At 44.5% G+C, this 144,179-nt stretch overlaps 2 long non-coding RNA genes across 7 annotated transcripts in view; one reads left to right on the plus strand and one right to left on the minus strand.

Annotated features, from left to right (window-relative positions):
- Nucleotides 1-1,608, minus strand: part of LOC120096278 (uncharacterized) — a 4,796-nt gene extending 3,188 nt beyond the window's left edge. Inside the window, exon 1 of one of the 2 annotated variants that reach the window (XR_005492545.2) lies at nucleotides 1,092-1,608. This is a non-coding gene — a long non-coding RNA (uncharacterized LOC120096278). The remainder of the gene's footprint in view (nucleotides 1-1,091) is intronic. The other variant, XR_005492544.2, reaches the window with a different exon arrangement.
- A 41,992-nt stretch (nucleotides 1,609-43,600) lies between these two features.
- LOC108352553 (uncharacterized) lies at nucleotides 43,601-118,782 on the plus strand. Of its 5 annotated transcripts, XR_010057074.1 has the most exons (5): nucleotides 43,601-44,730; nucleotides 65,703-65,796; nucleotides 66,302-66,441; nucleotides 66,916-67,106; nucleotides 67,259-78,870. It is a non-coding gene; the product is annotated as an uncharacterized LOC108352553 (long non-coding RNA). The 5 variants fall into 5 exon arrangements; XR_005492546.2 differs by having other exon boundaries at nucleotides 66,302-67,106; XR_010057073.1 differs by lacking the exons at nucleotides 66,302-66,441; nucleotides 66,916-67,106; nucleotides 67,259-78,870 and adding exons at nucleotides 107,395-107,590; nucleotides 111,813-116,662 and having other exon boundaries at nucleotides 43,606-44,730.
- The last annotated feature ends 25,397 nt before the right edge of the window (nucleotides 118,783-144,179 follow it).

Consider the following 144,179-nt stretch of genomic DNA (forward strand, 5'->3'; position numbering starts at 1 on the left):
TACCTGTATATAATAATTTCTGTGATTAATACATATGTATTAATCACAGACATTATCTTAGGTACTGAAAATTCCAAAATGAATGGCACATTGTATCCATGAAAACTTCGAGCCTAGGGGAAGAGAGATGATTGAAAACAGAGTCTCTGGAGAAGGAGAAGAAGGAAAGGATGATAGAATAGAGGCATTGAGTGGATGGGGACATAAGAGGAATAACTGACTTTCCTTGGGAATAGCAAGACCCAGGCTTTGAGTGGCATTCCTTGTGAGAAAGTAAAGCTTCATCTGGGGCATACGGTCCAGCTACATATATAAAATGTAGAGGTGTAGGACACTATTGGCTGCTCTCCAATGCCAGTCCCCTCAGATTGTTCTTCCTAACCTTTGTCTAGTCGAGTATGGGCCTGCAGAAATTGGCCCCGCCGCCTCCTTAAGATAGATGCTAATTAGTCAAGGTCAGTCAGAGCAATGATATTCCTGCTGTCTTAGTTTGGGTTATTATTGCTATGATGAAGCACCATGGCCAAAAGCAAGTTGTGGGGAAAAGGGTTTATCTGACTTATCCTTCCACACCCATAGTCTATCCCTGAAGGAAGTCAGGACAGGAACACCAACAGGGCAAGAACCTGGAGGCAGGAACTGATCAGCAGCAGCCAGCCATGGAGAGGTGCTGCTTACCGGCTTTCTCGCCATGGTTTGCTCAGCCTGCTTTCTTAGTGAACCCAGGATCATCAGACTAGGGATGACCCTACCCAAAATAGGCTAGACCCTCTCCCACCAAAAAGTACTTAAGAAAATGCTCCACGAGCTTGCCTACAGCTCAATCTTATGAGGGCGTTTTTTCACTTGGGGTTCCCTCCTTTCTGACTGTTCTAGCCCATGTCAGTTTGACATAAAATTAGCCAGCACACCTGTGAATATTGGCTTTAGAGACAGCTACATACATGATCAAACTCAGGCCTTCGATATGCGACATCTACGGTGGAGCGATTAGGGAAGTTTCCTTCCCAGGATGGTAGCAGCACACGAAGGGAGGGTCCCCCTTCGGTCTCTCAAATGGAAGGCTCGCAGGAGGGGAAAGTAGGAAGTACCTGCTGAAGGGCTTCTGTCAAGGTGCCCTTGGCTTAGGGTGTAGACAACCACACGGGCAGGTAAGTCTCTCCGCTCTCAGAAGGGAGTGGCTCCTTTACATGGTGAATGACGTGTCGGCGGGTACTCTGCTGCTGCACACGGCCTTCCCAACTGTAGCCGTGTGCTTAAACCACGTCCCCACTCACTGCTGAGAGAGGACTCCTTCTGGGTGCCAAGAATAGCACAATCCTCTGTATAAATAAACCCCCTGGGGTCTGTTTCCTTATCCCTGCTGAATGGGAAGCTGCTTTGCATCTTTCTGTTTTGTACCATTTCTGGCACCTCTTCATCTAAGCTTTTCCTTACTCTGCTGTGTTGTTAGGGTTCACGTATCCAGTGTGTCTCCGGCTACAGAGCCTGCAGTTGGCCCGGCTGCTCCAGGTTCTCAAATTTAGCTTGCGGACGCCACAAATACAGTCCTCCCAGCTGTGCGTCTGTGAGCCTCTCTGCTTTCAGCAGGGCAGGGAAGCCAGGCCGGGCAAACCTCCAGGCCTTGGGATTGACCTTCTGCTCAGATAAGCCTTTGAGGATGTCTCTACTTGGGAACAGTGACAGCTCAAATCGGTGGCTGGGTTTAAACTTGTGCCTTTGTGACAGGCCAACAGATTTAGACGTTATCGTCGGACTGATGTGCCCACACGTGACTTGAATTAAACAGACTTCCTCTGATCAGAGCCACAAGGCCAATTAATCGCAGGATTTTAAGCGGAAGTTCTCAGAGAGACACCAAGCCATCTAATCTGTGTGAGATAAGTCAATTAAAGGTCTTTGGCCTGTTATTTAGATTTCATTTTGGCAGATTGAACAGTTTCTGTAGTGTATAGCCTGGGAGAGTGGTAAAATGAGACAGATTACTTATTATTTACTTATTTGTCCATGTATGTATGTATGTATGTATGTATGTATGTATGTATGTATGTATGTTGGGGACATAGTTGAAACCTGAATCACATGAAGCAAAATTCTACCGCTGACCTATAATCCCAGTGGCTTTGGATTCATTTGGCCCTAAATTCAGAATCTGCTCCCTTCCTTGTTAGTGGAGGCTGTTATGTTTTTTCTCTAATCCTTAGATTCTTGACTGAATAATACCTTTCTCATAAGACTACTGTGAAAGATCAGATTAGATATAGGTTCGATGACCTGAACATAACGTATGCATAATAAGCAGTATTATTTCTGAGTCCCCAAGGGGAGGAGCTTGCTGCTCTGAAAATTTATTTCACAAAGCTAGAGAGGAAATCGTGCTAAGAAAAATTAGGAAAGTTAAGCATTAACCAAAAGTTTCATGGGACTCAGAGAGATGCCTCAGTTGGTAAAGTGATTTGATTCTCAGAATCCAAGTAAAATAGCTCGTGGACATGAACCTATAGTCCAGCATTGGGAAGGGAGGTGCAGGAGGATTATTGGGGCTTGCCCACCAGTCAGTCAGTGTAGCCAAACCAGCAAGCTCCGTTCAGTGAGAGACATTGTCTTCAATACATAATGTAAAGAACGATTGAAGAGGCCAACCGACATAGACCTATGGCTCTCACATGCACGTTCACACATAAGAGCATGTGTTTGCATGCCATAGGCACTCTCACATATGAATGCACACACACACACACGCTCACACATGCACACACACATGCACACACTCTCACACACGCTCACACATACACACTCACACATACTCACACACACATTCACACATACACACATGCTCACATACACACACACACTCACACACACACTCACACACACACTCACACACACACACACACACACACACACACACACACACACACACAGAGTCCTGTATACATCAGAGTCCTCCTCTATAAGCATCCATATGTAACGACTCGTTGAATTCTCACAATGCTCTTTATCTCTGTCCCCCAGATGGAGCCCCAGGCACGGAAGAGATTGGCTCATCCCTCTAAAATGGGGATTCAGCATATGCCTGTGCTACTCGAGTCCTTTTCAAGGGCCCATTAGCTTGAGGAAAAAAAAATTCGTTCAGCCATTCTCATTATTCTTGTTTTTTTTTTTTTTCCTAAATTGGTCACATTGGTTATCCAGGCTTAAGAATTCCCCCTTGTTCCCTAGAAGTGATATATGAGGGGGACGACATTTTCAGGTTTATTCAAGTTAAATCCCAGCATCTCCCGGATCAATAGAGGAGCATGTGCGTAGTTCTGGAGAAAGCAAGTTCTGATTTATCTCTGTGATCATTTCAGACTCATATGTGTGTGTATTATATTTGCAAACCAAAACAAAAAAAACCAAGCAAACAAACAAAAACAAAACGACCAAACAATTATGAACTAGTTAAAAAAAATTTCTCTGATCTCATGCAGCCTGAGCCTTTGGGAAACAGGGTATAGAAGCAGACGTGGTGGTGGATTTGTTCAGGGTTTGCTTCCCTTTTTTTTTCTTTTTTAAAGATTTATTTATTATTATATATAAGTACACCATAGCTGTCTACAGGCACACCAGAAGAGGGCATCAGATCTCATTACAGATGGTTGTGAGCCATTGTACGGTTGCTGGGATTTGAACTCAGAACTTCTGGAAAAGTAGCTAGTGCTCTTAATCCCTGAGCCATCTCTCCAGCCCCTCAGCGTCACTTAAACATATGAATTTACCTCTGAGGGTTTGTGCACCGAGTGATCTTTGAGCATCTCTGCTTTGACGGTGAACGTCCACAATAGACCAGCGTTCATGCTTCAAGTCATACAGTAACATTACTTTTTTTTTTTTGCAACACACACGTGCTCCATTTCGCTCTGTTCCCTGGTTCTCTGAGCATGGTTTCCCCCCTTCCCCTTTGTCCTCGCCACTAACAGCCCACGCTATCTGAAGCCTGCGTCTTGTGTCAGGCTCTGATCACACAAGTCCTACTGTGATACGAACCAGACTAAATTTCTAATGACTTCTCTCTTAGTATTTTTTTTTTTCTTTACCAGTTTAGGCCAAGAATGGAAATACATGGCAAATGTCCTCTGTGCCTCCAGTCTTTCTGTGGATCGCACCTAAGATACACTTTGCTTAATGAATGCCCTCGCCAGTTTTGAGCTACTGTAATCAAATGAGCCCGTGGGCTGCTACAGGGGCGCCGTGGCGCAATTACTGCCGAGTTGTTCGAGCCGCTACCTGGCCACCGGTGCCTTTGTTTATGGCTCAGACTGAGCAGATTTTAATGATCCAGAGAAAATGAGCACAAGCTGCTACTGCCAGTTAATATGAATTCTGAACAAATAAATGCAAATGGAGTTGTGGGTGACAACGGCTCCCTTTTGATTTTGGCTTCCTTCATCTGTTTCTGCATTAGTGGGCACTCCTGCTAACTGAAAGAAGTGTTCTGCTGGAGTCAGAGGCAGCCTTTCACCTCCGAGCATTTGGACACAGCAAGGTGCGAGGGAGCCCCCTGTCAGGGCTCCAGGAATCCTCCCCCCCCCCCCCCCCCCCGCCAGCTGAAAGTACAGCCAATGGTGGCCAGGAGATACCCGAAGAGATCCACATTCTCGAAAACGTGCCATTTGCTTCTATGACAACGCCAGAACCGTGCAAACATTATACATTTTAGCAAAATCCCACACATTAGAGAGCAAATTTCTGATCATCTGAGATGTTTGGTTGGTTTTTTTTTTTTTTTCAGTTTTATTTGACATCTTTCTTTCAAGTCTAGCATTTCAAACAAAAAGGAAATAGGTTGCCTTGGGCCAAGTGTTCACGTCTCCAGCCTCCTAAGGGAAAGATGCTGCAAAATTCTGCAAAAATTTGCTACTGGAGATTTTCTCAAAAACTTTTAGTAGCCCCCCTTTTACTTATACAAAAAAGCCCAAAGCCATGAGCCCTGGGCAGTCTAATAGCCCATGAGCTCCCCCCAACCTCCACAGGTCTATTTTTTCTCTTTCCCTAAAGCTTATGTTTGAATTAAAGAGCACCTAACTACCTCTGCAGGGCCCTCTCTTAAGATCTATTCCCTTGCCAACACCCTGCAAAATCCTACCTCTGCCATCTAGAATTTTGTCCGCCGTGTAAAGCCATAATCTCAGCTAATGGTGCAGAGCAAGAAAGGGTGATGGTGAAGGTGTGGGTGGGGGCTAGAAATGTGGGAGGGATGGATTGGGATTGAGCAGAGTAAGACTTTGGCATTCGGTGGAAGGAAGGGCAGAGTCTACTGAGTGTAGAGCTAAACAATGCCACGTGGCTGGCAGGTCTACACGTGAGAGGGTGTGCTCATGTCTGGAAGGGAGAAGGCCAACTGATTGAGTTGGTAAGGGGTAGATTGAACAAGAACAAGGGTAGCAAATACATTTGCTCTGGATGGAGGCTAACAATGAGGAGTTTTAGGCAAAAACCAAAGGGGAATTTCAGGAAAACAGAAACATTACTAGGGTACATCAGAGGTTCTCAGAGAAGGCCACGGCGGCAGACCATGTGGTGAAGGTAGATCACAAAATTGGCTGAAGATGACAGGGGACAAAGGAGAGGCAGGCAAAGAGGTATGCGCTGCACTGTAAGGGGGAGGGGAGGTCCACCCCATCGGGATTTGGGAAGGAGCAGACAGCTCAGAAGGAGGCTAGGCACTGCAGAAGGGCCCACCATAGAGGGAACATGGAGCCAAAAAGGTGCCATCTATCCATACCTTGGAGACCTTGTTAGCAAGGAAGGCTGACCGTCTTTCTTGAGGAGATAGAAAGAAAAAGTTTGGTGTCTGAACATAGTATCTTTGACCAGATAATTGTACAGTAAGTTCATATATTGATGAAAAAGGAACTCATTTAATATCTGTAAACTGCTGGGGCTATAATTCGGAAATGGATAAGCACAAGTTTTGCATTCAGATGCCACCAATACACGGGCAGATCGGGTCATGAGGAAGAAGGGTAGATATCAGGAAGACACGAGTCCCTGAGGAGGCTTTCTGAACGAGTTGACTGCAACGGTGGCCAAGAGATTGTGAAACAAGGGAGGATCTGGAGGTGGGAGGGGAGGCAGAAGCCTGGACAGAAGTGGGTGAGGCTGGGGCACAGGGCTTGGATGTGGGAACTGAAGACTGAAGCATTGTGTGATTTGCGATCTGCGTGGCAGCTCAACGCTTTGATAAATTGCACTCCAACCCCACCTATCACCTATAAGATAAGTACAAAGGAATATTAACCACTACCTAGGATTAAGCAGAATTAAAAGGACCAGCATTAAAATTTGTCAAAAATGGTGAATGAATAGAGATTTTCACTATTTATCTCTTCTGGGATTGATCTCGAGCTCTTTTTTACATTTCTATTTTATTTAAATGTATCTTTATTTAATGTCATTGGTGTTTTGCCTGCATGTATGTCTGTGTGAAGGTTTCAGATCCCCTGGAAATGGAGTGACAGACAGTTGTGATCTGCCATGTGGGGGTTGGGAATTGAACCCAGGTCCTCTGGAAGAAAAGCCAGTGCTCTTAATCATTGAGCCATCTCTCCAGCCTAATCTTGAACTCTTTAATGAGTCAAGACAGCTTAGGCAAAATATCTTTCAGAGAGAATACAAATGTGAGTTCAGGGTTAGTCTGAAAGAGGAGACGGGGCAGGAAGAGTGTTGATGGAAGTGAAATCACACGATGGCCTGCAGCCCTTATGGATATGAGATATTGACTGCACTCACTTCTAAATAAGTTATCCTAATGCTGTCTAAAGATCTCCCCAACCAAGGACTTGGAATGTAGCTTAGGGGAAAATTCTTTGTCCATGAGGCCCTGGGTTCAATGCCCACCGGTACATAACAGTAAATGAGGATTTAGAGGGCTGGAATTTTCAGTCGAGATCAACAGTGGTCTTATTGGTGACTGAAATCATACTGAGTTTCTACCAAGTGACAGGCACTATGGCAAAGCCACAATGACTGAGAGAAAATGCAACAGAGTAAGTGGATAGCAAACTGATTAGAGGGCTAGGTACGGAGCTTAGGCAGAGAGTGCTTGCCTTGTGAGAACAAAGTCCTGGGTTCAATCCTAAGCCAATGGTGATGGGCACTTGGGAGACAAAAGCAGGAGGGGTCAGAGTTCAAGGTCGTCTTCTACCACATAGTAAGTTCAAGGGTAGCTCAAGGTCCAGGAAACCTTGTTTCAAAAACAAACAACACTGACAACAAGGACAGAACAAGACGAAAGCCCTCTTCAGCAATTTCCCTCGCCCAACGCATCATTGGGGCCAGATGCTCTCGGGTTCACCATGCATTCAAAGATTGACTGGCATCAAACCACACTGCTCATAGGTATGAATCAACAGTAGTTCCACAGGAGAGAACTTGAGGGGTGTGGTACGGGTTAGGATGTGGTATTCTAAGGGGGTGGGGTGGTTTCCTTTTCCTCAGTGAGTCTTCTAGTGCTTTGTACATTTTGAGTTAACTAGCCACTGGAAGCATGTGGTGCATTGTGATACAATCTGTCATGAAGGAAAGTCTTTCGAGGATCCCAGAGATCCCGGTTTCCTACATTGCACATGGTGCCTGGGCATCATCATTACACAGCCAGCTCCCTGGATGGTTGCAATGGCTACCAGGGTTGCAAATGACTACTTTAGAGCAATATCACTACCAGGAGGTGGACCCTCAGACTGGCCTTCATCCGATAGATGAAATCAGCCTGTTTATTAGCAGGCATTCTGCCATGTGCTACCTGATGTGCCTTTGAACCAGGCTGATTCGCTCACATGCCAGGCAGTGGGGAATGGGACTCATATTTTCTAGGGCTCTGCGCCTCAATCATTAACTTATCCTGGTCCACTTCACTCTCACTCTGTCCTCTGCTTCTCCAAAGAGTGGAACATGGAATGACCAAGGGCTGAAGTCACCCTAAGGCCATCAGATGCAAGGCACCTTATTGGGCTTCTTGGAGATTGGCCCACTGCAACTGCCAGGGAGCCTCTGGCTAAGGATGGTACATGACTGGCAAGGCTGGGCTTTGCTTTGGGTGTGCCTCCTTTCTATTTTAAATGGATTCCATGTTCCCGGGTGCTTTGTCATTGGTGCCTTACAGACAGACTACTGGCTGAGTAGATAACTGATCAGTCCCATTTCTTCTGATCCAAGAAAGCTCACTGGTCATGACAGCACAGACAGCAGGGACAATGTGGAACATTTCTAAGGGATAGAGGCAGCTGCTGATTTAAGACCAGGGGACCAAATATAAATTTAGGGCTAAGAATATAGCTCAGTGGTAACATATTGTCTAGCACATGCAAGCTGTGAACCTTCTTTCTAATTGGACGAAGGCTTTTGCCAGCCATGCCTTTGCATTGATAAAGTATCTGAGTGTAGACTCTCTTATTGTGCATCCCATGAGGAAGGCAGAGGTTAGCAACTGGTAATGAGCTGTAGTGAAGGAAGAAGGCCATCCTCAGCTTCTGGACTACCAGAGAGTCTGTGTGGGTAGACACATAGACTGCCTGGGTGCCCAGGCCACTGTCTTCACTTTGAAGATGCAGGAACAGAGCTCCTTGGAGCCAAATGACTAAAGTCACATAGCTACCTGGAGCGAGCATTCTTTCCTCTTCTCACACAGCCACTATTTACATTCTAGTCCTGCCACCATCTTGACAGCCCTTCCTCTGGAGGTGGACGATCACCCTGTCCCTCTCTGCTGTGCCTCCTGGAATTAGACACATGATTCCCAGGCCTTAGAGTTATCTGAGTATACAGAGAAGATTGCTCTAATATCCCGCCGCTCTAGGTATGTGTCCTAGGACTGGCTTGTTTGTTCCAGGGGTTTATTTCTGACCATGACCTTCTGGTCTATTTTTGACAACTTGAACACATTCTCCCATTTCACATGGCTCTGTCTGGTCTTCTACCCTGTGATGCTAAAACCGCTGGCATTCTGAAACCTATTCTTTTTTTTCCTTCTAAGACTTTCAGCTTTCCTGATGTTTCTGTTATGGAGGGAGGCTTCTGGGTTCCAACTCTGAACAGATAGACCGAAGCCCAGTTTTCACTTGAAGTTAAGCTTAATTGAATCACCTATGAAGACAGTTAGAATCCATCTTGGGAAGCAGATTTGTGATGACTCCATTCTTACTGCCTGGCCCCACCCCTCACAGTGAACTCAGGACAGTGTCCTATATTCAGCCATCTCCGTGCCTGTAGCTCCGTAGTAGGCACAGCACAAAGCAAACTACAGATGTGTTTTGCTCAGCCTTTGCAGAGCGTCAATTTAGCCCCATCAGAATCTGCTCGTCTTCTAGGTGGCACCAAATGAATTCCAACAATAGGTGTCTATGCCCCTTTAAGAGAGGGATCCATCCCCACCAACGAGCATCCTGCCTGTTATTTACGGTCACTGCTTGTATTCTCCTCTCTGCACGCCTCTCTTACTTTTGCATGTTGTCTATCTGCTTCCTCTGAACTGAACCGATCCTGCCTGAAAGGAGGAGGGAGGCCACCTAGGAGTCCGGAAGCTCAGAAAGATAGAAACTGGCAGGATCCCCAAGGTCGAAAAGCAGTAAACAACTTTGGAGGAGCAAGGACTCTTTGGTCGAGCTGCCTGCAGATCCTGCAGGGGACATTAGGAATACAGCTCTCACGAGTTGTCACCCAGGCCGAGGTGGGCTTTCTGGCCATGCTGCTGCATCGGTGCTCTCATAAATAACATCAACAAACTCGCTGGTTTACCAAGCAAGACTTGGGTGGGACGATGTCTTTGTTGGTCCCACTCAGGGGTGAATAGGAATTTGCTCAGATCTCCCGAGGAAAGGTCACGCAGTAGTGTGCAATGATAGATGGCTTCTGGAATTTCCCTCAGGCAGAGAGCCCCGCCTGCCAGACAACTTCTCAATCTATGTCTTGAGGCAGAGAGCCACTCTGGTCATTTTGGCTTCTGTTTTATCTTGAAGACACAGGTTGGTGGTTATCTTTAAGTCATGACCTAATAGCTGACTGTCATGCAACCAGCCTCTTCAATGCCCGGCGCTGATTCCTGCCCTCATTTTTCTCATATTAAAGTGTTACAGCATCATATGAAAAGCAACAGTAATCCCTCTGTGGAGCAAAGCTTAAGTAGCCGCCGGCCGACCCCAGGGATTAGATAATTTTGATACTTGCCCTAGAGATAGGATATATTCCATCAGTTGATGTTGACCAGAATGTCTGTGACACCTCCATTGTCTCCTTAAAATAAGACAGAGGAGTGCTTCTGACAGCTGAGGAGTGCTCCTGACAGCCGAGGGGTGCTCCTGACAGCCAAGGAGTGCTCCTGACAGCCGAGGAGTGCTCCTGACAGCCGAGGGGTGCTCCTGACAGCCGAGGAGTGCTCCTGACAGCCGAGGGGTGCTCCTGGTGGCCATTGCAGTTCCTCTAGACTAACAATGTCTGAAGCCACACTGCTTAGGTCAGTGTTTACATGCTGAGCTCTTTTGGGACATTGCCTGATCAAGGTTCTGGGAACACAAAATATTTATATAATCCCTGGGGTGAGGCTACTGAAGAGCCAGCCAAGGTGAAATCCCAGCAAGGGGCTTGTGATTCCTTGGCTTTCTGTTTGCTTTCCTGCCAGCAGGGGGAATCAATGACATCAGAGGAGCAGGGATAGGGATGCTGTGGTGGCCAAAAGGATGACCAGTGCACATCACCACCATGTATTCAGATGGGGGATGATATATCTCTGAAGTAACTCTGGAATGGCCAACACTCAAAGAAAAACTGTCGGTCCCATTCCTCATGTTTGTCTCCTTTAACACAACTCCTGGAATATTGGTATTCCATGCCTGAGTTTAGGATGAAGCAGTCACAGTCACATACACTTCCATGTTTCGTAGCTTAGCAAGTTGTAGAATTGGGGCTCTAAGCTAGAGCAGGCCAGGAGCGCACAGGCCTTCCTGCTTTCCTCTCATGATGGTGCCGCTCTCCTGCTTGGCAAGGGTGCCTTGGAAGGATCACATCCAAACTATCACCAAGGCAGCAGGATGGAAAAGCAGTGCTGTCAAGAGTTCACATGGGGAAAACTTGAAGTGCAATAGGACACTTTATCTAGCAGAGGCCAATACTGTGGTACCATGTGAATTAGGGTTCTCACTAAAACCTCTCTAGGAAGCACGTGTGTGCATGCTTACACACACACACACACACACACACACACACACACACACACACACACACACACGAGTGTGGATGTGCCAGGAATCAGTTGTCCAAATCAAAGGCACAGACAGCCCTCTGTTCCTTCTGCTTTCTGGATTCCTAACAGTTTGCAATGTGTCCACAGTGCAACTCAACAATTAGAAACTGTAAAACTAATGTTAACAGTCGGATCCAGAGAAAGTGCTTCAAATGAGAAAAATCTTAGTCTTTTTTCCTAGAAAGCACACACATACACACAAACACACGGGAGATGGGGGGCTAGGATCTTTCTTCCCAAGGTATTCACTTGAATTAAGTTTGAGGCACTGAACCATGAAGAACAAGATGTCAGCTATGAGGAAGGGCTTGTGCCTTTAAAAGGTTCCATTCGCCTTCTTAGAGTAGTTTGCATCCTTGACCTTACTGGAGCCTTAGAGTCTTTGAAATTGTCCTGAGGATTTTATTACACAGGTTTGTTAGTAATATCCATCTTTCCCCATTTATTATTTTAGTTTAGATTTTCTTGTGTTTATGTGCATGTGTGCAAGGGGTAAGAAAAATCAAGCCGGTTCACTTTTAAGTGGCAAGGTTAGGAGTCAAACTCACATAAGCAGTGTGTGTGCACATGTGCGTGTGTGAGTGTGAGTGTATAAGTGCATTATACATGTATGTGCATGTATGTGGAGGCCTAAAGCTGATATCATGTTCTTCGCTTTCCACTGGATCACGTATCTGAGGCAGGTGGAATCCAGAGCTTACTAATAGGAAAAGTATGGCAGGCCAGCTTGCTCTGGGGATCCCCCTGTTCTTACCTTCTGGTAGTTCTGGAATTACAGTGGGTCACCAGGAATACCTAGTATTTATATGGGTTCTGGAGATCCAAAGTCTGTTTTCTACACTTATGCAGTAAATACTCCCTATGTCTCCCATTTTAGGCTATCTGCTATCCAAGAAATGGTGAATTTGTTCTCCTAATGTATAACATATTTTTCATGAACATAGTAGGACCTCAACGGTTATCTGCTGAGTCAATCCATGGACTTAACATTTTGTTGTGTCCCATCTAAGTCATAAGGGGTATGCTGCCTCTCATTGTACCTACGATCTGTATTTCAGCTGTTATGAGCAGATGTGGTCAAAGTCGGTCTTTCAATGCAGGGATCACGCAATCCCAGGTCTAGAAGGGCTTTGATGAGTTTGACTCCTAACCTTGTCACTTGAAAGTGAAGTGCCTTGACTTTCTTACCCCTCAGCTTGCGAATCATAAAATGAGAATGGAATCTCAAAACAATATAGGATTGGATGTCTTTGGAAGGTGGGGAGAGTGTTATTCTCAACACAACAACTGTATGACTCTTTAAGATTGTATGTGAGATCTCACCACATGCCTTTCACTCTCTCTTCATGGCTTGCCACTTCACCTGGATGCCGTGCCTCACAGGCCCTAAAGGACTCATCCCCTAGTTACACACCCTGGCTCTCTTCTGCCTCTCCCTCCAAGGACTCTGAGCACCGTCACACCACAGGGCCATGGCTCAGGCTGCTCTTCCTCAAGACCCTCTTCTGGTCACAACAACTGCAGGTTGCTCCTGATATCACCCCTCAGAGGCCAACACTCATTTTGAATCTGCAATTTAGGTCCTCCTCCCCCATAACTCAAACCCACTGGACTCTGATCTATTCTCTCCAAAACTCTTTCCCGTCTTAACCAAGTCTGCTAAGTCCTCCTTTTATGTGCAGCAGCTGAGAGTCTCTGGCGTCATTCACATTCCCCACAAAGCTTCAGAGGATGACATTCAACACTGTGAAATACTGTTGGGCACAATGTAATCATTCAGTTAGCCTTTATTAAATAAACAAAGCCAGAATGAGGGTATCCAGCCCATAAAGAGCCTTAGTAATGACCTCTATCATCCCCACCACCGTCCTCTTCCTTCTCTGTTTCTCTAGGACCCTGACAAGGCTAAGGTACACAATATATGCAGCCCAGGCTGCCAATGTTAGGTACTGAGGAAGCATTCTTCCTACTATGTTTTTGTGGTAGCTGTCAAGTTCAATTTCTATTGCTATGATAATCATCGTGGAAAGCAACTTGAGGATACTTTCAGATTGTATCAAGTTGACCCAAACTAACTGCCACTGTAGAGAGAGTACCTTGTGTATTGAATGGATACATCACTTGTCAATTAAAAAAAAACCCTATGGCCTACAGGAAAGGGTAGAATAGAGGATCAGACACCAGGGAGACAGAGAGAATTCTGGGATAGAGTGAGGCAGGGAAGAGTTGCCTGGGAAGATGTGAGGAGAAAGACACACGGTACCTGAGTACAGGTAACCAGACACATGGCAGAATGTAGGTTAAAATAAATGGGTTATCTTAAGTCATGATTCTAGTCAGAGAAGAGCCTAGCTATATGGCCAAAGTATTTGTAAATGTATTTTGAGTCTGAGTCTTATTTCCGGAAGCATGGGGAGGAAAGAACCAGGGCCCATTAAGAAACGTTTTAAATCAGCAAATCATACACAGCTGCAAAGCAAACCTACCTACCTGTCTACATGTAAATGCCATGTAGGGACACTGCAGAACATGCAAGGAGCACTGATTCATTATTTACATGTTGGCAAATCACCAAAAAGGAGATCCTGTGACGCTGTGTACTTTTCGTCACAATTCTCTTTTAATCTTTATTTTCTACTACCTTTTCTAAAAGTTGGGGGGGAGGGGGAAAAAGGAAGAGAAAACTTCCTTTTGCTTTCATGATACTTGAGCTAGCATTCATTGTCTAGTGATACACCCATAAAGAAAAAAAAACTATTCCCAATTAAAAAGAAAGATTTCTTTAGGAAAAAAAAATGGAGAATGTTGTAAGCAAGCAGAATGTCTTCTACTGAAGAGGAGGCATTTTCGTGCTGGTGGCCAGAAACATTTGGAAAAGATGTTTCTTTTGTCGTTCCATCTTCCTTTTCTATTTTCTCTGTCCGTTTAAAGGGAGCTATTTTGAAGTTAAGCATGCAATCGTTCACAACCCCTTCCTGTTGATCATTATTACCAGACGGACCAGCAGTGACAGCTCATCTCCCGTGCCTCCTGGAGATGCCAAGGAAGTGACCAAGGTCTGGGAAGGAAGCATGAGTTTTCTGTAGAGGGCAAATCCAATGTCCCTGACACGGAGAAGAGACCCCCCTGTCCCCTCTCTTTCCTGAAATCTCAAGAATCAACCTATGGCTCCCTCAGCCTTACACTTCCACGAAGCTTGTTTCTTATAGTTTGTTTTTCCAGACTCAGTGATCTTTGAATGCTCCAGCAATGGTGGATGGCGTTGTCTCCCTTGCCAGCCCTCTGTAGGTCCGATTTTCTGCACAATACTTTTGCAGCAAGCGTGCTTATCAGCTGGCATTAGAAAGTCAAGCAGCTCTCTTGTAAACTCCATACTTCTCCAGTCGGAAAGCCCAGATGCCGAGTCGCTCACTGTGCCAAAAATCACATATTCTGCACAAAACATGAATTATTTAACTTCCTACCCACCAACCTCTCACTCAGCTTAGGGATTCTGAGGGTTGGCATAACCATGGTGACTGCCAGGAATCTGTCATGAGCAGTGGTTTCCTTCGGGCGAAGCTAGGGTAGGGTTTTACCTGGCTTTAATTAGGTTCAGTGGAAGTACTAAAGGTAAGCAGGTATCAACATTGGTCCCTAAGGTCTCAGGGAGAGCTGAAGTTAGGATCCCAGAGCTAGAAGCTGCACTTTGCAGCTCAACGATGACCTTGAGGGTTGTGACCCAGAGAGTGGTAATTCTCTCTTGGAAGCCAGGCAGCTCAGGTGAACAAATGTGTGGTTTCAGTTGTCTTCAAGGGCCACACACAGGGTGGGGAAGGCACTTCTCCAGGGGTCACTTTTATATCCAATAACAGATTTATTTTTAAATAAAAGAAATGCAATGAGTGCCACACACAAAAAAAATGGACTGAAAATGGGTAAAGACTTAAACTCAGGACCCAAGCTTGAAAACTTCTAGAAAATAAGTAGGGAAAACCTTTATTCCACTGGACTTGGAAATGGATATAAGAGCCAAAGCACAGACATTTAAAGCAAAGGGAGACACGTGGGCTATCGCCCAACTAGAAAGAATTTGAATAGCAAGAGAGAATCACTGTAGGGAAGAGGCTGCCTAGCAACCGAGAAAAGCTACCTGGAAGTCTTATGTCGGATAAGGAATTAATACGGAAAAGCAAGAACGTCATAGGGGACTTGGGGCTGGAGAGACGGCTCTTTCAGAGAAGCTGGGCTTGGGTTCCAGCATCCACACGGCTCAAAATAGATCCTAATCTCAAGGATTGGACCCCCATGCTGGCCTCTGTGGGCACGTGGCATGCACATAGGACACAAAAACGTGCAGGCAAAACGCTCACATACATAAAAGACTCGTGCAACTCAGCGCATATGTGCCAACTGGAGGTAATGGAGGGGAGTAGACGCTTCTCTGAAGATGTACAAGTGGCAGATGTATGTATGGAAAGAGGCTGGGCATTGTTAGCCATCAAGAAACAGTGAATCAAAACCACAATCCAGAATCCCTCCATCCTGGTCAGAATGGCGAGTGGACGGAAACAGGCGGCGGTCGGTATGGGCAAGGCCATGGAGAAACGGGGCTGCTTGCACACTGCTACCAGCAGCATCCAGGTTCCTGGCAGAATTGTTTGGTTTTTATTGTTTTTTTTTTGTTGTTGTTGTTTTGTTTTTTGAGACTGTGTTTTCCTGTGTAGCTTTGGCTGTCCTGGAACTTGCTCTGTAGACAAAGCTGGCCTCAAATTCAGAGATCCACCAGACTCAGCCTCCCAAGTGCTGGGATTAAAGGCTTGGTGTCACCACCGCACGGCTACCGTACTAGTTCTTGATACCATATATTTTTGATTTTGACAAACGAGTAATGGCCTCTTTCATCAATGTCTTATCCCAGGAAGTATTTTAACCATTACATTTAACTATTTAACTATGAAAATTCAGTGTTTTACCTCGGTGTTTCCGTTTGCCCCTGCCGGCTTCTTTCTATGTAGTTGGAAAACTGATAGACTATCATCTGGTTGTGCTGTGCTCTTTCATGACTGACTTCTTTCACTTAGTAACATGCATTTAGGTTTAATCCATGTCTTCTGAGTCTCACCAGCTTACTTGTTTAGTGCTGTTACCTTCCATTGTCAGATTTTCCACACCCACTCACTTACCAACAGACATTTTAAAACTTGCTTCCAAGTTTTGTGATTTCTTAATAAAACTGTGATGAACATCTAGGTTCAGATTTTTAGGTAGACATAAGATTTTAACGTATTGGACCGAATACCAAAGGAACAAGATTATTAGACCATACTGTGAGAACATGCTTGCTTTGTGTTAAAAAAAATTGTCAAAGTACCTGTGGCATTTTCCATTGACCCCAGCAACGCAGGGAAACGGTGGTGCTCAAGACAGCTGTGGATGCAGCTCCATTGTGAATCCGTAAGCTTACGGAAAGAACTGAGAATTTTTGTTTGCAACTTTGTGACTCAGTTGTGAGGCTCTCGAGCATGAACTTTATAGCTGCAGTGTCCGAAAGCCAGACGCACCTGCCTGCCAGCATTTGCTGAGGGCAGTGTTTTGGACCTGCACATTCTGATAGGTCTCATTGTTTGAACTTTACCTAATTACGTAAGATGTTGAACATTGTTTCAATGCTCGTTTTGTCATCCGAACATTCTCTTTTATGAGAGATCTGTCCGGATCTTCCCATTCTTAAGTCGAGGATTATATGTTTTTAAAGTCTCTTTATATATTTCATAAGTGTCTTCTGCTAGACATGTCTTTTGCTAATATCTTTCCCATGTCTATCTTCTTATTCTTTTTTAGATTTATTTATTTTTTATTTCATGTGTATGTTTGCTTGCGTGTATGTGTCCTTCCTGAAGTCAGTACCTGCAGAGTCCAGCAGAGGGCATCAGACTCTCTAAGACTGCAGTTATCGGCAGTAGTGAGCCATTGTGTAGGTGCTAGGGGCCAGACTGGGGTCATCTGAAAGAGCAGCGAGTGCTTTTAGCTGCTAAGCCATCTTGCCAGAGCCCATCTTCATGTGAATATTTTTTTCATATAAGTAGTAGCAGTTTATGCATATTTTCCAGATTCTAACCTTTTTGCTTAATATTGTGTTGGAGATCTTTGCATATGGTTGTATAAACTCTTTTACTTGAATGCTACCCCTGTTGATTTATTTAGCTAGTCGCTTTTGGAAAACATTGTATTGTATGTGACCTTTGCTAAGTCAGGCTGCTTCAGTGCACAGCACATACATGCAGCCCTCGGTCCAGGTGTTGTGATTCCTCTAGGAGACATCTGTCCTTTTGTTACGATGTTGCTTGTTGGAAGGAGCTCTCCTTGGTGCCATGCACAAGATTGCATGGATTGCAAGTGTTTCACAGTCAAGCCTTATTCTCTGTTGTCTGAGAAGTCTGTCCCTCTCAGTGAATGTCTGAGGATGCCAAGAGGAGCACTTGAGGCTTTGTACTGAGGACACACTGGCTTTTCAATATGTTCTCATTTGGGAGATTTCTCACCAGACCTTTAACTGAGTCCAGCTCTCATCAGCCTCACCAATGAGTCTCAGGGAAGCCTGCCCTGTCTTCACCCAGTACCATTGCTTCTCTCTGCTGCTCATTTGTGGAGCTCTCCAGGCCGTGACTTGTGGAACTCATGACAAGCCTACCTCCTGGCTCCTCATTGATCATCTGGAAGTGTTATCTGTGCTATCCTTACTCCTATGGACCCCTGGCATCCTGTCCTGTGATTTGGTGATAATAAGCAATGAGGATTTGCAGCACAGATGAGTGAAACTTAGGTTCATTAGGCAACTGTCTCTTTGTCTTTCAGATTAGTTGCATCTTTTAGAAAACATTTTAAAATTTAAAAGTATTTCTTGTACTTTCAAGAGGATAAACAGGATGAGGACGAGACACAGTGGTTACAGGACATCCCTTGCAAAAGTTAGGAACTGGGTTTGGGTCCCTAGCACCCACACAAATGCTAGTGGGTATGGTAGCCTGTCCATTATCCCAGTACACAGGGGATAGAGATAGGGATCCCTGGAGCATGCCCTGAGACCAGCAAATAACCCTGCCTCAAGATATAAGGTAGAGAGCAATTAAGAAACACTGACTATCAGCCCCTCACCATCTTGTATACACAGGCACCCACACACATGTGAACCCACACACATGTGCACTTATACACATGTAAACACATACACGTGCACCCACACAGTGCACTTACATAAATGTGGACCCACACACATGTGCACACACAAACATGTGCACCCCTACACATGTGCATCTACACACATGTGCACTTATACACATGTAAACACATACACGTGCACCCACACAGTGCACTTACATAAATGTGGACCCACACACATGTGCACACACATACATGTGCACCCACACACATGTGCATACACATACACATGCAGTTGCACACATGTGTACCCATACACATATGCACTTACATACATGTGTACCCACATCAGCATGCATATACACATGCGTGCACATCACACACTCACTTATCCAAAACCAAACAATATATTTTTTAAAAGGTCATATGAAAATTTAAGAGGAATAAACTGGGCTGGAGATAGACCTCAGTGGTTAAGAACGTATGTTGCTCTTCCAAGAGACCCAGATTTGACTCCTAATACCCACGTGGAGGTTCACAACAGCTTCGAACTCCAGTCCTAGGGGATTTGGTGCCCTCGTCTAACCTCTGTGAGCACCGGGCACACACATGGTGCACAGACATACATGTGGGGGTGGGGAACTAAGCTTTGGCACAGGGAGTTGGGTGAGTATCCTCGTCTGTGTCTCCATAAATGCTTACATGAGCCAGCAGCTGGCCAGTGTTGGATTCCAAACACGTTTCACATGCTATCCCCTCCCCATGCCACAGCTCAATTCTAAATGTTAAGACAATGCCGTGCATTTGAGGGCTATGACTGCTAGATTCTGGCAACTTCTGAAAGGGCAAAGAGGAGGATACACATTATGGCATCTGTTGACTGGTGTCAGGAACAACCAGGAGGAAAGATAAAAGGCTTTTTTGTCCTCATATAACCATGTTATTCCTCAGAGAGGAAGGACAGCCATATTCTCAATTCTTAAAACAATCCTAACCATTTCATTTTTATTTATTTTATTTATTCTTCTCTCATAAATACACATCTTTGGCCTCACAGAATGGCTCATAGTGGCTCACATAGACTGAAGGGGCAAACCAGAGCTTGCATGGGTGTGTACTTGGTCCTCTGCAATCCTAACCTTTCGATAAACAGACAAAACCGTGACTGTTCATGACAAGCCATCCCTGGAGAGCCATGTGCAATGCACAAAGGGATTCCAAGAACAAAAGGGCAGCGTTCATTGTCTAATTCGTACATGTTTCTGAATATTGAGAAAAACAGATCCTCGTCCACGTTGCCAGGTCTCCTGTGTGTATTTTCTGCATAAACAGACTTTCACAGAATTCGGGCCAATAACATTTTCTTTCCCCAGATTCTACTTTCATATAAATAAAGCTGACACTTGAGCTACTCCAGAAGAGGTCAGTGATTTGGCTTAATTGCTTCTCCAGAGGCACGAAGAGAGGCTCTGATAAGTGGAATTAGTTTTTTATACTCAAGCAAGCATGCATACGTTGACACACTGACTCTTCTTCTCACAGAGGCCCGAAATAAGAAACAAAATGAGAGGAACGTTGTGCTCGGCCTCTGAAGCAGCATTTGTGTTTCAAAGATAAAAGCAACTTATTAATTGGGAGCCACAGGATCAGGAAACTTCAAATAAGGGGTTCGATTTTGATAAAACAGGATGTCTCCTTCTAGGAGGCCACTCAGAACGCATGCGGCTTTCCTACATATTCAACCCTCTTCCATCACAGATCTGTAGAACACAGTTCCAAAGGATTTTAATGGGACTTTTATTATGACTTGGTACACAGTGTTAACAGATCGATAGCTACTGAGCGTACTCTAGGTGCTAGACACAGGCCAAAGCAGTGTATGGAGGTGATGGGGCAGCTTCCAGAGGCAGGCAGATGTGCGCACTCTCCTAACTGTGAGGCTATGGGACATTCACGAACTTAGATGATCGTTGATGCTTTTATTTATGTGTTGAATGCTTTGCATAGATTAAATGAAACCAGAAAGAGAAAGTGTTTACTGCCGGATGTGGCTGTATACATAGTTAACACACTGGATAGCACGGGCAGCTATTACCATTGATATCACAGAGAAGATACAGTACCTGCTCTCAGCCATTCAGCATCCACTGACTAAATAAGACCCTGGTAAGTACTAGGATAACTTCAACGTCAAGACCATGAATGATCCCTTTGGAGATTATTTCGATGAGGCCATAGCATAAGTTCTTATGGAACAGCATACTCACGTAATTGTACTAATATAGTTCTGGTTTGGGAATCGATTCAAATGACCCCCGTGGAATGTTCTGGGGGAGGGATGTACTTAGGCTCCTTCCTTATCTCCTTTACATACTAATGATATCTGTTTTATTAATTCCAACTTATTATCATGAAAGTTGTCTAGGGTTTCATTGCTGTGAAGAGACGCCATGACCAAGGCAACTCTTATAAAGGAAAACATTTAGTTGGTGCTGGCTTACAGTTTCAGAGGTTTCATCATGGTGGGAAGCAGGGTCAGAGGTTTCATCATGGTGGGAAGGAGGCAAGGAACACGATCCACTTGTTTAATTACATCTTCATCAGCTTCCTGTTTTCCATGGTTTCCTTCACTGCTTAAGCTTGGCTGGAACTTGCTCTGTAGATCAGGCTGGCCTTGAACTCAGAGAACTGCATGCCTCTGACTCCCCTAACTCTTCCATAAGAGTCCCCAAGCTCCACCCAATGTTTGGCTGTGGGTGTCTGGATCTGTCTGAGTTCATTGCTGGGTGGAGCCTCTCAGAGGACAGCCATGTCAGGCTCCTGTCTACAGACACAACAGAGTATCATTAATACTGTCAGGGACGGTTGCTTGCCCATGGGGTAGGTCTCTGGTTAGGCCAGTTACTGCTTGGTCAGTCTCTGTATCTCTGTTCCATCCCTTGTTCCTGCAGTTTGTGTAGGCAGGATACATTTTGGGTCAAAAGTTTTGGGTTGGTGACCCTATTATTCCACTAGGAGTCCTGCCTGGCTACAGAAAGTGGCCTCTTCAGGTTCTATATCCCCACTGCTGTAAGTCTCAGCTAAGGTTAATCCCATTGATTCTTGGGTGCATCTCCTATCATGGTTCTCTATCACATACTTGAGATGCTCCCCCACCCTCCCACTCCCCCCCCCCAGCTGCAGATTTTCATTCATTCTCATGACTCCAGGCTTCGCCAAGTTGACATCAATGTTAACTAGGACACTGTGTGAAGTAAAAGCTGACCCCCCACAGAAGTCACACAGGATCTTCACAGTGAAACAAGCTCTGTGGTATTAAAAGGGTGATTATTGGAACTAGAGATTCAATTGAAGGGTCGAAAATTAAAAGTTGAGAAACTTGTCGGAATATAGGATAAGTAGATTAGCGATAGATAATATAAAATATATAAAAATTTAAAATGAGATGTTAAAAAAAAACAACCCAAGAAAGCTATTATCTTATTAATGGGAGTGTTGGAAAAGGAGATAAAAGATAAGTAGAGAAACTGAATTATAAAAAGAATAGAACTTTCTAGAACTGAAAACTAGGTAGAAAGTTCAGGGTAACAAATGAAAAAAAAACCTTATGCTTGGATACATGCTCATAAAAATACGATGCTAAATAAGAAAGGTCCAAGTGCTTTCAGCGAGATAAAACAGTTCACATACAAATGCATGAGAGTCACACTGTCGTCAGATTTCCGAGGAATAGCAGGGGATGCTAAAAAATCAAAAGATGAAATGCTTTTAAAAGCCTCTGGAGAAAATTATTTCCAGCCTAGAATTATTGGCCAATTGTGGGAGAAGATTAAAGCCTAAATGTACATAGGGAATGTGCTTTGCAAGTTAACTTAGTTACTGGAGAATGAATTCCCACATCATTGGAGAAGGGGCACAAAAAAGACCCAGGAGCCTTGAATTCCTGATCTCTCCAACACTTTTAACATGAAGGGGTGTTGTATTTTGTCAAATGCTTTTTCTACATCTAAGGAGATGATCATGTGATTTTTTTCTTTGAGTTTATTTATATGGTGGATTATGTTAATGGATTTTGTATGTTGAACTATCTCAGCATCCCTGGGATGAAGCCTTCTAGATCATGGTGAATGATGGTTTTGATGTGTTCTTGGATTCGGTGTACGAGAATTTTATTGAGTATTTTTACATTGATATTCATAAGCCAGATTGGTCTGAAGTTCTCTTTTTTTTGGTAGGATCCTTGTGTGGTGTAGGTGTCAGAGTAATTATGGCTTCATAGAATGAATTAGGTAGTGTTCCTTCTGTTTCTGTTTTATGGAATAGTTGGAGGAATACTGGTATCAGGTCTTCTTTGAAGGTCTGGTAGAATTCTGAACTAAATCCATCTGGCCCTGGGCTTGTTTTGGTTGGGAGGTTTTTAATGACTTCTATTTCCTTATGGGATATGGGCCTATTTAGAACGTTTACCTGCTCTTGATTTAACTTTGGCATGGGGTATCTGTCTAGAAAAACATCCATTTCATCTAGATTTCCAAGTTTTGCTGAATATAGGCTTTTGTACTAGGATCTGATGATTTTTTGAATTTCCTCCATTTCTGATGTTGTGTCTCCCTTTTCCTTTTTGTTATTTGGACACTGCCTCTGGGCCCTTTAAGTTAGTTTGGCTGGGGGTTTATCTATCTTGCTCTCAACGAACCAGCTTTTGGTTTTGCTGATTCTTTGTATTGTTCTCTTTGTTTTTATGTGGTTGATTTCAGCCCTGAGTTTGACTATTTCCTGCCTTCTACGCCTCCTGGGTGAGTTTGCTTCTCTTTGTTCTAGAGCTCTCAGGTGTGCTATTAAGTTCTTTGTGTAAGATCTCTCCAGTTTCTTTACCAGAGCACTTAGTGCTATGAATTTTAGTCTTAGCACTGCTTTCATTGTGTCCCACATGTTTGGGTATGATCTGTCAACATTTTCATTAAACTACAGGAAGTCTTTAATTTCTTCATTTTTTTCAACCTTGACCAAATTATCATTGAGTAGAGAGTTGCTCAGTTCCCACATGTACGTGGGTTTTCTGTTGCTTTTGCTGTTATTGAAGACCAGCTTTAGGCCATGGTGGTCTGATAGGATGCATGGGATTATTTCAATCTTCTTGTATTGGTTGAGGATTGTTTTGTGACCAATTATATGGTCGATTTTGGAGAAGGTACCATGAAGTGCTGAAAAGGAGGTGTATTCTTTTCTTTTAGGGTGAAATGTTCTGTAGATGTCTGTTTAAATCCATTTGGTTCATAACCTCTATTAGTTTCCCTGAGTCTCTGTTTAGTTAAACACAATAAAGCAATTTACCAAAAACCAACAGCCATTATCAAATTAAAGGTAGAGATACTTGAAGCAATCCCATTAAAATCTGGGACAAGACAAGGATGCCCACTCTCTCCATATCTATTCAATATAGTACTCGAAGTGCTAGCTAGAACAATAAGACAACCAAATCAGGGTTGGGGATTTAGCTCAGTGGTAGAGCGCTTGCCTAGGAAGCGCAAGGCCCTGGGTTCGGTCCCCAGCTCCGAAAAAAAGAACCAAAAAAAAAAAAAAAAAAGACAACCAAATCAGATCAAGGGGATACACATTGGCAAAGAAGAATGAAAGATATCACTATTTGCAGATGATATGATAGTATACATAAGTGACCCCAAAAAATTCTACCAGAGAATTCTCCAGCTGATAAATGACTTTAGCAAAGTGGCTGGATATAAAATTAACTCAAATAAATCAGTAGTCTTCCTTTATACAAATGTTAAACAGGCTGAGAAAAAAAATTAGGGGGGAAATTCCCTTCACAATAGCCACAAATAATATAAAATACCTTGGGGTAACTCTAACCAAACAAGTAAAAGAACTTTATGATAAGAACTTCAATTCTCTCAAGAAAGAAATTGAAGAAGACCTCAGAAAATGGAGAGCTCTCCCATGCTCATGGATTGGCAGAATTAACATAGTAAAATTGGTCATCCTACCAAAGGCAATCTACAGATTCAATATAATCCCCATCAAAATCCCAACACAATTCCTCAAAGACACAGAAATTCTCAAATTCATCTGGAAAGGCAAAAAAAAAAAAAAACTCAGAATAATGAAAACAATTCTTAACAATGAAAGAACGGCTGGGGGAGTCACCATCCCTGACCTCAAGCTCTACTACAGAGCAATAGTGATAAAAACTGCATGGTATTGGCACAGAGATAGATAGGTTGATCGATGGAATAGAATTGAAGACCCAGAAAAAAAACCCCACACACTTACACACACTTGATCTTTGACAAAGAAGCCAAAAATATACAATGGAAAAAGGAAGTTTCTTCAATAAATGGTGCTGGTCTAACTGGATGACTGGATGTCTGTATGTAGAGAAATGAAAATAGACCCATATTTGTCACCATGCACAAAGCTCAAGTCCAAGTGGATCAAGGACCTCAACATAAAACCAGATGCACTGAATTTAATAGAAGTGGGAAAGAACCTTGAATGAACTTGTTGGCACAGGCAGAAATTTCCTAAACAGGACTCCAATAGCTTATGCTCTAAGATAAAGAATTGATAAATGGAACTTCATGAAACTAGAAAGCTTCTGTAAGGCAAAGGACCTAATCAATAAGACAAATTGGCATCTAACAGATTGGGAAAAAATCTCCACTAACCCCACATCTGATAAGGGCTAATATCCAAAATATATAAGGAACTCAAGAAGTTTACCACCAAAAAACCAAACAACCCAATCAAAAAATGGGGTATAGAACTAAACCGAGAATTCACAATAAAGGAATCTCGAATGGCTGAGAAGCTCCTAAAGAAATGTTCAAAGTCCTTAGTGATCAGAGAAATGCAAATCAAAACGACCCTGAGATTCCACCTCACACCAATCAGAATGACTAAGAACAAAACCTCAGATAACAACACATGTTGGCGAGGATGTGGAGAAAGAGGAACACTCTTCCATTGCTAGTGGGATTGCAAACTGGTACAACCACTCTGGAAATCAATTTGGAGGTTCCTCAGAAAATTGGAAATGGGCCTACCTAAAGATCCAGAAATAGCACTCTTGGGAATATACCCAAAGGATGCCCCACCATGCCACAGGGGCCTATGTTCTATGTGTTCTATGTTCATAGCAGCCTTATTTCTAATAGCCAGAAGATGGAAACAACCCAGATGTCCCACGACAGAGAAATGGATACAGAAAATGCGGTTCATTTATGCAATGGAATACTACTCAGCTATTAAGAACAAGGACATCCTGAGTTTTGCAGGCAAATGAATGAAACTAGAAAATGTCATCCTGAGTGAGGTAACTTAGACCCTAAAGGACATGCATAGTATGTTCTCACTAGTAAGTGGATATTAGCCAAAAAAAAAAAAAAAGTACAACATACCCAAGATACAGTCCACAGAACTCAAAAAGATCAACAAGCTGAAGGGCCCAAGTGAGGATGCCTCAGTTCCACTTGGGAGGGAGAAGAAAGCAACCATGGGAGGGGGAGGGTAGGGGAGGGGAAGGGGATGGGTGTGGGGGAAGAGGGGAACATGATCTGGTATTGGGTGGGGGAAAAGGACTGAGGACTAGCACAAAGAATGGAAACAGGTGACCTCAGGAGGAAGGAGGCTAGGAAGACCCTCTAGAATGTACCAGAGACCTGGGAAGGGAGAGACTCTCAGGACTCAAGGGGGGGACCCTAGATGAAATGCCCTACAGTGGGGAGAGGGAACTTATTGAATCCACCTCCAGCAGAAAGACAGGGCATCAAGTGAGAGATGGGGTTACTATCCCACAACCAAAGCTCTGAACCATAATTCTTCCTGTCTGAAAGAAATGCAGGGATGGAAATGGAGAAAAGGAAGGTCCAGCGACAGGCCCAAAGTGGGATCCAGCTCAAGGGGAGGCCCCAAGACCTGATACTGTTACTTAAGCTATCAGGAGTTCACAAAAAGGGACCTACCATGACTGCTTCCAAAAGACCCAACAAGCAGCTAAAAGAGTCAGATGCAGATGTGTGCACCCAACCAACGAACAAAAGCTGCTGACCCCTGTGGTTGAATTAGGGAAAAGCTGGAGGGAGCTAAGGAGGAGGGCATTTCTGTAGGAGGACCAGCAATCTCAACTAACCGGGACCCCTGAGATCTATTAAACACTGAATCACCAACCAGGCAGCATACAGCAGCTGAGATGAGGCCTCCAACACATGTACAGCAGAGGACTGCTGGGTCTGGGTTCAGTCAGAGAAGATGCACCTAACTCAAGAGACTGGAGGCCCTAGGAAGTTTAGGGGTCTAGTGAGGTGGGTGGGGTGAGGACATCTTTGTGGAGATGAAGGAGGGGGAGCAGGGAGGAGGTATAAGATGTGGAACCCTGGGTGGGGGTGTTGACCAGGAGGGGAATAAAATCTGGAGTGTAAAAAATAAATAAGTAAGTAAGTAAGTAAGTAAGTAAATAAATAAATAAATAAATAAATAAATAAATAAATAACTCAAGAGCCATCACAAAGTAGAGTCAACCAGATAAGATAGTGATGGGGCCTTCTAGGAAGACACCTGATGAAGGTCTTTGAGTTTTGATTCAGAACAGCTCAAATCACCAGGAGGGGGACCAAGAATAGACATGTGGGTTATATAATAACCTTCCTCAGAAACAACCTTCTCTCAAAGAAGAGGGTACAGGGCACCGGGATAACTAGGAAAAACCAAAATGGATAAGGAAAGCATGGTGCAGGGTGAAGAGCCCAGAATGTGGTGTTGGTTTAGGCAAATAACACGGGGGGCAGGGGCTGAGGAGAAGCAAGACTTACTTGGTTTTGATGCTAAGAATCATCTCTGAAGTGGATGGAGAACCTTCACCTCATTATAGAGAATGAAAAGTCACTTTAATGTATCCCCATGCAGTAGTTGAAAGTTGTTTACTATTTTAATGACAGTAAAGCATGAGTACTGTGATATGTCTGAACAAAATAAACGCATGAACAAGTATTTGGCCATGGATAATAATATGAACTAATAGGAGAGGGAACAGGAGACAGAGAGGAATGTACAGGAAGTGTCCAAGGTAGAAAAACAGTGGGAGGTTGGTGGTAACAATGTTTACAGATTACGGGAAACCGTTATATGTATAAGAGTCAGATCTTCTGGTACCAGACCTAAAGAGACTTGTGAGTTGTCATGTGGGTACAGGAGATCAAACCTGGGCAGCCAGTGCTCTTAGCCATTGAGGCATCTCTCCAGGCCACAGGGAAACAACTGTAACGACTGAACGCTATGATAGTAGCCAACGAAAAAGTAAGAAATGACAGGTATATTAAACATTCGGAGAAACTGGGAAAGAAGTTAATGTAAGAAAAATTTTCATTTCTCAGGAGCTAAAGGAGAGTAACCAAATGAAATACCAGGCCCCTGGAGTTGTTTTAGCTACACCTGTGGGTTTAATTAGCCAAAAAAACAAATAATGGAAACCATGAAAAGAAATGGCTATTACCAAGAGCTGGCTGGGAAAATGCCAACTTGGTGGATTCTCCTGCATTGTGGAAATTTTACAAGGACTGTTTTAATAAGAATAAAAATTAAAACCCTTAACTATGATATTGTTTACGAGAACAGGGGCTGCTTGTTCTCAGTAAGATTATCACAGAAGAGTGGGCACTAAACTTGTCTGTGTTCCGTTCCATTAATGAATAAAAATGTGTGAATTCTCTCTTCAACCCCATTTCTTTATTTTGGCGCCTCTCTCTCTCTCTCTCTCTCTCTCTCTCTCTCTCTCTGTCTCTCTCTCTGTCTTTCTCTCTCTCTCTGTCTCTCTCTCTCTCTTCTTTCTCCCTCCCCCTTTCACATCAGCAATGCCAAAATGAATAAAGGAATTTTTCACACTTCTTTAAGAGACACAAATATAATGTTCACCATTTTAATTGCCTGTCATAATTAAATTATTATTTCATGCCTGAAATAAAATTGCAAAGACATTAGCATATTGTGAGCGTTAAACTTGTGGTGATACAACAATTAGAAGCATATTCTACCCAGGATTTGTATGCTGTCCAAGTCTCCAGTGTGGTTTTTCCTTGGACCCTCTTTTCAAGATTTTCCAAAGGGTCTACAAGAAACATGTATGCTTTAAAACAAACCTCCCTAACTAAATTATGTTGCTAAAATTACCATTTAAAGCGTGCAAGGACAGATATTCTGCCATTCAGAAAAAGCCTTCTTCTCTGGGGTCTTCCTAAGGGGCACAGGTTGGATCTAAGGAAACCCAAGGCCTGAGCACTCCTTTGAAACCTGTGCGATCTGTTTAGCACAGAGACGCGCTTTTCACAAGGATTCACTGTCACCTGTCTGAAGATAGGAAGAAAAAGTTTTGCCACACTATGCTGCAAACTTTAATTCTTCAGAGGACATCATAATTTCCTTTTATTCTGATGTGCAGGAATGAGTAATGTGTCTTGCATCTGTCTGTCTCTTCTCTCTCTGAGCTCTCTCTCTATTCTTCCCATCCCTCTCCCCCTCCCCCTTCTCCCCCTTGTCTCTCTTCTCTCTTTCTTTTTTTTTTTTTCTTTTTTTTGGAGCTGGGGACCGAACCCAGGGCCTTGCGTTTGCTAGGCAAGCGCTCTACCACTGAGCTAAATCCCCAACCCCTCTTCTCTCTTTCTATGTGCTTCCCACTCTTGTGTGTGTGTGTGTGTGTGTGTGTGTGTGTGTCTGCCTGCCTGTCTGTCTGTCTGTCTCTGTCTCTGTCTCTCTGTGTGTGTGTGTCTGCCTGCCTGTCTGTCTGTCTGTCTCTGTCTCTCTCTGTCTCTCTCTCTCTCTCTCTGTCTCTCTCTCTCTCTGTGTATGTGCGTGCCTGCCTGTCTGTCTGTCTGTCTCTGTCTCTGTCTCTGTCTCTCTCTGTGTGTGTGTGTGTGTGTGTGTGTGTGTGTGTGTGTGGACTACCTGAGCTGCTGTTCCTCACAAGCCATTCACCCTGGTTTTTGAGGCAGATTTTCTCACTGTTTTGGAAGTGGTTGGTTTTGCTAGGCTGGTCGACCAGCAAACCTCAGGGTTCTGCTTGCCCATGGCTCCTCGGTGCTGGCATTGTAAGAGCAAACCATCAACATCTGGTGTGTTTCTTTGATATGGGCACTGGGAATAAAATTCTGATCCCCATGCCTTTTCTGACAAGCTCTTTACTTATCTCCCAGCTCTCTTAAAATGCCAGTCTTAAAAAGAAACTGTTTTTGTAAGATGTTTGTAAGGTAGTATACTTGAGATCTCCCGCATACTCAGCAATTGCTCCAGGACTGAGCTGCATTCTCAGCCCCAAATAAAGACGCTATTTTAAAAATAATTAGACACAGCATGCTGCTTTCATAACACTGCTACATTCATGTGTGATGTATGAGTACTTTCAAATGGAATTTTATTCACAAATTTAATCCATCCTCATCTTAATGTGTGATTAATGTCCAATGAACAGTTGCAGAAAACAGGCATTTTAAGGAGAGCTTAAAGATTCAGGGGCTGTGGAAAGTGTGTAGCTGGATGAATTCTTTTGAGTGCACTGTACTAGTCAGTTCTTAGAAGAAACAACAGGCAGAGCAACTATGTTATTTGGGTGCCTCCCTTCTAAGCTTTGAAGTTCATGGGATCCTTTCACAGAGAGCCACAAAGTCCAGATGGACAGCAACAAAATTACACAACCCAAAGACATCAAGACAAGATTAGTGAAGGTCAGTGTCTTAGGGTTTTACTGCTGTGAACAGACACCATGACCAATGCAAGTCTTATAAAGGACAACATTTAATTGGGGCTGGCTTACAGGTTCAGAGGTTCAGTCCGGTATCATCAAGGTGGGAGCATAGCAGCATCCAGGCAGGTGTGGTGCAGGAGGAGCTGAGAGTTCTACATCTTCATCTGAAGGATGCTAGCAAATACTGACTTTCAGGGAGCTGGGGTGAGGGTCTTAAGCCCACACCTTCTAACAGTGCCACTCCCTGGGCCAAGCATATACAAACTACCACAGATAGGTTTATTTTAAGTATTATGACTGGTTTTGTAAATAAATTTAATTTAGAAATAATTTACATACGAGAAGGCATACAAGTATTAATGGAATGAGTTTTATCAATTGCCTGCACAAGGTAACCACCTTCCAATGATGCCCAGAATATATGATTCTTAATCTCCTAATAATAAATCTGTCTCTTCCATCAACCTCACCCCAGGGATTCACCCAAGTGTTTGCTAACTCCGCTCATCTGATTAGACTTTTTACCAACCACTGAGTGGGCCAAACCATGTGAGTTTTATATTTACCCTGCTTAGAACTACTATGTCCTTGGATCAATAAATAAAGGAGAACCATCAAACCTGGAGAAATTTGGGTTGTAAATTTTATAACTACTTTCTCTACATTTTCCTTCTCACCTGGAGATTTCAATTAAATACATTTTTAATTTTTGATAATTTTCTCTCAATCTGTCTTCAAGTTTATTGATAATCTACTTGTCAGTTACCTTTGCCACTCCGCTGTGAAACCTTTTCCGTGAGTGATCTCATTAATCGTCTCACATTTTAGTGACAACTTATATCTGGTTCTTCGCTCCTCTACCTCTGCCTCCTTCTCCTTTCTCTCCTTCCCCTCCTCTTCCTCCTTCTCTCCTTCTTTTTACTTCTTTGGTAATATTTCCTATGTGCTTTATCAATAAGCCCATGTTTTAGGGTCTAAGAGATGGCTCGGTGGTTCAGAGCATGTTCTGGGAACTTTTTATCATCAACTTAGAGTCACCTGGGAAGGGGAAACCTCTAGTGAAAAGTAGCCTGGATTGGCCTGTGGCCATATCCATCAGATGGTCTTGGCGGATGATTGACATGGGAGGGCCCAGCACGCCATAGGCAACCCCATCTCCAGGCAGGGGGCCCTGGGCTGGGTAAGAAAGCTAGCTGACCATGAACCTGTCCACAAGCTAGTGAGCAGCAGCATTTCCCCATGGTGTCTGCCCCAGGTCCTGCCCCAACTCTTCCCAGTCATGGACTGAGACCTGGAAATGTAAGCCAAATAAATCCTTTCTTTCCTGGGTTGCTTTTGATCATGGCTTTTATAACCATAACAGAGAGTAACAGGGATAAAACCCATGCTGCTTTAGCAGAAGACCCAAGTTCTGTTCCCAGTACCAAAAGTGGATAGCTCACTACAGCCTTTATCACATGTACTCTTCTGACCTCCACAGACACTTGCACGCATGTGCATGCACACATGCGTGCTCACTCAGGGCCACACACACACAAACACACACACACAATTAAAAATAAAATTAATACTTCAAAGAAAAAGAACTCATTGCACTTTGTTTTAGTTAGTGTGTGAATAATGGGAATCATATATATATATATATATATATATATATATATATATATATATATATACACACACATCATTGTATTTGCTCCCTCATTTATTTGAACCCTAGTCTCCTTCCTGAACACAAATACCCCCCGTTACCTCCATGTCTCCTGCATTATAAATATATATGATATATATATATGGATTTATATTTAAAACTAGATTATCATGTCAAAGAGAAACACAAAATATTGTCTTTCTCTCCCCTAATACCCTCTCTTGTTCTCCCCTTCCACTTTTGACTAGCCCATTTCTACACTCTTTTTTTTTTATTTTTCCTTTTTTTCAGAGCTGGGGACCAAACCCAGGGCCTTCTGCTTGCTAGGCAAGCGCTCTACCACTGAGCTAAATCCCCAACCCCAACCATTTCTACACTCTTAATCCCCTCAGTCTCCCTCTACTTTCATGATATCCAGACTCTACCTATGGGTGGGAATATTAGTAAGTGGCATTTTTCTATGAACCTGACTTCTTCTCCTGAAAACGATGCTCTCTAGTTCCATCCATTTTCTCGTGAGTGGTATAACTTCATTCTTCATCCTGGTTGAATAAAACTTTATTGCGCACGCATATCTAACTCTACCCACTCGTCGGTTGCTGGTTTGATGTTCTTAGCTATTGTGAATCATGTAAGGATACACACAGATGTGCCCATATCTCTGTTGCATGCTGCCTCGGATTCCACAATCTATACTGGCAGGGTTGTATGGTTGAGTGTGGTTGAGTTTTTAAAGCGTTTCTGGAGGAACCTCTATGTTAATCTCTGGTGATTGTACACCCTCACCAGCAGAGGATAAGGGCTCTCCTTTTCTACACAATAACCAGCACTTGTTAGTCACGTTAATCACAGCTGTTTTGACTCAGAAAACATCGATGTTGTTCTGCGGTCTGTTTCCCTGATGGTGAAGGATGTTGAACAGATTCATATCTAGAGTGACTGTTTGCATTTCTTACTTTGAGAACTGTCTTTTCCTTTCTTATTTGTTGATTGCCTGGTTCGGTGTTTGGTGTTTAAGGTTTTGAGCTCCTTACAGATTCCAGGGCTGTGTGTCTTCTGCTCTCACAGGCTGTTTCTTCACTCCTCCGATTGTTTCCTCTGCTCGGCAAATGCTTTAGTTTTATGCCGCCCCGATTGTCAGTTCTTGCCGTCATCTCCTGAGCTACCGGAATCCTTGCCTACATCTCTGTCTTGAAGTGTAGTCTTGCTTTTCTAAAGCAGGGTCAGGACTTAGTTTAAGATCTTTAATCCATGTTAAATAGATTCGTAGGCAACGTGGGAGATAGAGATGACGTTTCATTGATCCATAGGTGGATATTCACTTTCCCTGAACCATTTTCTCCAGTGTGTTGGACACACTGGTCAGGAATGGGTGGCCGCGTCCATGTGGGTTTTGTATGCAGGTCCACTGTTCTCTTTCACTGGTATAGTTTATGGTTTTGTGCGAGTACCATTCTATTTTTATCACTATGGCTTTGTAGTCTAACTTGAGACCAGGTATTATCGCAATATTTCCATCACTGTTTCTTCTGCTTAGGATAACTTTGGCCATGTGCTTCAATATGAATTTTAAGATTTTTTTTTAGTTCCGTGAAAGATTGAATTGGAATTTTGATGGGGTTTTAGACCACTATTAGCAAGATAGTTATTTTTACAATATACTACCTGTCAGTGAGGATGGGAGATCTTTTCATTTTCTAGTATCTCCTTCAAGCTTTTTCTTTAAGTTTTTCATTGTTTAAGATTTTTCACTTCCCGGGCATCATAGTTAGAGTTACTATTGTTGTGATGAAACACCATGACCAAAAATCAAATTGGGGAGGAAAGGGTTTATTTGGCTTCCATTTTCAGATCACTGTTCCCCATTGGAGAAAGTCAGGACAGGGACTAAAGCAGAGCTGGAACCTGGAGGCAGGAGCTGGTGCAGAGGCCATGGAGGGGTGCTGCTTATTGGCTTGCTCCCCGAGGTTTGCTCAGCCTGATTTCTTATAGAGCCTGTGACCACCAGTGCAAGGATGGCACCACCCGCCATGGGTAGGGCCCACCCTATTGATCAGGAATTGAGGAAATGCCTTAGAGCTGGGTCTAATGGAGGCATTTCATCATCTGGGGCTCCTTCCTATCTGATGACTCTAGCCCATATCAAGTTGACAGGCAAAACTAGCCAATACCTTGGTTAGATTTATCACTAAGTATATTGTTTTGTTTTGTTTTGAAAAGTATTATATTTTCTTGATTTCTTTGTTAACAAGTTAATTGTTGGTATATAACTATGGGATTTAATATGTCATTGTGTTTCTTGCTATTTTGTTGAATATGTTTGACTTCAGAGTTCTCTAGTAGAGTCTGCAGTCTTTTAAACAGGATTGTGTCATCTACAAATAGGGATAATTAGATTCTCCCCTTTCCTATTTTTATCTTTCCTTTTAATAAATGTCCAATGTTTTTCTGTACTTGTTTTCATAATTATTACTTGTGAGTTTGTGGGTATATGTGTGCAGGACATGTGCATGCAAGAGAAGTTGCCTTCTGAGTCTAAAAGCAGGTATTGAATCCCATGGAATTGGAGCTTCTGGTGGTTATAAGTGCTTGTGAGTTCTGGGAACTGAAGTTAGGCATTTTGTAAGAGCAGTATGCACTCAACTCCTGAGATCTCTCTACAACCCCGGTTTGTATCCTTTTTTGTTTCTTTCTCTAGTCTTACAACTTTAGACAAGGGCTGGAGTTACCATTTTTTTCTTTCCTAATTTTAGAAGAAACATTTTTTCTTTTCCTTTTGTTTTGTTTCATATTTTATTACATCAATGGCTTGAAATTTTGTATTTAACTTCTGCAAATATTGGAAATAGAAAAGTGAATTCTGCAGAACTTTAGAAACAAATTTCCCAATCTCCACTAACAAACGATATAATTCAATGGCTAAGCAGTATAATGCTATGGAAACTCACTACAGTGCTGAACTAGAAACAAGCAAAGAGAGACATGGAAATATTACAATAGCATTATTACGACATGTCTTCTCTAGAATTTTAACGTGGATTTCATCACTTCAAAAGATATATAGCATTTCCGTTATGTTTGCAAACTTAACCTTATACATCTTTAAAATCTTGAAAAAAATGTTTAGCAATCTAAAAAGCACTTAGCAAAGTTTTAAGTCTACATAATGGGATGCCATCCATTCCAGAATAAATGTTCATGTTAGAGAAGGTGACTGCAAACACTCATTACTTTACAGCATGCACAGACTCCGCTGACCTTCCTGCTGGACTGTAACGCTCCGCTTCACTACGGTGAGGAGAAGCTGCTCTTCCTGTAATATAATGTTGGCTGTATTCTTGTCAGGTTCACACCTGTGCGGATTATCAGCGGAAGAAGCAGAAATGATAACACTTTGGCTCCATTCTTTAAGTGAGCACTGACCTTCTTTATGGTAGTCAAGATGTCAGTGGACTCCAAACATTCAGTACAAGAGTCTTCCCATTTGGTCGTGGCAAGAAGAGCTCACCTGCAAGATGGAGACGTGCCACTGAACTCGGAAGTACAAAATCATGTTGGAGCATGTAGAACATGTAGAGCATGTAGAGCATGTAGAGCATGTAGGTGATGTCATTGAAAAAATACTTTGATGAGAGCAAATATGCTCTGTCATGGTTAAAGGCAGTCATGGTGATCAGGTGCCCAATATGGCCAAATCTATTTTCTCTGAACTTTCCACCAAGTTTGAAGGATGCTGCTGCCACTGAGTGAGAAGAAGCAGTTGTCTGTTAAATGAGAGGAGATGGGTTGAGGTTTCTGGTGGCAATTTGTTTATCTCTTGGCTCTTATTTTGCCTAAATAATTCCCAGTTAACAAGCTACTAAGTAACCTTCAGGTAACTTAAGATCCAACATTTGCATTCGTTCATGTGATACTAAAATAAATTGATTATGTACTCTTCAATTCCTAGTTTCTTTAAAGAACTAGCAAGTAAGGGATTATTAATGAACAGCCTTACTCATGCAAGGGGGTGTGGCAGAAAAGTAGCAAGAAAATGGGATGAAGCTGAGAGACTGAGAATGTACACGCTTGACAGTCTGACTAGAAAAGATAAAATAACACGGACAAGGAGCTACTCTATGATCACAAAAGGAAGGGGAGAGAGAAGGCAAAGACCCATCCTTCCTTTGGAATCAGGCTGGATTTGTTGTCTGTGGGACAGAAGTGGGAAAGGGCTTGCAGCCTCACTTTTATAATCCCAAGAATTTTAAGAGGGGTAGAATGATCAGGAAAAGGAAGAAGGGAAAGTACACATATGTATTTTAATACACACATATAAGCACACACATATATATACACATGAACACACAATGCACTTATACACACATATATATGTATTCATAAACATACATATAAATGCATTTATGCACATATATCACATATATGCATATATAACACACGTATATACATACATACACATACTATATACATAAGCATATACACACATAAAACCACACATATATACACAAATATGTATGAATGCATATAAATACACACATCTATACATATACATATATATACACATATACACAAACATGCATACACACATACATATATACATACACATACCTACATACACATATATACATGCATATATGTACACATGTATACATACATATATACTTACATACTTATGTGCATTATGCACATATACATATGTGCACATATACATACATATACACACATATACATATATACATATACACATACACACACATATATGCATACATATACATATATTCCTCATGACAGGGGGATATTTTTGCTACCTTACACCAACCTTTGAAAGACTTTTCCTTTCTTATTCACAAAGCTGACTTTCCTCAGTCTGCCTCTTTCTCTGTCAGAGGATGGTGAAACAGCTTCAAAATTCCCTTCAATGCTTTCTGTTCAGAGAACAGCAGTTCACCTCTGAGACTCTAGGCCAGTGAACTGTGACTTAGTCCTGCTTCACTAGAATCTGCTTCTGCTGGGAATAAACTAGGGTTTGCTTTTTCTATTTTTCATTACAATTGTTCATAAAGTCAATTCCATAACCTTTGCAAACCGGTCTTTGCAGAAAACTTAGTGTTCAGCACTGGAGGAAAAACTAAAGCAATTTGAGACAAAACAAAAGGGTCATGTGGTCCCACCTTCATGCTTAGACAAAAGATATTTGAACTTCTCTGTTTTCTACTGTGTTCCTTTCCTGGGAAAAGGAAACAGCTGACTCCACAGCTGGTGACAGAGCCCTTTTCAAGGGCAGTTGCCAGAGGACCCAGACAGGGAAGCAGCTGTTCCTCCTCTCCTGGGAAATTCACCTAGCACAGACAGCAGGTGGCTGGAGAGCAAGCCAAGCCTGTGCATCTCAGCAAGTAGAGACCTTAGATCAGAATCAGAGCTGATTCCCCTTCTACACAGTTTTCCTTTTTCATAGGGCTTCTCATGGGCTGGTCAGATAGCACTGTCTCTACAGACCAGGGTTGTACACTCCACAGAAGCACTGGGTCTGAACTGTAAACAAAGCACTCTAGAGCAAGCTACACTGTTTACAGAGCTATTCTTTCCCAGGGCTACTCAAGTGACATTGGTTGTCAGCATTGGAAATGCCTTTGCTCACCATTTCCTTGAATCGAAGAGTGAACTGGTCCTCTGAGCACACTTATTGCTTGAGGTGGTTTTGGTTAGGTATGAGACTCTCAGGTGAAAAAGGCACACTCAGGACTTTTCCTTTGTTATACCCCCTCACAAATAGAGGTCTCAGTTTAACGTATTTATCCACAATGCCTCTGTTTTATACATAAAACAGTATGTAGAGCCCCAAGATGATTTGGAATCTATCCAAAGCCACATTAGGGGCCTCATCACACAGGACCTTCTATGTGTGCTCTCTGCTCAGTGAATGTGCTTGAGGGGAGCATCTCAAAGAAGGTAGAGAAGCTGGTCAGCCTCCCTTAGCCAGGCCAATCCAACCATGAGGTAGTTTCATGAACAAGAGAGCCCACGAATGTTCAATACAATTCTGTAATATTCAGTTCCAAGGTGTACCTCAGAATTTGAGTTGAACTTTTAATTCCTAAAGTCATGTGCTAGTGACATCAGGAGGTGGAACATTTAAAAGGTTGTTGAAGGGTCATAAAGTCTTTGTGCTCATGAATGAATTGATCATGGGTTAATGGGTGCAGTAGGAATTGTCGTGCAGTAAAGATGAGCTCTCTCTAGCAAGCGTATTCAATTTTGACATGTGATAACCTCTCCATGTTATGATGCATGGCACAGCCCTAGGCAGATGTTGAGCCAATGTGAGCATCCCTGTGTTCAGAGCTGTGAGCCTAAAAAACAACTGGCCATTTCCTCCCCTTCCCTTCCCTCTCCTTCCCTTTCCTCCCCTTTGCCTCGTTTCCACCCCCTCCTTTTCCTTTTCATTCTCCTTCTTTATGATGGAGATTTATATGTATGTTGAGTAAACACTCTACCACTGAGCCATAGTGCCCCCACCCCACTAAACTCATTGATTTTTTTTCTGTTGTTATCTTTTGATTTCAGCCCTGTGTTTGATTATTTCCTGACCTCTCTTCTTCTCAGGTGTTTTTGCATCTTTATGTTCTATGTCTTTCAGGGTATATTAAGTCGCTAGTATGAGATCTCTCTAAGTTCTTTATGAAGACACTTAGTGCTGTGAACTTTCCTCTTAGCGCTACTTTCATTGTTTCCCATAAGTTCGTGTACGTTGTGCATTCATTTTCATTTAATTCCAGGAAATCTTTAATTTCTTTATTTCTGCCTTGTCTCAGCAGTCATTCAGTAGAGAGGTATTCAGTTTCCGTGAATTCGTAAGCTTTCTATTGTTTCTGTTGCTGTTGAGATCCAGCTTTATTCTGTGGTGGTCTAACAGTGCACTGGCTGGTTTTGTGTGTCAAGTTGACACAAGCTGGAGTCATCACAGAGAAAGGAGCCTCCCTTGAGGAAATGCCTTCACAAGACCCAGCTGGAAGGCATTTTCTCAACTAGTGGTCAAGGTGGGAGGACCCAACCCATTGTGGGTGGTGCCATCCCTGGGCTGGTAGTCTTGGGTTCTATAAGAAAGCAAGCTGAGCAAACCATGAGGGCAAGCCAGTAAGCAACATCCCTCCATGGCCTCTGCATCAGCTCCTGCTTCCTGACCTACTTGAGTTTCACTCGTGACTTCCTTTGGTGATGAAACAGCAGTGTGGAAGTGTAAGCTGAGTAAACCCTTTCCTCCCCAACTTGCTAATTGGACATGATGTTTGTGCAGGAATAGAAACCCTGACTCAGACAAACAGGATGCAGAGAGTTATTTCAATTTTCTTCTACCTGTTGAGATTTGCTTCGTGACTGAGTATGTGGTCAATTTTGGAGAAGGTTTCTTGAGGTGCTGAGAGAAATGTATATATATACATATATATATATATATATATATATATATATATATATATATATATATATATATATATCTTTGGGTGAAATGTTCTATAGAGGTCTGTTAGGTCCTTTTGGTTCCTAAAGTTTATTAGCTTCAGTATTTTGCTATTTAGCTTTTGTATGTGTGACCTGTTCGTTGGTGAGAATGGGACATCGAAGAGTCCCACTATCAATGTGTGAGGGTCAATGTGTGATTTAAGCTTTAGTAGTGTTCACAAATGTGGTCGCCTTAGTATTTGATACATAGATATTAAAAATTGAAAGACCATGTTGGTAGATTTCTTTTTCTTTGATGAGTAAGGAATGTTGTTCCCTATCTCTTTTGATTAGTTTGGATTTGAAGTCTAATTTGTTAGATATTTCCATGTCTATACTAGCTTGTTTCTTAGGACCATTTGTTTGGAATCTAACCCTTTACTCTGAGGTAATGTCTATCTTTGATGTTGAGGTATGTTTCTTGTATGAAGCAGAATGGATCCTGTTTCCTCACCCACTCTTTTAGTCTCTGTCTTTTTATTGGAGAATTGAGTCCATTGATGTTGAGAGATATCAATGACTGATGGTTGTTAATGCCTTCTATTCTGTAATAGCAGGTGGGGGTGGTTATGTGTACGTCCTCATACTTTTGTTTTGCTGCTGTGATATTCTTTATTTCCTATGATTTCTTGGGTGTAGTTAACCTTGGGTTGGAGTTTTCCTTCTAGTACTTTCTACGGATTTGGGGGTGTATACTGTTTAAATTGTACTTTATTGTGTAATATCTTGTTTTCTCTGTCTATGGTGATTGAAATTTTGCTGGGTAAAGTCATGTGAGCTGGCATCTGTGGTCTCTTAGAGTCTACAAGACATCTGTTCAAGCCCTTCTGGCTTGTAGCGTCTCCACTGAGCAGTTGGGTGTAATTCTAATAGGTCTCCTTTCTATGTTACTTGGCCTTTCCCCCTTGTAGTTTTTAATATCCTTTCTTTGTTTCATGGGGTATTGTTTATTGTTTTGAGTACTTTGTGACAGGGAGTCTTTCTTTTCTGGTCCAATCTATTTGATGCTCTGTAAACTTCTTGTACCTTTATAGACATGTGCATCTTTATGTTAGGAAATTTTTTTCTACAATGTTGTTAAAAATATTTTCTGGGACTTTGAGCTGGGCTTCTCCTATTATCCTTTAGGCTTGGTCTTTACATAGTGTCCCAAATTTCCTGGATGTTTTGTGTCAGAAATTTCTTAGATTTAACATTCTTTTGACTGATGCATCAATTTCTCTTATCATCTATTACTGAGAATCTCTTTTCCATCTCTTGTGTTCTGTTTGTGATGCTTGAGTCTGTAGTTCCCATTCACTTACTTGGTTTTCCATTTCCAGAAACCCCTCAGTTTGTGTTTTCTTTATTGTTTCTATTCCTGTAAAACGGTTCCAGGTTTTGAACAGTTTTATTCTTTTTCTTCAAATGTTTGCAGCCTCACCTGCTTTCTTGTCTTTCTTTTAGGGATTTATTAATTTTATCCAATTTTTTTTGTTTGTCTTTCCTTGGATTTCCTTAAGGGATCTCTTCATTTCCTCTTTAAGGACTTCTATCATCTTCATAAAGTTGGTTTTTAAGGTCATTTTCTTGTGCATCAGCTGTGTTGGAATATTCACGGTTTGCTGTACTAGGAAAGCTGGGTGCTGGGGATGACATATTGCCTTGGCTCTTGTTGACTGTGCCCTTACATTGGCTTCTAGGCATCTCGATTCGGAGCGTTTATAGGTTTAGGTGACAACTGCCGAGTTTTCCTTTTGTTGGATGGAGTTTTTTTCTTGGTTTCTATTTCTACTCCAGCTTTCTGGTCAGAGTGATTTATTGTTGAGTAGAGGGTCTCTACCTGAGTTGGGGGTTGGTGGCTGGAGGGAGGGGGGTGAGGCTTACTTGACCAGAAGATTTCAGCTCAAGTTAAGGGATAGAGTTCTAGCGACTGGTTTGGCCTCTGGTTCATCCATAGATCTCGTGGAGTTCTTGTGGACAGCGTATGCTCTGGTCTAACAGGGTGCCTCCATTGGGTGATGGTGGGGCCTCTGGTGAGGCAGGAAGCTTCTGTCAGAGTCGTGGTTCTGTCTATCTATCTATCTATCTATCTATCTATCTATCTATCTATCTCTGTATAGAAAATAGAATATAAAATTAAAGAAATAAGGGATAGAAGAAAGAAAGACAGGAAGGAGGGTGTGATGGTTTGTATTTGTTTGGCCCAGGGAGTGGCATTATTTGGAGGTGTGGCCTTGTTGGAGCAGGTATGTCAGTGTGGGCATGGGCTTTAAGACCCTACTTCTAGCTGTCTGGAATTGAGTCTTCAACTAGCTGCCTTCAGATGAAGCTCCACCTGCACCATGCCTGCCTGGATGCTGCCATGCTTCCCACCATGATGATAATGGACTGAACCTCTGAACCTGTAAGCCAGCCCCAATTAAATGTTGTCATTATAAGAGTTGCCTTGGTCATAGTGTCTGTTCACAGCAGGGAAACCCTATAACAGAGGGAAAGAGAATAGAGGGGAAAGCTTGGTTCTCCAACATTCTGTGCTGATTATTCTAGAATCATAAGTATAAATTTCTCTAGAGGTATATGTGATATGGGAACTAGGAAAGGATGTCTTTTTCCCAACAGTTCAGTTAGTTAACTAAGAAGTAACTTCTCTTTATACCATCCTGTCCCTATGTTTCTCTGCAAAATATTTGGAATTTTTTTCCTGTTTACTGAAATTCACTTTCCTTTACAACTGTTACTGTTACTCTCTGGGAAACTTACCACAGGGAAAGAAATTCCTTTCTCTGAGCCTATACTTAATTGAGCTGGAGTTTTAAATTCAGTTGGTTCGTAATTCTATGTATCTAGCATGGGAGTCACTGGCACATACACTTTCACTTCCTCATGTTTCCTGCATTTTGGGCTTACACATCTGTATTGCAATTGCTAGAAAATGTGTATTTTCCCTCAGGAAGGTATAGAAGCATTCATTGCATAACCCACATACACTTCCAGACTTGCATATTGTCTTGGATGTGATGAACAATGCTTAATCTATTTGTAAAGTCCAGGAGACATGATGGATCCTTCATGGATACATTCTCTGTGTCTAAGGTTGACATCAGTGGGAAGGAGTAAACCTTTCCCAGACCGTGGAAGCTGAGGAATGAGCCATGTTATTTTCACTCATTAAAAATGATGAAATAAAATTTACCCCATATTCTTCTTGAATGCATGTCATGTCTTTTAATTTTTAATACTTGAATATAGTATGTACAGTTAAATATAGTATGTATACTTAATAAATAAGACTTGTTTTAAGTATTGAAGCTTAATTTTTCCCCATAAGTTCTACTTGAATTAATTCGACTGGATAATTTAAAATACAAACAACCTACCAGGCAATAAGTACTACCCCGGGCTGGAGAGATGGCTCAGTGGCTAAGAGCACCGACTGCTCTTAGTCCTGAGTTCAAATCCCAGCAACCACATGGTGGCTCAAAACCATCTGTAATGAGATCTAGTGCCCTCTTCTTGTGTGTCTGAAGACAGCTACAGTGTACTCATATACATTCACTAAAAAGATTTATTAAAAAAAAAAGTACCACCCATCCTTTAGTAAGAATTATTTACCTAAATTTTTCTAGTTTATCTAATGCTGTAGGTACACTGTCCTCTACCTGCTTTGTGACTATGACGGTGACTCTTATTGGCCACATTCCTCTTGGCTTCTTCATCTTGTCCCTTGGATATGTTTGGCCAATGGAAAATCTAGAAGGATACTTAAGAGCAGAATGAGAGTGACTTTATTCCCCTGGCTTCATCTCCTCCAGACCATGGTTTGGTACTGGGTGTAGACTTTGCCCCAAGGCTGCATATTTTAAGCAGTTTTGAGAACTATTTCTCCATTCCTTACTCCTTGCTGCTGTTATTACCTCTAAGGTACTTTTTAAAATTACTTTGCCTACCTCCTTCACCTTGCCTTTACCATCTCTGCAATCCTCTCTTGATTACATCTTTTCCAATCATTCCATTGGAACACACCACTCGTTTTCTGGCGAAACCCAGATAAAAGGCTTGCAGTTGCCTCAGCCACTAAGAGACTGCATGGCTCTTACAGGTGACCCCAATTTAAATCCAAGCTTGTCAGTTAGCTCAAACCCCCCTGTAACTCTAGCTCCTGGAGCCTGGCGCCCTCTTCTGGCCTCTATAGACACCTACACTCATGTTCATTTACCTACGCAGGTCCACATAATTACAAATAAAGCAGAATCTTTTTAAAGGCCCAGGCGAATAAAATAAAGCCATTAAAAATGAACACGCAAACAACAGGCCTAAAAACTGCAGTGTAAGGCGATATTCTAGGATAAGTAGAATCATAATCTTCCAGAACATGTTCGTCTCCTAATCCTGGAGCCCAGATGCAATGTTATCTGGAAAGGGAGACTATGTTTGTAAGTGGAATTGTGAGCAATGTTAGCTGACTTAATGATAGATTATCCTGGTTCTTCAGGTAGGCCCCATAGAGTCAAAGGTGTCCTTAACCATGAAGAGGGGTTTAGAAACAGTAGCATCAGTGATGTTCTATGAGAAGGACTGAGAGCGATTCCTAACTTTGAAGGCAGGAAGGAACTGTGAGTCAGCATCTGAAGTTAGTGTCTGGAATTAGAAAAATCAAGGAAATTTACTACCCCTAGGGTCTCCAAGAAGAATGGAACCTTAGTTTTTGCCCAGTGACAATTTTTCTTTGTCATATAGGATAAGAAATGGGAGTCGCCTTAAGCCAGCAAGTATGTAGCAATTGATCACAGCATCAACAGGAAATTGATACAATCTTTAATGGCTAATATAGTTAATGAATACATTGAGTCTCTTTGATATAGGAAAATAGCATGGAGATAATCTATGATAACCTATGATGTGGTACTCAACTTATTAACAGAAACAGAGATAGGGATGCATGCAAGTGGAAGGCAAGATGAAGATCAACTAGCTAAGGTCCTTGGTTGCCATGGTGATAATGGTAAGTATCAATAGTGTGATGTAACCTGACCGCTTTCATCAATAATTAAGGTTATGCATGGATAAATAGATAAATTGAAAGCATTGGAAGGCTGACCAGGGCACAAATAGGAAACTCAGAAAGTCTGTGTGAAGCCTCTCGAAAGTCGCTGCCTCCCCTGAAAATGTTCCGTAGAGGTGAGGCTCGACCTAGGGTCTGAGCATTATGACATCAGTGTCTGTCTTGCTATGGATCCCTAGGGATTGCTGGCCAGCCAGTATAGCTGAAATGGAGAATGGTGGGTTCAGTCGGAGATCCTGTCTCAAAAACTAAGGTGAAGAGGGTAGAGGAAGAGCAGATCCTTAAGACATGAAGTGGAAACATTTGGGCAAACACAGCGAGGCTAAGGCCTTTGAACATCAACAGCATCTCAATCAGTAATGACAATGCAGGTAAGAACCCCAATCCAGCAGAAGGACTGTAGAGCGGGGCTTTGGTGTGGGTGAGGGAAACCATGCTTAACAATTTACCGTGCATGATCAGCTTCAGATACAGGACTGTGTAGCTACAATTCAACAATTTTTCTATCTTGTTTCTTTGTCACCTTATATAAAAGGTTGGGTGAGTTATAGCTCAGTGGTACAGTATATGTTTAGAACATAAAAGACTGTGGATTTGAACCCTGGCACCGTCACCGAAAGTACAATGTTTTAAAGTCATCTGGTAGCGTCTAATGTTTAAGTTCAGGTGGCAGGCGGGGGAGGGGTTGGCTGAGTCATGCCATCGGTGGTGGAATGGGAGATGGTAGGACTTCATAGGCTCTCACGTGTTGGAGACACTTTTGTCATTCCGACAGAAAGATGCTGAGATGAAGTGTCTCCCGGTTGAATGTGTATCATTCTTCAGTCTTTCTGTGGTCTGCACCAACCAGACCTCCTTCTCTGTGACATATGTTAGCCATGTCCAGTGCAGCTTAGTTGTGGACAATTGACTGGGGCAATAAGGAACGAAGAAAGGAGAGGTAAAGAGACACTCATCCAGCAAGCTGTAACCGGTGGGCCATGCCGGTTCTGATAGAGCGGCACAGACTTGAAACAACCCGGGACCTCAACATGTTTACTACGTACAGCACAGGGAGGAGGAGCTTATGTGGTATTAAGAATGCTAATTGTGTCCCCCAAAACTGTTTGGATGAGAGGGTCTGCACTGTAGCTTCTTGGAACCTGCCCCCAATTAATTCTGATTGGTAAATGAAGACGCCAGCAGCCAATAGCAGGGGAGAAGAGAAAGAGGTGGGGTTTTAGGTTTCCCGGGACCACGAGGAGAAGGAGGAAGAAGAGGGACAGACGCAAGTCTGAGGAGTGTGCAGGACAGACAGACAGAGCCGCCCGCCATGTAAAGGGGCCGGCACAGTGCAGCCCAGAGGGCTTCTTTAGTGGGTCAGGAGCAGCCAAGCTGGAAGATAGAAATTAGTAAGTAGTAACTCGGAATTATTGGTAGATTCTGACAGCATGAAGGTTAGGCAATTGCCCAGCTTTTGTGCTGCTTAGGGCATATTTAAATCTAGAGGTTGTGTGTGTTTTTCATTCAGGAACATAAATCATTGAGGCGGGAAGAAACCCTGCATGGGGATTTATTTATTAAAATATTAACACTACAGGGGTTAGCTAGTTCTGTAAGAAACCTCTGTAGATGAACAGATCTCAGGCTACAGAGGAGGAAGGTACAGCCAATACTATCTGTACCCTCAGTCAGTATTTGCATGGGACCCGAGGAAGGCCTGAGGAAATGGTTCCTGTCAGTCACACATGCTCACTCAGGGTTTCTGTAGCTCCCCACAGTGGCTGAGGCCACACCAGCAGATGACACTGTAGGAATGTTGAGAGTAAACTGGAAGGCAAGAATCAAACATAGTTTTACCTACTTCTTTCTTGACAGGGTAGACTGGCTGTGTCCACCAGAGCCTCTGCTTCGTGTGTGTGTGTGTGTGTGTGTGTGTGTGTGTGTGTGTTTATGTGTACATGCTCATGTGTATTCATGTGTACGTGCACATAGGTATGTGCTTATGTGTGTGGAGACCAGAGGTAGATGCTGATGCCTCCCTCAATTGTTCTCTACCTCATTTTAATTGTAAAGGTTTATTTATTTATTTATTTATTTATTTATTGTAATCCTGTATGTGTGATAGGGGATAGGCATGTATATGGTACAAGTGTGTGAATCCCCCTAGAGGCCAGAAGAGTCTGATGCTAGGAACTAAACTCAAGTCCTCTGGAAGATCAGTAAATGAATATCCTTAACCACTGAGCTTTCTCCCCCAACCTCCACCCTCTGCCTCCCTCTGATTTTTTGATCCAGGGTCTCTTACTGAACCCACAGCTCTCTGACCCAGCTAAACCGACTGACCAGCAAGTCATGGAGATCATTTTGTCTCTGCCTCCCCGGAGCTGAGATTCCAGGCACATGTTGCCTCACCCAACTTTTTCTACATGGGTGCTAAGACTCAGCCTCAGGTCCTCGTCCTTGTGCAGCAGGCTCTTTACCAACTGAGTCATCTTCCCAGCTACCAAAGACAGTCCATCTCTTGTTGTTCAGCTCTCAAGTGCAGTGTTTGGTTTTCCAGCCTTCATTCATCCTGGGATAAAACAGAAGCCACCCTCACGTTTCTAAGTAGCCCCTTCGTTCGTTTCTCCTTTAACAACACCCTCCCTTTTCTTACTAATTGATTGATGCCATCATCACGATCATCATCATCATTGTCTTCATCATCTTCATCATCACCATCATCATCATCACCCCCATCATCTTCTTCATCATCATCACCACCATCATCTTCATCATCATCATCACCATAGAAACTAACACTTATGCCATTTATGGAGCACTTCATTAAATGGCAGTCTCTTGTATGAATGAGCTTATTTGATCTTCGATGATTCTTACATCATTTGGCAAACCAGAAAAGAATTTAAATGGGAACTTGTCCCGGAGCCTACCCATCCAGGTAGTAAGAGCCCGAAGCAGAATGTAAGTCCCATCTGTGAGTTAGAGTCTCGAAGTCAGAGAACTCGGGGACGAACTTCCAAAGGTTCCATGCGCTGAGAGGCTTGGCCCTGCTGACCTTGGGATTTTTCTGTGAGAACTACATCCTTGCCGTCAGCGTTCTTCCCAAGCAGTGGAAAGAATATCTTCAGTTAGGGGTTGGGGATTTAGCTCAGTGGCAGAGCGCTTGCCTAGGAAGCGCAAGGCCCTGGGTTCGGTCCCCAGCTCCAAAAAAAAAAAAAAAAAAAAAAAAAAAAAAAAAAAGAACCAGAAAAAAAAAAAAGAATATCGTCAGTTAAATTACAGAAACACAGAGATGTCTAAAGGCAGCAATGACTGGTGCGCACACGCTTCCAGACTTCCATGTTTTCAGTGCCAACAGTTTTCCATCTAAGGCTGATCGCTCAAGACTAAAGTTACCAGAGAGAGTGCGTCCTGGCCTCGCTAGTGTCAGTAGGGCTAGACTGAGTCCATGTGAACTGACGGAGAGTTGAGGCCCCTAGAAATCCAATAAGATTGTCCCTAGAAAGGGGGAAGTTATAAAGACAACACATCAAACACTCACACATACATACACATACACCCAGCTATGCACATGCACATCACACACATGCCTGCACATGTGCACGCACACAGAGCACATGCACACACACACACACACACACACACACAAACACACACACACACAAGCAGGCTTGTATGCATACGCATGCATTCACACACTTGTGTGCGCATGCGCACACACATACACTGCACACGCACACACATGCTCACACATGCACACACCCATTTTCAACCTTGTCACAGGTAAAGGACAGAATCTAGACAAAGTGCTTAGAGTTTAAGACATTTCCTTCCCTCCTGCTAGAGAATGAGGAGAGCAGGGCCCTGGCTGCACTGGAGGAACACTGGTGGTAGGAACTGACCCTCCACTCGCTGTGTCCGTCATCCATCTCTGACCATCACTCCCAGAGCCTGTCTGATGTCCAGCTGCTGTTCTGGGCAGTGATAGATGCCAGCCCACCCTGCCATGACTGCTCTATAGCACTCTCTCCAGTGGTCTGCAGCATGTGCCGTGAACTTTCCCTCTCCGTCCATCTGCAGTGTGAGCTGTGAACTCTCCCTTCTCCGTCCATCTGCAGTTGAGCTGTGAACTCTCCTTCTCTGTCCTTCTCCTTAGGATTTAACATCACTTTTCAAACACACATCTTGGTTTTGAAATGTTCTAAGCATATAGAAACATTGAAATAATTACAGTAAACATCCATAAATACATCACCTAAATGCCACCGTTAGTATTTTAGTTCATTTGTTTAATTGGGCATCCACCTATGATCCATCCATCCATCCATATCCATCCATCCATCCATCCATCCATCCATCTATCCATTCACATCTATCCATCCATCCATCCATCCATCCATCCATCCATCCATATCCATCCATCCATCCATATCCATCCATCCATCCATCCATCCATATCCATCCATCCATCCATCCATATCCATCCATCCATCCATCCATCCATCCATCCATTCACATCCATCCATCCATCCACATCCATCCATCCATATCCATCCATCCATCCATCCATCTATCCATTCACATCTATCCATCCATCCACATCCATCCATCCATCCATATCCATCCACCCATCCATCCATCCATCCATCCCCATCCATCCATCCATCCATCCATATCCATCCATCCATCCATCCATCCATCCATCCACATCCATCCATCCATCCATCCATATCCATCCACCCATCCATCCATCCATCCATCCCCATCCATCCATCCATCCATCCATATCCATCCATCCATCCATCCATCCATCCACATCCATCCATCCATCCATCCATCCGTCCATCCATCCATCCACATCCATCCATCCATCCATCCACATCCATCCATCCATCCATCCACATCCATCCATCCACATCCATCCATCCATCCATCCATCCATCCATCCATCCATCCACATCCATCCATCCATCCATCCATCCACATCCATCCATCCGTCCATCCATCCGTCCATCCATCCATCCATCCATCCATCCATCCATCCACATCCATCCATCCATCCATCCATCCATCCATCCGTCCGTCCATCCATCCACGCATCCAAGCTTCCATTTGACAATACTGTCTTGATGGAGTTATGAAGTTTTTGTTTTGTATTTTTCTCTTTTGTACAATACTGATCCCAAATGTTTGTATCAACATTGGCAGACAAATGTCTGGCAGGGACATCTGCAACTCCTAGGGGCTGGACAGTTTTTTTTTTTTTGGTTAATATTTTGACTAGAAAAAGTTTTTAAAGCATTTGTTTTTCATAAGAAGTAACAATCTGTTCTTTCTAGTAGCTTTCCTGACTCCTGCTATTTCTAACTATGTCTCTAAGATAGTTTTTTTTTTGTTTGTTTGGTTTTTTTTTTTTTTAGATAATTGTTTTGAAATGAGAGGGAAGAGTTCTTAGGAAAAAAATACTGGCTGAAGTGACCCCAAATTGGATTATCTGGATGGGGCATTTCCTAGATGGTGATGGCGGAGGTAGAGATGGTGATGATGGGGATGCTGCTGCTGCTGGTGGTGGTGGTGGTACTAAAGTTTGAACAATGCTTTGAATTCTACAATTATCAAAATGTGCCCACATCTGTTCACCAAATCTTGGAGCAGTACAAGATCCTCAGAAGGGTATTTCCAGTCCTCAGAGTCAGATATATATTTCAACCTTCAGGGACAGTTCTTCCTGAGATATTTGCACACACAGAGTTGCGTTAGATTCTTCTGTGGCTGGGTTTCATTACTTAGTTCATGGTTTGGATTCAAGCCCTTAAACTCGAGACTCCAGCATTTGGGTTCCAACTGATTTGTTTGTTTGTTGGAAGCAAGTTTGGAGCCAGTGATGATCAAACTTTAGTACAAAAATAGAAGTATTAGTGAAAGAGCCCTATTGCAGGCACTTCTGCAGGACATATACCGGCTGGTGTCTACACAACCCAGACACATGGCGCCTACTCTTGGTGCCATTTCTTTGAGCTGTGGCTTGAACTATATTACCTGTGTCTCATCTCAATGGATGCGTGAGAATGGGGACGTGGGTGTGGACGTGCTATAGGGAAGGGGACTTAGCAGTGACTAGGGAAGGTGTGTCAGGAGCTGGAACAACCCTGCCAGGGAGAGGGGTGGTGGGAGTGGTGAAACAGTCTGAAGGAACCAAACTGAGACAGAATCCCAGGACATGACTGGGAAAGGGGGGAAGATGGAGAGAAGGCAGAGTTCTGGAGAGAGACGTAAAGACTCTGGAGAAAGCAGATGTGTCTGGGAGCTCAGCTGGGACTTCAGACAAACTCAGCACAGTGTGGTAGGATGGGCTTTGGGTCAGAGGAGAGAATCAAATGGGATCAAGGCTACAGCAATCAGTCCGAGTGATCCCACCACTACCTAATAAAAAAAGAGCCCTCTCCCCTACACCTTTCCCAACACGGTCCGAATCATTCTTCATATATTCCTCATTGCCTAATGCCTCATGCTGGATATGTCAGGGGAAATGAGCTCACCCAGAGCTCCAGACAGGACTCTCTCACTCGCTTAAGCCAATTAGCACAGCCTGCTGCCTAGCCACCGCCAAAGCCTCGGAGATGGCTCTGTGACCTGTACTGAAATGCTTAGAAGAGAAACATTCCCTCCCACACGGTGTGTTCCATGGGTGGGAAGTGTAGAATCACTAGAATCATGGCAGTTCCAAGAGGAGAGCCAGCCTAAGGGTGAAGCATACCCTTTGAAGCCAGAGAACTCGGGTCCTTAGAAACTCCACGAATCCCCCGGCCAGCCTCTGTTCAAGTTTAAAAGACTCCGGAACTTAAGATGTGTATCTTTATGATTAATTATTTTAAGGCTATGTCTCATGCAGCCTGAGCTTCTCTTAACTTTCCTTATGACCAAGGAGAGAGCCTTAGAGTCCTAATCCTCTTGCCCCTGCCTTCCAAGTTCAGGGAGTGCAGGCACGCACCGCCATGTCTAGGTCTGACTTTATCATCAAATAGTCACAAAGTGATAAAGACGGTGGCATACCCCAGGACGATTGGAAGCATGGGAAGTCAGGCTGATTTTACTCCCTAGTCAGGAACTATCTGGCACATAGGATATGATCAGCTAAAATGTATGGTGGAAGAGAGGAGCTTCACTTCCTTTAACAGACATTCTTGCTAAAAATCTGATATTGGACCCAAAAGTAAGATAATACAGGCTTGTCCTAGCAGAATGGGGTGGCAGTGGACATGAGAGGCACAGCAGAGTTAAGGTAAAAATGACGTTTCTTCCCATTTCCTCTGTTGATAAGGTGCCTGAGTACATAGGAGGAGAGACCAGGCAATTTTTTTTTTTTTTTTTTTCAAACTGCTTTTCTTTCAGATTGTTTCTGTTCCTGGGATCCAACCTCATAAAGAGGGGGAGACAGTGGCATTTCCCCATCTTTCAGGACAGAGGGGGCTACCTAAAAGGGAAAAGAACTTAGAGCTGTATCAGATGCTGGACCTGATACTGTCTCATCCATGAAAGCGGTGTGTCTCCACGGTCTTTTCACGTCTGGCAGCTGCTGGCTGCCTTCCAAAGTGGGAATGAAACACCAACACAGCCTTGCCAAGATGTCTACCAAATCCTTCAAACACATCTTCAAACCTTCAGAAATATTCAGGGCCTGGTTAAGGAAGAAATAATGCCCTACGGGGCCTCCCTCTCGCTCCAGCCCTTTGTCACGTGGGCAAGGCGAGGGATGTAGCTGCTGGCGTGAGATACTGAGAGGCCCCCCCCACCCCACCCCCGTTGCTTTTGATTCTGGACACATTTCAGAAATCAAACAAAGCTCCATCCTACTAATAAAGGAAGTTGTAGAGTGACTACACCAATTTCCACACGTCACTGTGTCTCTCTCTCTCTCTCTCTCTCTCTCTCTCTCTCTCTCTCTCTCTCTCTCTCTCTGTGTGTGTGTGTGTGTGTGTGTGTGTGTGTGTGTGTGTGTGTGTGTGTCTTTGTGGACCAAGCAAACATATTGATGTTTAAGTCTGCTGCTTTCTTTTGGAGAAAGCCCTGTACATTGTTAATCAGGGGTGTGCACAGCCTTGAGGTGTGTGTGGTGCTGCAAGGCGGGGTCAGTGAATACAGAACACAGTGGAGGGTGCAGCTCAGCCTGGGAAGGAGAGGAGGGGAAGAACAGGACTCTAGGAAAGGGAGCAGGTTGCTTAAGGCCTTCTGCACTGACGGGAGAGTCTTCAAAGCTAGGAGGCCTGGGTGTAAACAGAGGCCAGCGATGAGTCACGAAGTATATCATGGTGACTCTGGAATTTGGCCCAGGGAACACATGGGTAGTGGTGTATCAACAGCCTGTTATAAGTGCAGAGTGCACAGGTAATTAAGAGACCCTGGACCTCCTGGGCTTACACTGTCAGACAGATTACTCAAACAAAAAGCTGACACCCAAGAAATATCAACACCCAAGTACTAAGGAGTCATAATCCTGATCTGAAGCTTAGAGGATGAAATTGGGAAGTTGGGGTGGGAAAAATCAGTGGGATTCCGCTGGGTTTCATGGAGAGAATAATGCTGAATGGCTGTGTATGTAAAGGGTAAAAACAAGTCATGGCTTGACGAATAAATGGACGTGGACTCCTGTTGATTCTGGGATATACACGGACCCCCTACACACTCACAAATCCCCCCCTTATCTTTACACTCAAAGCATGAAATTCAAGTGATCTGCATGAGTAAAAATAAGACCAGTTACTGAGGAGGAACAGACACCCTAGAGTTTCTGAAACAGAACATCCCCACTGTCACAGCATCTCAACACAGACAATATTTTGTTAGAAACGCAAATTTAGGCTGTAATCAGGATCACACACAGCAGTCTTCAGGAACTTATGAACAGCAGTGACACCATCTTCGGAGATCTGAGTTCACTTCATGCACAAATTCCAAGGGCATTTTCTGAATGTCTCCTCAGAAGAAGATTCTGGATGAGAAGGAAATTAGTTAAGGAGTTTCTCATCAGTGCTATCCACACATCAGTCGTTGTTTTCATCGGCCATATTCCCATCATGCACCTGAGCATTACCCTGTGAACCAAAGGAAGAGGATGGGAATGAGAAAGGAAGGCTAACTCTTGTCGGAGTCACAGTCCCAAGAGCTCTTTCCTGGACCTGCAGCATGATTTCCATCGTGACAATGGAAAGACATCTCTTGAGAAAGCCAATAACTGATGTCATCTGGAGGGTAGGGTTCCATGCAAGATGAGGTCAGCATCAACTCAGCTTCCTTTTAAGGTAATATTCTCCCTCTGATTTGCAAGAGCTGAGAAGCCTGTCACACTTTTATCTCTTTTTATTGCTCCCTCACCCACAGGCCAATGCCTGGAGATTAGCACTTCCAGGGCCTACTCCAGGCACAGCATGAACAGTCACTTTTGTCCTGACTTGATTTTCATGTTGTAGATGATTGTATTATGACTGCTAATTGGGTTCCCCCCAAAACAGTTCACATGAGAGGGTCTGCACATTGCTTCTGGGAGACTGTCCCCAGGTAATTCCGATTGGTAAATAAAGATAGCGGCCGCCAATAACTGGGGAGATGGGAGAGGTGGGGTTTTAGGTTTACTGGGCTTGGGACTGGGAGGAAGGAGAAAGAGCGATCTACCATGCCTTAGGAGAATGTGAAGAGAGGAGAGACAGAGGCTGCCATGGGGTAGGAAAGCAAGGAGCGATCCCTGGTCTCTGGGCCAAGAAAGCGCTGCCCAGAGTGCTGCACAAATGGGTCCAGAGTAGCCAAGATGGAAATAGAAATTAAAAAGTAGTAACTCAGAATTATCTGCGGGAGGTAGATTCTAGCAACATGGAGGCTAGGCAGCTGCCCCACTATTGTGCTGCTTCAGGCATATAAAAATATAAAGGCTCTGTGTGTGTGTGTGTGTGTGTGTGTGTGTGTGTGTGTGTGTGTGTGTGTTTGTCTTTCGTTCAGGAACGTAAACCATTAAGATGGAAATCAAGCCCATGCCAGGAATTTATAGTAAACATATTACTACAGCATATCTCTCATTTCTACTCCATTAGCATTTCTGTAATCTGTGCCCACTGCTTCTTCTGGTAATACACACTCTGCACTGCCCATTGGGGACTTTCTCGTAGCTTAACTGGTCTCTTTTGCTCCCTCCACGTGTGATCCTCCACAGTGATCAGAAGTTAGCCTTCCCAGACACAACTTTGTTCACACTACCACCCATTCCTTATGGTTTCTGGCATAGGGCTCAACAGTGGAGTTTTGTCAGAGTCCAGTCTTCATGATCTAGCCCTTGCTGACCCCAGGGTTCTTGTGTCTTTCCACATCTTCTGTTTCTTGTGTTTCATAGTCGAGCCAGGTCAAATTATTCCCAGAGTCTGAGCATGCACCCTACTCCTCCTCACTTCCATGTCTTAGTCTGGACTGCTCGTCCCACACGGAATGTACTCCTTAGTGTATGTGTCTACCTAGACATCATCTTTGGAGGCTCAGCTCAAGTGCCACCGATGAGCTCTTTTGTGTCTGTTGTTGGTGGTGACTATCTCTAACCCATCTCTCCTCTCAAGCCCGTGTTGTCTTGTGGTGTCATATATTCCTATTTGCTTCCTGGCATCCATGCTCACCCTTGTTTCGCATTTATACTGCCATCGCTAACCTGCAAAAGAGGCTCTAGTGAGGGGCTGCAAGACTGGAGGTGGAATTAAGGGCTGTTGCCACATTGGGCCTGGGGTGAGGTCGGTCTCAGAAGATGATGTCGCTGCTGTTCTAATAGGATCCAAACAATTAGCATCTGGCTCTTCTGTCTCCTGCTCCTGCCAGCATCCTTCCAGCAGTAACCCTCCACCTCCTTTCACCAGCAGCTGAATCCAACCTGTGGTTTTTCCAATTCTGGCAGAAGCAGCCTCTTTATTTCCCCCAGAGAAACACCAGTATGAGGCAGCTACCGCCTACAGGTTTTGTCTACATGACATCAACTTTTACACTTTCAGTCACTAAGCTAAAAACTGTGTCAAGTTAACAGTTCTTCATATTAAAACCACTACATTAAAATAGCTGTACTTTACATCTCCCAACCAAGTTTGATTCACTTGCCGAGCTAACGGGGGATTCCTTTAGTGTGATGGTGTCAAGTTTAGATTTTTTCCCCCATACAAACACCAGAGGGGGCTGGAGAGATGACTCGGGTAGTAAAATGCCTGCCGGGCAAGGATGGGGACCTGAGTTCAGTATCCAGCACCCATGTAAGAAGCTGCACACATCTGTAACCCCGGCCCTGGAAAAGCAAAGAAAGGTGGGTCCCTGGAGCCTCTGGGAAGCCTCAGGTCTCAATCGTGCGACCTCATCTCCAAATCAAAACATCAACAACACAACCAGAGGGAAAATGAAATCAAGGTGCATGGCTTCTGAGGAACAGGGTCTGCAGTTGACCTCTGGCCTCCACAAGAAGGCCCACACACATGCACACACACAAACACATGCACACTCACAAAAATAAAAATATATTTAAAAGAATAAAATCAGTGAGTTTAAAACAAAATCTTTAATGAAGCTTACCGCAGAACTTTCGCTGAATTGCAGTGTCTTGGCAGGGAGTATCATTCAGGATACCCTGACTCTCTAGGTTTTTAAAAACATCTAATGACATCCACTCATTTGTGTGTAAGGGTGGAACCTGAGTACCATGGTGTAACTGTGGAGGTGAAGGGGAACAACTTGTGTACTCAGTCCTCCACTTCCACTGTGTGAACCCCCGGCCTTGAACTCGGATTCGTGCTTGGTGGCAAGTGCCTTATTGGCTGAATTATCTTGCCAGCCCACTCTAGGTCTTGCCCTTATAATGCTTTCTTTAGAGAACTCACAGTTTACTTCTGTTGTTCACTTTTTGCAGGGTCTTGATCAAAATCTTTGTGTCTAGTCTGACTCTGGACCAACTAACCCTTCTTCTTGTTCCAGTCTCGGAACTGGATCCTGACTCAAGCAGCCATCCTACTCTTTATTAGGTGATCATTTGTGTATTTTCTGCTCTTTCCTCCCCCTAACCGACAATAAGAGCTCTTGATCTGTGTCTATGACTCCTTCACAGTTCTTCAGATGACATACAGACAAGCGAAGGCATGAAGTGCATGTTGGGTAGCAGGAAACCCCTCTGCTGTGTTTGTTCTGCTGTCACTGTACTTGATAACCAGTGCTGATTGACACATGGGTACAGGGAGCAGTCCAAGATCTTTACAAGTGCTTTTATCATTTTGCCTCTGTCTACTTGCATCGAGATCTTTGAAGTAGCATTGTTAGAGTTACCATTGATGGTGACCAAGGCGGCCCTAGCTGGGATAGCCCAGTTGAAGTAAGATTGGATCCAAACACTGAGGCTGTCACCATTTCTGGATGCCCTTCAACAAGTCACTTAACATCTCAAAGTCTTAATACCCTTGTTATAAACTGGAGTTGTAAAAATAATAATGGGTATTCACTGAATGCTCTGTACTAGATATGTTCTTAGAATTACTTATGTATTAACTAGGTAAATCCTCTCAAAACCCAGGAAGGGATTTACTACTATTACCCTCATTTTATAGATCAGATGGTCAATCTCAGAGCTAAAGGTAGCACATGTCTGTGATCCTAGAACTTGGTAGGTAAAGACAGGGGGGCTAGGAATTCAAGGTCATTCTCAGATCCATAGTGAGGTTAAGGCTAGCTTAGGCTACACGGGTCCTCCATCTCAACATACATACATACATACATACATACATACATACATACATACATACATACATACATACACACACACACATACTCACACACACACACACACACACACACACACACACACACACACACACACACACAAATGATGAGGAAGAAGAGGACCATCTCAGAGAGGGTAAGTAACTTGCCTGACATCACCCAACTAGGAAATTCTTGAGGCTAGTATGTAGACTCAGACAGTCTGGCTTCAGGGTCCAACTGGCTGGCTGTTGGACTTATGCCTTTTTCTGGGTTGAGTTCTACTCCATGTAGAGTTCTGCTGAAGACTGCACTTGTGACTTCCAGGTGGCTGCTTTCTTTCTATGTCTTCAAGTGTCAGAGAGATAGGGCCAGAGCGAACTTCCTGGCATGTATCTTATCAGGGCTCTAGTCTCAACCAGAGGACCTCATACCTATGACCTCATCCTCTGACCTCATCCCCATGACCTCATTTCTATGACCTCACCCTATGACCTCATCCCCATGACCTCATCCCTATGACCTTATCCCCAAGACCTCATCCAAGCCTGGTCACCTCTCCAAAACCTCATCTTCAAAATGACTTCTAGCATATGAACTTGGAGTGGAGGCTCAGGAGATCACAATTCAGTCTACAAACACAATAACCCAGACTGTCATTTAATGAGTTCACCTAAGTAATGGAGTTGTGGCCTGTACCAGGGCTGTGTAGATGGGAGCTACCCTAGTAGCCACTCTGACAGCCTGCACTAGAATCCACAGAGAGTTTGAATTTAGAAGCTCAGGTTAAAATTAGGTTTACCACTGAAATGATCTAGCTGGAATGGACTGCTATTTCAGTTCCGAGCAATTTGGCAAGAACCGCTGCTTCAAATAGTGGCAGGATGTCTTCCTGACATCTTTAACGGTCAACTTGGTGAAAGGTATTTGGTTCTGTCGTGTTTATTCCATGTCCTGTTGCTAAGGAAAAGGTGACATAGCCAGATAAAAAGATGGGGGATGAAAACTGAGCCATGCAAAGGAGGCCTCTGGGACAAGCCACCTGACACATCCTGCTTGATTTCCTTCCCAGAACTGACCAGAATTTGACACCATACAACCTACTTAGTTTATATATTGTATGCTCTTTCACAAAAAGCAGCCATGAGAAGACTGAACTCTGCCTGGCTCCCTGCCATGTCATTTCCTCCTTAAATAGTTTCCTTTGCACAGCAGGTCCCCAGTCATCACTTTTTGGATGAACAATGGGCAATATATTTATATCACTTTTCCAGAAAAATGCAGTCAGAATCTGCATGAATTACTGTCCATACCCACTTATCCTAAAATTCTGATGACACAGCCTTAAAATGTGATCGAGCGAAAATTGCCAGTCAATGTGAAATGAGAGCCACATTTCCATTAGGTCTGAGACCAAGGGTTGTTTGAAACCTGATGGGCAGGCTGGAACTCTCCCAGCAAAGATGTGAGGTCAGACATGAACGGAACAGCAGGGGGAGTATTGGTTAGCATCTTGGGTAAGAGCCACTGTTCACATTTCTTTCAGAATTTAGTTCCAGCAAAAATACTACGATAATTAAGACTTAGAGTCGCTCTAAGCTATACTGTATCCTTTTGATTCTCTAGAAGCTTAAACCCAAAGTTACTATCCAGACAGAGTCAGTGAGTCTTAGTTACCTTTCTGCTGGGCAGAACATAGCCAAAGCAACTTGCTAAAGGAAGTTGAGCTTATGGTTCCCAAGGCTGGAGTCCATGATAGCTGAGCAAAGGCATGGTGTCAAGAACAGTTGAGTGTTCAGTTGTCATCTTGATCTATAAGCAGGAGGCAGAGAGAAAATACATGGAAGTGGAAGTCCTTTGAAAACCCAATGCTCACCCTAGTGACATACTTCTTCCAACAAGGCCATATTTCCTAATCCTTCCCAAACAGTTCCACCACTGGAGCCAAGTATTCTAACATATGCACCAATGTGTGTGTGTGTGTGTGTGTGTGTGTGTGTGGTGTGTGTGTGGTGTGTGTGGTGTGTGTGTGCGTGTGTGTGGTGTGTGTGTGGTGTGTGTGTGTGCTGTGTGTGTGTGCTGTGTGTGTGCTGTGTGTGTGTGTGGTGTGTGTGTGGTGTGTGTGTGGTGTGTGTGTGTGGTGTGTGTGTGTGGTGTGTGTGTGTGGTGTGTGTGTGTGGTGTGTGTGTGGTGTGTGTGTGGTGTGTGTGTGGTGTGTGTGTGGTGTGTGTGGTGTGTGTGTGTGGTGTGTGTGGTGTGTGTGGTGTGTGTGTGTGGTGTGTGTGGTGTGTGTGTGTGGTGTGTGTGGTGTGTGTGGTGTGTGTGTGTGGTGTGTGTGGTGTGTGTGTGTGCGTGTGTGTGTGGTGTGTGTGTGGTGTGTGTGTGGTGTGTGTGTGGTGTGTGTGTGGTGTGTGTGTGGTGTGTGTGTGTGTGGTGTGTGTGTGGTGTGTGTGTGTGTGGTGTGTGTGTGTCTGGTGTGTGTGTGGTGTGTGTGTGTGGTGTGTGTGTGTAGTGTGTGTGTGGTGTGTGTGTGGTGTGTGTGTGGTGTGTGTGTGGTGTGTGTGTGTGGTGTGTGTGTGGTGTGTGTGTGGTATGTGTGGTGTGTGTGTGTGGTGTGTGTGGTGTGTGTGGTGTGTGTGGTGTGTGTGTGTGTGGTGTGTGGTGTGTGTGTGTGCGTGTGTGTGTGGTGTGTGTGTGGTGTGTGTGGTATGTGTGTGTGGTGTGTGTGTGTGTGTGGTGTGTGTGTGGTGTGTGTGTGTGTGGTGTGTGTGCTGTGTGTGTGGTGTGTGTGGTGTGTGTGTGTGCGTGTGTGTGTGTGGTGTGTGTGTGGTGTGTGTGGTATGTGTGTGTGGTGTGTGTGTGTGTGTGGTGTGTGTGGTGTGTGTGTGTGGTGTGTGTGGTGTGTGTGTGTGTGTGGTGTGTGGTGTGTGTGTGTGGTGTGTGTGTGGTGTGTGTGTGTGTGGTGTGTGTGGTGTGTGTGGTGTGTGTGTGTGTGGTGTGTGTGGTGTGTGTGTGTGTGTGGTGTGTGTGTGGTGTGTGTGGTGTGTGTGTGCGTGTGTGTGTGTGTGGTGTGTGTGTGGTGTGTGTGTGTGGTGTGTGTGTGTGGTGTGTGTGTGTGGTGTGTGTGTGTGGTGTGTGTGTGGTGTGTGTGTGTGGTGTGTGTGTGGTGTGTGTGTGTGGTGTGTGTGTGTGGTGTGTGTGTGGTGTGTGTGTGGTGTGTGTGTGGTGTGTGTGTGTGGTGTGTGTGGTATGTGTGTGTGGTGTGTGTGGTGTGTGTGGTGTGTGTGTGTGCGTGTGTGTGTGGTGTGTGTGTGGTGTGTGTGTGGTGTGTGTGTGTGGTGTGTGTGTGGTGTGTGTGTGGTGTGTGTGTGGTGTGTGTGTGTGGTGTGTGTGGTGTGTGTGGTGTGTGTGGTGTGTGTGTGTGGTGTGTGTGTGGTGTGTGTGGTGTGTGTGTGGTGTGTGTGTGGTGTGTGTGTGTGGTGTGTGTGTGGTGTGTGTGTGGTGTGTGTGTGTGTGTGGTGTGTGTGTGTGTGTGGTGTGTGTGTGGTGTGTGTGTGGTGTGTGTGTGTGTGTGGTGTGTGTGTGTGGTGTGTGTGTGGTGTGTGTGTGGTGTGTGTGTGTGGTGTGTGTGTGGTGTGTGTGTGGTGTGTGTGTGGTGTGTGTGTGTGGTGTGTGTGGTGTGTGTGGTGTGTGTGGTGTGTGTGGTGTGTGTGTGGTGTGTGTGGTGTGTGTGTGTGCGTGTGTGTGCGGTGTGTGTGTGGTGTGTGTGGTATGTGTGTGTGGTGTGTGTGTGTGGTGTGTGTGTGGTGTGTGTGTGTGGTGTGTGTGGTGTGTGTGTGGTGTGTGTGGTGTGTGTGTGTGTGGTGTGTGTGGTGTGTGTGTGTGCGTGTGTGTGTGTGGTGTGTGTGTGGTGTGTGTGGTATGTGTGTGTGGTGTGTGTGTGTGTGGTGTGTGTGGTGTGTGTGTGTGTGGTGTGTGTGGTGTGTGTGTGTGTGGTGTGTGTGGTGTGTGTGTGTGGTGTGTGTGGTGTGTGTGTGTGTGGTGTGTGTGTGGTGTGTGTGTGTGTGGTGTGTGTGTGGTGTGTGTGGTGTGTGTGTGTGGTGTGTGTGGTGTGTGTGGTGTGTGTGTGTGTGTGTGTGTGTGTGTGTGTGTGTGTTTCTGCTCTCAATCAAACCACCACAAGGGATATTGTCCTAGGCTCTGGTATTAGAACAGATGTGTACTTTTTTGCTTTCTTGTGTGTGCTCTCTAGCTTTACCCCCTTCCTCCTTTCCTTCTTTTAAATTTTGCAGGACTGGCCCTGAACCCAGAGTTTCGTGCCAGTCAAAAACAGTCACTCCATCCGCATCCTAAACACATGATGCTCACATGTGTGAGATGTCACTCATACAACCTATCTATCATATCACTTACCAGTGTCGTCGTTGTCACCGATACACATCCCCTGACAACTGCTGCAAACGTTTCAAACATCTATTTCTATTTTAATAAGTTCATTGCATTACTTGTTACCATTCACTTTAAGTTCAGAAAGTGGGATAGACATTCATAACTCAAATAGCCAAGCAAAACTAGAGGCCTAGAAGGCTCTCCCTACTTCCCAATCACTTGCCCAGCATGCGGTTCTTCCCCATGACTGCCTCCCATTCTGTCCCTCACCCTGCATGTGCAGGAGTCACTTCAGTCAGCACATTCACTTCATCTGGACGTATTCCCCCTGCCACATGCACTAAGCACACACCAAACAGACCTGGTCCCTTGTATTACTCAGTCTCCTCAGGATTCCCCATGGTCTAGCCTAGGGCAACTCACTGGGATGAGCACATACTTCCACACACTTCCTGTCACATCCTCCTTCAGATTTGTGTTGCGATGAGACTAAATTGCCTAACTTCCTCAGCCTCTCGCATCGTTTCATACATCTTTGGTTAAACTTTTCACCTAGTTTTCTTCTTGTCCACCGTGTAGATGGGCTCTTTTTCCCTCCGATAGCTTCAGTTCAGTCAGTGTGAGTCTGTTGATAAAGCATCACCACGGCCTTCAGCTTGCCTGGTGCTGTGTCCTGGGCACAAGGTACTGAGCTGAGCTTTCTATGAATTTGACTCCCAGAATGCACCACTTCTCCCAATAAATTTCCTTACGATCTCATTTTCTCCCCTGCATTTTTTTCTCCATCTTTATTAAATTGGGTACTTCTTATTTACATTTCAATTGTTATTCCCTTTCCCTGTTTCCAGGTCAACATCCCACTAACCCCTCTCCCTCCCCTTTATTCCTTTCCCCATCCTCTCCCCATTACCGCTCTCTCCCCAACAATCTCGTTCACTGGGGGGTTCAGTCTTAGCAGGACCCAGGGCTTCCCCTTCCACTGGTGCTCTTACTAGGATATTATTTGCTACCTATGAGGTCAGAGTCCAGGGTCAGTCCATGTATAGTCTTTAGGTAGTGGCTTAGTCCCTGGAAGCTCTGGTTGCTTGACATTGTTGTTCATATGGGGTCTCGAGCCCCTTCAAGCTCTTCCAGTTCTTTCTCTGATTCCTTCAAGGGGGGTCCCGATCTCAGTTCAGTGGTTTGCTGCTGGCATTTTTATTCCAGCCTACACTGTTGAACAGGGTTTTAGGTTGCTCAGGTGTATGTCTTATTTAGTCTACTTGTCTCTAGGTTCACTTGTCTCTGTCTCTTTGGATCCAAAGGCAGTCAAAAGTAGATGTCGGAAAAACGCATGCAGACTTAGTTGAATAAGTAAAGTACATGAGAAACCAAAAGACAAACTAGAACAGGGCCGCTTGCACAGCGTGCACTTACTGAATATCTGCTTAATGAGAGGGAAAATGAGATTCGGAGACACTCAGCAACTCACAGCAAAAGAGAAATGCCATAGATGGGCGGTGTGTGTGTGTGTGTGTGTGTGTGTGTGTGTGTGTGTGTGTGTGTGTGTGTGAGCATCATGTGCTTGGGATGCGGATGGGGTGACTCAGCTTTTGACTGTAAGCATTTAATTTGGCCCAAGAAATATTTCTTGAACATAAACTATAAATATGAAAGCTGAACATGTGGTGGAGCTGATTAAGACACACATATTGACTACTTGCAAAGCAAACTGCATACAAAATTTGGACTCTGGGACCCTGTGAATTTTGGCTTCTCCCACTATAAGATCCTCCACTTCCTGATGGATAACTTGGGATTTTTGCCTCACCTCTAACTCAACCAGACAGCTTATGCTAGCAAATAAAAAACCGAGCACCATGAATAGGTTGCCACTCTGTGAGTTGTTAAGCAACAGGGTCCAAACATTGCTAGCTAATAGCTTTCACATACTGCAGGATATTGCCAATAGCCTTGACTACCCCCCAGAGCATGATGGTAAGACTCTGTTGCTGAAGACACCACATAATTGTGTCACAGAACATGGATACATCAAGCTGATTCTCACCTGGGAACTTCATTCCCTCTTGGCTAGTTTCCACGAGGCTGGGAAGCACTATATACATTTCTGTAGGAAAAAAGAAGTCATCATTAGTGTCCCTTGCTGTGGCTCTTGAAAGCTGTAACAATGACTGTCCTGATAAGACATGTCCACTGGTACAATAGCGGCATGAATGCTAGGATAGTAACCAACCCCTTTCTAGTTAGATTGAAGCTTTGCTTGATAACCTGTGACCCAGATTTAGCATCATTATCAAGGCCAATTGCCTGTGGCCAGATAGGTCATAGACCCTAGGGGAGAACCTAAGGCTATTATTTTGTTAAATGGGCATAATATTAAGATGACTCCTAATGGCTTCTTACTATACTCATACGTCAATGCATCACTCAACACTCATCAAAGAAGCTTTTCCTTGCAGTGGATGGAAATGAATGTAGAGATCCGGAAGTGGTTGACATACAGAGCGTAGGAGACTGAGCAGTTCTCAGCTCCCACAACGAGCATCTCACCACCACCAGTAGCTCTAACTCCAGGGGCTTTGACACCATCTTCTGGCCTCTGAGGGAATCTGCACTCATGCACACATACACATGCACGTGTGCACACACACAGAATCTTTTTTAAAGATCACAAAACCATTTTTTCAATTTGTCTTCAAATCACAGTGAAGAGCTTTATTAATCCTTAAAGTACAAGTGACACGGTCAGCAAGCCACGAAACATTTATGTTGCCTTACATGCAATGACTGATTTGGGGCTGCTCTGACTTACTGAAATGGCAATATCTTTCCATGACAGTGGTTCTCAACCCATGGGGTCAGGATATCCTTTGGGGAGTCACATGTCAGATACCCATATCAGATAGTTACAGTATGATACATAGCAGTAGCAAAATTACAGTTATGAGGTAGCAATGAAATAATATTATGGTTTAGGGGTGGCCACACCATGAGGAGCTGTATTAAAGGGTTACAGCATTCGAAAAGTTGAGAACCACTGTTCTGTGGCCCAATTTCTCCTTTATGTTACAGTTTGCCATAACCATTCAGAAGGTAAATTCCTTTAATTCCCTGTCCATTCTGACCTCTTTCTCCTCTGGCCTCTTGGTCACCTCTGTTGGCTCCCAAATGCATGCTGCGCTTACTCCCAACGAAGACCAAGAGGCTCAGCACCCAGCACAGGAAAGCCGTGTTGCTTGTCTGGCAATGAATCCACCTTGAACTGGCCCATAAACCTTGTATCGGTTGTTAGCATTTCTCAAAGCAAAATACCTTCTATAAGGAGAAAATACAATCACAAAGCCACACTGAATCAGGGGATCAGGAAAACAGCTCCACCCTGAGTTGCAGGACGCTGGTTTCAGGAGATACAAATGAGGACCTGGTGAGGACAAAGCTGAGGGACTGCTCTGCAGTACAGGTAGTGTGAGCATCCTAGTCAGGGTTCACTGCTGTGAAGAGACACCAAGTCCATAGCAACTCTTAAAAAGAAAAACATCTAATGGAGGCTGGTTTACAGTTTTAGAGGTACCATCATGGCTGGAGTCACATCAGTGCACAGGCAGAAATGATACTGGAGGAGCCTGGAGTTCTACATCTTGATCCACAGGTGACAGCATGAGACTGGGCATAGCTTGAGCATATAAGAGACCTCAAAGCCTGCCCCCACAGTGACACACTTCATCTAACACAGGCATTCCTATTCCAGCAAGGCCACATCTTCTAATGGTGCTACTGACTATGGGCTAAGCATTTAAACATGTGATCATATGGGGGGGGGCATTCCTATTCAAACCACCACAGCAAGGAAGACACACTGTATCTATTCTAGATGCAAAGAGGAAACTCGGGAGAAAGAAGGCGGTTCCTCTGACCTAATCAGAGATGAGGGCATGGGGCTGTGCCTCATCTCTGTGGTGAAGAAAACTAACATGGGGCTCCAGAGCTCTCAGAATTCAAAAATGATTGTTTATAACCCTGAGCCCCAAGAAGAAATGGGATTTCTGAAAGACTGGGAGTTTCTTGCATAGTGATGCTATGTTTCTCCCTCTTTCCTAGTTTCTACATATACATATACATTCTTCAGGGCCGGGATAGCTAGTCTGTTCTCACGTCACCCCTCCCCCTGCCCTTCCAAGGTCTATCTCAGTCATAAGACACTCTATGCTTTTAGGAAAGGTCTAGCAGATAATGGATCGACTCTTCCCAGGGATGATGCCTGACAGACTTGATAGACACAAGGCAGCCAGCGAACCTGCGTAATGATGGTAAGTAATTACGGGTGTGGTGCCTGGGTCCCTAATGGCTCGACATCTACTAGATTCAGCTTCAGACTTGCAGGGTATACCCAACAAAGCTGGATGCAGACGTCAACAATGTGGTTACCTCATTCATATCTGCCTAGTGTTCTGTACTGTAGCACATTCACTCTCTGGATGCTACCTCACAGAAAAGATGTGGATTCTCACTCTTACTTCAACGAGGGACTGGGGAGTTCATTAAAACAAAAGAATTTACCCAAAGCCACACAGCCAATAAGTGGTAGACAGCAATCCAATCTCCGGACTTCTGTCCCTGGATTGGGTTGTTTTCTCCTCTGAACTGTGGCAGTCAGGTCTGCAGAGGAGTGTGTGTGTGTGTGTGTGGGGGGGAGCTGTGACTTGTCCCCTCCCTTAGCAGCATTTCTATTGACCCTATTGCCATGAGGTCCTTGTGTTATGTCTGTGCTCCCCCGTGTGGAGGGCACCCTAGGTCTCTTTTGGCCCCACCCAGGTTTCTGTGGAGAGAGAGGACTCCAGATGCTTCCCAGAAGTGTGAGGAATTAATCTGCTGCCCTTAAATGACCTCCGTGGAACCCTGCAGAATCACCATAAGCTGTGTACCCATGCCACCTCTAGGGCCCCAGGACAGAGGTGAGGATGTCAGCACAGGCTCAGAAAGCATGATTTAGGACCCAGCTTGGGGATACTCCAGTGGAGGACTAGGAGGGTGTGGCTGGGGCAGGTTTTTAAGGTCAGCCTGAATCATCTCTGCTCTCTCTCTCTCTCTCTCTCTCTCTCTCTCTCTCTCTCTCTCCAAGGATATTTGTATAATCAAGCCTCTGCCAAGAGTGCATAGTTCACTGTGGTTACTTCTTCCTCAACACTAAATTCACAAGACACACACACTTAAAGGAGCTCACTAAAGAGAATAGAAAAGGAGTTGAGACTCTTATCATAGGGTGACACAGGAGGAGGCAAGCCCAGGGTGCTATGGGAATAGGGGCCTCTTCCCACCTTCCTCCCTCTCTCCTTGGGAATCGATTACAGTCCGTGTTAGCGTGCTGCTTGGGTCAGGAGGGGAGAGAGCACAGGTCATGAATTCTGTTCCTCGTGGTTCTGTGACAGGCTCACACCGTAAGGCGTTGTCTGGCCAAAGATGCTGACAAGGTGAAGTTTGAGAAATGTTGCTTTAATAGAATTCCTTCAGTCTGCAGACTCCACACCCATCCGCTCCAAACGGTGCTCTGTTACTGCCTCTCAGGTAGTCTCCACTTCAGCTTAGCCGAGTGCCTGGCTGGTGTAGGATACAGGAAGAGGTGGGCCGACACTCGGGTCACTGGGTGGGGTTTTGACGTTGCCTTGGAACGTTCTGACCCATTAAAAAAACACCAGAAACAGTTCTGTTTGTAAAGAAATAAGGATGAAAAATTAAAAAGGGGCAAATTGTGAACTCCCGCTCCTGCTGCAGGGGAAAGGGTACCGTCAGCATCTGTTGCAATAACCTGTCACGGCCAGCAGAGGAGCTGAGGCAGCAGAACATGATGGGAGGAATTTCTGTGCCAAAGATGGGCCCCTTCATCAGAAGCCAGGAACTCAACGGGAATTAAAAGCATGATGTAAAAAGAAATTGCTTTCTGGCTCCAGTTTCTACACTCTGGAGAGAGGAGACCATGGAAGGACTAGGGGGTAAGCCTGAGTGGCCAGAGAATCCTCTGGGATTGGGGCAGGAGAATCTGTCCACATGCTCTCCCACAGGTTAAAGGAAAACAGGCAGGAACTCAGGGCTGGTTCTGCTTGCTTCCTTCTCCTCTGGGCCTCCTTCTCCAACCCATAAGCCTCGTAACCAGTGTCCCTAGTGTCTCCTCATGAGATTGTCAGACAGCTGAGAGGACTGGCCTGTCAGGAGGACCATGAGGTGAGAGGATCTGGAAGAGGTGACTCAGAATTGTTGGGAAAACCAAAACCAGTCAGTCAGTCTGGGCTGGAAGCATGGCTTGGTTGAAAATGGCTCCTTCAAGGTACATGTTCCCACCAACATGTGCTCTATGACTCTGCTAAGTCAAGGTCTCACTCAAGCCCCATTCAAAGCCACTCTACATACACGTATTACTTGTAAAATACAGTAATGAAGAGTCAAGACATCTCTGTGGAGTTCAGAAAAAGTCTTGATCGGATCCTGGAGTAACAGAAGTCAAATTCTCATTGGAAACAACAATCAGTGCCATGTTCCTACATCCAATTCATTATCGAAGATGGCATCACCCATCCTCGAGGTGTGTTACATGGGCTTGTTTCTGCAGAAGTATCAACTTTGAACACCTCCAATGTTGTTGTAAAAATATAAAAAATAAAAAAGGTGTTGTTGTCTTTTACCTCACTAGGTCCGCACAGTGGTGCCCCAAGATATCTGCTAGATATCTTGGCGGAAACACATCCCAGCCACACACTTTCCTACACTCAAATCCTCACACAAAAGAACACACAACACAATAATCTTAGATCCAATTGATAAGATACAATTGCCCACTTAAACATACAAAGCCCGATACCATCCATCCCTTGAGAACATTAATAACAACCTGTAAATACACAGAGCAGAATCTTAACATCACCTGCCATGGCTTCTCTCCCCCTCCTCTGTCCTGCCTCTCCTTTCTGTTCTAGTCTCCTCCTCTTCCTTCAAACTTCTTTCCCGCCCATCCTTCCTTCTCCTCCAATGACAGGCCTTCTTCTATCCTGTACCTGCCCCTCACCTGTACTTTACAAATTCAATGGGGAGGTTCACCTGATTCCTGAGTACCTGACTAGGCAGCTGTCCTTGGGGCAGTGGAATTAACATCAAAATACAGATAACTTCAGGGCAAACCACAACACTCTGAACTCTCACTTATTCATGGTGCCTATCTTACCGGGTGGTTTGGTGCCCAGGGACTCTGGTAGGAGGTGGTACAACCTCGAAAGTGCTAGTAGCACAGACAAATTTACACCACAACTTGCAACACTGTCTTAGAAGTCCTTTTACCTTTTGTATCTATTAACCCAGGAATAAATAGCCTTCCATTTTGAAGGGAGAGAAAAGTTGTTCACATTGTGTTGTTCATGTTAAGGGCACCGTCTTGAATAATTTTTGCCGTTGTTCTGGTGTTTACTCTTTGAATGGCTGTCAGAGTCAATATTATTTGGCCATATTGCAGAAGAGGAGACCAAGACTCTCGATACTACTGTAATAATTGAGTAAGAGTTTTGCACGAATGTGTGTGTGTGTGTGTGTGTGTCTGTGTGTGCTAGTGCATGCATGTGCATGCACACCCATGTTCATGTTCATGTGGGTGTGCATGTGTATGTTCAAGGCCAGAGGTTGGAATCAGGTGTCTTCCTTCTTTAAATTTTATTTTACTTTATTAGTTTGTTGAGATATTGTTTCTCACTGGCCTTGTAGGTCACTGATTGTCTAGATTGGGTGTCCAATGAGCTCTAGGGATCCTCCTATGTCTGTTCCCATCAAGTTCTAGGATTATAGGCGTGTGCTGCTGCACCTAGATCTTATGTAGATACTGGAGCTCCAGTCTCGGGGCCTCATGCTTGCACAGTGTGCACCTTATGAACAGAGCCGTTCCCCCCAGAGCAGGGGCTCTCAACCTTCCCAACGCTGTGACCCTTTCACACAGTTCCTCACAATGTGGTGACCCCCATCCATAAAATTATTTTTGCTGCTACTTCATACCTGTAATTTTGCTACGTTATACACCATAACGTAAATATCTGATATGCAGGACATTTGACACATGAGCCCTGTGAAATGGTCATTCAGCTCCTCAAGGGAGTCTCCACCCACAAGTCAAGAAGTGCTGCTCTAGCCCCTTGAGCAGTTTTTGTTTTGTTTTTAATTCGGTGCCTTCTATATCAGGAGCTGAGCTGTACTCAGCTGTACAGGAAATGAATGCCACACCATTCCTGTAGGACATACACTTAGTCACTTATTAGAAATGTTAGACTGGAGGTGAGGTCTTTGAGGGCTTTCTGTGGAGCTAGGAACAATGTCACAGAGATGTGACACCAGTTGAAGGAACAGGGGTCTTCCAGTCACCCTGTCTCACCAGTGCCCGAATCTTGTCCTGTTACACAGTGAGGACTCCAGTTTCCATGGAAACTCCCCACAGTCTAATTAGACTACAGTTTATAAATTTAAATCAGGGAGAACTTGACATTCTCTGCTGCACGATGGAGATTTCTTGCTGTCGTGTGGCTCATGAGGACATTTGGGAGGAGACCCCAGAACAGGATTGATTAAAAACAGGTTACCAGATAGGTGTCGCCACCGACATGGGGTGCCACATGGGCAATGGAGTCATCTATGTCGTCCACCAACCCTACCTAATCTATAGGTACTTTGAAATCTCAGCAGCCTGGAGGGCATTTCTAGAACAGTCATGGAGGAGAGATTACTGTTTATTGGTAGGGAACTAGACAGTTTTGTGAATGTGGGAGGGACCTCCTCTAAGATTTCTCCAGTTATCAGTTGACATTGAAAGGAAGATGTTTGAGAAAGCACATAGTAGGCCCAGGTGTTACATGGTGGCAATTGTCATCACAGAGTGGGACTTTCCTATTGTGACATTCTCCAGGTACACATTGCTGTATCACTCATCTTAAAGGACATCCAAGTGTGCTTCTTATCCCGGTGGGTTACTCTGAATGAAATGTGACTTCAAACTAAGGTCTTTAATATAAGCATTGTCCAGTGCAAGAAATCAGCATGTGGCCAACAGCTACATGCTTACATGAGGCCTGGGGACCCTTGCTCTACAAAATGAAGGAAAAACTACCCCCACAGGACTTGCCTGGGGACCTTACGGAATATTAATGTGGCAGGTTCATAATAGGCAATATAGTTCATTTTAATTAGGATCCCACAGCCCTAGAAATTAAGTTGGAATAGATCTGTGAGTAATCTGGCCTATCACCTTTCATGGCCCCACTCCCCTGCAAGATTGTTCCCTGGGGCAGGCTCACTAGCTCGGGACTCAGTCTAAATTCAAATGACTGCAGCTAGGAGGTTTACATCATCACCCTTGGGAAACTATCACACAGTCTAATGGATTTCACCGTGATTACCTCCCTTCCCCCCAGCGATCCATCCCAAATTTCTCTATGTTTAAATCTGTCTCTTTTCTTCTTATGGTGTATCGTCAGGTTAGGAAAAAGTCACGAAGAACAATGTAAATAGCCAAGATTTCACCTTCTGGTCTCTAGCACCAAAATGGGATTGGTCCCGATGGTCTCTGTTTAGAATGTTGTAGGCAAACTGAACACCATTGCCTTTTATACTCACATATGATCGTTCCCTTTTCTTGGGAAAGCAGTTCTGTGTTTGCAGTCATGATAAAGGCATGCTTGACATGATTCACTCCGCCCTGTCCCTCTGATCTCCCTCAGAAACAACAGCACATCGCCCAGGACGAGGTGCTCTCTGCATTTGGAGAACAGAGGAAAAACATTCTCACTTTGGGAGCATGGAACTGATGATTCAGTCTTTCTTAATCGCCTACCAACCAGCCAAGCTACCTGATCATATTGCAAGTCCTCGGGTGACACCAGAACTTTAGACCTTCAAGTTGAACAAGAAAGACTGGGTCTTTTCCCTGTCACAATGCTCTCCCTCTCGTATGTGCAAACAGAGAGGCAGGAACCAGTAGAAACTAGAGGAAAGATAGCAGCGGGGGTGTAGAGAAAGCACTTGTATCAGCATCCCCTATTTATAACACATAATGGAGTCTCAATACATGGCCGGTCTGCAACTCATTAGGTCTCCTTAATTAAAGAGGATGGCCTCCTGGCGGCTTTATTTCCTTGGGTTTGCATTTGATGATTATGATCACCACAATATGAACGAGACGGTCATGTCCTGTTCTGAGAGAGGACCATTCTTCTGAGGGGCAATGATGCTGGGAAAACACTAATGAGTTCGGAGCATAGCCGCGGTCAAATCGCAGCTCCCGACTGACCCACAAGCTAGGTTTCCTGACACAGTCCTCCTGAGTGATTGTGCAAAGTGTAACTGTGGCAGAGCAATCAGATAGGAAGGAAACGATGCTCTACGGTGTCTGAATGATGACAAGAGCATAGTGTGCAGATGACCACACACCTTTCTATCTTGTTGCATCTACTTCTGGACTCTTGGCCTTCATCCACTGCTGTGTCTCTTACACTTCCTCCTACGTCAGGCTTGCCTTTCATCTTTGTTTATGGCCTATTTCAGTAAAAGGTAATTTATTTATGTTTATGTATGTGCATATACCACTGCTGTCTCCAGACACACCAGAAGAGGGCATCAGATCCCCATCACTAATGGTTGTGAGCCACCGTGTGGTTTCTGAGAATTGAACCCAGGACCTCTGGAAGAGCAGTCAGTGCTCTTAACCGCTGAGCCATCTTGCTAGACCAGACTTTGACTTTCATGTAAACCTTTTCAAATGCATTTAGACTTGGGTTCTGTGCCGTGTGTGGCCTCTTCTTAGTTCATCTCTTCCTTGCTTTACAATACCGGATCTTCACTAATGTGTTTTGTGCTGCCCGTTGTCCTCCATTTTACTTATAAACAAGTTCTATCTGATTTAATTTCTCTAAAATCTAACGGTATGTGTCAACTTGATTGGAAAATGGGTGCCCAGGTAGACAGTAAAATATAATTTCTGGATGTGTCTGTGAAGATGTGTTCTAGGAGATGGAAGCATTTGAATCAGCTGACTGAGTAGAGATGAGCTGCCCTTTGCTATGGGTGTCATCCAAACCAAGGACGTAAACAGAGCAAGAGGACAGGTGTAAGTGAGAGAAAGGGACTTTGCCTTGCTGGGTGGGGGGCCCAGTTCCTGCTGCCTTTGGATGATGGTGTTTCATGTTGTAAAGCCTTTCTGAGCCTTGGTTTGTGAGTAGCAGGTTTCAGGACTTCTCAGTCACCATAATCCATGAGCCAATTCCTCTTACTAGATGCTGTAGCGGTAATCTGGCTAACCACTCTGTGCTCCCGACAGGTGCGTGCACCAGTTAATTTTAAATATGCCTTGACTAGCTCAAAGGCTGGGCAGTTCTAATCCTCCCCACCGCTAGCAAACGATTCCCCCGGTACTCCTGACTTAATGCCCTCTAATTTATATTTTATCGTTGTTGTCCTAGCTCCTTCTGGGTGGCCCCCTAATCTTTGCTGCCTAGGACGCTTCTGAGCAGCTCTTCTTACCTACATTTCAGATGATTTTACTTCTGCAGCTCTAAATCTGATCGGTCTCCTTCTGAATCATGGTGATTCTCCCCTCCTTTCACCCACGCAATCTAAAGGTCCCACCTCAGTCTACCTGTCCAGCCATTGGCCATTGGCTCTTTACTGAACATAAAAAAAAATGGAGACAGGGAGCTTCAGCGTTTGGACATGCAGATTCCCAATTTGGGGGTGGTGGTGGTGGTGGATAAATCAAAGCATTAGAACCAATCCTCAATATCTCACATTTTCTGTCCAATTTTTTTTTTTAAAAAAGGAAGGCTCTTCTCTCAGATATAGAGCATAACCATAACAATTGTGTAAATTACAAAGTATGACATACAATTAACATATTTGTAAATTAGATAAAGTATAATCTATACTCAAATTGTTTATATTTTTGCCTGTATCATCATCTGAAAACCATCCTTTTAACTCTGTATCATCTCCCTCAATGCTAAACAATTTGAGTTTGATTATGAGACTATAACTAGTCTTCCACCCCACCAGAAACCCAAGAATGAATTCTATATTACCTGAATATTTAGGAAACACAAAAACATAGCTTTTCTGAGCCTTGGTTTGTAAGTGGTAGGTTTGAGGACTTCTCAGCCTCCATAATCCCATGAGCCAATTCCTCTTAATAGACACCACCCCCTCATCTATGTAGGCCTCACTGGTTCTGTTGTTCCAGAAAACCATGACTAACCCAAATATTGTAAGAAGTCCTGGTGTCTCGTGAGACAAGTCTACCTTGTTATTTTTCCAAAATTGTCCCCCATTATCCTTTGTCCTTTGATTTTCATATAAAAAATTGATTCAGCTCTTCCAGTGGCATAAGGGTAGGGATAAAGATATCATAAGATTATAGGATTATAGACACTTGAGCTGACTTACGCTGCTACTTTGAGATGCTACTAAATACACTAAAGAACGAGTTACCTGTGCTAACTCACTTAACACCATGGTATTCTGGGAGGTGGGCACTTGTCATTACCCCCTCAGTTCAGACGATGGGAGTGGGGGATGGGAGGATTAAGTAATTTAACTGGGATTCTAGATTACAAGGCATTTAGCGCACAGGCTTAAATCCATTGTCATGTGAGATTACATACCCATAAGTGGTATCTCTGATGCCAAATGATTATATATGAGCTCAACACTATGTATAATTCAGAGCTTCTCTGGGCATTCAAAAACTCAAAAACTGTAGTGCATTCACTAGCAAGGTGAGTAATTTAAAATCATTATCAAATCATGTCACCAAAGAAGACACTAAGGCACAGAGGGTACATGCTCTAATGCCCTTTACAAATCCTACTGCAGAAGACTTAACCTGAACATGCGGGGATGAAGAACTTCCCCACATAACAGCTTCCTCTTCCACTCCTCATTGTTTTCTGAGCTGACAGCTCTTAGCAGACAATTGGATAATACAACCAAACAGCACAGGGTACTCCTGGTCCCAGGGCAAAGACCTTCGCCTTCCATGAAGCATGGAGCTGTTGCGGTATAATTAAAAAAGGTTTCTCTTATTCCACACTAGTGCTGGCACCGTAGGGCCACATGGCATCTGTGAATATTTTCATCTCAGTCAGCAAAGCGTCTCACCCACTAAGCTCCATCCCATCACACTGCTGATGGCTACTCTCTGAGCCCAGCGATAATCTCTCTACCCATCTAGTTCCCAAGGCAGGTTGTCACCATGCCAGAAATATACATGCCAATTCTGTGGTGGCCCAGTGTCCTGCCACCACACACTCTCTTGAACTCAATTAAAATCACCACATGAAAGAACACACCACAAGATAACCTCTGATCTAATTGTTAAGATATAACTGCCCACCTGAATAGGATGTAGTTTGCTCATCTAGACATACAAAGCCCTGTACAGTCCATCCCTTAAGAATAATCATAACAACCTGTAAATGTACAGAGAGAAATCTTAACAAACATCCGCTGCCATGTTCTTTCTCAGCTGCTCCCTTCTCCTCCAGTTTCCTCCTCCTCTAAAACTTTTCTCCCGCCCATCCTTCCTTCTCATCCAATGACAGGCCTCGCTCTATCCTTTCACCTGCATAATGACACCATCCTACAGGAACTAAGCAAATGGAAACATACCTTGAGATGGCTAAGTTGGTAAAGTGTTTGCTATGCATGAGAAACTGAGTTCAGATCCACAGGACCCACATAAAAAGCAGGGCGCAGCAACGTACCCCAGTAATGCTACCAGCATTGAGGTGGAGACACAAAGTCCCCCAGGGGGTGGTTAACTATCTAGCCTAGCTTAAGGGACAAGTTCCAGGCTCACTGGGAGACTCTGTGAAAAGCTAGGGTTGGAGAATAGTTATGGTGGGCACCTGATGTCAATCTCTGACCTCTACACGCATGGATACCCGGGCACAAGGTGTGCAAGCACTGGCACACATGCAGCCTGTGGTCTCTGGGATGCACAGTGACACTTTCGCTGATATTAAAACTTACTGGTGGTACAGAATGTGGCACCACCTAAGAGAACTCCCTCACCTGTGATCCCTGCCAATCAACAGGACATGTACGTTTCCTAGGAAGTCTGTGAGAAAAGCTGCCAGTCTGGCGACGCTGAGAGTGAGCCTGCCGGAGCAGATTACATGGACAGCAATTAAAAAGCAAACATTGGTTAGGAGCTGTCGAGTGAGCCAAAGAGAAGTGTGTCAGAAGGAGCTGCTTGCCAACTCCAGCTGCTGGTTAGAGTTCGCAGTGTTCTGTACAAATCTCTTCTAGGCCTCCTGTGTGCCCACTGACTTTGCACAAGCCACTCCGAGTGGCTCTGTTTCATTATCTATAAGTGGCGCTCTCCATGAGGAAAGGGAATGAGCCTGGACTGAAGGAGCTTAAACCTGAGGATGGCAGAGGTGCACCACTTCTGGGTGCACAGATGGTGAGGTAGCAGTTAGGGAGGGGTCACAGGATGAGTTCAGTAGAACATTCGCTGGAGTCCTTGAGAGCTGTATTCTCTACACCGTTATCTGCTAGGCACCTTTGGCAACTCGTGTAACTAAAGAGTGTTCATTCAGGAAAGTTACAGAGAGTTGTGAAACATCTAGGGGAAGAGAAGTCGCATGTTACAGTATCCTTGCTGAAAGTCAGAGAGAGGAGAGAGAGGAGAGAGAGGAGAGAGAGGAGAGAGAGAGAGGAGAGAGAGAGAGAGAGAGAGAGAGAGAGAGAGAGAGAGGAGAGAAAGAGAAGAGAGAAACAGAGAGACAGAGAGAGACAGAGACAGAGAGACAGAGAGAGACAGAAACAGACAGAGAGACAGAGAGAGACAGAGACAGAGAGACAGAGAGACAGAAACAGAGACAGAGACAGACAGAGACAGAGGCAGAGAGAGACAGAGACAGAACAGACAGAGAGAGACATTACTTTCTTCAGGCTCCATTGGAAGAGACAGTAAAATATACAGAAATTTAAAACACACCTGTTTTGTGGAAGTCTATAATAAAGAGGACTATAATGGTCCTCTATTTTCTGGAGTTAGAGTCCAAACCCTCAACTAGTAGCTGCATGAGACTGTGGATAGATATATATTCTGCTTGCTGTACATCCTGTGCATACCTATGGCAAGGTTTAACTTGTAAATTAGACACAGTAAATGATGGAAATAATAAAATACAGCAGTTATAATGTTATTAGTTGTATGAGCATACTCTCTGTTTCTGGGGTTTCTTGTCCTCCTTGTCATATAATGCTATGGGATGGCACAGTTCCTAGGTAAAAGGATGAAGGCAGGTCACTGTGACATTAAGCTACCACATACTGGTCACTTGACCATAAGCACTGTGATATTATGACAGTTGGTCTTGTAACTGAGCAGCTACTAAGTAACTATTGGGAGAATAGCACATACAATGTGGATACACTGGATAAAAGGATGATTGACATCCCGAGGGGGATGGAACTGAGCCGCATAAGACTTTAATACACAATAATGAGTGGCATACAATGTAAAACTAGCACATTTTTATTTCTCTGAATAAACTAGTGACTTATTTGATATTTAATATCTTCAGAACATGGTTGACCTCTGGTAACTGAAATAAAATCATGGAGAAGAGCCACTGTGAGGTGGCAGAAGAAGGAGGGTGTCACACTAAGTTACAGTTGGTACCGGAGCCAGTGGTGGAGGGACAAGCGGAGGAGGCACGGTGGAAGACTTATTCATATATGTGGGGACTGGAGTTTATGCACTCAAAGATGACAACCCTGGTGGGAGAAGACAGGCCCGAGAGTGAAAGGCCAGTCTTCTGCCCTGGCTCTGCCATCTCCTGAGAGCAAGATGGAAAGTGATCCCTGAAACCCCGCCCACTTTGAGGGCAAGATGGAAAGTGATCCCTGAAACCCCGCCCACTTTGAGGGCAAGATGGAAAGTGATCCCTGAAACCCCGCCCACTTTGAGGGCAAGATGGAAAGTGATCCCTGAAACCCCGCCCACTTTGAGGGCAAGATGGAAAGTGATCCCTGAAACCCCGCCCACTTTGAGGGCAAGATGGAAAGTGATCCCTGAAACCCCGCCCACTTTGAGGGCAAGATGGAAAGTGATCCCTGAAACCCCGCCCACTTTGAGAGACCTGACTTGGCCATGCTCCATTTTTCAGAGAAAAATGTCTTGACCTTTAGGAAAGAGTAACAGGAAGGAAGCAGTAAAAACCAGATGCCTCGGTTCAGGTGGGAAGCAGGGAGATAATGTGGCGATTTGTGCCGCCAGGTGAAGACTTCTAGCTGAGCTTCCCTGCAGACCAGAATTATAAACCTGATCTCACAACTGTCAACCAAAACAGCCCTTCTGAGCTGCCCACTGACAGGCTGCTCCATGGCCTGTGGCTTCTAGCATGCTGATTTGGACCCCAGGAGATGTCTTTAAAATCAAAACAAAGCCATTCCTCAGAAAATTGGACATTCCACTACCCAAGGACCCAGCTATACCTCTCCTGGGTATACCCAAAAGATGCTCTAATATACAACAAAACACAGGCTTCACTATGTTCATAGCAGCCTTATTTATAATAGCCAGAAGCTGGAAAGAACCTAGATGCCCTTCAACAGAGGAATGGATTAAAAAAATGTGGTACATCTACACAATGGAGTACTACTCAGCTATCAAAAACAATGACTTCATGAAATTCATAGGCAAATGGAATGAACTAGAAAATATCATCCTGAGGTAACTCAATCACAGAAAAACACACTTGGTATGCACTCATTGATAAGTGGATATTAGCCAAAAGGCTCAAATTACCCAAGATGCAATTCACAGACCACAGGAAGCTCAAGAAGAAGGATCACCAAAATGCCGATGCTCCCACTCCTTCTTAAAAGGGGAAAAATATCCATAGGAGGGGATATGGAAGCAAAGTTTAGAGCAGCGACTCAAGGAAAGGCCATTCAGAGCCTGCCCCACATGTGGCCCATATATATATATACGGCCACCAAAACTAAATAAGATTGATGAAGCTAGAAAATGCATGCTGAAAGGGACCAGATATAGATCTCTCCTGAGAGACAGAACCAGAGCATGTCCAATACAGAGGTCAACACTAGCAGCAAATCACTGAACTGAGAACAGGACCCCCTTGGGGGGAATTAGAGGAAGTATTGAAAGAGTTGAAGGAGTTTGCAACCCCATAAGAACAACAATGCCAACCAACCAGAGCTTCCAGGGACTAAACCACTACCGAAAGACTATACATGGACTGACCCAGGGCTCCAACTGCATATGTAGCAGAGAATAGCCTTGTTGGGGCATCAGGGGAAGGGGAAGCCCTTGGTCCTGCCAAGGTTGGACCCCCAGTTCAGGGGAATATGGGGGGCAGTAAGGGGAATGGACAGGGGGAATACCCATATGGGGGAGGGGGAAGGGAGGGAATGGGGGCTTATGGACAGGAAACCAGGAAGGGGAATAACATTTGAAATGTAAGTAAAGAAACATATCTAATAAAAAATTTAAAAATATATAACCTGAAAAAAACCACCAAGGTGTTTGGGCCTACAGTTTTGAACCCCTATAACCACAAGTATTAACAGTTACAAATAATGTTCCCACAATATATCTCCAGTGGCAAATAACATCAACGCGGTAAGAAAATCTTGTTAAGAATAGACTATTAATGTGACGAAAAATATATTTAAGTTGAAGCATGTAAACGAGATCCCTAGATTTTTTTTTCTTCAAAAAATAGATAACTAAATACCAGGGAAAATGAGAACTTTGGTTTATCATCTATTGTGACTGGTCAGGAAAAATGAGACTATTAATAAATGCTTCATATTTGTCTTCATTTTTTAAAATAGAAAAAAAAGGAGAAAAAAATCACCTTCAAAAAAAAAAAAACCAAAAAACCAAAACTACCTCCCAGTGCTAGGGAGGTTGGAGGGCAGGAACCGGAGCTCGAGCAGCCTGGGGTGGGGAATTGGAAGCCAACCTCAGTCACAGACCTTGTCTTAAGAACAGCCAGGGAAGAAAGGAGAACAAAGTGTAATGCTGTATCTATGGAAATGCTCTGATGAAACCTATGACCTCGTGACTCTAAAATAGTAACTTTAAAGGTAATTACAAGATGAAAAAAAGCTCAAGTTCTAAAAAAAAAAATCTCCACAATAAGAAATGAAACAAGGTTAAGAGCACTGACTGCCCTGTCCTGAGTTCAAAACCACATGGTGGGGGGCTGGGGATTTAGCTCAGTGGTAGAGTGCTTACCTAGGAAGTGCAAGGCCCTGGGTTCGGTCCCCAGCTCCGAAAAAAAAGAACCAAAAAAAAAAAAAAAAAAAAAACCACATGGTGGCTCACACCCATCTGTAATGAGATCTGATGCCCTCTTATGGGGTGTCTGAGGACAGCTACAGTGTGTATATATACATGTATGCATGTATATGTATAATATGTATATATATGTATATATATATATATAACATAAATACTTTTTAAAAAGTGAAACATAATTCAAGACTACAATAAAACAAGTAGCATCTAGGGGCATGGCTTGCTGGGAGAGCATTTGATGCCAAAGGTCCCCTGTTCTAGCTGCAATACCGACCAATCAAGCAGCCAGACCCAGCTGCCTATGCAGTGGGACTGTGCCACAAGTTTGCTTTCCAAAAAGGAGTCTGATATCAGCAAGGAGTGGACAACATGAAGCCTATTCGACATGTGTGGTGGTTCCAGATCGTTCCTCAGACCTTGCCAGCCTCACATTCTGGGCACCCGACACCATATCTCCCAATACTGGAGGTTCAGTGTGCACATGGACAGCAGAGTCAGTTTAGTGCTCCAGCCTTTGTCTCAAATCAGCATCTCCTTAAAGGTGGGGCATGGGGGTGTTGGTGGCACCTGACACCGTACCGTTGGTAGTCATCCTTCAGAGTTTTCCAGTTTTTCATGGGACAGGATTCAGAGTTGTCTCTCAGTTTGATGAAAATGCCTTTAATGCCCAAAAGCTTAACATAAAGTTATAACATCCACCATCCAAAATGAATGATGCCCAGTTATACACATCACCATTGCTAGAATTTAACCTTGTACACCACGGATACTTTTCCAATCAATATGATCCGCGTGTAAGCTAACCTTTGACCGCCTTAAGTAAGATAACTACCAGACCCACTATAATATGGTCCAGAGGACAGTCAGGTTAATGAAGGGTCGAAAGGGGCCAGGGACTACCGATATTATGAACTAAAGAACGTAAATCAGAAGTGTGCCAGAGCCTAATGGATATGGAAGGTAAATATGAAAGCCCATATTGAGGTTAATTGGGTTTCGTCTACTTCCAAGAAGCCCGAGCCGGCCAAACCTCGTTATGACCGGAGCATTAGAATAGAAACATGTATATCAGCAAAGCTGTCCACAAGGCCTGGTTTGCCCTGTTTTTATGCAAGACAACAGCTTGTTGGTACCCAGAGATGTGGTGGTAAATTGATTATCCCATCCCGATGCTTACGTCGGTCTACCCAGCTGTCCTGTGGGTATATGAAAGCCCGACCTACAGAATGGAGAAGTATTATAAAAGCAGTGGAAGCTAGAATTTGCTACCCCTTAACATGACAATGCACAATCAAACATTGTATGTCCCTCGATCTTGTCTACAAGCCCTATCAGATTCCAGACACCCCACACAACCAATCTTTTTTGACCTGCTTCCTTACCATTACAGGATGACATTAAAATTTCCAGCACCCACATGGTGGTTCACAGCCATCTTGTAAGTCCAAGTTTGGGGGGATCCAGGTCCCCATTCTGTCCTCCAAGAACACTACGTACATATGGTGCATAGACACATATGCAGACAAAATACCCATGCACATAGAATAAAAAGGATTCTTTTTAAAAAGACTATACAACTCTGTTACACATATGATATTTTTAAAGATTTGTGTGTGTGTGTGTGTGTGTGAGAGAGAGAGAGAGAGAGAGAGAGAGAGAGAGAGAGGAGGGAGGGAGAGAGAGGGGGAGAGGGAGAGGGAGAAGGAGGAGAGGGAGAGGGGGAGGGAGAGGGAGAGGTGGTGCCTAAAGAGGCTAGCCAGGGCATTAAATCCTTTGGAACTGGAGTTACAGGTAGTTGTGAGTCTCCCAATATGGATTCTGGGAACTTCGTCCTCTACACAAGAAGGAGCATCCTTAGTGGCTGAGTCGTGGCTCTGCCCTCTACACATATTTGAAACACTATCTCTATATAACAGAAGAAACATATTTCAGAATTTTTCTAGCATGATCATTTATATGAACTGGGGGAGTCCATTCCATTACTTTACTGTCACTACTGTGATTTTTTTCCAGATTCTTTGAGGTTGTTTTTTGCTTGTTTTTTTTTTTCAATATTTTTAAATTCCTCAATGCTACCATTTTTGACTCCTCAGGAAATAGGAAAATGCTGTCCTGTTTCCTTTCACACCAAGCCTCATGCTGCTACATGAGTCACCTCCTCTCAAATGGTATAACCCCAATTCTCAGTGGCTTCCAGCAACTCATGTTTATAACAGGGCCCCGAACCTTTGTAAGTCCCCAGACATTAACACAACTGACTCCATGACAGAGGTGGACCATTCAGGCTGTAAAAATCAGCACTAGACAGCACCACCTGCCAAAACTAAAACAAAGGCCTGGTCCACAAAGTCCATACATAGTTCTGGCAAAGTCTCTAAATGTACTAACCTTGCCTTTCGGCTTCTGTAATTCCACTCTGGCTAACTGTCCTTGTTAATGGAAGTATGTCAGAATGTCAAACAAAACAAAACAACAACCAGAACATAGATTTTGTATTTAAAAAACTCACCCTGAGAAAGGCTTGGGGTTACACTGGGATCCGGAACACCCCAACTAATCACTGGTTGGCTGATAAAGACTTTTCTATTGACTTAAACCCATGTCTGAGCAGTCTAGCTGTGGTTATCCCACAGCATATTGTCCTGCCTTGATGAAGGCATTGGGGTTGACTGCAGTCTGCTGTAGTCTGTGGCTCAGTTCTGAGTTATATGCCTGTTGTTGGTCTGTTCCATGAAGTATGTCTGTCTGTCTGTCTGTCTGTCTGTCTGTCTGTCTGTCTGTCTGTCTCTCTTTCTTTCTTTCTTTCTTTCTTTCTTTCTTTCTTTCTTTCTTTTCTTCTGGGAGTACAGGCTTCACTGGGCATATCTTTCTTGACCGCGAGGGTCACAGTTTCAACCATGAATAGGAAATGGTAACTTGGGCAAGGAAAAAGTCTACTTCTTCATTAATGGAGAGGCCACTGTTCAACAAATGGACTCCCAGACAAATGAAAGCTCAAGCTTCTGGCGTCTCAAGAGAAGTCAGCATATCAAATATTTATATAAACCTCCTGGTGTGTGTAAGTTTGTGTGTGTGTCTGTGTGTGTGTCTGTCTGTGTGTGTCTGTGTATGTCTGTGTGTGTGTCTGTGTGTGTGTCTGTGTATGTGTCTCTGTGTGTGTCTCTCTGTGTGTATGTCTGTGTGTGTGTGTCTGTGTATGTCTGTGTGTGTCTCCCTGTGTGTGTCTGTGTGTCTGTGTGTGTGTGTGTGTGTGTGTGTGTCTGTCTGTCTGTCTGTGTATCTGTGTATGCTATGTGTAACATACAGGTGGATTACACAGGTATGGATACCTTTACCTTTATAGAGGCTGGAGGAGGAGATAAGTATCCTGCTCTCTCACTCTCCATATTATTCTTTGAGGTAGGGTCTCTCACTGCACCTAGAGTTTGACTGGCGGTCAGCAAACCCCAGTGTTTCTGCTGTCTCTATCATCCAAAGTACCAAGATAATCGCACAGGTGTAAGCATACCTGGGTTTTTAATGTGAATGCTATGATCCAAACTTGGGTCACCATGCTCTTATCCACTGAGCCATTTCTCTACCCTTAACCGCCTGCTTTTTAGAGTTTGAGAAACTAGTCTCACTAAACACTCACCATGATATAAGGCATCCAGGGTATCCAAACCCCAAACCTGGACCACATTTCAAAACTTGCCGTCCTCTTCTTAGGGATATACGTGAGTCGTGATGGGTTCCTGGTGCAATGACACTCAGACAGTCAGTGCTCACCTGGCCAGAGCCACCACAACTCCAGGGACAGTTCGGAACTCAGATATTGCTCTCACACACATGCCTAGGTTTTCCTGGCCTTGGGTTATCTGAGCTGGGCCATCTCCCAGGAGAAGACTTCCGGGCTGATTGAGGTTAGATTAGAGCTCAGATGGCAAAGGAAGAAGAAATAATAGGCTGAGAGATTGCCTCATTTGCCTCTTTAAATTTTCATGGAGAGGGCAATTTGTTAACAAGGGGGTGGTCTCAAGGCAGAGGAGCATCAATAATTCAGCAGAGACCATCAAGCTGCAAATAGCCCCTCCGTGCCCAGCTGAGGTCCTGCCTGCCACCCCAGCTCTATGCAGATCTCAGAGAAAGGGTGGGGCCGCCTCAGTCCTGCCTCTCCTCTCCCAGTTCTCAGCCGAACTGGAAACTCAGGCTACAGAGGCTCTGGCTTCATGATGACAAGCTAGGTGCAGGCTGAATACCAGTGTTCCCCATGGAAGGGGCTGGAAACCGGCGCTTTCCCCAAGAAGATCACGGTGTAGAGATACTGCCTGTCAGATGGTGGCTAGGGGTTGATAAACGATTCTCCCCAACCCCTCCATACTTCATCCCCAGAACAAATGTTGCTTCGTCTCATTTGCTTGATTTGGGTCTTCCCAGCCTTGCTGGACAGTGATGGCCCTCTTCCAGGAGCAGGGAGGCTACACGGTACCAGAATCTGTGCTCCTGCCAAATTAGTTCCTCCGAATCCTCTTCAAGCTTGGGGTTTAATTTGTGATTTCTATATCCTTTCAGTCCTGTGGCACCTCCTCAAATAGTGGAGTGAGCCCAGCGGCCCGGGGTGAGCCCAGCGGCCCGGGGTGAGCCCAGCGGCCCGGGGTGAGCCCAGTGGCCTGGGGTGAGCTGTGGATTCTACTCGATGCACACAATAACAGCTAATGGCTGACAGGAAATCTGGAAGGTGACATTCAAAGAAAATTTTTTTGACGCCTGTGTAAAGCTGAGGACTGAGGGAATAACACCACGGCAGGAGAGTTTCACCTTTGACAATGTCCCTGTCTTCTCCCTTAGGTGCCCACTCACTCCCTCGGGAGCAAGAAACAAGCTGAGCTGGGGTGAGGAGAGCACAGGGCAGTTCTTGTCACCCACCTTTGTTTGTATGTCATAATCCCCTTCCGCTAATGCAGGGCTTCAGTCAATTGGTGTTCCCGTGTCCCCAAGGGAAGTGTTGTTATATGGAACAAAGGCACCATCTAGTCTTTTACTTTCCCTCAGCTACACCTTTACTGGTTCCTTGCTGACCAGATGAACTCTTAGTCACAGGTCCAGGATCTTTGCTTGAGGATGACTGGTAATCAACTGCAGAGCAAGAAGGAAGGAAGTTAAAACCCTAGAGAAGACCTGACACCAGCCCCTCTCTTTCCACATCCATGTAGGACAACCCACACAACATGGGCGGGAGGAAGGAAAGGGTAGCGGATGCTTGGGCGGTACATTCCGTCGTAGCCAGTCCTCAGTCGCTGATGGGGAGTCCCGACAGAAAGCGTTCTAAGTCATAGAAAGTGTGCGATGCCCACTGCACTTGACAGCTTAGCAGCGCCACACGGGAGAGCAGTGTCACGGACGTGCTACGAATGTGTGACTGACTGCTGTTTCCCAGCCTTGAGCCACGGGCCTGTGTGTGTCCTTTGCTTGGAAATAATCCAAATGCGAAACCTTGAGGTGGTTTGTGTGGAATGCACATAACGCTTGTACCACCATAAAACCATCATCGCATCAAACCAGGACTTGGAGCCAATCTACAGAAAGAACACAAAATATAAATCATCGTGATATGCGTCTGTACCGGTTCTATATGTTAAACACGGTGACTTTTACTTCTCTCTGGAAAGGCTTGTTGCTACTAGATGGTTTTAAGTTTTCAGAGCGCCTGCATGTGGAAAAGTAGTGCATATTTTTGTGTACAAAACATACGAACAGGGAGAGAGGCAGGCAAGAGTCTCTTGCCTGTCCAGAGTCTTCGTCTGTCTGATATGCTTTCTTCTCACCCCTCTGCCGCCTCCCTGGGCTGGTACAGCGCCTCTGAGCAGTCTGTGATGGGGCCCCTTGTAGATTTTTTTTTTCTCAGCAGAACAGATGGCATGGGCTCTGTTAAAGGACAGCCCACACCCTACTCCTTGACTTCCAACTTCAAACAGTGCCCAGTCCACTCGGGAAAAAGATAAGGTTAAATTATGCTGGTGTCAGTGGGTCCTGCCCACCTCAACAGACCCACGGTTCACAACCAAGCCTCCCTCACTCTATGAACTGGCTGCAACTCCTCACTCGGTATCCGCTTCTCTGTGCTCCCATGTGCAATTCCCATGCTCCTACCTCCCGGACAACCTCTACCAAGACTTGTGGGCTGAATGTGGGATGCGATGCCATGGGTGCTACTCACGCCTCTATCACAGACCCGCCATTCTCTGCTGGCTGCCTGCCCCTACCACTAAGCTTCCTTGTCACTTACCGCTGTGTTAATTTTTAATCTCTCCCAGGTCTAACCATGCTACAGAGTAGACTCAGAATAAGTTATTCTTAATGAACACAATAATTAGTAAGGAAGTTAATCCTCGAAAGTGTACCAGGCTTATTCCCCCACTTGTTTATCTCATTCAAATCAGTTGGCTCAGGCAGATGCAATATCTTCGGCTTAGATGTTACTCTTCCGCTTAGCAAGACACAGAGCCCTGGGTGTGAAAGAATTCTATCTGTGTGAGAGGGGTTAGCATAGAGTTAACACATAGGTAATGGGTTAGGAGGACATATTTGCAACATTCAGAACAAGCAAAAGGAATTAAGGACTATTTTATTGAGTGAGTGTTTGTGAGTCAATAAGAAAGAGGCAACCTTGTATTGAAACAAGGTAATGCCCCAGTTCATCAAGGAAGAGAAAAGCATTAAAAGCAACTTCAGCCCCAGAAACAGAAATGGTAATTTTTTCCCATCCAATAAAATTACTAAAAAGTAAAAATACCCATGAAATATAACACTGATTGACTGTGTGTGCATTTCCTGGGATCTAACGTTTGTGTTCTGTAGTTGAGAAGGTTGAAATGAGTTTCACCGCACTACAGTCAAGGTCCGGAAGGCCCGTGTTCCTTCCTTTCCAGACCCTCTGTGAAGATTCTGCTTCCGTGCGCCCTCTAACCTCTGTAGGCTACCCACGTGCCTTAGCTTACTGCTGTCCCATGACAGCTTGGTTGCTTCTAATTTTTTCTTTCTCTCTTAATTTTTCTCTTAGACATATTGCTGCAACAAATCTTCAATTTTACACAGTGAAGTATGTGCATGTGTATATTTCTATACACATTCAGAAATTGGTGTCTGTAGCTTACATTCCTAGAATGGAAATTGCTGGTTATAGTGGACAGTATGGCGACCCTTTCCCAAAGTGTCTATGTCCCAATCCCTGGGACATAGCAAAGGAGACTGACATTGAAGAAGCAATTAAGTTTCCTCTTTGTCTGATGATAGAGAGATCATCTGAATTATCCAGGTGGCCCCAACACAATCACAGTGATCGACAGAGTTGAGGAGAGACTTAAAGATTTGAGCACTTGGCACTGGGAGACCGGCATGGCTCGATGTGGTGGAAATGGGATGATGGTGTACTCCTGGGTGTTGGCTAATTTCAGAAGTCAACTCCATAGCCCAGGAGATGCCTTGATGTTGGTCAAACATTACCCTGGGTGCTTCTGTGAAAAAGAAGTTGGTGTTGGATAAAATGGCTGTTTAAACCCATGGACCAAATAAAGCAGATTGCTTTTCTCAACGTGGATAGGCATCCTCCAGTCACTGGAAGGCATGAATGACGCAAACAACCCGACTGTCCTCAGGAACAGAGGATTCTTCCTTTCTGGTGAGCTTTGAACTAGAACAGAAGCCTCTCCTCCCTCCTCTAATCAAACTGAAATGTTGGCACACCTTTATGTTTTAAGCTTAATTTAATTTTGTGTGTGTGTGTTGGGGGGTTGGCTTGCATGTATGACTGTGTGTGCCTCTTGCATGTCTGGTGCCCTCAGAGGCCAGAAGAACTGTCACATCCCCGGAAGTGGAGTTACAGATGGTTGTGAGCTGCCATGTGTGTGCTGGGAATCAAACTCGGGTCCTCTGGAAGAATAGCAAAGGCTCTTTACCATAGAGCCATCTTTCCTAGGTCTTGGTTGATGTTTGTAAGAGGCAATTCTTTACAATAACTCTCTCTATCTCTCTACCTATTTATCTATCATCTACCTATCTGTATATCTTTTATATATCACTTATCATCTGTCTGTCTGCCTATCTATCTATCTATCTATCTATCTATCTGTCTATCTATCATCTTCTCCAACTCTGTTTTTCTGGAGAACCTGGGTAAATCCTGTTTTTTAAAAAGGATTTTATTATTCTCTCTCGGACACAGGAAATAAGAAGGCAGAGTTTTATGGACCAATTTGAAAAGGCTCTTCATGTGTAGAGTTACATGAAAAAATAAAATGTGTATATTTTATTTTATTCTGGTTTGCATACCGATGGAAAGGGTCGTTCTTAAATGCATGGCTCTGCAAACAATCATGTAGAAAGGGAGCGAAAGCTGCATGTAATGTCTATACAGTGATCATTCCTGGTAAGCATCAGAGACGGGTTGGACACAGGAGTGGAGGTGGTGGCTTTGATTTCTTACAGTGTGAAAGTATTTATGTACAGTGTGTGTGTGTGTGTGTGTGTGTGTGTGTGTGTTTAAGGAAACAAAAACATTCACATATCTGGGTGCAAGGCATTTTTTTTAACTTACCAAATTTAAAAGAAACAGGTTTAAAAGTTGGAAGGCCAGTGTGTGGATTTCCAGTAAGGGAGGGTCCTTCACGGTAACCACTAACAAGAGAACATTTCACAATAGAAAAATGCACAAGAAATCAAATCAGGGAACAGAAGGAGCTTATTAAGCGTGAAATCAGAGCACAGGACACCACATGTCCTGGAAGGATGCTGTATTGTGGCTGAGGTTTTAACTCCCGTGAATTAGCCAATCGACACGGACGCTTGGGCCCTGGACACAGCCTCTTTCATTGCTCTGCTGCCTGAAGAGTCCCTTGAGACCCATTGACAGGCGCTTGCTCTCGCACAGTCACTTTGAGGGACAGCACCCTTCCTCTCTGTGCGCAAAGCCCCGTTCTTCACTCGTGCTGTGTTTTTCACAGATTCTATCAGATCCTCTAGAGTTTCCGTTTACTGGGATGTGCAAAAGATCCACTGTGCTCCGATAGAAGGCGGAGTCTGTGGGGAGTAACCTCAGGGGCTCCACTAGAAGGCGGAGACTTCGCAGGCGGGGGGGGGGGGGGGGGGGGTGTAACCTCAGGGGCGGTTCCTCCTGACAGCAGCATCGGCTCCCTTGCTCTTTCACTTCCCCTTCGTGATGTCATCCCCAGAGCCATTCTGTCACACTCAACTTTAAGGAAATTAATTTGTCTTTGACTCTGTTACCTTCCAGGCTGTGACCGTGGCTAACACCCTGACTTGTCACCGTGCACGTCTGTTCCTTTATGTGTAAGATAAGAGTGTAAAGCCAGCCACAGAAATAACATTCGGCTTCTGCCACTCCGGGACACAGGGAGATTAAGAGAGGTAACATTCCTCCATGCCGTTAACATTGGCTACAGTCTCTCTCAAGCTCCATGTGTGGTTCTAAAACACACGAAGCGAAGCAGGCATGTAAGAATAGAATAGGATCTAGCCTCTCCTCGGGCCACAATATCTGCCTCAGTCTTCTCTCCGAATCCAGCAGGCACCCCCTGAAACACGGAGCGTGAGTCCCGGGACACTCCCCAGGGCCAGGGTCTCTCACCTAGAAAGTGAGTTAATAACACAGGGACGATTGGTGGCTACACATTCTGCTCCCTGCCATCTTCCCTGACTACTGCCTGGAAATCAGAGATCCCGACTACAAACTTGTACCCTCTCCCCAGGACTCGGAAAGGTGTAAGATGAGATTTCCACCTCTGCGGCATAGTCTATCCCTGTTTCTTCAGAGTCCCTACCGTGCTCTCTGTCTCTGGTGCTGGGGCCTGAACTTTTCTTGGATCCCCCACTCTTAGTTTTTTGAGACAGGGTCTCACTATGTATCCCTGACCGTATTCAAACTTGCTCTGTAGACCAGGCTGGCCATAGACTCTGCCTCTGTCTCCCAAGCGCTGGGATTAACAGTGTGCACCACCACTGCCCAGCGAAGCTAGATCATGAGCAGTTCCCACACAGAATCACGAATGCTAAGGTGTCATGATGCAGCCTGGAGGAGAGAGGAATTATGAAGGCTTGGGGAAGTTAGCTCTTGAGAGGAATTTTGTGGTGGGGAAAAGTACTCAAAGCCAGAGCAAGCACATGGGAAGGCTCAGGTAAGAAACCCATTACAAAACAGAGCCCCGTGTTCTCGGACACTCCCCTTTAAGAGGAGGCATGAGTCCTCCTTTGAATCTTAGGGGTCCTGAGGGTTGCTCGCCCAGAAGAACACAGTAAAATAATGCTGAGCCGGACTTGCCATACAGACTTGAAAAGGCCAGTGTGCTCTACTTCCTGTCTCTTGGAATGTTTACTTTTAGCACAGCAAGTGTGCTAGGTCCCTGAAGGCCCATAAAGAGGCAAGCAGAGAGAAACCAAGTCCCTTGCGCCCCCTACCCCCCAGACTCGTGGGTGAATTCTCTGCAGGTCTCCACTGCAGTGCCAACCAAGTGGATGAGCAGATTGGATATGAGTCCTCGCTTCAGACCTCCGCCAGCATCACACAGAGCCAAGACGCACGCTGGAGCCCTGTCCAAATGACAAGTGACAGACGAAAGAAATGTTGCTCTCATCTGAAGCCACTAAGTTTTGCATCGAGAATCTTTAGACAATAGATACCTGAAACACAGCAGTGAGGAAGAGGACAGACTTGGTGTGGCTCCTGCACCTGTTTTAAGTCATCGGAGGGAAATTCCTTTTTTGAAAATCGGATTTGTAGATAGACAGAAGTGCCCTGTCTGTGGGAGGTTCATCGGACACCTGGGAGGGATAAAAGAATGGGGGACAGGAGGCACAAAGGAGAGCAAGTCCATTGCCTGATCAAGCTCTCAAACTGTATTTCAGTGCAGTGGTTTATAAAGACAAGCAAGCGGGAAGGCCACACAGGGCTCAAGATCAGTTCAATACCATTACCAACCTCCATTGTTCTTTCGGTCCTGTAACCCCTAAACCACAAATTGCAGGTGCGCTGATAAGAACAGAAAACTGGCTAGGTTTCTCAGGGTGTACATGGGTTTGACATTCCTAAAACATTCCCGTGACAGAGGGTGTGTAAGTGGGCTTGGCTCCCAGCACAGAAGTGGTGAATTCAGCATGGGACCTACACTTGTTTGTAGAGTGTAGGTCCCATACAGATAGCTTTGGCTACAGGACGCGCTGGGAGAGAATGCAGAAAGAGAGACAAGGAGGTAGGGATGTCAGGATACACTTGCAAGTGAGTATGCATGGAGAGAGACTGCATGGCCATGGGCCGCCCACCCAACCCACCCCCGCTATATGTATGAGGAATATACACAGAAAAGAGAGCAGACGATGAGTAATCTGGAAAGGGCAGAGGGAAAGACCATGAAGAATAAAAGGAAATCAGATGAGAAGAGTGAGGAAGAGTTGTTTTGAGTTAATTTGACTTTGATATTTGTTACTATTTCATTTATTCGTTTGTTTGTTTGTTTGGTGTATCTGTGCTGTGCCCCCAACCCCCATACCCTACCAAGTGTGATGGTGTGCATTGCATACAGTGGTCAGAGAACAGCTTGAAGGAGATTGTTCTGGAAGCCATCATATGGTTCCCAGGGATTGAACTCAAGCCGTCAGGCTTGGTGGCAAGTGCCTTCCCCTGCTGATATTGCTCGGTTTATTTCTGTTCTTTTGTTTGTTTCATTTTATTTTTGTCAAGACAGGGTTTCTTGGGCTGGAGAGATGGCTCAGTGGTTAAGAGCACTGAATGCTCTTCCAGAGGTTCTGAGTTCAATTCCCAGCAACCACATGGTGGCTCACAACCATCTGTAATGGGATCTGATGCCCTCTTCAGGTGTGTCTGAAGACATCTATAGTGTACTCATATATAATAAATAAATCTTAAAAAAAAAAGACAGGATTTCTGGCTGTTCTGAAATTTACTCTTTAGAGATGAGGCTGGCCTTGAACTCATAGAGATCCACTTACCTCTGCTCCCAAGTACTGAGACTAAAGGCACCACCACCACCACCACCCAGCTTTACTGATCTTGATGAGTACCACTTCTAACCACAAACAAGAGGTTGCATGAGACAACCCACATAGGGAAGGAGAGATGGCTCAGCCATCAAGAGCATGGAGTCCTGAGTTCAGCTCCCAGCAACCACACGGTGGCTCACAACCATCTGTAATGGGATCCGATGCCCCCTTCTGGTGTGTTTGAGGGCAGCAATGGTGTACTGACATACACAAGATAAATGAAATCTTGAAAGAAAGAAAGGAAGGAAGGAAGGATGGGAGGGAGGGGAGGGGAGAGGGGAGGGAGGAAGGAAGGAAGGAAGGGACAGAAAGGATGGGAAGGAAGAGAGGGAGGGAGGGGAGGGAGGGAGGAAGGAAGGAAGAATGAACTAGCATCAATGCCTGACACTAGACTTTGCCAAGAGAGAGGTTTCTGTCAGACAAACACAAACAACGACAACCTTGAGATTGGCTTTGTGTTCACAGGGTACCTTGTGGGCCCAGGCTGGGCAAGCAGTAACCAGATGACCAGACACCTCTGTTCTCTAGTTTTTAAAGCCCTTGCTACAAGCCTGACAGGAGCCCAGGGAGCCAACCACCGATTACGCTTTTGGAAAAAGGACAACAAACCAAAAGGAGAGTTGGCACTGTGCGTCTGGGATCCTCTGCAGAGCCCTCTGCAGTCTGGTGTCTTCTCCAAGCTGTACATCTCTAGAGGCGGGAACAGTGGCTGACTGAGCTTGTGGAGCTGTGACTGTGAGGACCGGATGGGTATTTCATGGCTACTTGGGGAGTTAATAAATCACAAGGCACTCTGGATGAACAGGCACTCTTTCCACCCTGGACAGTGGCTGCTCAGCTCTGGTCAAACGCAACCTCCCTTCCTGGCATAGTCCGTCTGTGCTCAGTGCTGCTTTAGACCTGGGTTTCTAAATTCGGTATGTGCAGAGTTAGGGTATGTGTGTGGAAGTTCCTGTGTTAGCTGCACCCAGTCAGGTGAGGATGTACAAGAGAGAGACTGAGAGAAATTCAAATCAGGAGACTTGCCATTCTTCTGATGCCTGACTGGGGCATTGGACAAGGAGCTTAGCTTCCCTGAATAATGGTTTTCTACTTCTAAAAATGAAAGGGTTAACGGCTGGATTCCTTGAAGTTTCACATTTTATTTATTCCTATTCCTTATTTATTGATATGTGAGTCTATGTGTGTGCCTGTGTATATCTGTGTTGTGTGTCTGACAGTCTGTCTTTGTGTGTGTGTGTGTGTGTGTGTGTGTGCATTTACATGCACATGCATGTGTGCTCTGTGTGACTTTTGTGCTGTTTTATTTCTGAGAAGCACTAAAAAGCCCCTTCCATGTCTAGGGGTAAAAGTCACTTAACTTATTAGAAAAGATAATATTGGCTCCCAGCACCCACATTGGTATCTCACAAACTCCCATAACTCTAGCTCTGGGGATCTGATACCTCTTCTGGACTCCAAGGTCATCTGCAGACACATACAGATTTACACACACACACACACACACACACACACACACACACACACATACACACACGCACGCACACACACAACACTGACACACAAACACACATTTACACATACATTATACACTCATACACATGTACTCACACAATGACACACACACACACACACACACACACACACACACACAGTTGTTTTATAAAACAACAATTCCTGCCGTTTGATTTTACCAAAAGAAGACTCAGGAGACAGATGCTGGGATGAAAGCCCGCTAACCCAGAGAGGCAGAGAAAGCACCAAGCTAACCTTATTTCATCTATGTCCCAGAGGGACAAAGCTCTCGCTTCTCCACACTTATTAATTTTAGGTATGTGAGTGCACTGTAGCTGTCTTCAGACACATCGGAAGAGGGCATCAGATACCATTACATGGTTGGGAGCCACCATGTGGTTGCTGGGATTTGAACTCAGGACCTCTGGAAGAGCAGCCAGTGCTCCTAACCACTGAGCCATCTCTCCAGCCCCCTCTTCTACACACTCTTAAATCCCCTTCAACTCAAAGACCCTCCTTTCTCTTTCCCTGGTTTTCTTCTGTTCACTCCCTGTCAACCGGTTGCTTGCTCCATCTCTTGACCTAATCATTGACTTTATTTAGTTCTTGTTTACAGAAAGCTTTGGGGTTAAAGGTGTGTGCTAGGGCTGAGCTACACCACAACAAGGCCTTTCCAGTTCACAGTCTTGAGGTTCAAAATGTAATCGAATATCCTGCAACACACACTCACACACACTCACACATACCTACTCACACACACATGCAACACATACTCACACCTTCACACACACATACCTACTCACACACACATGCAACACATACTCATGCCTTCACACACACACTCACACACTCACACACACATACCTACTCACACACACATGCAACACATACTCATGCCTTCACACACACACACACTCACACACACATACCTACTCACACACACATGCAACACATACTCATGCCTTCACACACACACTCACACACTCACACACACATACCTACTCACACACACATGCAACACATACTCATGCCTTCACACACACACACACTCACACATACCTACTCACACACACATGCAACACATACTCACACCTTCACACACACACACACTAACATTCACACACACGCTCACTTTAAAAATATTTTTTTTTAAAAAATTAGCTAGAAAAGAACACTAAGCATGCCAATAGTGGGAACAGTAATGGGTCACATAAACAAAAATTTTTAACAATGTTTAACTGCCAAGTTTAATAAACCATAATAATAGTACTGTGTTATTATATAACAATAAAAAGAACACCATTGCAGCTTACTCTGTGCTAGGTTCCATGCAGACTGCTTTAAAGGCATTTTTTTTTGTTTTCAGTATTCAAAAAATAGCTGAGTACATGCTGATAAGAAAATTGAGCTGAGAAACAGTTTCTTTGCCAAAGCATTCAATTAATAAGCAGCTGCTATAAGATTTGAATCCTAGCCATTGTAATTCCAAACGTATACCTTTGTAATAGGAAAAAGTAGCTAACACTTAATGTTGTATTTAGTGTGAACTAGAAAATAGTCTTGGTGTCTTACTCATCTGGGTTATCACCTCTCATTGGCTCTGAACTGCTTTGCAACTCTGTCAAGTTCATAGCAATGATAATAAGACAAATGGCTTGTTATGGAAATGCAAATTAGTTGACTCCCCCCCCCCAGGGTGTCTATATCTTACACGTACTCATACATTCATTCTGAAGGTCTTAGTCTCTGTTTATATATGGTTGCCGGAATTCTTTAAACCAGTTGCCATGCCATCCTGATTACATCATTCACCAATGAACTAGATGCAATGTCTGACATGAACATACTTTTTATTTGCATGATAGTCATGATTGGAAATTGAAATCAACATGCTTTTTAGTAATTAAAGAGAAATGAGAGGTGGAGGAAGAAAACCGGGGAGGGGAGGAGGGGAAAGATGAAGAGAGGAGAGAGCGCATGGTAGATGATACAGTTGGAGCATCTTCACCAGCCTCTTCTACCCACCCCTGCTTCCCAGTGTGTGGTGCTGGTGGCTGGGCTATTACTAACTGAGCCACTGGCTCAGAGCATCTTGCTGCTTGGCCCTGTGAGCAGCCGCTCTGATGACGGCCTCCTGCTCCTGACCACTGTAGCTCCCGTGAGCCTCACCAGGATTGCCTCCTGCTCTGAAGAGCCTTTCTTGGTCTTCCAGAGTACTGCTCTCTCCAAAGCACTGGGGACAAGGATAGTCAGGACTGGAGGACAAAGTCAAGTAGCTTTCTAGAGTCATCTGTTTTCTTTAACTGCCTTTTGGATCCTTCACAAGATCAAGACAGCCAAAGTCGGAGCTCAGGTAGGGAAGGGGCTCATGAAGTCTCATGACTCTTAGCTGGGGAGACACTAGCAACTGATGCACAGGGAAAGAAGAGTCAGTTTTCTTCAGGAATGCAACCCCCGAGAAGCTACCTGTGCTCTAGGGGATGGCCATGCCCCTGTGCACGTATCGGCAGCACTGAGTGGACCCAGTGGGTTTTAAAACACACATAAAGTTGGGAGGGAAAACTGGGGTGCAGGATAAGAATTGGAGAGGTAAGAATAGGGAGCTTATTTGATCAAAACACATTATATGCACTGTGAAGTTCTTTAAAATATTTTTCAAGGAAAAAAGTGAAACAAATACTACCCCTCAGTAATAAAGGATACTCATTATTGTGCATCACCACAATGCTTCTCACATGGTGTGCATGGGACCGTTGTACTCCGTGACTAACCTGCAGGCATGCTGGGAGGACATACTTGTAAGACTTATAACAATCATTTAACCATAATTCTGAAAATGTTGAAACAATTTGCTATCTATATACTTTAAGATCAAATGATCTTACTTTGTTTTTGATGTGTATTTTTTTTTTTGAGATTGTCATTGGCTCTTGCTGTTATCCTAACAAGACAGTTTTTTGAAAGAAACATTCCCTAAGCCTATGTTTAAAAATGTTGTCAGTTGACGTTCTGTGGTATCAAAACTTGGAGAAACACTATTTCACAGCCCCCTGGACACGTCATCCTGCAACACAGAATGTGTAAGAGCTGAGGAATTCTGATAGCACAAAATATCGAAACATTGCTCTCTCTGGACTTGGGAGCTGTGAAAACATTGCTGCCTATCATGGTCTTGATCACAGGGCTGCATGAAGCATGAAAGCCTGAAGCTACCTGCCAACCGTCGGATGGGTTTGAGGGCATAAAACGGTCTGAGTCTGACATGGTGCCGAATGGTGGATGAAGAGACTATCATCAAACAACTGTAGCCAGGGAGTTGACATTCTGAGAGTCAGTGTGAGGAAGAGAAACAGAGGAGTGTTAGATACTGGCATCTCTCAGACTCGTAGACTGGCATCCAGCCCAATTGTGATCAGAGTGGCTTCACACAGCAACAGATGGAAACAGATGCGGAGACCTACAGCTAAATAGTAGGTGGAGCTCGGGGAATCCTAGAGAAGACGGGAAGGAAGGATTGTAGGAGCCATATGGGTCAAGGACACCACAAGAAACCCCATAGAATCAACCAACCTGAGCTCACGAGCCACCAACCAACCAGGGCACCTGCACGGGATTAGCCAAGGCCCTCCACACGTGTTATAGCCGTAGAGATTGATGCTGTTGAGGGACTCCTCTCAGTAGGAGCATCGTCTGTCTCTGACTCTGTTGCCTACTCTTGGGACCCTTTCCCCTTATTGAGTTGCCTTGCTCAGCTTTAATAGAAGAGGAGGTGCCTACTCTCACTGAGACTTGCTATACCATGGCTGGTCGATATCCACTGAGGTCAGCCCTTTTTAGAAGACAAACGGAGGAGGAGTGGATGGGGGATGTGAAGAGGAGGGACTGGGGGGAAGAAACTGCAGTCAGGGTACAGAATAAAAACCTGACAGTGCATTTTATACTTGGTCTCAATCCAATGGTTTATATTTGTTAAAAACAGAATTTCTTGTGCTGAAAAAAGATGCCAGTGAATGCTACCAACCTGGAGCTATTCCCCTTAATGTACCTCTAGCCTGTTTAGTTTCTTAGTTGTAGTAAACACAGCAGCAATAAACACAAACGTGCAAGTATTTCTGTGTTTGTTGCCCTGGGGTCCTTCATGCAAATACTCAAGAGTGGTGTATCTGGGTCTTATGGTAGATTTCTTTTTACTATTGAAGAACCTCCATAGTGATCTCCAGGATAGCTTTGAAGAAACCTGGTAATATTCCTTATCAGAAACAGGCTATGTGGAGGATAGGATTTTGATGTGCCCATTCAAAAGTGGACGCTTTGTAGTGTTGTAAATGCTCTGTCCACGTCCACTTATAGTAGAGAGATTGATCCCTGCTGTAGATAGAGTTAGAAATGACTTTGCAAAGGCGAGGGGAGGAGGGGAGGAGGGGAGGAGGGGAGGAGGGGAGGAGGGGAGGAGGGGAGGAGGGGAGGAGGGGAGGAGGGGAGGAGGGGAGGAGGGGAGGAGGGGAGGAGGGGAGGAGGGGAGGAAGTAGCTCAGTCCAATGTACCTGCTGTACATGTGTGAGACCTGGAGTCATGTAAACACAAAAGGCCAGATGTGGTGATGCACTCATATTCCACAGTTGCAGACAGGCACTGAGGTCCCCACTGCCCTGTCACCTCACCTCTCAGTGAACTCCGGGCTGTCTCGAAAACCAACATGGGAAAGTGGAGAGACAGCTCAGTGGATAAAGCACTCGCTCACTTCTGAAAGGACAGCAGACTTGGAGGAGGATTGGTCAGCTTGATTGAAAGGAAGACAGCATAGAGAGGGGCAGACGGCCCTAGATAACCTCTACACAACTAGACTTTCAGTCTGGTTGTCGTGTCTGTCAATAAAATAGGAGGTTGTTCTACCTGCCACAGAGCATGGCTTTAGGCACCGCGGCTCATCCCCACTGGCCAGCTGTTTCCACAGGGCTGTTGGAGGAGATATGAGCCATAACGGTTGGTTCCAGATGGGAACACTGGTACAGGAGGGAGCAAAGAGAGTATGTGAGTTATAGACAGCTCAGTCAAGGTCACCAAGTAGCCAGCACCCAGTGGCCTGGCATTGTTTTAAATGTAACCATTGAGTTACAAACCTACACAAACTGTCTTTAAAGAAGAGGGGGAGGAGGAAGAGAAGGAGGAGGAAGAAGAGGAGGACAAGGAGGAAAAGGAGAGTCGAGAAGAAGGAGATATGGAGGAAAAGCACAGGCAGGAAGCACAAGAAGCTATACAAGAGAACCAGGCATAATTGTTGTAGTAAATAATCATTCTTTCTAGTCATCCAAGGTGTCACGGTGGTTCATCTGGGATTGAAAGGTGATCTATACCCAAGACTTTCACTCTTCACTCTTGAGTCTGCTGCCTGTTTTCATACCGACTTCGCTTTCCCACACGCTGTAGGAATTGCTAGATGTTGACTCTCTCACACTTGAAGGATGCTAAACATTACAGATGAGTCCTCTCAGGAAGAGCCCAGCTCTTGACCTAACCCCTCTTAAGTCATTCAAAGGCCCATCTTCTCCCTAATCACTCTCCCTACTGTACCATCAGCCAGTCATTCTAGAACAAAAGATCCTTGTCTTGCTAAATCATCAGAGTTTTCTGGGAATACTTCTTAAAATACACCCCCCCACCCTTCTCCACTGCATCTTCTGAATGAGCCCTTACAACCCTAGAGGCCAGTCTAATGTGGACCAAGCTTAATTAAAACTTCACTGAAAAACTTCTAAACAGGTGTTTAGTTCATATCTGGATAACGTGTGTGTGTGGGGGTGCTAGCTATAATACACTTTCCTCCTCTTGACTCCACCAGAAGCCCTGGAGCTGGGCCCCAGGAATCTGCATTTTTTTGAATTATTCATTCACCTTACATCTGTATTTTTAAATAGGAGATTCTGACAGAGGTTCCCGGACGATGTTTGAGAACCATTATTTTACGGTGACTCCTTTTGGTTTCAGTATCTTCCCTAGAGCCAGTGTGATCTGGTAGGCAAGCCATCTATTTACCAACCTCAAGAGGCAGGGAAGGTGGATGAGCGAAGGTCCAGAAGACAGCAGAAGCCATAGATAAAGGGAGGGGCCACATAGCAATGGAGTAGACCACAGCACTGAACAGAGTAAACAACAAGATGTCTCTGAATGTGGGTAAGACACCCTTCACCATCACATAAATACTCCAACAGCATACGAGTAGGAATTGCTCATTAATTGATATTTATATTGAGTCTCACTGGGGGTCACCTACCAGAGGTGTGTTGCTTAGTCCTTGAAGGAACTTTCTGTACTTTTGAGAAGATCAGAGTTAATCCAAACACATTATAAATAGATAAGAGAGCCTATCTTTCAAGGTGGCTCCTGGCTGGAGTCAAAGCAAGGGCTTTTAGTCACCATGGCAGTGTACTGTAGCTAAGATCAGTAAGTCTCTAAACAGAAATCCATAAATATGGTATTATAGTCATTAGGGGGATGATTAGCTAATAAACGCACCCTGAAATTGGTAAGAAGATCCTTTTGTGGTTGAAAAGAACCCATCTCAGGGCTGGAGAGATGGCTCAGCAAGTAAGAACAGTGACTGATCTTCCAGAGGACCCGGGTTCAATTCCCAGCAGAGATAGCTCCTAACCAGCGATACCTCCAGTTCCGGGGGATCCAACTCTCTCATCTGGCCTCCACCAACACTGCATGAAGGCGGTAGACAGACAGACATGCTGGCACTCACACATATGTATTAAATAAATAACAATTTTATAAAAGTTCGTCTCCACCATTTATCAATTTGATGAACTTGGGCTTTTATGGGTTGAGTCAGTCCCACTACACAGTTGTGTAGTCTAGGAGAGCTTCTTAGAAGACACAGAGATGATAGGACCAGACACCAGCTAGCATCCTTCCTTAAATAACTGTCCATTCCCATGCAAGTGCAGGCACTGGATTCAAGCCCCTCCCCCCCAGCTGCTGGTGTAGTGGCTTTGTTGTGGTACATGCTCTCCCTGAGAGCTGAGCTATCTACTGCAATCCTTCTGTGAGGAGGAGCCAGGAAGCATCATTGCCTGCCAGCCTGTTCAAGCATTAGCAGTCAGTCAGCCTACCTCAGCCGGCCTCGCTGTGCAGGCTTGGCCCGATCTATAAGGCAAGGCAGTTTTCCATCTCTAATTTTCTGCAAACTCACTGTCCCTTAAGAACAAATAGCTATAATCAAAATGCCTCCTGTTGACTTTGCGAAACCTTGGAGCAAGGCTAACCACAGGTTTCTAAAGGCTTCTTCAAAGCAGGTCTTTAAGGGTGTAAACTCAGGGGAGGGAGACCCTCAAGAGAAACCATAGCAAGGGGCGGTGGGGCTGGGGCTCAGCGTGGTATAGCGGACTGCAAGGTGTGCCCATAGCCCCACTCACTATCCCATCTTGCACCTTCTCCATCCTCCTCACCTTGTCGGATACAGAGCTTTGGAAAGGTCTTTATTCTGCATTTGGTCTAGTAGAATACCAAGCACAAACAAGAAGCAAGGATTGCTAGAGTCTGGTGTCTACATGGGGTTTTGAAAGTGACCTGCACACACATAACTGCTAAATCACAGACAACTGGGGGCCCTGCCATTGTCGGAGAACAGCCTGAATAATCGTCCTCTGAGCAGATGAATTCTGATTCTTGCATCAGTCACTGCCTCAGTAACATGGGCTGTGGACTGTAGACTCCCGGACCTGAGGAGAAATTATAAATGCAAGGCACAGACTTGACTTCAGACTGCCCTCGTTTGCAGAAGACAGGTGAGTGCATAGGGATGAGGTAAGACAGCGGAATGTGATGGCCACCAGGTAGAAGGGACGCAGAGAGTGGGTGACAGGAAGTCAGGGATGGAAGAGGGTCGAGGTGGGCTACAGCTGACAAGAGAAGTTCTGTGGAAGAGGTAGGCTTTGCACAGCTCAGGATTTGGAGAGCAAGAGAAGCAGGTACGGAGGGCATTCTAGGAGAGGAGAAGCAGACCAAGAGCATCTTCCTTTTTTTTTTTTTTCTGCTTGTCAAAGTCTTTGAGGCTTTGTGAAGAAGAAAGCCTGCAGATTTCTCTGAGTCTTCACAGAAAACCAGCCCAGGGCACACAGTTACATAAAAACACTGGGGCATTAAATGATGTCCAAAGGTACAAGTCAAGTGTTACAGATCTTTTTAAAAATAGCATCTTATATTCTAAACGGCATACAATTAGAAACCTTCCCCTTGGCTTGGAATACTCAAAATGCTTAGTCGTAGAGGAAATAATTATTTAAATAGATACGATCGAAAGTGCATGCCTGTTTGTGTATATGTGTGTGTGTGTGTGTGAGAGAGAGAGAGAGACAGAGACAGAGACAGAGAGACAGAGAGACAGAGAGAGACACAGAGAGAGACAGAGACAGAGAGAGACAGAGAGAGATTGAGAGAGAGACGGGTGGGGGATGTACTCTGGTGGCCTGGAGCTCACTGAATTGGCTAGGCCAGCTGAGCAGCCTATCTGAGTTACCCACCTCATTATGTAGCCCAGGCTGGCCTGAAGCACAGAATTCTCTTGTCTCAACTTCTTGGCAGACACTCTTTTCTATCTGTGATTATTTCCTGTCGCTCTATAACCAAACAGCTGTGTTGAGAACGGATGAATAAGATTCCATTATAGTGAAAAATATCACAAACCTGCCACTTGGGGAGAAATTTCTGAAACACTGAAATGGCTGAGAAGATAGTTTGTATCCCATTTGATGGTGAAGGGAGGACATTCTAGGTTCAGATGAGAGCTGTGTTAGAACCGTATACCTGCCTGCAAGTAGAATTTTAACTGGCAATGGCTTCTGGGTAATATAGATGACCCACACAATACATTCATCTTCCTTCTCTCACAAGGAACACAAATGGTGCCAAGTATGCACCCCAGAATTCCTTGGCCATGTTCCCAGATGGTCCAACAGCCTTGCAAATGTACTTCATCAACCTTTTTACTAGGTGGAGTCTTATTTCTTCTGGCTTAACCGGAGTGCAATGTGTTCTTGTCCAAGTTCTATTAGTAACTTAATTTCTTGTGGATGAAGATTCTACTTGAAAGGTGTTCCCGATGTAGCATGGATAGCGTGTATGATAGAGGTTCTCACGGCAAGTGAACACAGGAAGTACTATGAGCCTCCAGCCTCCAGCTAGGGGTTTTAAGTGTGTGTTAGCCAAGAAGAAAATAGAGAGGGGTCAAGCAGGAAATAAGTTGACTTCAAAACTGATTTGATTACGGAACCCGGCCTTCTTTCTCCATCTCCTAGTGTGTGGATGTATGTCTGTGTATGTATATGTGTTGGTTTGTGATTTTCTTCCCTTATTTCTTTCAAAAAGATCCCTGGAACACAATCATAAGCAGGGTAATAATGAGGGCATCAAAATTTATTTCTATCATCTTAGGCATTATCATGGAAATTTCAACATATATAATTAAGAGTTTAAGCTCCTGGGCCATACCAATCTCCACCTACGGCAGTGTACATATAAAACTCATTTGATAGTTCAGCCTTGTGAGTTATGAAATCATTGTTGTACACAGTCAACATTTGTGCTTCCCATTTTTGTGGATCCAAATCTTTCTGACGTTAGGCAGGAGACCCATCGCCAGACGCTTGCCGTGAGTGTGTTGGTGGTGAACCCAGCCAAGCTTCTAGGAGAAAATGGCTGAGTCTGAAAGGTCATGTTATTAGCATGGAATTCAGCTGAAATCCATTGTCTTCTCGTACTTTGGAAGTTTATTTCCTTTCTCCTTGCTCCTACTGAAGAGTCAGCCATGCTGTAGACATGTCTGTTTGTTGGGTAATTTTCAGTTTGCCTGCTTCCACGACCTCGTTGCAGCTCCAGTCTGTCCATTTCTTTTCTTTGTTTGTCACTTTGGGTTGTTTGTCATTCTTAATGTCCTTTATCCTCTGGAAAACAGTAGTGCGAGTGTGTGTGTGTGTGTGTGTGTGTGTGTGTATGTGTGTTCGTGTATGTGTGTGTCTGTGTGTGTGTCTGTGTGCGTGTGTGTGCCTCTGTGTGTGTGTGTGTGTGCCTCTGTGTGTGTATGTGTGTGTGTGCCTCTGTGTGTGTGTGTGTGTGTGCCTCTGTGTGTGTGTGTGCTAGCACTGGGTCTCCTTCGTTCTTATTTCTTCTTAGAACACAGAGTGAACCTTTGTTGAACTTACTCTCCATGTTTAATCTTCATACTTTGGCATCTGTCCCATCTACTTCTTTAGCCTTACTTTCCAAGTCAACCAATGTCCCTGTCCTCGTGTTTAATGAAATATTAATGTCACCTATTGACAGTCTGCCTTCAATTATTGTTTTTCATTTCTAAAGATTATCTCCAGAATTCATTTCTTCTAAGTTTACTGCTGCATAGACATGGATTAGTTAGTGCCTTAATATAATTAACGTATCTGGTTTCCGACATTCTAATAACCAGTGTGATAGGCTGTCTCTACTGAGACTCACTCGTCGTTAAGTGTTTCCTTTATTTACGATGGCTATATGCAACATGAAGCTTTAATGATAAAATTTTTGAGGTAGGTTGTAAAGTTTGTTCTACAGATGGGATGTGTTTGTTTCTGCTTGAGATAGATACTAACTCTCTCTGGTCACAAGACTTGCTATAAACATTGAGGTAAGTGTGATGCAAGTGTTGTCAGTGTGGCAGAATCTACAATCCCCTGGGGGATGGGCCTCTGGGCTACCTTTAGGGGATTTGATTGATTACATTAACTGATGTGGGAAGATTCGTCTTAATGGTGGGGAGGAGGACCTTTCCCTGGACGTGGATACTGGACTACCTGTGTGGAGAAGGGTGTTGAGAAGCATGTGTGCACGGGTTGCTCTCTACTGGTTATGGACAGGATGCAGGATGCAACCAGCTGCTTCAGGCTTCTGCTGCCTTGATCTCCTCACTATCATGTCCTGTACGCAGAATAAACTAAGACAAACACTCTCTTCCTTAAGTTGCTGCATCAGAGTACTTCATCACAGAAATGGGAAGGAAACCAAGGTAGTGATTAAGCTTAGGTGGTGTTGGCAAAGAGAGAGAGAGAGAGAGAGAGAGAGAGAGAGAGAGAGAGAGAGAGAGAGAGAGCGCTATCACAAGGAGATGCTCACGTATATGAAAATAAACACATGGCAGAGTTAGCATTGCCAACACTGTACTAAAGAGGTTTATTCAATAAATAATGTATGATAAAGAAACAATAAATCGGCTATTTCCACTTTTTAGGAAGAGGGATTATAAAAACCTAAATGGAAACACAGTGATTCTTACAGTAAAAACCTGCACATATGGCTTCAGTACTAGTGTGAGTCCTGACAGTTTAGAAGACAGATCCCAGGTCCTCTGGAAATGCAGCCCGAGTTCCTAATGACTGAGCCATCTCTCCAGCCCCAGAGCATTATCTTCTGGAAAAAGAATGAATGAATGGCTTTGAAACTTGTATGTTGTGGCTGAAGTAGCTTTAACTCCAAGAGCAATTTATCCCTGCTTCTGAGGTGTGATCTATCAGAGATCCCTACGAAATGCCCCATCTGATCATCAGAGATCCCCTCTAACATCAGTTAGAGTTGGAATACCTCCTCCAACCCAGGAGCAAACTCACCGCTCCCCTCATTCTTTGAAGACCACAGTGCAATTGCACTCCAGGCATTGCACAGGCAGCCCAGTGTTTACCAAACACTCAAAGGGATGCTCACGCACAGTTCTGGGATTTGCAGTGGCTGATTTTGTCTTGAGATTTTGTGGAGCTCCTTGAATGTGCTTATGAAGTCAAGTCTACAACTGACTATCTCTTCTTGGAAGTGCTGAGCTCTCTATGTTATCATCTATAGGGAGTATGCATTGCTGTTACTTGTGTTGATAACTTACACAATCCAGAAGGTGAAGGAAAGAAGTAAGTGCCAGGTCTTTAGCTGGTTAGTTTACTAGCCAGCTAGTCATTTCATTACCTGAGTGATAAAAGGCTTTACTCACCCAAGTCCCCTGTTCCAGGCCATGCATCCAGTCACAGTTTCAAGGTGGCAACATCAGTTCAGATACCCTGTACTCAATCTCTTGTTCTTCCTAAGAGCAGCCTGGAGCAGTATCCGTCAATGGCAACATAGGTCCCTATTTCTATTCAGGCTCCCTCAATTCAGAATCCAATAAAAGAATTTCTGTGTGATTTGCCTAGTTTGGAAGTCAGTTTCAGGACATGGAAGGGATGCATAAGCCATGAAAGCCATTAGAACCAACCATTGGGAGTTACAAATAGGTCACCATCACCAACAGCTGGAGCTCAGTACTTCTGAGGACAGTCTAAGGATGTCAATTAAACACAGCTTGGAGCTGTTGTCCTGGCGGAAGAGAAAGCTAAATAGTTTGTCTATCCACTCCCAACCCTTCCCATGCAAGGCAGCATTTGGGCTGTTGGCACCCACACGTGGCTGAATCCTTGTTCCTTGGTGTATATGGAACATAGCTAGAGTTAGGTCTGTAGTTATACCATTCCCCGAGGCAGAAAGCCACCAAAGTGTATGTGTGTGTGTGTGTGTGTGTGTGTGTGTGTGTGTGTGTGTGTGTAAGCCACCTCCGGCAGGTGACCTCCGGGGTAAGTGCAGGGAAAAGGGTGGAGTGTCAACAGAACCCTCCTTTCCTTGGAAACAGGAACTCACTGAAATGGATTTGTTTACCCTAATCAAGCAGAGCCATGTTAATGTCAAAACAGGGGAAGAATAATGAAAGTCGGAGGCTCGCTAATGGGAGCTTGACCTTGCGTAATACCGTGCTGAGAGGGAACACAGGTTCTAAAGGTTGTTCGGTGGACAAAGGTTAAAAAACAGCCAGTAAGCAAAACAAACTTTTGGTCCCTTCAGCAAATTCCTTCATATGACTGTCCACTCGGTTGGCATGAGGTCAGCGATGCAATTGGAGCTTAACAGCAGATAGATTGATGCCCACTGTATTCACATTAGAGGAGGGATACGCCTAGTGTATACATAGCAGTGAGGGAAATGCCCGGTATATGCATGTGAGAAGACGATATGCCTGGCGTGTGCACATTAGGAGATTTGCATGGTATTTGCATGGATTATGCCTTACATTTATATAGTATTAGGGGAAATACCTGGTGTGTGCATATTAGGAGATATGTATGGTATACGCATATTAGGAGGGGATATGCTTGGTGTGGTTTTAAAGGAAGAACACTCTTAAGTCTATCTCAGAAAACTGTTGTGAACACAGTGGCTTTTTTTTTTCAGTTCTTCAGGATTTTTTTGCCAGGAGAATGGGGAGGAGGGGGATGGAGATGAAGAATTAGAAGGAGGAGGGGAATAGGGAGAGGGAGAAGTTTCTCCTCTTATACAGGTAGCAAAAGGATGTTCGTCATGCTGTAGGATATTATGTGGCCACAATGATTAATGCCTGAAGGGCCCTGCCCAAACCAGGGCAATAGGGTCAGACTTTTAATCATTCACTTTAAACCGCTAAGTGAATCCTCAGAGAAATGGCTCTGGATAAATGAATATGAAGGTGGGGCCATGGAATTTGTAAAGAACAATTACAATGACACTTTCGCTGGTACCACATCTCAGGTCTAAAGTCCTTGCGAGATGAGATGCCTTTGTGTATGCAAAGAAAGCCAAATCTCCATTAAAGGTGGCTCTCTGGTACGAGGGAGTCTGAATTAACCTCATGCATTCAGTTATTCAGTCGTGGTGGTCACTGTTTGAGATGTCGAGATATCACAGTTGTTATCTTTCTTCTTGATTCCAACTTGGTTTTGAGTCAACTAGAAGACGTACCCCCAGATGGATCTGTGAAGGTGTTTCCAGGAAAGGCTACCTGAGGGAGAAGGACCACCCCACAAATCAGACAGCAACTGACAATGGTGGCCCATGGGTCTGAGGGGAATGGTGTGTTTTTTCCTTGTCCACTCTTCATCAGTCTTGGCAAGAGCACATACTCTGTTTCTTCTAGTGACATCCTTATGCCAGAGCCTTCCATCGTGGATTAAGGGCCAGCAGCTCTCCAGGGATCCTCTAGGCTTCCAGTGACAGATTGGAACTTGTGAGGCATCCATCCCAGTGGGCTGAGAAAGTCCCAGGTTCTCAGCTTCTCCAGTGTGCCCACAGCCACGTGGGACAACTCAACCCGTATCAAGTAAGCCAGTCTGGTAAGTCACCTTTGTGATAGCTGTGCATTCTAACAGTGGGGCTCCTCTGGAAAATCCTGACCAACAACAGTGGACTGAATAACTAAAGTTCCCGCCTTCTTTTGGCTTAGCGTAAAGAAGAAGGGACCAGTTATGAGCAAGGCAACGTGGGGAAGTGGCCATAATTACTAAGACTTTCAATAAGCCAAGATTAGAAAGGGACCGCGAATGTGGAATGGACAGATTGTCCTTGCAGTTTTTCTCCTAAGGCGACTTCTGAGCATGTCCCTGATTTAGGAAAGGATGCCAGTTATAAATCTACCTAGAGAAGAACATTCCAGACTGTGAGGTGGCAAAGTGCAGGTACCTACATGGAGGAAAATCCAAAATGAAGCCAAGGAGAACAATGCCAAAAAAAGCTCAAGAGGACCTGTTGGAGACAAAGATCAGAGGTGAAAAAGATCCGAGGTTCAGCTGAGCGACATCAGGGAAGCTGCAAAGCACACAGGCTTACGGATTTCTTTCTTTTCTTTTTTTTTTTTTTTTTTGGTTCTTTTTTTCGGAGCTGGGGACCGAACCCAGGGCCTTGCACTTCCTAGGTAAGCGCTCTACCACTGAGCTAAATCCCCAGCCCCAGGCTTACGGATTTTTAAAAAGAAAAGGGATGCTTGGGGCCATTGGAAGACTTCGCTGCATTCCAAAAGATGGACCCAAAGCAGTGGCCATGCAGGAATAAAGCACTTGAGCTGCTTCAGCAGCCCGGAGGGACAGTGAAGGCTTGGCCTGGACTCGCCTAGCAGTGGAGATGATGGAGTATTGGATTGGGACTCACATCTAGAGTGGAGCCTCAAGACTCAGTCATAGGCATATAGGATAAGGAGAGGAAGTGTCAAGAATGGACAGCTTGACCCAGATAACCAGGAAGGAGGCTCTGTTTACTGGCACTCAAGGGTAGGAGTTTGAGTGGAAGGAGTTACACCTTCGGTTACAATCCTAATAGGTCTTTATGTCTCTTAGGTGGAGTTGTTTGCACTCTCCCAAATCCGTACATTGAAAGCTAATGGCTAACGTGGTGCTATGAAAAAGCAGAGCTTTTGGTGGGAGTGGTTAGGTCATGCTCTACTACACTTCAACCCTGGGAGAACATACTCAGATCTACAGCCTAGCAATTCATGAGGGCTGCACGTTCATGAATGAGACTGATGCCTTTGTAAAAGGAGCCCAAGAGAACTATTTCAGCCCTTCCACAATGTGAGGGACACGGAAGCAAGAAACAGGTGTCACCGATAGATCTGTTGGCGACTTTATCATGCGCTTTCCTGACCACAGAATCATAACCATTACATTTCTGTTAGATATAACATTTTCAGCTGAAGACATTTTGTTACAGTAGTATAATCAAGTTGATTATGCCAAAACGTTCAGCAGTGTCATCCAGGCAAAGTTCTGAATGGAAATGTGACTTAAGGAATGACATTTAATGCGATGTCAGTAAAACCAGGCAGTGGTGGCAGACATCCCAGCACTAGGGAGGCAGAGACAGGCAAATCTCTGTGTTCTAGGCCATCCTGGTCTACTGTGTGAGTTCCAGGACATCCAGAGCTACACAGAGAAACCCTGTCTCAAAAATAAATGAAGAAAGAAGAAAAAGAAAAAGCAAGATCGATGTAATTAAAAGAGAAGAGGCCCACAGCCGTGCTTCCCTAATAGACTCAAATGCTCCTGACAGCTAAGGGGAAGGAAGAAAATGAACACTGGGTTCGGTATCAATAACCCTGGGATGTGATGACCACAGAGGAATAAGTGGCATGGCACTCTCTGTGCCCTCGAAAGAACAAGGGCTTATAAATAAAGGGATTGAAAAACCGAAATACTGGGGCTGGAGAGATGGCTCAGCGGTTAAGAGCGCTGACTGCTCTTGCAGAGGTCCTGAGTTCAATTCCCAGCAACCACATGGTGGCTCACAACCATCTGTAATGGGACCTGATGCCCTCTTCTGGTGTGTCTGAAGACAGCTACAGTGTACTCACATATATAAAATAAATGTCTTTAAAAAAAAAAAGAAAGAAAGAAAAGAAAACCTGAAATACTGTAAAAAGGAAGAATATGGATAATTTATGGAAAATGAACTCAGAAGGAAAATAAAATGCATTTTAATAACTCCATGAAGGATTCTTTGCTTCCTTTGGCCCCAATGTAAAGAAATGACAAAAATAAGATTTCTGTCATGCATGATAAAAATATTAGTTGTAGGGCTCTGCTTAGAATTCTATGAGTTAGGCATGGGCTGTGCTGAGCTTTGGGGTCTGGGTAATTCTTCATAGATGCCTGCTGTGAGCATCATGTCACGGCCATTTGATAAGAGTCAGCCTCCCGTGGCAAGCTATGGCGTCATGCTGCCATAGAGGAGTAGTTCTCTTCCAGCCCAGAAGCCCATGGCTTCCTTTGTGTTTTCTCAATAAGAATTTTATGTTGGAGTGAAGTAGGTAAGAAAGGGGCATGGGAGTCCATCTTCCTTATCGAATAGCCCCTTATTGTTAACTATGGATTGGTAGGTGCAGCAGGCTGTGAGCTTAGAGTTTAATCTCAGGTTGGCTTGGACTGAAATAGAACTCGACTGGGAGACTGGCTTCTGAGATTGCTATGCCTGTCAAAATAGCTGTTCCCTGCAGCCTGTGTTTCTTTGCTTGGTTATTTTTGAAGTGTTTATGCTGATCTCTCTAACTAAAATTGCTGGCTGATTTGATCTCATCTGGACTCTACATTATACTGGAGTGATTAGTTTCCTTGATCGTTGCCAAAGTCAACCAGCTTTTTAAGTACCACTTGTCCCCCACATCCATTGGATAAACGCCCTCTGGTGGAGTCTGTGCTTGATAACTGTCTAATCCTGGTCTATGATGCCCCACAACCTTGACTAAAACATCAAAACGATGAGAGATTTTTTTCGAAGTTAATCTTTGTTATTTATTTCCCCCTGCTTACATTTCAAAATTGAAAGCTATATGGGATCCATGATACTCGTAGAGAAAGAAGAGGCCGGGGAAGATGATAGGCTACTAATTAATTGTTCGCTCAGTGTGTTTGATCTGACTTCAAAGCACCAAAGCCAAGAAGACAAGATGGAACTTGAGTAGATCTGCCTTTTACCAGGACAGCCGGTGACTACGAACTTCCAGCTTGGGAGAGAGAGAGAGAGAGAGAGAGAGAGAGAGAGAGAGAGAGAGAGAGAGCAGAGACACAGACAGAGACAGAGACAGAGACAAAGACAGAGACAGGGAAGACAGGGAGAGACAGAGAGGGACAGAGGGAGCGAGGGGGAGAGATAGACAGAGACAGAGAGACAGAGAGAGAGGTAGGCAGAGAGAGGGAGACACAGAGAGAGGGAGACACAGAGAGAGAGACAGAGAGAGAGACAGAGAGAGAGAGAGAGAGAGAGAGAGAGAGGGAGAGAGGGAGAGAGGGAGAGAGGGAGAGAAAGAGGGAGCAGTCAGACATGAGACAGAGAGAGAGAGAGAGAGAGAGAGAGAGAGAGAGAGAGACGAGCGCACTGCACTTTCCAACTGAGGAAATTTAGTTGTAGAGAGAACCGATACCTTTGTAAAGTCATACAACCAGGAAGAAACCAAGCCAAGTCTACCTGTATAAGAATACACCTGTATTCTTCAGTTTGACTTAACGATGCCTCCTGATCCAACTCTTCCCTTCACCCATGTAGCTCAAAAGGTTGTAGTATATTAGGGAGTTGTGGGGGTGCTGCCACAGTTTGAGATTTTCATCTCTGAACAAAGTCACTGTACTTTGTAATGTATCGCCCTAAGCCTAACACCCTGACTCCCACCCAAACCCTGGTCCTGGACAGCAACTCACTTATTTTGTTGATATTTTATATTTTTAAATTGTATGTCTAATTACAAGTACCTGTATGTGTCTGTGTGCTTGCGTGTCCACAGAGGTCTAGGGAAGGAAGGTGCCAATGTCCTGTCGAGTGCCTTGTGAGTTGCCAGATGTAGGTGCTTGGAACCAAATTTCGATGGTCTGTGAGAGCGGCATACAGTCTTACCTGCTGAGCCGTCTCTCCAGTCCTGGACGTTTTACATAGGTGAAACCATACAACGGGGATGCTTGCGAGTAGCTTCTTTGAGTTGTCATGCTTTCAACGTTTGTTTTTGTTTTTGTTTTTGTTTTTGTTTTTGTTTTTTGTCATATCCTGTACCAGCCCTTCATGTCCTTTTCTCACCAGCGGCTGCCCGTGTCTGGATCCACCACATTTCCTTTGTGTGTTCGCTCCTTCATCAGCTCATGGATGTTGGATGGTTCTACATACATCTGGCCCAGGAATGATAAGAACATTTACATACAAGGCTGCATGGATGCAAGGCTGGCTTAAATGTGCCTGGGAGAAGAATCTCTGGGAACTCTGGGCAACATTGTGAGGAACCACTAGACTCTTCCGAATTTGCTGCACCATTTTTACCACAAAGGCAGTTTTCAGTTCCCGTGTAGCCTGGCCATTAGCTCTGGCTGTTAGCCATCCTTATTCCAGCCATACTGCCAGGAGCTATTTCTCACTGTGGTCTGGGTGTGCGCTTTCCCGTCGGTTGGTGAAGGACACTTTCTAGTTTCCTCGTTGGGGGAGGGGGGCGTTTTTTGAAAATCGTTTCAGATTCTTTGCTCCCTTTAAAACTAGAATTTGCACATCATTATCAGGTGGTAAGAGTCCCTTTTTACCCTCTTGATAGAAATCCTTTGTTACAAAGGACCTGCAGCTCTTTTTCCCATTGTGTGGGTGGCTTTTCAGATTCTCACGGTGCCCCGTGGTGTCTTCATGATGCTATTATAAAATGCTGTAAGCTGGGTAGCTTAGTAAGAAGAAAAGTTTATTCCTTACAGGGCGAAGGTCAGAAGCTCATGATGAAAGCGTGCAGAGATTTAGCATCTGGTTAGGCTTCCTCCAAGATGGCTTTTACTGCAACCTCGAGTATGTTAAAGTGTTAAGTTATGGGCTGGAGCAATGACTTCACAATTAAGAGCATTTGCTGTCCCCCCCCCCACCAGGGGACTTGAGTTTCGTATGAACATCCATATCAGGTAGTTCACCATAACCCCAGCTCCAGGGGATCTAACGCCCTCCTCTGGCCATTACAGGTACTGCACTCGAGTGACATACACAGATACATATACACAAATAAAATATAATTTTAAGACAAGAGTAAGTTCTGTGTAGGCAGATATTGTTATGTTTATAAATTATTCATAGTACTTAGAGCAGCATCTGGCTCAGAGAATGTAATCATTACATATTTTTATTTGAACAGAATGACACTTATTACATAATATATAATATTCTCTTAACAAAAAAAAATACTAGAAATTCTATTTCTTAAACCCCCAAAACGGTCCCACACCCGCGGATCCCGGCCCGCAGCAGCTCTCTGCTCCCAAACCCCGTGGGAGAGAGACCTCACCGCCTGATCAGGTGGGCACTCCTGAGGTTGCAGAGCGGAGGAGACCACCAACACTGCCCACCCCTGCCCACATCCCTGGCCCAAGAGGCAACTGTATAAGGCCTCTGGGTTCCCGTAGGGGAGGGCCCAGGAGCGGCAGGATCCCTGCGCCTGAGACACCGCCGGAACCTGAAGGAAACAGACCGGATAAACAGTTCTCTGCACCCAAATCCCGTGGGAGGGAGAGCTAAACCTTCAGAGAGGCAGACACGCCTGGAAAACCAGAAGAGACTGCACTCTGTGCACATCCAGACGCCAGAGGAAAACACCAAACGTCATCTGGAACCCTGGTGCACGGAGGCTCCCGGAAAGAGCGGCGCAGATCTTCCCAGTTGCTGCTGCCGCGGAGAGGACTTAGGCAGTACCCCACGAGCAAACTTGAGCCTTGGAACCACAGGTAGGACCAACTTTTCCCCTGCAAGAAACCTGCCTGGTGAACTCAAGACACAGGCCCACAGGAACAGCTGAAGACCTGTAGAGAGGAAAAACTACACGCCCGAAAGCAGAACACTCTGTCCCCATAACTGGCTGAAAGAAAACAGGAAAACAGGTCTACAGCACTCCTGACACACAGGCTTATAGGACAGTCTAGCCACTGTCAGAAATAGCAGAACAAAGTAACACTAGAGATAATCTGATGGCGAGAGGCAAGCACAGGAACCCAAGCAACAGAAACCAAGACTACATGGCATCATCGGAGCCCAATTCTCCCACCAAAGCAAACACGGAATATCCAAACACACCAGAAAAGCAAGATCTAGTTTCAAAATCATATTTGATCATGATGCTGGAGGACTTCAAGAAAGACATAAAGAACTCCCTTAGAGAACAAGTAGAAGCCTACTGAGAGGAATCGCAAAAATCCCTGAAAGAATTCCAGGAAAACACAATCAAACAGTTGAAGGAATTAAAAATGGAAATAGAAGCAATCAAGAAAGAACACATGGAAACAACCCTGGACATAGAAAATCAAAAGAAAAGACAAGGAGCTGTAGATACAAGCTTCACCAACAGAATACAAGAGATGGAAGAGAGAATCTCGGGAGCAGAAGATTCCATAGAAATCATTGACTCAACTGTCAAAGATAATGTAAAGCGGAAAAAGCTACTGGTCCAAAACATACAGGAAATCCAGGACTCAATGAGAAGATCAAACCTAAGGATAATAGGTATAGAAGAGAGTGAAGACTCCCAGCTCAAAGGACCAGTAAATATCTTCAACAAAATCATAGAAGAAAACTTCCCTAACCTAAAAAAAGAGATACCCATAGGCATACAAGAAGCCTACAGAACTCCAAATAGATTGGACCAGAAAAGAAACACCTCCCGTCACATAATTGTCAAAACACCAAACGCACAAAATAAAGAAAGAATATTAAAAGCAGTAAGGGAAAAAGGTCAAGTAACATATAAAGGCAGACCTATCAGAATCACACCAGACTTTTCACCAGAAACTATGAAGGCCAGAAGATCCTGGACAGATGTCATACAGACCCTAAGAGAACACAAATGCCAGCCCAGGTTACTGTATCCTGCAAAACTCTCAATTAACATAGATGGAGAAACCAAGACATTCCATGACAAAACCAAATTTACACAATATCTTTCTACAAATCCAGCACTACAAAGGATAATAAAGGGTAAAGCCCAACATAAGGAGGCAAGCTATACCCTAGAAGAAGCAAGAAACTAATCGTCTTGGCAACAAAACAAAGAGAATGAAAGCACACAAACATAACCTCACATCCAAATATGAATATAACAGGAAGCAATAATCACTATTCCTTAATATCTCTCAACATCAATGGCCTCAACTCCCCAATAAAAAGACATAGATTAACAAACTGGATACGCAATGAGGACCCTGCATTCTGCTGCCTACAGGAAACACACCTCAGAGACAAAGACAGACACTACCTCAGAGTGAAAGGCTGGAAAACAACTTTCCAAGCAAATGGTCAGAAGAAGCAAGCTGGAGTAGCCATTCTAATATCAAATAAAATCAATTTTCAATTAAAAGTCATCAAAAAAGATAAGGAAGGACACTTCATATTCATCAAAGGAAAAATCCACCAAGATGACCTCTCAATCCTCATCTTCGATTGGTTTATATACAAGTGTGCAATTTCTAGGCTTGAAAGTAAAATGATGCTATCTGGTGCTGGATAGAGGAGCGTTATTTTTTATTATGGCAGCTTGCTATTTTTGTAACATGGTGATTTGGTTGAACACAAAAAAATACAGTAGTAACTGATCTCCCCCTCTTCCTGGATGAGTGAGGAGATGATTAAATGTTGATGTCAGCATCCATGAGCATATTCAGATGAGCTTCTGCTTCTGTTGAAAAGGATGCTGTGTTTGATTGTGGTCCGAAGCTTTGAAGCACTACTTGGCATCTCCTTCCTTGGAGGTCTCACTGTTTAAACATAACAGATTTGATAGCTTGTTGGTAAGGTGAGGTCCAGCTTGTCTCCACTAGTTCATCTTCATGTGAATCTGGTGGTTATACGGTTTTGTTCTAGGGATATTTCATTTTTTTAATAACGGTTTTAGCTGACATTCATGGAGAGAATGAATCCTTAGAAGTGTGCCACTAGTGAAAGGAAATCCTGTCTAGAGTATGTTTCTTTACAAAGCTGTGTCACACCATCCTTTGGGCCCTCTGCTGGAAAAGTAGAATCAAGTCTCAAATAATGCCTTTTAAATTGTATCCTCTAGTATTATAGATGTAGGACAGTACTGTATCATACCTCTGTGGATGTAAAATAGCTTGTACCTGCCTTATGATACGTAGTAGTGACCGTGCTTTATCAGAGCTGTTTTTAATGATGTTGCTCAGAATGTTTTCTTTCCAGATGATGATTGAGAAGCTAATTTTAAAAAAAAATGGTGCCAGGTACCACAAGAGTAACAGAACTGTGCTGTTTTCTCGGGTTTTGTTTTTTTACTTTTTTTTTTTTTTAATGGAGTGTGCTGGATGTCTCTACAGTTTTGTTCAGATGACTGCAGAACCTGGAAAAGCTGTTGCTGCTGTTGATGCATAACACACTGCTATTATTGGTCTTTTTATATAAATATAAATATATATATATACAGATATATAATTTGAATTTTTTGAAACTTTACCTGTGCTGTCAACTTTCGAAAAAAGTATCCCCGTTTACTGTGTTGAGTTGGCACTGTACAGAAATTAACAGCCATATTGGTCTAGAAATGTTGAACTTAAGTTTTTTCCATTTGTACAGGGGTAACACACTGTATTAAATATGTAAGGTCTTATATACGTGGGTTTGATTACAAAAACTAATAAAGTATTCTCTAAATTAAAAAAAAAAAACCCCAAAACAAGCAAAAACACAGAAAAGGCAAGTGTGTGTATGAAAGAAAGTATACATTATATGAATTTTGACCGTGTAAAATTAACTGTCTGATGAACTGAAGCCAACCTATGAGTAGTCATAAGGGAGAGGGGACAGGGAGGTGGAACTGTTAACTCTGCTAGTGCCTACGAGGCACAGCAAGGGGCATTGCCAAGGTAATAAACTGGGAGGCAGAAGGTTGGAGGTACCACTCACATACCTAGAAGTGTCTCACAGGACAGAAAAACAAAACAAAACAAACAAACGAAACTCAGGCAGTTTTTAAGGGTCGAGTACAAATGAACCGAAAGCCTTATCTTTGTAAAGGGACACAACACACACATACTTTGGGGTTGATTCGTAAAAATTAAGGAGATGACACATTGCTATTGTGGGCATTTGCATCAGAGAAAAATGCTAAGCTGTTCCTCTGGAGTATGCCATGGGAGGGGGCCTTTATTTTAAAAACATCCTCTAGAACTAAAATGAGTTCGTATTGTCACATGCCCTGTGCTTTAAAATGCTTTACTTTTAAAACTAGGTTTCTCTGAGAATAAAAAGAATAAAAATTTGGGGACAGAAAAGAAAAGTCGAATAGTTTGCAAGTGCATACTGCCTACCAGCGAGGACCATCCAACATTCTGCAAACATTGTCTGAGGCTGAGCGCCAGGATCTACGTCCACCAGATGGAGCGAAGCAGACAACGATGGAAGGGGCTCTCCCGTTTTCAGTGTGTCTGCAACCAAGCCAGTGAGAAAGCCCAGACTTCCTGGATTCTGCACCCAAAGATGTATTTGGATAGATTCTTCTCAGGAAAACCACCACATACTGATATGATGATAGCTAAGGAGGAGATCCAAGCTAATAGATGGCGTGCACTGTTGGAGAATTTCTGCATTTCTCCATCCAATAATCCGGAGCCAATATGCACATTGCCTGTCAAGATACAGACCAGTGTGCCTCTGAGGCACCTGACTGGAATATCTATCAGCTGAGGACTGATGGCTGCAAGGCAAAAGATGACAAAAGATGACAACGGCTGCAACCACCAGTGTTAATTCTCTGTCTCTTAGCATAAGTCCCACGTCTTGCTGTACGAGTAAATGCTTCTGCGGTTATGTAGCCGCTTAAGAAACAATCTAGATTAATGAGCTTGGTAAATCTCATTTGGCGACATGTCTCTTATTAATTCAGGCTACTCGCATGGGTAGAAGGAGGGAAAGGCATATTTGCCTGATCTGGTGTCATTGTGAGTGCTGGTTTCATTTTTAATGTGGATTGTTAAAAGTGTTTACTTGTTTCTATTTCCTGGCGTTCTTAGTGGGAAGACTTGAGGGAGAAGAAGTCATCAAATGATCCCTCTCGTTTGATCGATCGTCTCCTCTGCCTTCCTCTCCTGCTTTCCAAAACCCACATAAACAATCCGAGAATAAGTCTACGCTAGATAGTACTGGCTCAAGTGGTCAAGGTTAGCGCCAGGGCAAAGCATGGACACTATGGAAAGTGCATTGGACTGAAGCTGTTTCACAGCTTCCAAAAGAATCTGGGAGAGCATTCTGAGAGCACAGTCTGGTGTTGTGAGTGAAAAGGGGGACAGGTGGAGAGGCCATTAAAGGCCAAGCCTTAGTGCGTGGACTGAGAAACAGAAGTGACAACAACAACAGGTAGAGGAACAGTAGTGAGAGAGGAACGGGGTGACTGTGAGTTATCAGTGCGTGTGTGCACGAGTGTGTGTGTGTGTGTGTGTGTGTGTGCGCACATGAGTGTGTTTCAGTGGACAGAGGTGTATGAGGGTACACATGCATGTGATGGGCCAGAGGCCAGGGTTGAGGTTAGGTGTTTTCTTCAGTTCTTCTCCACCTCATTAAGGCGGAGTCTTTTACTTGAGCACAGAGCTTTTCAACTCAGCTACTCTTGCTACCTGTCTTGCTCCAGGAATCTCCTGAACAGTGAGATTACAGGCAGTTACTTACCCAGCATTTATGTGGGTGCTGGGGATCCGAACTCTGAATGCCAGGCTTGCATGGTAACCACTCCCCCACTGAACCGTTTACATCCTCAGCTCCTAACCATAGCTTTTATTGTGGTCAAAGTGACACTTGCCACCTCCACCATTCTGCATATATAATTTAGTGAATTGATTACACACACACACACACACACACACACACACACACATGCACACACACAGACACACACACCCAGTTGCACAACTATCGCATCTGTGTGTCTTTAGACCTTGGCTTCATAAGTTACATGTATGAAGCAGTAGCTCTGTTTCTCAGCCCCCTAATTCCTGGGTAGCTGCTGTTCTCTGGATGTGACTAGTGTAGGAATTAATCACTCTTAGCGGATGACTGCCAGGAGTTATATCCAGTAGCAATTTGTTGCTTCCCAGATCCAAAACCGCTCTGCAGCCTGTGTTCTGCATAATGGATAGGGTTCCATTAAGCATCCTTCCTCCAGAGTGTAAGCCACGGTGAGCTTTCCCATTAAAAGGCACCCGAGGAATGATGCAAAGAAAGGGGCTCTTCTGCTTCCAGGGTCAGCGATGCGGATGTGGGAGGATCCAGTAGTGCTCTGACCCAGGCACAAGACCAGACATTATGGCTCCTGGTTGACATTGAAGCCCTGTCCTGGTCTGTTGATTCCCAGAGCCGCTGTGTTCCAGCCCTCCTTTCTGCAGTAGCGTCTCTACACACCCTGTGTGGCATGTGACAAACTCCTGGCTCAGCTCTGTATCCTGTCTGTGCTCCCAAGGGATGCTCTTCGATTCACACAGTGACTTCAGACCAGCTGTGGCTTGCGTGAAACAACAAACCCTTTGGACATTCAGGGTCCGCATCCCAGCTAGACTTTGCTTTTGTTTGTGTCTCCTTGAGTACACTCCCGAGAGCACCATGTGTACCCTTATAGGACACTTTATCGCTGTCATAGTTTGACAAACATTTGGTCACACCTTCTGTGATGGGTATTCCTGGTTGTCAACCCGACTTCATCTGGAATTAACTAAAGCCCAATTTTAAGTGGTCCACATGAGTTCTGGAAGGGAGTCCTGTCTCATCTGGCTCGGGCAGGGAACAGCTGACGTCATCCTTTCTACTGCCTTCATGTAAGAAATACAGGAAAAGGAGGGTCTTCCTCTCTCTTCCCACTGCTCCTCGGATGATAAAAGGAAAATTCGTTTGGTTAAAAGTCTAATTATTTTTCCTTGACCGTGCTTTGCGCACTGACAGGGTTTATTCAGCAGAGTCTAAGCATCCAGGGAGGCTTCCTTCACCAAACCTCCATTGCCAAGACCGAGGCTCTGGGTCTGCACTTTGTAATGGTCATATGAGGTCACCTGGGTCCTCACAGTGACTGGCCAGGAAATACACACTCCAGGTTCTCCTGCCACTTGCACTGGGTGAGTTATTTCCAGTGAATGCCACTCCTCTTCTAGCCTTGCCTGTGTCTACAAAGCGATACAGTTTTTTAGGCTACTGGGCCAAAGAAGTAAGAGTTCCATTTAACTCCAACAGTCTCCATTTGCATTGGAGACTTGACTTCACCTTTCTTAAATTTATTTTTTTTATTAGATATATTTCTTTACTTACATTTCAAATGTTATTCCCTTTCCCGGTTTCCTGTCCATAAGTCCCCATCCCCTCACCCTCCCCATACTGGTATTCCCCCTATCCATCCCCTTTACTGCCCCCTCCATATTCCCCTGCACTGGGGTCCAACCTTGGCAGGACCAAGGGCTTCCCCTTCCCCTGGTGCCCAACAAGGCTATTCTCTGCTACATATGCATTTGGAGCCCTGGGTCAGTCCATGTATAGACTTTGGTAGTGGTTTAATCCCTGGAAGCTCTGGTTGGTCGGCATTGTTGTTCTTATGGGGTTGCAAGCTCCTTCAACTCTTTCAATCCTTCCTCTAATTCTCCCCAAGGAGGTCCTGTTCTCAGTTCAGTGCTTTGCTGCTAGCATCGACCTCTGTATTGGACCTGCTCTGGATGTGTCTCTCAGGACAGATCTGTATCAGGTCCCTTTCATTGGCTCCACCTTTAATCTAACCCCTTTCCTGCCCCAGCCACCATATTCTCTTGCCTGGATCCTGTGGTCACCTTCTCACTGATGTCTCGTTCCTTTATGGTCTGTCCTCAGACTGACAGTGGGGGGATCCTCAACCAGGGTTGTGAGCCACCTCTTTTAGAAGTACATTAATGGTTTCTCAGCAAAAGCCAAAAGACTTACCTTGGCCTGCAAGACCTTCTCCTAGCAAAGAAGATGAATGCATCCCTCTGCCTCCTGGCCTTTTCACAGGCTGGTGTTCTCGAAGAGTCCATTATCTCTCAGCCTAGTCAATTCTCCTGGTCTCACAATGGTAATTCTATTAGGAATTCTTTGAATGCTCATGCTCAAGTTCTCCAATAGTCTGCCTCTTTCTAAAAGATACTAAACATGCGGTTTATCAGTTCACGTTCATGGAACTACTAGTTTAATGCCTCTTTCCCTGTGTACTGTATACTCAATTAAGACCCCAAACCCCCTACAGATCATTTGGCTTAGTCTGGCCTCAGGTTCAAGCAAGCCCTTTGTACAGAGACACGAGGTGTCGAACAGGAAGCAACAGGAAGATTCCACAGAATGTGTCAAGCTTTCCAGGAAAAGCTCGGCTGTGAAGATAATTTTATTCCTTTTTAAAGCCACAAGGTCTATAACCACTCCCTCCCCGGGATGGTAGGCACTCATTAGCAGGGGAACACAGTCAGAGAAGGTATTTACATTCTAAAGGGAGTCTTGAAGGAGAGAGACTCTTCCAAAGCCTGCACCATGCTGATTTATGCAGTTGGGATTTGCAGCAGCCAGCAGCAATTAAGAGAAGAGATGGGTGTGTCAGAGGGCAGAAGAAAGGTGCTGAGGAAGTCTAGGGCGGAGATTAGTCTCTGCCTCTGGGACCCAATTAGCATAAACAGGAAGCTAAAACAAGGCTAACTTATTGCCACAGGCTTTCAGAAGAGCAGAAGTATGTGGCCAGATAAACTGGGTCCCTCTGCTTGGAGTCTCCCAAGCTGCAATAAAGGCCGGGGTGCGCTGCCAAAAGTCCTTGGCCAGTTGGCAGGATTCAGCTCCTGTGGAAGAGTGGGCACCCTCCGTTCTTGCTAGCTGCCAGCCTGGTGTCACACTGAGCTCCCAAAGCCACGACTGCTCCTGTAGTCATGTTCCCATAGGTCTGCGCAACGTTTACGTCTCTGAGGATGCCGCCTGAGGCGGCGTTCCACTGGGATAAGCTTCGGTTTTCTGTAGACTACAGCGGCATCGAGAGAGGGGGCGTGCGCCATACTCCCAGATTCCACTCACATTCAAGGGCGCTGTGCAGAGTCTGGGCCGTCAGACACAGAACGCTTGAGCATCCGACCTACCAAGGGATAGCCAATCCTAGCAAACTCCGGAGTCCTGGCCTGGGTCTGCTTCCGCCCTCCGGGTGTCTAGGCACCGCTGTGCACCTGGCTGGACTGGAAGGAATTGAAGCTTAGCCGAGTGGGTGGGTTGGCAGCATCTTGGCCGGGATAGCCTCTCCAAGAGACAGTTTTCAGTGAAGCAGCTCTCTTTCAGTTGAGGGGTAACCAGGGCTACATAAACCTTGGGAGTAGGTAGGGGTGAGTGTGCACCATCGGCTGGGGCTGAGGTGCTTTGAAGGCTTCATTTGCATGAGGAGGAATTCCAGGCGCTTGCTGGACATGCCATTATAGGGAGAGAGGAAGTTAAACCTCTAATCTGGCCACCAGGCTACTTGACTACCCCAAGGGTGGCAGAGATAGGGGTCGTAAGGCTTATGGGACATGCAGACCCAGAGCAAGGAGGAAAACAGTCCTACTCCTGTCCAGCTTAGGACAAAATTTTGGGGGTTTGGACACATCTCAACTCCATTCTTGCTCCGGATTGGCTCCCCCCAGTCGCATGGCTTTGCGACCCCACACCTGGCTGCTTTCTCACCACCATCCTGCTAAGAGCCTTTCCTCAGGTAAACTTTTTAAAAACTAAAAGCCTCACCATAAATTGTATTATTCTGCTCATCCCATAGACCCAGGGGCTTGGACGCCAGGTGTCTTCACTCTCTCACATCCTCAGTAAAATCTCAGTAAAATAAGATTTTGGCCCCTACTCTTTCTGACTCCAGAGTTCATGAAAACCCACTTCACCTTCTCAAAGGTATCCCCTGGCACTGGGGCACCTGTGATTGTCACTGTTTATGAATGTAAACACTGGCTTGGGAAGATTAAGTAACGTGTTCCAGACCACCCCGTTAGTGAGAGGCAGAGTAGCCTTCCATCTAAGCTCCCCCTTCTGTGACCCAGGCTGTTTGTGGGCCATGGCACTGATGGACACGCCCCAGTTGCTTGCCAGCCAGAAGAAAACTTGGTAACAAATTTCACCCAGACACAGGAAAACAGCTTGTCTCCTGGCTGTAAGACTAGGCTGAGTGATACAATGTATGTTATCAGTCCTGGGTCATTTAACCTGTAGTAAATGAAAAGCAGAAAGCAAAAGTTTTATTCTGGAGGAGGAAAGGGATCCAAGCTATGGGGACCAGGCCCACCCTCCCTCCCTCTAAAGTTGTGTGACACTTGGTACCTGGGGAAAATGCTCTCCTTAGAGATAGATCAATGAATGGTTCATAGATACACACACATTTGTACCTTTCAACAAAGATATTCCAGGATCAAGGCTAATAACATTTCAGGGATGAGGATATGCTTGCTTTAGGTCAGTTTCATTTTTCATACTTCTTACGAGGAAACAAAACAGCTTTTGGCCAAACCTGTAAACAAATCGGGTGCAAACGTCATAGCCTTGTCCCACCTTGTGACTTAGCACCCAAAATCAGTTCGATTGCTGATTGGGTCTCATCAATCCTGGTGTCCACCTGCCTACAACTGCCAGTGACACAGACACTGGAAAGGAAGGGTTGTCTCCAAGATCTGTTGCCCTGTCTCCCCTGCCCTGCAACCATGCTCTTGGCAGATGGCAGTAAATTAATATTATTAGAGATTTTTCATTTCATTTCGTTTGCATGCCTTGCCAGGTGGCCATTTAGATTATGACTGCCCTCCTCTGTAAACACCGAATCTCCGGTTCCACAGCTCCTCATGCATAATGGCAGCTGGCCCCTAGTCATCCAGGCAACCTCTCCACCCGGCCGTCCCTTCAGGAGCAGGGACAATTATTACAAGCCCTGGGAGCTTCACCAGTCCTAGTTTGCTTCTGCAAACTGCCCGCACGTGAGCAAATAGCTCAGCCAACAAATATTCTTAGATCAGGAACTCCAACTGATAACCGTTCTAAGCCCTTAATGTAATTATTCATTTAAGCAATGAGCTTCAGGGTACTGCTAAAAGCGTTAGAAAATCTGTTGATGAGGATGTGGGCATTTATGTATTGCCTGCACGGGAAAGTCAGCTCTGGATAAGTTGTAAATAAAGTGATGATTATTAAGGGGTTAGTCAAAGAAAGGTATACAGAGAGCCTGAGGTGAAGGAAAAGCTAGCTAGAGGCCGAGGAGTCAAGGCACAAGAGGAGGCAGGAAGGGTGGAGTTACGTGTTCCAGAAAAAAAATGGTCCCTGGGTCTCATCAACCCTGCCGAAGGTGCAGGCAGAATAGAGACAAGAGTCTGATGGTTTAGAGCAGGAAGAGCAGAGGCTGAGACACTCTCTGGGGAGGAGCTGGAGGCCACTGGTGACGGCTGGTGATGGGGGAAAGCAGTGAATGGCGCCCCCTGGAGGACACAGTAAGAAGCCTGAGAAAGACTCTGGAAATGGTGCGGAGTTAGCAGTTTGAAGAGGAATTAGGAAAGGCCCTCGGAAATGGAAAGATCGAGTCAAGAAGAAATGGATCATTTATGGTCCAGGATTCAGGAATCCAGAGAGGAGGGAACACGTGGAGAGCACAGGAGGCAGGACTGAAGTGAGAATCCTCTGAATAAGAGGAGTAGGGGCGGGGCCGGCACAAGAAGATGCAGGCTAGGAAGCAAGAGGGAGCTCTGGAGTATAAGGGTTGGTAGCTGTAAACACACTTTGAAAGCAGGTTTCCTAAGGGATTGGGGTTGGGGATCGGTGCAGACGCACATTAGCCATTAAACCATCTGGCTCCACGATTTATTAAAGGAGGGACCTGCCAGCTTGAGAGAGTGTGAAGTGTCTAAAGATGATGATGCCCCGATAGCTCTCCCTAACGCCCAGCCCTATGATGAGAAGAATATACAATTACAGTTAGAGGTCAGCAGAGTTGTCGTCCCTTCCTAATCATCACAAACACTCCGAAACATCAGCGTGACTTGCTTCAGTAAACATTGGCCAAATATCCACAGGACGAAGGTGGTCCTTTCCTCAATATAAACATTTCATCAGATCAATAAATCTATTTAGAAAAGGTGGCTGGAATATTCTGGGGCCATGCCCTCCATTAGAAGATACGTTGTCTGTGTCCAGAAACAGAACTTCTTTCAAAAAAAATGAAGTCAGATTGAAGAACTATGGAGCAATATAGATTGTGATTATTCTTTGGTATATTCCCTGTGTGTTCCTTTTTCATAGTAGTCACTGAACCATAAAATCCCAGAATCTTCTAGAGTCCCGCCTCTGTGCTAATGACTCACAAACTGTCCCTGAGGTCGGCAGTTCTGGGTGTGCACACAACATCACACACCATGGCTTCAAGGAACCCCCAGAGAGCTCCCAGGTGATCCAGCTGCTGCTGAGGCCAGAGCAGCCCCAGGACACTCATCAAAGACCAGCAACCCCGAGTCATCTGCTCACTGCACCAAGCACTTTGAGGCAAGTACATTCGCCAGGTTCCAGTGCCCATTGCTGTTTTATTTTCTGGGCTTGTTCTCGGGTGGCACCTTGCAGAAGTTATCCACCCCCTCCTATTTCCCTCACACCTGCAATGCTGGCACTGTGTACAAATGTCATCACTATGCCATAGCCCTGTGATGAAAGCAGAAAGGAAACTCGATCGGAGGCTTTCTTTTTACTATTATAGCTCAGTGGAGATGGGGAAGAAAAAGAACTCAGGAGTTCCAAAGCTAAAGCAAATGGAGAGGTTTCGGTGAGACTGTCCCCACAAGGAAATGACTTAGTGGTTTGGGAAGAGAGACTGCCCATTGGGAGGGAAGGAGCCAGCCCGGAGCTGCCATTTTGGGAGGGGTGTGGACTTTCTTTTTGGTTCTCAAGACAAAGCATCCAGTTTCATTCTTCTTGACGGAATGTTGAGGAGAGAAGCTGTAGAGAGTGTGGTGATGAAGTAGCAACTGTCACCACAGGACTGAGGGACATCTGGATTCTGCACATGGGAAGTCAAGCTAAGCTTCACTGAGACCATGTGACCATGGGTCTGTATAGAAGGTTGGAAGGTTCTGGAACTGTGCCTGTCAGAAGGGATAGTTCTCTCTGTGCCCAGAACAGAGGACAAGAAAGAGAACATTGTCCCTGCTCCCAAACAAAAACACCTCAAAGACAAAAAGGAAAAGAAAGGGGGAAAAAAAGAATAAGGTTCTGTGTTTCTCGTGAGCATGTTACTGGATGGCTAGGACTTGCTCTTTCTGATTTAAAAGTCAAGGCATGATGGTTTTGCCAATTTCTTGTTGTTTCTGTCTTTGTGAACGAGAAATATACAAAATCATGGTACAAAGCTATAGTCAAGAATTAACAAAATTAATTTATTAAAAAATGGAATCCTTACATGGGGTTGAAAGTGCCCTGGACAATACAAGAAGACACTGCTTTAAGGGAGGACATCTGATGCGGGGTGGTGAACAAAACTTTCTAATCACAAGCTCTTTAGCCTCTTCATGAATCATTGGGTGGGAGAGAAGAGAGAGTGAGACTGGGAAGAGAGAAGCCGGAGACCCCATGTTGGGTTCAGGTGGGTTACGTGGCCGAGAGGACCAGGGAACTTGATTGACCTCTGACCCTTAATATCCATACCATCCAGGAAAATCACAGCTGAATCTCCATCAATAGCAAGCTCACTGGATTATTGTGAGCTGTGTATTCCAGAAACTTAGTTCAGTCTGCCATAGATGGAGCATGCATAAGGTCACTTGCATTCCCTCCTTCTTCCTCATCTCGGGCAATGTTTGGAAAGATGCCGCAGCTTTGAAAAGAGCCTCGTCACTGAAACACTTGCAATTTCTCAGGCACTGAGGATCGAGTCACAAGTGTGACTCCCATGTCATCTCACCCAACGAAGTGGGCAAAGAGGACACAAGACCCGCCCAGCTGTGCTGACCGTGCTCAGTGCCCCCTGCCCACCAGTGACAGGAGGACAGGAGGACCTTTCCTGGCAGGACAGGAGCCTGTAGGTAACACAGAGGGGAAGATAGTTCATAGTTGAATCTCAGGGAAGCAAAACCCTGCAAAGTTTGGGCATAGCAAAACCCAAAGGCAGGAGGAGGGAAAACAAATGAACTGTGGGGCCCAAGAGTCCTTAGCCTGACCTGAGGCTGTGTTAGCAGGAGGAAGTGTAACTCAACCCCAGCAGATCCCAAGGAGCTTCTCACCCTCCTCAGTCTAGCAGGAGGCTCTTTCCCTCTAGGAACTCAAAGGCCATTTTACAAGCCATTCAGCAAGGCTCTCCTGCAAGGGCTGGCTGTAGATCCTGTCATTTATACCCAAACCCTGTTCTCCATGCTGCGGTTTCTGGATGTCCTGGCTCCTCCCTTCCCCTGGAGACCACAGTCTTTCTCACATTGACATTTATACAATTTGCTTCAGTGGCTCTGAACTTGATATGTGATCGCACGATACCAGGCAAGCATTGCGTAGCCATCCAGGCTTGCAGCGAGTCTCAGGAGAGCATAGCTGAAGTTCTCTATTCAGTTATCATGGTCAGCCAGTGTCTCCTGTCATTCAAACTACTCTCCTCTCCTCCATGTCTATTTTCTCATTCAGACATAGCTTTGGACAACATTCCCAGAGTGGGTCATGGGAGGAAGTCAAGTATGCCAGAGGTGCAGACATACTGAGTGGTTCTGAGGTGTATATCAACCTGACTTTTTTGTTCTTCTGGACCATACAGGAAATTAGGCTATGACAGCACACTGTCTGGTGCTATGTAACTAGCTCTCCAATCTTATAATCATTAAAAAGAACTCTCTGCATTAGGTACCTACCATGTGCTGCACCCCCCAACACTCAGGGGACATAGCAAGAATAGAGCTGGGAGTTTCAAATTGATTCCAAGCTCTGGGTCAGATATGACTGTTCTTGGGTAACTCTGATAAACTCCGTGGTCCCAAACTTCTTATTTTTAGAATGCAAGTCACGAAAGCAAGTATATTAATATATTTTAGAATTCTTGGGAAGTCAAGAGGCGGTTGAGTTCGGCATTCAATGAATGTCGCTTACTGATTGTCCTGTAATACATGGGGTCAGCATACATGGTAGCTAGATATACAAGTACCCAGGTAAAAAAGATGATTATATTCTCCTATGCATGATACAACATGCGAGTGCGGCAGAAGGACTACAGCTACATACTGAGGCAGTATCCCAGAGCAGGATGACTTGGGAACAGGCATCTTCAAGAGTTTGGGGGTTTTCAAAGAGAGTTTCAGTTTGCCTCTTTAAAGCTATGTTTTATGGTACCTCGTATATACAGTATGCAGATACATGGTTGTAGTAGTTTTGGTTGCTTTAAAAACCCAGTTATGTCACATGAATATGTTTTTGTTTTCATCCCGGGTGTGGGATATGGGGCTGCTTCAGTTTGTCCACAGCCTTTAACTATGACTGTCTCATGCTCTAGGAAAGGTATGATTTTTTTTTTTTTGGTTCTTTTTTTCGGAGCTGGGGACCGAACCCAGGGCCTTGCGCTTCCTAGGCAAGCACTCCACCACTGAGCTAAATCCCCAGCCCCGAAAGGTATGATTTTTATCAGCTGCAGATAGCTTAATTCTGAGGACTCTGGAGAAAGAATAAATGCCAGAGCTCCAAGGAGGCCTGTGATGGTTGCTGCTCCCCTTGCTACTGCCCCGACTGCTGCTGGTTCCTCCTTCTGCCCATTTCCTATTGCTGGTTTGCTAGACTGCTGGATACTCGGATGACAAAGATCAGGCCGGCCCCAAGGAACCCAGTGACCTCAGTCATCAGGAAGTAGACTACAGAAGTCTACATCCCCTTCCCCTCTTCCCTCCTGCCTAGCGCTTGGGGTTGGATGGGATTAGGGTGGAATGAAGGAAGAACACAATAAAATAATAAAGCAAATACGCCAACATACGCATAGCTACAGGCCGGGTGTATCACAGATATACAAATGTAGTGTCATAGTCTCACAAGCTCACCCGTCCTAAACTATCTGAACAGCCACGGTCTTACTCCGGGGACCACGTGCTTCCAGCTTTCCTGTTTGCTTTGTGAGCGCATTAACGCTGAGCATAGCTGCTTTGCTCGGCAGGCTAATACTAACAAAAATGGATTTGACATAAAATGTGTTTTCATCTGCTGAAAGCTTAGAAAACAGCAGGGTGCCTGCTACACAAAGTAAGGTTTGGAAGGAGTGTGAACACAGAAAAACTGAGGGGCAGGAGAAAGGATTGGTGCTGGGGTCCTGGAACTATGGAAAAGCTGGTTTCACTCCAGGCCATAGCGAGCGAATTTCATTTTAGCAAAATACCTATTAACAGCCTATTAACGTTGATAGCCTTAATTTTACTAATTTTATGAACTTGGTATTTAAAGGCATAGATTTGTTAGTCTTATATAAGCTCTAAGTTCATGTGAATTAGCATCTGGCTTTGTATTATGCAAATTTAAATAACGGTAATAAAAATGCTGGAAGTCCAAGCAGAGGTTCACTAATCGGTTAAATGACAAGGTGTGTTTTGATGTGGGAAACCTGGCAATTTCCCTGGTGTAGAAGGAGGAAGCCCTGGCTGGAAAGGTCTTTTCTGGATGAGAACTTGTGGCCTTGGACTCCTGAGAACATCCCAGAAGTGAGGCTGTGCTAGAAGAGAGGGTGTAAAAGAAGCGTAGGTTTCGGAGAACATTCCCTCTTTTTCCAGTTTTCTCTCAGCGGAACCCCCTGACTACAGAGCCCTTACCTCCTGCTGCTTCAGATCCACCACACAGGACTGTTACACTGACTGTAGAGGTACAGTTATAAAAAGAATGCACAGTCCCTGGCCCCACAGAGTGAAGTGCCCACTGTATTTAAATTCTTAAGGTTCTCAACTTACCCTTTCCCACAGCCTCAAGTCTCCAGAGTATTGCACCAAATTCCTGCCCTATTTTTCAAAGAAGTCATATTTCTTTTTATTTATTTAACCAAATACCTACGAGAGGAGACATTCTCATTGTGCCTGGAGGACTTCTTCAACTTCTCTCAGTTCTGGTCTGATTCTAGGACAGATAATGGCACAAAGCAAAGACTTTGGAACTAGGAAGCCAGCACGTGGTGATTTGAGTGAGAATACCTGAATACTTAGTTCCCAGTGGGTTGAACTGTTTGGGAAGGATGAGGAGGTGTGGTATTCTTGGAGGAGGTGTGCCACTTGGGGGAAGATTACAGGTTTGAAAAAACACAGACCATTCCCAGCATGCTCTCTCTGCCTCCTGCTTGTGACTCACGATGTGAACTCTCAGCTGTTGGTGCTGCCATGATTTTCTCTACCCTCATGGATTCCGACCCCCTGAAACTGCAAACCCAGTTAAGAGCTCTATAACTGGCCCTGGCCATCGTGTTTTGTTGGAACAATAGATAGAAAAGCAACTCAGAGGCAAAAGTCAGCTCTTTGGAAGTAAAACTTGAGGCAGGGGTGGTTTTTATTTTGTTTTTCTTATGGACATGTGATATGCTTAAAAAGAAAGAAGGGGAGGAAGAAAATGAAGTGGAGAGGTAGAACAAGCCTTAGGAAAATGTCCATGTTTGAGAGGATTTGAACACAACTAATGCCACAGATTTTCTCCCTCTCCCTTTCCCCCTCCCTCTCCCTCTCCCCCTCCCTCTCCCTCTCCCTTTCCCCCTCCCTCTCCCTCTCCCCCTCCCCCCTCTCCCTCTCCCTCTCTCTTCCTCCTCTTCTTCCTCCTCCTTCTTCTCTCTCCCTCTCCCTCTCTCTCCCTCTCCCTCTCTCTCCCTCCTCCTCCTCCTCCTCTTCCTCCTTCCTCTCTCTCTCTCTCTCTCTCTCTCTCTCTCTCTCTCTCTCTTTCTCTCTCTCTCTGTCTGTTTGTGTGAGTGTGGGTAGTGCCATATCAAGAGCCATTCACCCACACTCAAGGGGCTTGAGTTGGCCACCAAACCAACTACAACCCAGGAGTTCAAATGCAGACTTCACTTTTCATGGGGTAAGAAGCCACCATGTCAAATGACTTCCCAAGGCATTCAGAACAGTCATTGTCCCCTCCTTCCAGCACCACTGAAAGACACTCATAGCAGCCCAACCTAGACAGAAAATCTATCTGATTAGAACTTCTGGTAGGCAGGAAGGTAAATCCATCTCTGAAAGCCAGTCATACCTTACACCCTTACACTCATACCTGAGCTGTATGGAGCAATCCAACCTCTACCTAGCTGCCTGGTCTCTCAGCCCTTGATACTGTCTGAATGTAATCTTAGCTCTAGGCCAGAGACCTGAGACTCCTAGGCCTCAAGCATGCCAGTTCCGGTCTCTCGCCTGGAAAAAAACAAAACAAAACAAAACAAAATGGAATTGTAAAAGGCAAGAAAGAATCAAATGAACATTTGAGGAAGACAGAAAGTAGGAACTTAGCCCCCTCTTAGGGGTACTGACTGAGTTTTAGGTTGAAATAGAGGGAGAGCTGGAGCAGGAGCTGAGAGGGTGCACTCGAAACAGTCTTGGGGACAGAGGTCTGGTTAATGACTATCTCAGCTCTGGTTCTGCAAGGTGACACTGAAGAAGTCCTGTTGCCCATGGGACAATCCATTCCCATTAGATAAGTCTCCGCTTGGGGGTGATTTCATCATGTGTGGATCTGTCTGTCACTGAGGGAATCCAGGAGCCATGCTCCCAGAATCCTCAGTGAATGTAGGTTTTAGGTCAGTGAGTGGAGGTTTTTAGACACCTCTCTGGGATTCTAGAACATGACGTAAAAAGCAACAGCCCTGTTACTCTGATCCTTGTGCTTCAACACCTTAAAGAGATGTCACCAGTTTTCAGACACACTTGCCTTGGATGATAAGCCCGAATGCATGCAAAGGTAAGCAGCATTTAAAAGAGACAGAGAAACGATGGTCTGATACTGTTTTCCTCCTGCCTTTTTCCTGTGGGCCCAAGCAAGGAGTCTGTTCCCTAGTAAAAACCCGTTTCTTCCTATCTGTTACAGTAGCAATAATTTCCTTTCCTTGAACTCAGCTTCTTAATACGTCTGAAGCAGGGAAGTGCTTCCCGTTGAACTGCAGCTTTCCAGGGTCAAAGGTGACCACAGACAGGCGCCTGTCGTCCTAAGCACTGGAACTGTGACTGTTCTAGAACATGGCAGGCATGAAGACATGGCTGAGGTTGAAGACCTTAAGAGAAGGCAACAGTCCCAGATTATCCAAGGGAGGTCAATCTAATCAACTAAGTCCTCAAAAGCTAAGAAACTGTGCCCAGGGAAGACGAGATTGGAGAAAAAGGAAAGATCTAGAATGTGAGTGGACCGAACCTACCACTGCTAGTTTTCATGACAGAGGGAAGAGTCATAACTCTTTACAAAGAGCCACAAGGAAGTGGAAAAATCTATCCAATAAGGGCGGGGAAATGAATTCAGCCAGCAAGTCAAACGACCTCCACTGACCCCAAGGGAAGGATCCCAGCCCTGCTGGTATCTGGTTTTAGCTTCTGAGACCTATGCCAGGCTTCTAACCTGTAGAACTAAGATAATACCTGAGTAACTTAGCTCCTATATCTGTGGTCATTTGTCACAGCAACAATGGACAAGCAATAGAGGAGCTCTGCTCAGGAGAGTTTGGTAGACGGCGCTCTAGATTGTCAACCCTGTACTGACAACCTGCTCACTGGAGTTACAGAAGAACAAAGCCAATAATAGAGCCTGGCATGGAACAGGGGCAGATAGGTTGTTCACGCCGAAAGGAAAAGCTGAAACTACAATGATTCGTGACTCTGCATCCAACCATGCCACATGCTGTGTGCAAACAGAACCCGGCAGACCTGTGCATCCAACTCCGTCGTCATAGTTACTCTAGGAAGAGAAAGCCGCCCTGACAAAGACCAGATTGGCTGCTTTAAGTGGCGAGAAGTTACCCTGAGGGTGGCCAGATGTTATCACATTCCTGTCAGAGATGAAATTAGTATTCAGTCAGGTGCCTCCAATGGGGTCACAGTCATATTAATGATGGCTTGTTCTCCTATCCCAAGACCTTGGGAAAGAACTATCAACAACGGCAAAGTTTTGAAATGAATAGTGCCCCAAGTTAAGTGTTAATCACTGGCCACTTCCCCCAGCTCATTTCCTATCCTTCTCCAACTCAATTCTTCCCTCTATTCTATCCACAGCAGGATGTTTCTCATAGCCCCTTTGAAGGGATAAAGGACCATCTTTTTCCCTCAGTCCTGGACTCCTTCCTCCAGATGTTTGCCCAGTTCATTTCCTCCAGATGTTTGCCTGATCTACTTTCTCTCTCCATTCATTCAAGTCTCTGCCACTGTCCCCACTTCAGGCAGGTTTTCCCTGGGTACTCGGTTTAAAATAGATAGCTCTAGCCCCAAAGGGTTAGCCTCCTTACTGGTTATTTCTTTACATAACTTCATTTTTCCTCCCACTAGAATGCACCTTGAATAAGGATCAACACCCAGTCTCTCGCCCACTGCTGTATAGCTAATTTCCAGTGCATAATGGAATTTTTGTTCCCTGTTGTTCTGTCACCCCTCTGCCACTCAGATGCTGGCTGCCCTTTTACCCCAATGTCTTCCAGATCTAAGTTCTTCCCATAGTCCAATCAACTAGCATGTTTTTCAAAGATGGCTGTCACAGTAAATACCACATGTCCTTACAGATTTGTGTTGGCACCACTCCCTTTGATAGATATATCTGTGTTCTCTCTTATTCATCCACACTGACTTGGAAATACAGAAGTACTTTTCTGTGAGCCAATGTACTTCTAAGGAGATAAAGTAGCTGGCCTTGTTTTCTTGGGTCTCTTGAGGACACAGACTTCATGCTGTGTGAAAACCAACACCATAGGAGAGGCCATCAGTAGCTAATCCAGGAAAATAGATGAAGTCAAGGTCACCATCGACAGTCAGCACCAGATTCCTTATGTGTGAGGTTGTTGGTGACAGGATAGCTCCAATCATCTTCTGACTAGAGGCAAAGAAGACAGCCCAGTAAAACTATCCACAAACCAGCCAGTTCCCCAAATCTATGGGACACTATAACATTGTAAGCCGCAGTATTAAGTCACTGAAGCGAGGCTCTTGGCTATTAAAAGAACTGAATGTGGTGCCTACTGTATGTCATTTATATTCTTCAGTCTCAGAGCTCAAGGACTCAGGCTCCAACCTCCCAGGTCATAGCAAGTGTGATGGTTTGTGTATGGTTGGCCAGGGACTGGCACTATTAGAAGGTACGGCCTTGTTGGAGTAGGTGTGCCACTGTGGGCATGGGCTTTAAGACCCTCATCTTAGCTGCCTGGAAGCTACTCTTCTTCTAACAGCCTCCAAATGAAGATGTAGAACTCTCAACTCCTCCTGTACCACGTCTTGCTGGATGCTGCCATGCTCATACCTTGATGATAATGGATTGAACCTCTGAACCCAATTAAATGCTGTCCTTATGAGAGTTGCCTTGGTCATAGTGTCTGTTCACAGCAGTAAAACCCTAACTAAGACAAGTGTCTCAGTTTCTTTTCCAGTTGTTATGATAAAGTGCCCTGACAAAAGCAGTTTAGGGAACAAAGGGTTTATTCCCGATCACAGTTCAAGTTCGCCATCATTGCAGGGTTGCCACACAGCTGGAGACGCAGACATCTGTCTGGTCGCACTGCATCAGGAGTCAAGAAGACAGGAATGTGGACTTGTAGTAAGCCCCTTCCTTTCCTTTCCATCCAGTTCAGCCCAGCCCATGAGACGGTGCCGTGGACATTCAGGGCGGACTTTCCCACATCAATTAACCCCGCTGAGAAAACTCTTTACAGGTGTGTCCACAAGTCAACCTGAAGGAAAGCAGTCCTTCCCTGAGGCTTCCTTTCTGGGTGATTGCAGATTCTGCCAAATTGACCACTCAAATTAACCATCACAGAAAGCATGTAGCCATCTTTTCAAACCTTTGTCCTAAAGGCAAGTTAATGAAAACTGTTAGGAACTGAGCTGTAAAAAGTTTATATGTATCTTGAAATTTTCCTAGAATAACAACTTTGTCTAGGGTTTTCCTCGATTTTGCCCCTGTTGAGATTAAAAAGCCACCCGGGAGAGCTGGACCAAGGAGTCTCACTCTGACGTCATTCTTTTCAGCTCAAGCCCGGTGACAACTCTGGTCCCACGCAAACCTTGCCATCTACAAATCCAGATCCTGTTCCCTTCTAATCAAATCTGCCCCTCCTGCTGTAATACCGTCTCAGAAGACATCTCAACGAGTTGGTCTCACTGGCCAGAGCCAGAGCCAGAGCCAGAGCCCCAGGGGCCACGTGACCTCACTGTACTATTGCTGGTGCCAGTCTGGGAAGGCCACTGGGAGGAGCCAGTAGGCTTTTGATAGAAATAGCACAATGATAAAAAAGAGCCAATGGCCAGACCTCCTCAAATGTAGCTAAACAATGAGTCTGGAAAATACTTGGAGACCAACATGTGTATAGATACAGTGTCTATAGCGGGCAGCAAGGAAACAGAGACCCAGGCATGCAGTAGTATAGAAAGTGGTTAGTCCAATACTGATGAGAAAGACCGCGACAGCTTCAAACAGACCTGGGTTTGAACTCCAAACTTTCCACCAATCAGCAACAGGCAAGTCTCTGAACCTCTCTCTGAGACCAGCGCCTTTATCTGTGTGAGTAACAGGATCACCCTCACCAAGATGTCGTATGCAAAAATGACCAGATGCATGGCACTAGGCGCTAGCACGGGGAGATCTTCGTAAAATGGAGCCTGAGATCCAGGAAGGCTGTGCTGGGGTTAGCTATGGCTGCAAGAGTCTGAGCTGGTTTCGGAGGTGGAACTGGGGAACTCTGCGTGGAGCGTGCAGCCTAAGAGCCCTGGGTCTTCCGTACTTTTTTTTGTTCCCACACTCCCAGAAGAACCATCAACCGCTCCTCTCCAGCTGCCCATCTTGCGTGACTTTTGAGCCACTCTAACAGTGGGCCCCTGGGACTAACACCCTGGGGAAAAGTCTACCCCCATCTCTTCCCGTATCTCATTTGACGTCTGGCAGAAAGGCCAACTCGCCACACAATAGAAGCCAGAAAACCCACTTAATGCCCTTGGTTTCCCACGAGTTAGCGGCGGAGGACCCTCATTTGCACTAAGCGTCACGTATTAAAATAGGCAGTTGGAAATATTCCTGGCAGATGGTGCTAAATATAGAGCCAGTGACAGATTGGCCCCACGGAGAGGATCCTTGCTTGCTTGTTTAAGAGTGTTGCTGAGCCAAGAGGCCTTTCACTCTTCTAGCTTCTCCTTCCCAGAAGAGTATGGCAATGGCCCAAGGATCTCGCTATGCTAGACATCCACTAAGATTGAGAGGAGAGAGTTACACCTGAGGGTGAGCCCACAGCACCCTACTGGTGGGTCTCCCACACCCCAATTGATGAGCTGAAGAAAGGGCGAAATAGAAAACTTTTCACAAACTGAATTCTATTAATTGGTCTCTAAAGTATTAACTGTCCTTTTCCAAAGACTCTCTTAAATGAGCAGAAATCTACTGGATAAAAATGGAGGTAGGCCGCACAATGATTAAAGTTTGCATGGTCAGGGTACTACGAGTCCTGTCTTGCCTCATCCTAGCTACATCCTGAGCTTGGCAAGGTTGCTTAATGATTTGGTGCCTCAGTTTCTTTCTGCAGAATGGGTATAATAATGGAACCTACTTCCCGTGAGGATGAAATAGTGTAATGTAGACTATATCTGGTGTAAAATTCCCTTTAAACAGATGGGAGCTACTTTATATAATGGATCAAATAAGAGAGAGAGAGAGAAAGCCCAAATGACTGAAAAGTGTCTGACTCAAAGGGATAGTTGGGAAAAGGATAAAATTGATGTTAAAGACATAGTTCAGAGCTAGTGAGATGACGCAGTGAATACAGGTGCAGAGCATGTAAGACTGACAAACCTGAGTTCAATTCCCCAGAGCCCATGGTTAAAAGAGGGAAAAGATTCTCAAAAGTTACCATTTGTCCTCCACACATGTACCACAGCATGTACACACACAAAAACAACAGTTAAAAATAAATAAAAAATATAAGCAAGGTGTAAATTTCTAATAATTTCTCTTTATCTGGAGACTAAAATGGTCAGTGCCACACAGACCCACCAGGAGCTGCCCACATAGTTGGTAGACTGTTGGAAAGTAAAAGGTGGCTTCCATGGGTGGGAGATATCCTAGGGGCTCAGACCATCTTTTAAAAAGTATTAGTTCATTGGGTTGCCTTTTTATGGTACTGGTGATTGAGTCCAGGGCCTTGCATACCCGAGAAAAGCACTTTACCACTGAGTTATATTCCCAGAGCTTTCTACTTTACTGCTGGATCTGATGAGAGAGTCAAGCTGGCTTCGAGTTTCTAGTAGTTTAATCCTATGCTTTAGTTCTGTTTATTCTGTGGGCCATGTGTCTTCAATTTAATGCTCACTGTTTGCTTCTGTCTCGTTTTGCTCTCTGCTAAATTTGGCACTATGATTTCTGAGTGTATGTCTTGTGCTCGGTATTGTGGAAGGACCACATGAATTAGCTGGGTGGTAGTGGTGGTGTGCACCTTTAATCCCATCACATGGGAGACCTAGAATATTTCTGACAACTTGAGCCAGTCCCCTGGAGTCAGAGGAGCTTTTCCCACACATTTTCTCCAATGGGAGATTATAGTAAGGACAGCATTTCCACAAGTATTGTGCACTATGTTCTGGATGCTGGCTCCAAATAACAGACTCACACGTCTTACTGTCTACAGTCTCCTATGTACTCAAGCCCCAGATGAGAGCAGTCCAGCAGCCTTTATACACATGCCCCAGTATATCAGAAGCTTCCTTTGGGCTTCACACAGACACTAGAATATGAAGGGATGGGGTGATCTGCCTCTGCTTGACATTGTAATCCAATGCCAGAGGCTTCTAGGGTTGCCTGGGTGACACCATCATCCAGAAGCTGCTGGAGAAGGCACAAGGAGAACCAAGGCAGGAGTACATTGAAGACCAAGCCTAAGGTAGCGTACACCGCTTCTGCTAGCATGGGGTTGACTAGAGCTTCATAATACGGCCATAGATAGCACAAAGGAAGTCAGATGTGTAGTTTCTCTGGACATCCAGGCAGAGGGAGGAAAAACAGGGATTCCGTTGCTCAGGTTAGACCTTTTCACATTCTTTCCCTGAACTGCTAAGTCGAGGGACCAAGAGACATCCTAAAGAGGCACTTTGAAGGCATTCTTGAAGAATTTTCAAATTTCCTGTGCTGCTTTTGAACTGAACTTGCTAGTAGTCGTCCATAACCTATATCTCATCTTCTTATATTGGAAAACGCAAACGTCTCAGCTTCCTTCCATTAGGAATTAGATTGATCTGCATCCTCACTTCCCACATTGGCTTGGTCCATGAGTATTCTTTTTGGGGGAAAAAAGGCACCAATTATCATTTGAAAGCAAACCGTTTCGAGGTGAGGGTTTGCCCTTCGTGTCAGCACTGGATTTTTAACATAAAACATTTTCAGTGACACTCAAGCTTGTTTTGACAACAGGCTGCAAGGGAGCCCTGTAGACCAAGGGGAAAGGAAAATGCCCCCATTTCTGAAAGAGCCATGTCTGTGATGATATGGAATAGCTCCCCAGAGCCTCAAGCAGGAAACATCACACACTTTCCCCCGTTCCTACTGGAGCGAGTGGTGTGCATCGATGCAATAATACTTGTGTGTTTACAACAGTCTTTTACTTTTATGATCATTTCAAGGACATTAACATTTTCATCAGTATTAGTGATGTGTAAATCATATGGCTAAGGTCTTAAAACCAAAACCAAAGCCACCATGAATGGTTGAACGCTGCAATAGTATTGTCGACTGTACAGCCTTCTACTATGGTAAGACACAATGATAATAAAATCTAATATTCACCGCTTCTCATTAATACTTCAAAATTTTACCCCATGCAAACTTCTGATACTTAACACTTTATTGCATTATTTTTTTGTACTGCATGTTTTTACATAGACTATCAGATCTTTTTTTTTTTTTTGCTGTGAATCAGAACCAGATGGAAAGATTGTTATAAAATACATATATTCCTCTTACCTACTGATTATAAAGAATAGAATAGGGGGCTGGAGAGATGGCTCAGTGGTTAAGAGCACTGACTGTGGGGGGAGGGGGCGGGGCTCTAAAAAAAAAAAAAAGCACTGACTGCTCTTCCAGAGGTCCTGAGTTCTATTCCCAGCAACCACATGGTAGCTCACAGTCGTCTGTAATGGAATCTAATGCCCTCTTCTGATTTGTCTGAAGACAGCTACAGTGTACTCACATAAATAAAATAAATAGATGACCTTTAACAGAAAAAAAAAAGAATAGAATTGGAAAATAGTTTAAGTACAATATGTCCCCCACAGACTCATGTGTTAGAGCCTATGTTGTTGGCTGGTGGTGTTGTTTTGTGAGGTTCTGGAAATTTTGGGAAGATGGACTAAACCGGAAGAAGTAGATCTCTAGTCCTGGGTCTTAGCAACATTTTGTCTATGGCCTTTTCCTGTCCTTCTCATGGCTTCCTGTCACCATCATGATGGTCCTCCAATCTCATGACTGCAAGAAACAGTAGACTGACTTCACAGAAACCACGAGTTAAGACAAACAATTCTTCCCTGTAAGATTTTTTTTCAGGATATTTTCATCATAGTTATACAAAAGGTAACTAATACAGTGGTATTAACAGGCATAGTAGGCATTTTTATGCACACCAGAATTTGAGTATCATGTCTTATTTTGTTCATTTCCCAATGCCCAACATGGAATAACTGCTTCGCACATGCATGATGGGTAAAGAAAAGGGCAAAAGAATCATATAAAATAGCATGCTTACAAATAAATCTGCTGCTGAAACTGAAGAATGGAAATTAAAAAATGTTTACAATGTTCACCGTTCTGTTTCACCAACATTAAATATCCAATTAGTATGAGAATGCAGAGTCATATGTGGGCAACATTAACTGGTGTGCCAGATTTGCATGGTGACATCAGACTGAGGTAAAACACTTTCCATAAGAACACGGAGTGCTGTTGCTGATGTTCTAGTCATTCGAGATCTGAGAACCATTAATCTAGTATAAAAATCAGTGTTAATATCTTTTAACGCTTGACAATTCATTATTAAATCCCAGGTTCTTTGTCATTCTTCTTCCCAAAGCAAAGACAATTACAAGTTTCAAAAGGGTGTCACTTCCCTTCCTGTATATATCCTCCTCACCCCCATCCCACTTCAACCCTCCATTCATCCTACTTCTCTAGATGCTCCTCCTACTTCTTGGAAGCTCCTCCTACCTCTTGGAAGCTCTTCCTACCTCTTGGATGCTCCTCCTACCTCTTGGAAGCTCTTCCTACCTCTTGGAAGCTCCTCCTACCTCTTAGATGCTCCTCCTACCTCTTAGAAGCTCCTCCTACCTCTTGGAAGCTCCTCCTACCTCTTGGAATCTCCTCCTACCTCTTGGAAGCTCCTCCTACCTCTTGGATGCTCCTCCTACCTCTTGGAAGCTCCTCCTACCTCTTGGATGCTTCTCCTACCTCTTGGATGCTCCTCCTACCTCTTGGATGCTCCTCCTACCTCTTGGATGCTTCTCCTACCTCTTGGATGCTCCTCCTACCTCTTGGATGCTCCTCCTACCTCTTGGATGCTCCTCCTACCTCTTGGATGCTTCTCCTACCTCTTGGATGCTCCTCCTACCTCTTGGAAGCTCCTCCTACCTCTTGGAAGCTCTTCCTACCTCTTGGATGCTCCTCCTACCTCTTGGAAGCTCTTCCTACCTCTTGGAAGCTCCTCCTACCTCTTGGATGCTCCTCCTACCTCTTGGAAGCTCCTCCTACCTCTTGGATGCTCCTCCTACCTCTTGGAAGCTCCTCCTACCTCTTGGATGCTCCTCCTACCTCTTGGAAGCTCCTCCTACCTCTTGGATGCTTCTCCTACCTCTTGGATGCTCCTCCTACCTCTTGGATGCTCCTCCTACCTCTTGGATGCTGCTCCTACCTCTTGGAAGCTCTTCCTACCTCTTGGAAGCTCCTCCTACCTCGTGGAAGCTCCTCCTACCTCTTGGATGCTCCTCCTACCTCTTGGATGCTCCTCCTACCTCTTGGAAGCTCCTCCTACCTCTTGGATGCTCCTCCTACCTCTTGGAAGCTCCTCCTACCTCTTGGATGCTTCTCCTACCTCTTAGAAGCTCCTCCTACCTCTTAGATGCTCCTCCTACCTCTTGGAAGCTCCTCCTACCTCTCCGGATGCTCCTTCTCTGCATTTCCAGTCTCATCATTCTCTGCTATCATTCTTCAACATTTAGCACTAGGCTTTTTCTTCTTTTCACTTTCTAGACTGTAACCCATCTTTATAGATTATAGATAATCACCATATTTTATACATGGTGCCCCAATCACTGTCCCATCCCTTTCCCTGAGGTTCAGCTGTATGCAGGACCTCTGAAAAAAGTTTATAAAACACAGGTTTTGGTTCCATAAATAAAACAGAAGCACCAGTCAGTCTTTGAATTGAGTATATCGATTGTGCAAAATGCCTTCCTTCACATGTCAAATACGTGCAAAATGTCTAAATATTACATGTCAGCCACTCATCAGCTAGCACATACTCTGTTTTCCTTAAGATGTATACAATGGATCTCGTCAGTAGGCTAAACATCAGATTTCAAGAGCTATGTCGAAATGTACCCAAGTGGATAATGCCAATCATGTTATGGCAGAATCCTATTTGGTGGGAAATCTGAACACCTAATTTTGCATCAGCTACTGAAGCCACAGATACCGCCTCCCAGGCTACAGAGGGACAGAACATATGCATCTCCGTATCCCTGGGAAGTTTCACTGCTCCTTGTCCTCCTTACTTGAGAATTAACCCCTATTCAGGGGCTCCTGATTGTAAGAGAGATTCCTTTGCCTGAAGAAGGCAGGCAAATACAAGGTCCCCAGCTTCTTTCCTCAAGGCTTACAGCCAGTGCTAGTGCTCATATACATTAATAACTAGAAAAAGTCCAGAGAGATAAAATCCAAAGCCACATAGAAAGGGGAAGCAAGGATCTCTTCCTATGGCCAGTGATAGGAGGAGGGGTTCTTATCTCGCTCCTTTTGCCCTGGTGTGTTTCAGCCTTCTGTGAGCTTTCTTTCATTTCATCTTTACTTCAGATGCTGTGGATGAGGGACCTTAGACTTGCCCACAGCGTGTGATGAGGTATTCGTTTATCTCACATACCTTTGTGACTGATACATGTCACTGTTCTGAGTGTTCACCAAACACCAGCATGGAAAGTCCCTACTCAGAGGACCTTTATATGACAGTGTGCATAAAATAAAGTCAGACAAGAGACTTCTATTAAGAAAAACAAAGCAGAGAGGAACAAGACTGGAGAGGAACTGTCCTTACTAAGGAAGGCTTGACCATCTCCATAGTGACAATTAGAGCTGTTGGCATCACATTCTCAACAACCGATTGAATAGCTGGGTAGAAAACCAGGGTTTTAATATTACTTAAACAACTCAGTAATACTTATAAACTTTCCTTGCAATAAGAGAAGAAGCTTCCTTTTATACATGCATAGAATAGTCTCCAGAGTCAACCATTGCTAGGCCACAAGATGAGTTTCAATAAATTTGAAAGCTTTGCGTCATAAAAAAATCCAAACACAATCACTAAAATATTAACAGTAGAAGGGAGTTTGAGAAATCACCAAGTATTTGGAAACTGAACAAGGCGGTATACATACATACATATATATATATATATATATATATATATATATATATATATATACACACACACACACACACACACACACACAATATGCATATCTTACACCTTTTCAGCTGAACAAGAGCAAAAGCTCTCGGGGCCAGCAAGATGGATAAGTGATTGACAGTTCTTGTCGCACAGCCTGATAACCTGAGATCCATCCTTGTATCCTACAGTAGAGGGAGAGAACTTACTCCTGAAACTTGTCCTGTGACATTTGCTTGTATACTGTAATATGCACATGACTGAATTCTTTCCCATACGCATCACACACTAATTAATAATAATCACAATCATAAATACAATTCAAAATAAAACTTGCTGTACATAGTAACATATTTCTATAATCTCGGCCAGTCCTTGGGGAGGCAGAAGGACTCTGAGCTATATAGGCTAGCCTGGGCTACTTATCAAATTCCATCTCAGAAAAAGGAAAGAAAAGAACCCAATCGACACATTTGCCCTAAGAAACTAGGAAAAGAGGCGTTGTCTAATCCAAAGCAAGTAGAAAAATAGGAAACAACAAAGGTTATAGTAGAAAACAAAGAAACACAAAAGATAACAGAAAATTCATGAAACCAAATGTTCATTCCATGAAAATCTCAATGAAACTGACAAATCTCTAGCTTGACAAGAGGACATAAGTCACCAAAATCAGGGTGATAGCAGGAAAATCCCTAACAACCTCCAATTATGAATGAAGAGCATGGAGAATGTGTGCCAACCAATTAAATGCCTTTGGCATAGCAAACAATTATAATAAATACATAAGTGACCTAAACTGACTCAAAGATTAGAAAATCTAAATAAACCTAAATTCAAGAAATCAAATTAGCAATTCCGGTTTTTCTACAAAGAAAATGTCAGTCTTAAATGACTTTGATAGTGAATTTTAACAAATATTCAGAAAAAGAAAAAAAATACTTCAAATTCTCTACACTCTCAGAAGAGAGGAGAAACACTTGTACACATATTCTATGAACCCAGTTATTATGGTGATTAAAAAAAATGTCCTACAGGCATCTCAGGAAAATCAGCTTGCTATCTTTTATAAACAGGGATTTTAAACGTCCTGGCAAACTTAATAAGGTGAAACTAGAAATATAAAAAGATCGTATGCTATCATCAGGTAGAATTAAACAAATGAATACAAGTACTTATGTTCAAATATACAATATGCCACAGGCATTCGTTACTCTTCTTACTGCTGTGGGAAAATAACTATGAAAATCAACTCAAGGAAGGAAGGAAGGGTTTGTTTTGACTCAGAGCCTGAGGGTACAGCTGCCTTGTCTGCTAAAAGCTTGAGAAGTAGCCTAGCCTTATTCCTGAACCACAGTATTAGCAGCCTCTGGGTACCTAAGGAGCTGGTTTTGCTCAGGATCTCCCCTCCCCCAAGAGACATTCTTATTCAGGCCTTCTCCTTGCGAGTGAATTTGCATTTCTATAATTTTGAGCCCTCAATGAGGAGGTCTTGCTCTCAGGATGTTTTTCCCATTGTCCCTGTGTAGAGCATGACATGTCTTGGTTACATTTCAATTGTGATAAGATACCATGATCAAGTTGACTTATAGAAGAAATGTTTATTGGCCACAGGCTTGAGGTCATAGCACAGTACGAAA

Source organism: Rattus norvegicus, chromosome 13, assembly GCF_036323735.1.
Source record: "Rattus norvegicus strain BN/NHsdMcwi chromosome 13, GRCr8, whole genome shotgun sequence".
NCBI classification, from domain to species: Eukaryota; Metazoa; Chordata; class Mammalia; order Rodentia; family Muridae; genus Rattus; species Rattus norvegicus.